General features: G+C 40.9%; 3 protein-coding genes across 3 annotated transcripts; all 3 read right to left on the bottom strand.

Moving 5' to 3' along the window:
• Nucleotides 1-10,115: 10,115 nt before the first annotated feature.
• On the bottom strand, nt 10,116-93,056 carry LOC124111912. Its single transcript, XM_048393551.1, has 3 exons — nt 92,991-93,056; nt 13,337-13,427; nt 10,116-11,900 (listed from the first exon to the last, which is right to left on the bottom strand). The coding sequence occupies exon 3, from the start codon at nt 11,877-11,879 to the stop codon at nt 10,959-10,961; it is 921 nt and encodes a 306-aa protein (XP_048249508.1). The 5' UTR covers nt 11,880-11,900; nt 13,337-13,427; nt 92,991-93,056; the 3' UTR covers nt 10,116-10,958.
• LOC124118212 lies at nt 46,145-54,029 on the bottom strand. Its single transcript, XM_048393552.1, has 2 exons — nt 53,981-54,029; nt 46,145-46,982 (listed from the first exon to the last, which is right to left on the bottom strand). Exon 2 carries the CDS (start codon nt 46,959-46,961, stop codon nt 46,218-46,220), a length of 744 nt encoding a protein of 247 aa, XP_048249509.1. The 5' UTR covers nt 46,962-46,982; nt 53,981-54,029; the 3' UTR covers nt 46,145-46,217.
• Nucleotides 62,280-74,783, bottom strand: LOC125378245. Its single transcript, XM_048393553.1, has 2 exons — nt 74,736-74,783; nt 62,280-64,905 (listed from the first exon to the last, which is right to left on the bottom strand). The coding sequence occupies exon 2, from the start codon at nt 64,881-64,883 to the stop codon at nt 64,236-64,238; it is 648 nt and encodes a 215-aa protein (XP_048249510.1). The 5' UTR covers nt 64,884-64,905; nt 74,736-74,783; the 3' UTR covers nt 62,280-64,235.
• Nucleotides 93,057-110,702: the final 17,646 nt, after the last annotated feature.

Here is a 110,702-nt window from a genome sequence, read left to right as displayed (position 1 = left end):
ATTCAACGAATCATTGCTGTTGAGAACTGTTCTCTTGCACATGTAAATGCATACATATGTTGACGCCTCAAACAGTAGTCGCTCCGAAGACGGTGCTTCTGGGTTAAAGAGGTTTCACAGAATAAAAAGACACATTTTCCATAAAATGAGGTGAAATGGGGTGTAACGTCGCGTCCAAGATTATTGCACTTATATAGCGGCGAGCATACATGTGTCGGTGCCTGCTTGTAATAGTCCGGACGATTTTATAGTGCTATCCTACTGAGAAGTCATGTTGCAGTTTATCATGAATAAACTCTGACGTGTTACTTACCTGTGTATCGGTTGGTCACAATGACTGTTGATGATAGGATATTATAATTAGCAAAATAGATGAACAACGGAGAGGATCAACACTGACGTGTTACTTACCTGTGTAGCTGTTGGTCACAATGACTGTTGATGATAGTATATCAGCAAAATGGATGAACAACGGAGAGGATCAACTCTGACGTGTTACTTACCTATGTATCGGTTGGTCACAATGACAGTTGATGATGGAATATCAACAAAATGGATGAACAACGGAGAGGATCAACTCTGACGTGTTACATACCTGTGTATCAGTTGGTCACACTGACAGTTGATGATAGGATATCAGCAAAATGGATGAACAACGGAGAGGATAAACTCTGACGTGTTACTTACCTGTGTATCAGTTGGTCACAATGACTGTTGATGATAGGATATTAGCAAAATGGATGAAAAACGTAGAGGATCAACTCTGATGTGTTACTTACCTGTGTATCGGTTGGTCACAATGACTGTTGATGATAGGATATTAGCAAAATAGATGAACGACGGAGAGGATCAACTCTGACGTGTTACTTACCTGTGTATCAGTTGGTAACAATGACTGTTGATGATAGGATATCAGCAAAATAGATGAACAACGGAGAGGATCAACTCTGACGTGTTACTTACCTGTGTATCGGTTGGTCACAATGACTGTTGATGATAGGATATTAACAAAATGGATGAACAACGGAGAGGATCAACTCTGACGTGTTACTTACCTGTGTATCGGTTGGTCACAATGACTGTTGATGATAGGATATTATAATTAGCAAAATAGATGAACAACGGAGAGGATCAACACTGACGTGTTACTTACCTGTGTAGCAGTTGGTCACAATGACTGTTGATGATAGTATATCAGCAAAATGGATGAACAACGGAGAGGATCAACTCTTACGTGTTACTTACCTATGTATCGGTTGGTCACAATGACAGTTGATGATAGAATATCAACAAAATGGATGAACAACGGAGAGGATCAACTCTGACGTGTTACATACCTGTGTATCAGTTGGTCACAATGACAGTTGATGATAGGATATCAGCAAAACGGATGAACAACGGAGAGGATCAACTCTGGCGTATTACTTACCTGTGTATCAGTTGGTCACAACGACAGCTGATGATAGGATATCAGCAAAACGGATGAACAACGGAGAGGATTAACTCTGACGTGTTACTTACCTGTGTATCGGTTGGTCACAATGACTGTTGATGATAGAATATGAGCAAAATGGTTGAACAACGTAGAGGATCAACTCTGATGTGTTACTTACCTGTGTATCGGTTGGTCACAATTACTGTTGATGATAGGATATCAGCAAAATAGATGAACAACGGAGAGGATCAACTCTGACGTGTTACTTACCTGTGTATCGGTTGGTCACAATGACCGTTGATGATAGGATATTAGCAAAATGGATGAACAACGGAGAGGATCAACTCTGACGTGTTACTTACCTGTGTATCGGTTGGTCACAATGACTGTTGATGATAGGATATTAGTAAAATGGATGAACAACGGAGAGGATCAACTCTGACGTGTTACTTACCTGTGTATCGGTTGGTAACAATGACTGTTGATGATAGAATATGAGCAAAATGGTTGAACAACGGAGAGGATCAACTCTGATGTGTTACTTACCTATGTATCGGTTGGTCACAATGACTGTTGATGATAGGATATCAGCAACATGGATGAACAACGGAGAAGATCAACTCTGACGTGTTACTTACCCGTGTATCAGTTGGTTACAATGACAGTTGATGATAGGATTAAAATATAAGAAAAAGGAGCAAAGAGACTCTCTTCATTTTCAGACTTGCAAAATATCATAGGCTTGCATGGGCTGTATTGGATATATTTTTTCAGGAGCAAACAAATACTAGCTGCAGAAAAAGAAACGCATTGACTATTCCTATATCACAACAAGGTCTATCATCTGGCTGTGTCATACCCAAAGACGTTGAAAGATGGTACTTGTTGTTACCCTGTCTGGCGCTCGGCATTAAGGGGCTAAAACAAGGACTGGTCGGCTCGGAGTCAGTATACTGTGTCTGAGTGGGGTATACATGTTAAACTGCGGCATGGTATCTCAGTGAGCTAGCACTATAAACGGCATCAATCCGGACTAGTAGATGCATGTGAGTGGAGTTGCAAAGATCGACTCAAGGAATGTGTACCGACATGCGATATGCGTTAATCAGGAGGGACGGGGATTGTTCATACATACATGTATGCTTCCTTGTAGCACACAGATCATACGGATTATACATTCGGAAAACTTGTTAAGTAGTTAATACTAAATGTAACAACAATAAGACGAACTCAATTATTTATTTATCATTTAACGATTATTGAACACGTATTGATAAACAAGCTGACGGTCGTCAATTATTTACTCTGTGTTTGAGTTAACTCGGTCCCACGTGTACTGCGTATGTGTGACGAATTTCGTATTTATGTAAATTTATGCAAGCAATGACCGATATTCCCCTTAACAATAAAATGGCAAGCTAATGTTTTGTGGGTGTCTGCCTGGGGCTATTCCTGTTTGTCACGAAAGCAACACGGTTGCCAGAGAGTTCTACACACAAATGCAGTGGAATGTTTGGATATTCATTTGAAGGTACAATGACCATTTCAGCTTTTAAGACTTTCAGAACATTCAAACCAACACACTCAGCTTTCAATTGTCAAAGCATTTTCAACGTTTTTTGACTTTGAAGCCTACCTGGATTATGTGTTAGAAGTGGTCCCCAGCAATCTATACAGGCGACCTCGGTGACATGGTTCATAACACCGAACGGCATGAAACGTTGATTATGACAAACATACTAATCATTGGATTGTCGGTTAAATAGTAAAGGTTAAGGTACGAGGATGAGATCGGATGCGTGTAGAAAGACCGCGGATGTGTTGGGTAGGACAGATAAACCTCGGGGTTCGTCTGTCGCAAAGATAATCTCAACAGCAAGATTTAAAAAAATCTAACCCATTACTAGAAATAAACTCGGCTTACAATGATGATGCGTTTAGTTACATGTCACTTTATATTTGTAATGAATTAATCTCTAAAATACCGGGGGTAGTGTTTTATCTGGCTTATTAGCCGTCTAAATGCAAGAAATAACAGAAAAATAAGAAAACATCGAGAAAAACTTATAGTGAAACAATACAGTGTGTCGCGATGAAAAGGGAATGAGATCAAAGCGCGCGAGAGAAAAAAACCAAGTGCAGCAATAACTAAGTCTCATCAAATGCCTTGGTTGCTGAGTGGGAAAACAGTGGGTTTCAAAACTTAACACTATATGTGAGGTTGCAGGTTCGATTCCATGATGAAAAGGTTTCATTTCCTATCTCCGATTTTAGAACATTGTACGTTTGAAACACGAGTCCAAATTTCATCTGTTTCCCAACTCATCAGATCTTTCTTCTTAAACGTAAAATCTTATACCCGGGCGTAAAAAAGCAAGTATGTTTGATTGGTTTAAATGCAGTTGGGATAGGTCTTTCAGTAACTCCAAATGACCTCATATGTGGTCTCTAAATTCCAGATAGACCTAATGATCTCAAACTTGATATCGCCGAGGTATTACTTACAGGTTATTGTATTGTGCTTAACAATAGGATGACGTCATTAGAGGTTTATAAGCTTGAATATTGCTGAGTACGGCGTTAAACGTACACACGTGCACATACACACACATCTTCCCGAGGCAAGGGAGTTAACTGACTATAAAAGTCCAGTTTCCATCCTTGCCGAACTAGGCTAGTATTATGGAGTTACATTTTGGCTGGACTAACGAGTCTATGCATAGTCAAATTAAAATCGCGCACCGAAATCGAAATCCGGTTTGTACACTGTCGTACAGATTTCGATTGCAGGATTTGCAAAGCATGTTCACTGCCAACTCGTTGTCAGCAGATATTTTCCAAATGTTTTCATGTTTTTAATCAAGGTGATCACGTGATTTGATGCATTTCGCGATGTCAGACCCGATTTATCAGAAAATAGATCTTGATTGTCGATCAGATCTAACTGACCGGGCGCCACCATTTTGTGTGAAGCAAACGCAAGTGATACGAGAGGTGAAATCAGATTGGTCCATAGAAGAGGCTTAGAAGGGACATGACTGGTAATAGCCACTGGTGGCGCTACGATCGAGCCCAGTAATTCCAGCCTAGTTCGGCAAGGGTGGAAACTGGACTTTTAATGTCAGTTAACTCTCTTGCCTCGGGAAGATGATACACACACTGATTGTGGGGTGGTCAAATCTTACGTGGATCCCAAGTGGCTACATACTTGAATATGTACAAACTTTGACTTACCTGTATGTAATAGCTTTTTCGGGTGTGCCTTCAGTAACCCGTTTCTACTGTAACTGCACAGTTCAGATCTATAAAATTGAATCGACTGCACACAAGCAACACGCAGCACATGGTATGACATGTATTGAATGTTGTTGTATTTGTGTTGATACTGTTTTTTTTAATCGCTCCTTTCAACAGACATTGGTGTACGTGGCAGGGTATGTTAACCTCTTTGGGCATGTGGACAAAGCGTCTGACTTCGGATCAGAAAGTCCGTGGTTCGAATCCCATCACGAGACTAGGACATTTTATGGCCGCTACATTGATTTCTTATATAAACTCAATGTGGCATTTTTCATTATAAAGATTTTCTTGATGAGAAGGCTTTGTATCTTCGCCAGAGGATGGGGTGGGGTGGGGTGGGCGGTGGGTAGTTGGATATGGGGGTTGGTTAACCTACTGATCACACCAAAGTCCCAACGGAGTCCGCGGTAACGTGGTTTCACTGTTTGGTGGGATTTGTCAATACCAGATTTAATATGCGCTATCGAATTTACCATGTTATTTTATCAAGTTATCTAATTCGGACCACTGTCTTCAGCAACCCATACTTGCCGTAAAAGGCGACTTTGCTTGTCGTCAGAGTCGACTGAAGGTATCGGGTGGTCAGGCTCGCTGACTTGGTTGATGCATGTCATCGTATCCCTATTGCGTGGATCGATGTTCATGATGGCAATCACTGGATTGTCTGGTCCAGACCTCGATTATGAACAGACCGCCGTGATATAGCTGGAATATTGCTGAGTGCGGCGTTAAACAACACACAAACAAAAAGTCTATATCGGGTAAATCCTTCGGAGCCACACAAGTCCGATTTAGACAGAGTGCACTGCGTATATATATTATTTGAACAGAATCGTATAGATCAACGTCAGGACATGAACACCTACGTGCAATCATACGCGGATCCAGAGAGGCGGTGATTGAGGATGTGCAGTGGTGTTGCTATTAACTTGTGCAGCCCTGTCTTTAAGTTTATACATGTTTGTGGGGTTTTTTTATTTTTGGAATCAAAATTTATTAGTCATGCGTTGTATTTTGTATTCATATCAATTTGTTGTACTTAAGGGACCATGGTCCAGTGCCCGTTTCTAGTCTCGATGTTGTAATGTCTGCCTTGTGTGTACCACAGACGTTCTCTCTGTGTAATTATTGTGAAAGTTCACTGCAAGACTAATATTGGTAAACATAATATAATTCGTCATAATCTAAACTTGATTTTGAGTTTAGTCAAGGCCACCGGTCCACATTCAGAAATTACCTATCTGCCCATATCACTTTTGATATCCTGTTTCAGGGTATGCACGTCGATGTTCCGTTGAGTGACAGTACATGGCATAAACCTAACTATAGTTTGCATAGTGTAGTGTCCTCATTCAGCGAGGATGTCCAAGTACGTTTGAGGCGCCGTATGTCATGTCTGCGCCTTAACGACAATCGCTGAATCCCCAAGTGACAAAGGAACAGATATTTAATATACAATTTACCTTTCTATGAGATGAGGGTAATGGTAGACGTTGAGGGTACATAGATAGCATGGTAGTGTAGTGGTTAACGCCCCGGGTCCCAGTTCCACAGAGTGAGTGAGTGAGTGAGTGAGTGAGTGAGTGAGTGAGTGGGTGAGTGAGTGAGTGAGTGAGTGAATGAGTGAGTGAGTGAGTGAGTGTGTGAGTGTTGACTTACATCACAATGAACAGTTTTGTTTTGTCACGACCTGTTCTTCCATGACAGATGTCATCAAGGTTAAGATGTCGATGAATACAACGTTCACAACAACAGGTGGTGAATAAACTATATGGGCAACTTGTCGCCTTTGGCCTTTCAAAGCGACAGGTTGATATTTTCCTTCACTTAGCAGTTGTTCACATTAAGAGTTTGCATGAAATTTTGCATGTTTTAATTTGAGGTTAACTTTCTAAAAGGAGGGAAGATCCGAAAGAGACATCACAGAGCTACCACCACAATGATAGTCACAACCACCAACAACACCAACACCAACACCAACACCATCACACAACTACCACCACAATCATAGTCGCCACCACCAACAACACCAACAATCCTCCCCATCACACCACCATCACCAACCACTCTTGGTCACCATCACCAACAACACCAACACAAACTCCATCACACAACTACCACCACAATCATAGTCACCATCACCAACAACATCAACCCCAACACCATCACTCCACTACCACTACAACCATAGTCACCACCACCAACACCGACAAAACCATCACACTACTACCACCACACTCTTGGTCACCATCACCAACAACACCAACACCAACACCAACACCAACACCATCACACCACTACCACCACAACCACAGTCACCACCAACAACACCAACACCATCACAAACAACACCAACACCATCACACCAATGTCACCACAATCATAGTCACCTTCACCAACAACACCACAACCAACAGTCAACTACCACCACAATCATAGTCATTATCACCAACAACACCAACACCAACAGTCAACTACCACCACAATCATAGTCACCATCACCAACAACACCAACACCAACAGTCAACTACCACCACAAATATAGTCACCATAACCAACAACACCAACACCAACAGTCAACTACTACTACAATCATAGTCACCATCACCAACAACACCACAACCAACAGTCAACTACCACCACAATCATAGTCTCCATCACCAACAACACCAACACCAACAGTCAACTACCACCACAATCATAGTCTCCATCACCAACAACACCACAACCAACAGTCAACTACCACCACAGTCAAAGTCACCATCACCAACAACACCAACACCATTACACAACAACCACCACAACCACCAACACCAACACCATCACTCAACTAACACCACAATCATAGTCACCATCACCAACAACACCACAACCAACAGTCAACTACCACCACAATCATAGTCACCATCACCAACAACACCAACACCATCACACAACAACCACCACAGCCACCACACCAACACCATCACGCAAGTACCACCACACTCATAGTCACCATCACCAACAACACCAACACCATCACACAACTACCACCACAATCATAGTCACCATCACCAACAACACCAACACCAACAGTCAACTACCACCACAATCATAGTCACCATCACCAACAACACCAACACCATTACACAACAACCACCACAACCACCAACACCATCACTCAACTACCACCACTCTTGGTCACCATCACCAACAACACCACAACCAACAGTCAACTACCACCACAATCATAGTCACCATCACCAACAACATCAACACCATTACACAACAACCACCACAACCACCAACACCAACACCATCACTCAACTACCACCACAATCACAGTCACCATCACCAACAACACCACAACCAACAGTCAACTACCACCACAATGATAGTCACCATCACCAACAACACCAACAGTCAACTACCACCACAATCATAGTCACCATCACCAACAACACCAACACCAACAGTCAACTACCACCACTCTTGGTCACCATCACCAACAACACCAACACCAACACCATCACTCAACTACCACCACTCTTGGTCACCATCACCAACAACACCAACACCAACAGTTTACTACCACCACAATCATAGTCACCATCACCAACAACACCAACACCATTACACAACAACCACCAACACCAACACCATCACTCAACTACCACCACTCTTGGTCACCATCACCAACAACACCACAACCAACAGTCAACTACCACCACAATCATAGTCACCATCACCAACAACACCAACACCAACAGTCAACTACCCCCACAATCATAGTCACCATCACCAACAACACCAACACCATTACACAACAACCACCACAACCACCAACACCAACACCATCACTCAACTACCACCACTCTTGGTCACCATCACCAACAACACCACAACCAACAGTCAACTACCACCACACTCATAGTCACCATCACCAACAACACCAACACCATCACACAACAACCACCACAACCACCACACCAACACCATCACGCAAGTACCACCACACTCATAATCACCATCACCAACAACACCAACACAATCACACAACTACCGCCACAACCACCAACACCAACACCAACACCATCGCACAGCTACCACCACACTCAAAGTCACCATCACCAACAACACCAACACCATCACACAACAACCACCACAACCATAGCCACAAACACCAACACCATCACACAACTACCACCACAACCACCAACACCAACACCATCACTCAACTACCACCACTCTTGGTCACCATCACCAACAACACCACAACCAACAGTCAACTACCACCACACTCATAGTCACCATCATCAACAACACCAACACCATCACACAACAACCACCACAACCACCACACCAACACCATCACGCAAGTACCACCACACTCATAATCACCATCACCAACAACACCAACACAATCACACAACTACCGCCACAACCACCAACACCAACACCATCGCACACACTCAAAGTCACCATCACCAACAACACCAACACCATCACACAACAACCACCACAACCATAGCCACAAACACCAACACCATCACACAACTACCACCACAATCATAGTCACCACCACCACCAACACAATTCTGTCCCTTCCATCACATACCTTCCACCTTAATTTTCCACCGCAACTCGTCTAAACTCTCCCATAATTTGCTGGACAGGAGACACGATTCAGTTATTAGATAAAACATTTTGTCGAACAGTGCATGCTTTATGTCATTTCCTGAGGTGATGAATTACATGGAACCAACTACTTCCCTTCCAGAAACCTTCACTTCACGATCGACATCAACATCAACACCATCACCATCACACAACTACCACCACAATCATAGTCACCATCATCATCACCATCACCAACAATACCAACACCAACACTCAACTACCACCACACTCATAGTCACCATCACCAACAACACCAACACCATCACACAACTACCATCACAACCATGGCCACCATCACCATCACCAACAATTACAACACCAACACTCAACTGCCACCACACTCATAGTCACCATCACCAACAACATTTAGAATATATTATTGTTGAAATTGTCTAGGAGATATCTCTACATGTGTATATGCAGCGAATAGGTATTATTCCGAGTTTTGTATAAACCAAAATTGAGCAATGAATCATGCAGATGGCTGTTTTGTAATACTTTCCACAGCTGAGATGACAGGTCCTGTTTGTAAAGAGCACTGAGTTGATATCCATGTACCGATAATAATCAAGTCCTTTTAATACAGCATTAACGGTACACATATGTATCTCAATAAAACTCACACATAAATATTAATATGATTATTTATTTGAAAACAACATTGACACTTTTGTGGACAGCTATTTGTATCTGATTGTGAATATGTTAACATCAGGACAACAGGCAGCAAAAACATAAATAAAGAAAATGGTTTGATTTGTGAAATAGCTTTGATGAAGACCTACTTCGTTATATAGTAACCTTCGTGTACCAATATGACATGTGGAAAAAGTAATTAACTATCCAAGTACGTGGATTTACCGATCACCTGTCTCGAGAGAATAAATGGTGAGACTCCGAGCCTTTGTTGAAGGACATACACCATTCATTCTAGAGGGACAGAAAATCCAGAAAAAGAAAGCAAACAAAAATTGGCTATTGTCTTCAATATGCGTGTAGGTGAATCTGCATGGTAATCCGGCTCTTTCGTGAAAAACGTTATAACGGGACTGTAAACAGACACTATCAGGAGAACGTCAACAAAGTATTAAGATAAAACCGGTACTTATCATGAAGTGTCTTTCTTTCTTTATCCTATGACAAGAATAACTATTTCTCGACTGTGTATAGTTACACGAACTTTCAAATAGCTAAGAATTTACAGTTACATTATCTTCATATTGGTTCCGCTTTTACCATTTCCTGTGTTCACTTTATTTTGACTCCAATTCATAATATTCCGGGTTAGAATTAGACCACATCAAACTACTGCTTGACGTAGGAGGCGAGAAATTTGCAATTGGATAGGGTCTTCAGGAAGTACTCATTATATCAACCATTCGTATGTCTGGTACACATTACATTAAGGAAATACAATATGCCGTCACAGATAAGTCGTAATTATTAAGATTTACTCTTGTATTACAGGCGTGTAGGTTCATCAGTTGCCTTTAAAGCGTAAAGTAGTTTCGTAAAGCAGTGGGGAAGCATTTAAAGCAAATACGTGTCAGGTTAGAAAGATAAATCAGTCATCTCCAGGTGCTTCTCGAGAGGATTTCTCCTTGACAAGTTCTTCTCGAATTTGTGCCACTACGGATTTCTTTTTCATATATGGCCTCAAAATGTGACCGGATTCTTCGTTGTACTTTCTGTATATGGCCTTCTCTGGTTTTGCCAGACAGCATATCTCCCTCCGTTGTCGTATACAATCCCTTGTGAATTGTTTGTACATCTCGTTGGTGACTGTGTCGTCAGCAGAGTCAAGAAACAGACGGATGTCCAGCTCTAGTTCCTGCCATCCGGCGCCTGTCTTGTTGGCGAGCTCTTGCTTCTTCTCAAACTTTTCAAGAAGAAACATGCTACCAACTTTGAAGGTGCAGGTCGCTACAGTGATTACTCCGATGATGATCTTAGATATTGCAGGGAGCAGTCCGTCTCCCACGGGGATGTACTGGGATAGATTCGCTGTAGCTACGCCCATAAGTAGGCTAGCTACAACGAGCGCCCAGAACGACAAGTTAGCGTACTTGTCTGACTGTTCGTACATCATATAAGACCCTATCATGCTGCGAATTCTTAGTTCGGATAACAAGACACCACATGCTTCAATGACCTGGCTTTTTGCTTCAGTTAGAGACTGAGGCTTGGGTTGAGGTTGGGGCTGAGGCTGAGATTTATGCTTCTCTTGACGCTGAAGTTCAGGTTGAATCTGAGGCTCGTGTTGAGGCTTGGTTTGAGAATGAAGTTGAGGTTCGTGTTGAGCCTGGGGTTGAGGCTGGGTTTCCGGTTGGGGTTGAGGCTGCGGTTGCGGTTGAGGTTCAGGTTGAAACTCGAATTGAGGCTGGGTTTGAGGCTGAGGTTGAGCCTGAGCTTGAGGCTGGGGTTCAGATTGAGGTTGAGGGTGAGTCTCATCTGCCTCTTGAGGTTGACTTCTGGTTGTTGACATTTTGTTGGTGATAGCAAGTCACTGAAAAAATGGAAGATATTAAGAATATCAAAATTACGTGTCATTCCACTACGTCGCCAAACTTTATTACTTTATACATTGGATTTATGTGTTGTATTCGTATCTTTTCCTCCACTTAAAGAGGGCCACAATTCTAGTATCGATTTTGTAATGTGTAATGGGTGCCACGTGAATACCTAAGACACCGTCTCTGTGTAATCACAGCAATAGTTAACTGCTATTTTGATATACACAATGCAATTTAAGTTCACAATAACCTAAGGGGCGGTCTGGTAGCCTAGTGGTTAAAGCGTCCGCTCGTCACGCCGAAGACCCAGGTTCGATTCCCGACATGGGTACCATGTGTGAAGCCCATTTCGGTTCTCCCCCGCCGTGGTATTGCTGGAATATTGCTAAAAGCGACGTAAAACCATTCATTCACTCACAATATTCTTAAGTGGGTTCTCAGTCGTGTCCCTTTAAGGAAGTTACCTGTCTATGAATAACACTTTTGATTTCCTGGGTATGCATTTTCAGGGTATGCATGTCAATTCGATAAGGTGAGGTGAAATGGGTTTAACGTCGCGTTCAAGGTTATCTCACTTACTAGTATATAGTGACGAGCATGCACGTGTGTGCGTGCGTGCGTGTGGCTGCTTGTACCAGTCCGGACTAATGCCGATTTTATTTAGTGCTAGACCACTGAGATACCATGTCGCTGTTTTAACATGAATACCCCGCCCAGACACGACTCCGAGCCGACAAGTCCTTGTTTTAGCCCCTTAATGCCGAGCGCCAGGCAAGGTAACAACAAGTATTATCTTTTAACGTCTTTTGGTATGACGCGTCCGGGGATTGAACCAACCACCTTCCGCTCTCCGGAAAGACGCTCTACCACTAGACCGCGTCGGCGGTCGGTATGGATGTCGATGTTTCGTTGAGTAACAGTAAACGGTATCAACCTAACGGTAGTTTACATAGTGTAGTTTCCTCATTCGGCGAGGAGGTACTTGAGGCCAAGTCGTCTGAGGTTACGTAATGTCCTGTGCAGAGTAACGTCCCTTTGGTGTGCCATTGCATCTAATTACAAATTAGCCCCGATTATGTTTCTAGGTTTGTTTGCACCATACTCGAGGCTTCACATTAGTTGTAAACGTAGACGATTTGCATCACTTCGGACTTTCCTCCCTTTGTAATTCGTCACGCCGTGATATAACTGAAATACCGTTCTTTAAACCCAACTCACTCACTCACTCACTCACTCACTCAACCTTTCAAACACTGGCTTCCCTGTCTTAGGTTTCGCTCACAACGATCTCAGACGACAGCCGTAAGTCTAATTAGAAGCATAGGATCACTAAGATCGCTTCGTTGGGGGCATACCTAGACTAGCCCATCTGCAGACAACTAGTGATATAGCATTGCCGACTGAGGAGTCCCTGCACAATGTTACTCACGTATAACTCCTGGCTGTCGGCTCCACTCCTGGGTGTCCTGTCGCGTGCATGTACTGTACAGTTCTTGTTATATCAGTCACGTGGTAGACTTCTACAAATATGAAATACAGATATGACACCAAATAAGTTTATCAGTCGTATCAACCATTGACATTTGACTAATCTGTTTGTTTTCCTTCTGTAGGGCGTGTGTGTTTCCCTGTGTTATCCATTTTCCTTATAAAGGTTTCATATTTGCTTAATGACCCATAAGTCCTTGTTTAGTCTGTCTTAAAGACCCTGATACAAATATATGAATTACAGCCCATGCAAGTCTATAATGTTTGGCAAGTCTAGATTACTGCAGTATCAGAATCTGTATCGGTATCTGAAAATGAAGACAGTCTCTGGGCTCCTTTTTATTATATATTTATTAAGATAATTGAACAACTGTTTTTTTTCTGTACGATATGTTTATTTCAGAGACTAGATGTTAGTCTAGTCCTTGTTATCAGGAGATAGTATTTTTCCTCAGTTAATTATTTTCAAATGTCTATAGCATTGCTTTCCACTCGTATATATTAATTTGTCTTGTCCTAATAACTGTGTAGAGATACTGAGGGTAGAATATGTACCCAGTTTCCTGTTGCAAGAACATAAATGGGGATGGATTAAGGCAGGGCGGGACAACTTAGGAATGGCCAGGAGTCCGAACTTGACCACACAGAAGGAAGCGAGCTACAAAAACATGTTTTATATCACTGGAAAGCTCTCGAGGAGACGAATCCAAATAATGTGTGTCCCAGTGTGTTCACGTGTTCATAAGCTCAAAAATTGGCTCAGAAAATGCATTACTGCAGAAATTTCTGGCCGAATTTTTTTTTTCTGCAGAAATTTCTGGCAGTATTTTTTTTTTCTACAGAAATTTCTGGCCGAATTTTTTTTTTTCTACAGAAATTTCTGGCCGAATTTTTTTCTGCAGTAATATTTAGCAGAATTATTTTAATTCAGGAGAAATAAGATTCAATCATTGGATAGTTTAACCTGGAGTTGCTTCAAATGACCTTCTCCTCAAAACAAACATTTTTAGTTCACATGATTATAAGCAATAAAATAAAACTAATTTCGTGAGATATTTCAAAAAATTGTTTATTCACATGCTATATTACAAGACAATTTCTTGGGAGACTTTGCACTTTCATTCTCATGAATGAGTCGTATTTTCTTGGGTGAGGTGATTTTTTCAGAGATGGGTCCTGTCACAAAAGAAAATAGATGTATAGATGAGTGGATCCATATTGTCTAATATAATGGATAATGGCAGCCTATACGCAGCTAGAGTTTAACTTTACAATAGAGCCTGCGGAATAAAATGTATTATGTAAATAGTGTGCTTTACTTACGTTTTCTTCTCAACATACTTGAAATGAATTCTTTTTTTCGTCTGGTCATTGAAAGCTATGTGCACATATTCTGAAAAGATATGAAAAAAAACATTAAAATGCTTTTCATTTCAGTAATTAACACATTCCACAAGCTTTAGGCACATGAACAAAGTAAGATAAGTGAGGTGAGTTGAAATTGGGTTGAATGTCGCGTCCAAGATAATTGCACTTATATAGCATGTGCGTGCGTGCGTGTGAGTGTGTGTGTGAGTGCGTGCTTGTACTAGTCGTCTGCATCTTCCGTTTTGTATAGGTCACTCCATCAGTTGTCAGTGACTGCATACTTGTGTAGGGGGCACTCAATGTTCACACTGTCATAAAGCTGAAATTATATAAGGATGAGTATACTGCGAAAATTAAGTTGGATTAATTCGTTAAAAGAGACTTATGTATCATGTTTGGGAGAGGCATTCAGATAAGCAAAATTTGCTTGTTTGCCAATCCCTCCACTTTATGGAAATAAATATGTTTATATCAAGAGACTTCTAAACCATAACCGAACTCAAAACTAACCCCATGTGTCGTAAATGGGTGCTCTAAAGTAAAAGGATGGTTAACACGTGTTTCATTGGCAAGGGGTACTCAACCCTTATGATCGGAAAGGGGGTCCAAGGACAAAGGAGAGACCAGACCTACTATCCAGAGGGGCCAGCCTGGTACAAGACTTAGTGTAAAGCTAGCCTAGTCTATGTCATCAGCAGCTGGTCACTGCGGCGGAATGTGGTTTTGGCGTTGCTGTTCAAGTTCGAATTTCCGATAGGCCTGTCTCCACTAAAAAAAATAGATAAATTTTCGGACAGCATAATCTGGTGTCAGATCTTAAAAAAGTTCCGAACGACTGTGAAACCATGGTAAGAAGTATTATTATTATTGAAGCAACCTTCCCAAATGTGTGTGCTGCATAAGCCGGAGTGGTTCCCCTTGAATTTCCAAAATATGAATCGACAGACGAAACGAAAATTAGTTCGCTTGACATATCCAGTTGGGGGTTATTCTTTTTTAGTTTGGTGGGAAAATGATATGAAACACTGGGGTCTGACTGACTGATATAGGAGATTTAACGTGCGCTTTCCGACTGTAGCGTATTTCGCATACGGGCCTGGCCGGACCATTTATTGTATTCCGAAAAGGGTGAAAGTGATGTGTGCAACCCAAGAGGGGGCTTTTAGGGGTTGCTTATATTGAAGTTTCTGGAATTTTTAAATTTGGAATAAATGCCGAGGTGGGTGGAGGAGGGAACTAAGGGAGCCGGGTGAGGTGGGTGTTTGTATGTTTATTGGATTTTGGATTGGTAGATTAATTAGTTTTTAGATGCGCTTAATTAGGTCTGTTTTTATTAGGAATACGCCTAGGGCCTTGAAGTTTTCTAGTTTATTTTGAGGGTTCAGTATTTCATCTAGAGTAGGAACCTTATTTAGATTGAGGGTGGTTTGTAGTGTGGTTCTGTGTGTTTGGTAGTGGGTGCAGTGGATGAGTGCGTGTTCCGTGGTTTCGGGTTGTTTGCAGTGGGGGCAGTTGCCTGTGATGTGTCTTTTAAGTTTTTTTAGGTGGTTATTTAGGTTCGTGTGTCCTGTTTCGAGTTTTGTAATAAATCTGTCAATTTTTTTAGAGAGGTGTAGGATTTCAGGTTTGGCTAGTGGTTTTCTGAGCACTTTTTTGATTTGGCTATTTGAGTTTTGATATTGATTATGCCATTTTTTGGTTATTTTTTGTTTGTTTACACTTTTAATTTCTGATTTTGAGATGGGTAGGTTTAGGCTTATTACTGGTATTTTGAGAGATAATGTAGCTGCTTTATCGGCGCTTTCGTTGCCGTAAATTCCTACGTGGGCGGGGATCCACAAGAAGGTTATTTGTTTGCCTGCTTTTTTTAGGTCGTCGGAGCTTTTAAGTATTTGGTTTATTAATTTAGGTCGTTTTTTGGTATTTTTGTTTTGGAGGGCTTTTAGTCCACTAAGAGAGTCGGTGAGAGTTAGGATTTTATTGTTGTTTTTAGATTGGGGCTGCCCAAGTACTAAATATATCATACAATTATTGAAATACCCGTATACATTGTGATTGTCGAGTGACCCTGTGAACAACCAACACCCTCCTTTTACCCCCCCCCCCCCCCCCCCCCAAGTAGCACGCTTAAGACTGTTTAATTGACAGCTGTTAATTGGTAACGGTCAAGCCTCAGTGAATTTGCATTGGGAGTGTGTGTGAGGGGGCGTCTGAAATAAAGGTGGATTCAGTCGGAATAAAGATAAGATAATGATCTCATAAATTTTATTGAAGGCTTTGAAAGTTTAGGATCGGCGAGACCGTAACACAGAGTAATTAACAAAACGATCACGTGATCGTGGCGCCGATAGACAATACCAACCGACCACGTGCGCGAGACAATGTATCACCGTATGAAGTGACAATACCCGAGGATATTTAATTGCCAAGTTGGCAGGAAGTCTGGCGGCACGGCACGTAAAAATAAGCGTCGTTTGGGTATTCTAAATTGTCTGAGCACCAGCTTTGATGGGGCAATAAGAGAAGATGATATATATGTTTATTTTAGGAAAACATTAATACAACAATTTGTTATATTAATAAACATTGGGTCTATAAAGTTATTTATATCTAAATATTTCTAACGTTATAAATAATAGAAAACTCGCATGTAAATTATCAAAATACTGCATGGATTGGTATTTTGTAATTTTCCGTGTTTTCACTTTCACTGATCACCACAGGCAAATTCATGGTAACATAGCTACACTACAAGTGTCGCCATACAGCTACAATAAGTTGCCTAATGTACATGTAGACAGTATACAAGTCGCAATAACACCATAGGGGATGGAGATATCTCCTTTTCAGATTAGATTGTTTGCGTATTTTTTTTATCAAAAGTGGTAGAAATAAATACACTAAAATTAGACTCTTACAAAACGCGTTTCGCATGGCAGCAGAGCCAAACATTCACTGTTTGGAGTACAGGTTGTTATTTGGTTGTTGTTATATGAAATAACCGTGTTACCAAAATTCCACGTTCTAGGGTCGGCGTTTCCAGAAATAAAACAATAAATATTTTGACGTTTACCTGTATCGTAACTGCAAGACGGTAACCAGACCCTGTAACTCTGCTGACTGCACGTGGTTCGGGATCTTTGCTGTGGCTGAAATAAAGAGTGCTATGTTTTACAGAAAAAGACCACGTTGCTTGTGCCATTGTGCAAAGACATTGTGCGTAGGTAAGATTCTGAATATACACGAATATATACAAGTCACGTGACAAAGAAGGTATTTACATGAAAGATATTTCAAATCTCGATGTTAGAGACCTTGAGAAATGTAGATTTAACTGAATCCAATCCGATTTAGTGTTACTATCATTCATTACAAATGGATAATACGATATTGCATTATAGAGAGGGTAATTATAGCTACCTGAAGGAGCAACCATATGTCCACTCTTTGAAGTTGCCGCCAAACCGGACGCGTTATTGTAACTTGCAAGAACACTGTGTACACAGCTTCTTTCTAAATTTGGAGAAGCGTAAGTGTGGTGAAAGAACAATATGAATGTAAGTCAGGCATGAAGTGGCACGGAGGAACCAACGTGAGACTTTATAATCACATGGTTGTTCATATATGTTGTTTAATGCGTGATAGGTATTACCGCTTAAAAGGTGGTTTTGTATTTATAATAAAAACTGATCGTTTACATTTAACATAGAATATAAAAATAGTTTTGTCTGGGTAGCAACATAACTGTTGCATAGGGTATGTTGTTTAATGATAATACTATATGAAAATTCCTCGAGCCAGCTGACTTACACTATGGATAGTGTACAAGACAACAGTTATAGAACATCACGTGATAAGGTTGATGGAAATGGCAAAATATTTATTTACAATACATGTGTTTCCAGGGGAAGAGCCTGTTACAAAGTCTGTGTCTAAAAAAAAGTAAACTCGCTCCTTGTCGGACAAAACTGAATGTAATTAAGTTAACTACCTATGTACATTATCAGTGGAGTACTTGAATTAATATCAAATTGTAACCCGAGATGCTGGTGCCACACCTTATTACGTGACCACCCAGTGAGGCGTGAACACTCAGGGGCATGATATACACCCTTGTGTTTGATTTGATATACCAATCAGCCGTGGACGCCCGACCATAAAAATGGTATATATAGATTTAACCCTAATCAGGTATCGTTAAATATCGTTAAATCGTCGAGAACGTTCTGTCAGACGATCAAACGATAACTATTCAACAAGTCGGTAAATCACATCGAAAACCCAAGTTCTGGTCGCAGTGAGAAGCTCTGGATGCCTTGAGGAGGGTTCACCAGCTCTGCTTCAACAACGTTGACATGGGTAAGGCATTTTATTCTATTTTTGTACACCAAACACTGTATATATCTTGAAGAACCTTTGCCTTCTGTTTGGATCATGGTTTCTTTATGAACATATTCACTGAACATGTTGCTACCCTATTACAGATCTTATCAACAGTCAAGGCAGACATCTTTCTTCAAGAAATCTGCCCAAAAGGAAAAACACTGAAATTGGTAAGTAATGCTTATGTGCAATGTCGTTAACTATAGTTCATTTATTGCATCGGCACTATTAGGTAGAGTTGAGCTACGAACGCGAAAATAAACTGGTACGGCGAATGTAGGGGTGAGGTACTCAATCGGCTTCGTTGCGCTGGGTTTTTTTACCACCACCGACTGTGTTGCCAATTTAAATTTCGTTTCGGAATCAAAGCACGGTGCATGGTTTTTTTTATCAAAATGTCAACATGAGCTAGGAAAGGAAGAGCGGAAGAGCCAGGGCTCTGCGAACATACGCGGATTGTGTAGCCTTTATATATATATGGCTTCGCGTGGCATTATATTGGTGTTACATACGTAGTATACCAGGTAAGTGTTGCCCTCGTTGCCCACAGGGCCATGACTTAATTAGGGTGCGAGTTGGTGGGTGGCTCGGTCTACTCGGTGGTGCTAACAGTAGGCGTAGGGCTAGGCAAGTTTACGAGACATACTCTCGCGTGGACCTAGTGATAGAACCCTTTCTTCGTTTTGAGAGGACATGTCGATATCGAATTTCGCGAATTTTCTTCTCGAATTTCTGGGCAACAATGCAGTTTACCGGGCGCAGCCCGAGGTCTACCATCCGCTCAATTACCGCGCTATAGTGCCACGCTGTCTCGTTATACCGTTACCGTGCCTCACGCTCTGGTGACTCTCGCTTCACGATCCAACACCCGTTTTCGGTCTTAGGGAAACTTACACATCTTTACGATCAAACACCCGTTCTCGGTCTTAGGGAAACTTACACATCTTTACGATCCAACACCCGTTTTTCGGTCATTAGGGTTAGCTGGCTTTGGGCAAGGGTTAGCCATAAATTCTTACATTTTCAAGCGTTAATTCAGTTAATCCTATTGGTCGGTCATGTTGACATAAACAATTGCGGGTGTGGTTTCAAGAAAAGATGAATGGGAGAGCGGGCCGTGACGTCACACGCATGCGCAATTCATTGTTTACTGAATTACACATGCATGTCAATGGTGATTCTAATGACCTGTTAAACGAGCACTGATTACATGTGATAGCGCCTGTGGTCCAGTGGTAGACGCATTAATTAGCAGAGCCGGTGAGTCGGCGAAGCGCGTTCGAGCCCCAACAGCGCTAATTGGATCTGAAAAAGTGCGCCAAATGTATGCCATGAAGACCAAAATTTATAGAATCTGTCTTATACCCACTCATAAATGCTGTTCATTTAATAACTGCTTTACTAAAACTACTTAAGTTCATTCTGGAAGATCTGGAACGATGGAATATGCCTTGTATCTTTACATGAAAAAAAGATTTCTAACCTAGAACGGGTGTTTGATCGTAAAGATGTGTAAGTTTCCCTAAGACCGAGAACGGGTGTTTGATTGTAAAGACGTGTAAGTTTCCCTAAGACCGAAAACGGGTGTTGGATCGTGAAGCGAGAGTCACCAGAGCGTGAGGCACGGTAACGGTATAACGAGACAGCGTGGCACTATAGCGCGGTAATTGAGCGGATGGTAGAGCTCGGGCTGCGCCCGGTAAACTGCATTGTTGCCTCCTTTCCAGTTTCCAGTGAATTCTATGCTTGTCTTAGGAGACTAACAGTATCGCGTGGTCAGGCTCGCTGACTTGCATTGATGCTCATGATATGAATCTCTGAAATGTCTGGTCCAGATTCGATTAATTTCAGACCGCTGTCATATAGGTGGAATATTGCTGAATGCGGCAGTAAACAACAAACCAAACCAAAACATATATTACTGTCTACATATCCTATTGGTAGGGAGTTATGTAGATTCTTATTTCGAAACCAGTGGAGCTTAGTATCCACAGTGCACATATATGGGTTACGTTATTGTAGTTTGTCCAATATTATTAGTAAAGGATGTAATGGGATTTGTTTTGTAATGGGATCGTGCCATGTATGTCAAGACATTTGTTTGTACATTATATTTGTAACACACGTTTAGAAGGATAGAAATTTATCTTTGTCTTAGCTAAATGCTTGGTACGGGCCTGTTGAATAAATTCAATGTTTGTCTGGTAGGCTTGTCTAATTTTGGAGGAATTGTGGATATTTGAGAATGGAAATTGGCAATTGTTATGTTTGTATGACTATCCAATTACATTAAAGTTGCAATTTATGCATTGTTCAAATATTTATTTGACATTTCCAGGACCAGTAAAGCTGCAAGACTTTGTCGGCCAGTCAAAAGTGGACGCTGCAATCCAAGGTATCACTTTTAGTGCTATCATGAAGATAGTTATCAATGAAATTATTGGTATATGACTCCACATACAATATCATGTATAGCATATTTATTCCTTGAGGCTATACTATACAATTCAAAGTAAATGCTGAAGTCACATGTGGTTAATATTTTTATAATTTATGTAAATTGTTTTAAACCACATTAGAATTGTTTTGAAGCAAGTATTTCATGTCCAGTTGCTCATCCTAAGTTTAAAAGAATCTGCACACAATGTTGAAACTTTTTAAATGCACAAGATTGATTTTTCTCTCAATATTCTCAATACTCAAATCAGTATTCTGTAAAAATAAACAAGTTTTGTACAATTTGATTTGTTTTCATAGTGATAATACTGATGTAAATACTATTTTCAGGTGAAACTTTCTTTCTCATGGTGGGGAACACACATGAAGATGTGGATCAACCGTTTAGTGTATTTGCAAGGGAACTTAGACAGAAGCCTGCAACAACCCGCGATGCCCTCCTTCAAGATTGGGGACATCCGGACACCCACCACCAAGCCATCAGACTTCAAGCCCTTCATGCCTGCCCCAAGGGAAGCGACAACCCTCCCAACTAAAGTTCAAGAGGCAATAGAGAAGAACAATGAAAAACTGCAAAAACAATCAAAGGTAATTTCAATAAATATTGCATTTCTTTTGAAATATGTATTGTGATGTGTAATATTAGGGTTAGTCAGCGTTACTTAGAATATGTGTAATGTGGGCAGAGAAACAACCCAACTTCATGAGGTTACTATTTTTGCTTTTATTGTATAGATGCACTGTGATTTTAATTATGTTCTCATATTCTTTACATTTTTTTTCTTTACTTTCAGATCACTCTGACAAAGCACCGAAGACAAGCGTCAGTATCAGAACAATAAAGAAGGAGCCGCAAGTTTTGCTGAAATGAACATATTTTTTGTCTAAGCTATGTGGCTGAGATATTGCCGAGGATTGCATTGCAGGAGTTTTGTACTTTGTATGTTTTTGTTTCTTAGTAAAGCTGTGTATTTAGAATTGTATATATATATACATATATAAGATGAGATGTGCACAATGAAATTTATGAAACAATATATGCAGTTATATTGTAAAATCTTGGTTGTGTTCTATTTTGTTCCATGTCTGAAGTTAACCTACTTTCAGAGTACCGTATATCACATGTAGGTTGTTTCTTTGAATTCCAACTGGGGATTATATATTTGGTTGGCCCCATGGAATAATTATGAAATTTATTTTTTGAGAATCACATTCACCTTTAATGTTGTACACTTCAAAGTCGTCAAAAGGCCATTGAAGATGGTCACTGAAATTCTCATAATAATTTAGATAATTATAGGTTAAGCTCAAGGTTCAATGATTTGAATCTGTCTAGTATACAAAGGTATGAGGCCAACATGTTGTTCCATTGTTTAATTCGAGTGACGTCAACTTTTCTTGATAAATTTGGTAAATATAATACCAAGATAAATATCTTCAATTGCTGAATTCAATTTAAACTTTCCAAAGATTGATGGTTGAAATTACTGCAGAAAAAAATTCTGCCAGAAATTTCTGTAGAAAAAAATAATTCTGCCAGAAATTTCTGTAGAAAAAAAAAATACTGCCAGAAATTTCTGAGAATCACATTCACCTTTAATGTTGTACACTTCAAAGTCGTCAAAAGGCCATTAAAGGTGGTCACTGAAATTCTCATAATAATTTAGATAATTATAGGGTAAGCTCAAGGTTCAATGATTTGCATCTGTCTAGTATACAAAGGTATGAGGCCAACATGTTGTTCCATTGTTTAATTCGAGTGACGTCAACTTTTCTTGATAAATTTGGTAAATATAATACCAAGATAGATATCTTCACTTGCTGAATTCAATTTAAACTTTCCAAAGATTGTAATCATGTGAACTAAAAATGTTTGTTTTGAGGAAAAAGGTCATTTGAAGCAACTCCAGGTTAAACTATCCAATGATTGAATCTTATTTCTCCTGAATTAAAATAATTCTGCTAAATATTACTGCAGAAAAAAATTCGGCCAGAAATTTCTGTAGAAAAAAAAAAATTCGGCCAGAAATTTCTGTAGAAAAAAAAAATACTGCCAGAAATTTCTGCAGAAAAAAAAAATTCGGCCAGAAATTTCTGCAGTAATGCATTTTCTGAGCCAATTTTTGAGCTTGTGAACATGTGAACACACTGGGACACACATTATTTGGATTCGTCTCCTCGAGAGCTTTCCAGTGATATAAAACATGTTTTTGTAGCTCGCTTCCTTCTGTGTGGTCAAGTTCGGACTCCTGGCCATTCCTAAGTTGTCCCGCCCTGCCTTGATTGGTCTCAATGGCTAGTGAGAATTACAACTGATCACCAAGAATGACCAACACAGCTTTGATCTTAAAAATGACGTGCCGTTTACCTGATACTCATTTATCCAGAGATGTGTGTATTAATGTGCTATGGGTATTCCGAAGCAGAACGAAAAGATCCCCAGCGCCCCATGCTCGTCACCTCGTAGGATTTCCGTGGCAAATGTGAACCAAGTACTGCTTGATTGTCTCTTCGAAGGGTTTCCGTGGCAAAACAGGCCACAGTACCGCATGCTTGTCTCCTCGTGGAATTCCGTGCCTAAATAGGTTCCCAGTACCGCATTCTTGTCACCTCGTGGGATTCCGTGGCAAAACAGGCCACGGTACCGCATGCTTGTCTCCTCATGGGATTCCGTGCCAAAATAGGTTCCCAGTACCGCATTCTTGTCTCCTCGTGGGATTCCGTGCCTAAATAGGTTTCCAGTACCGTTTTCTTGTCTCCTCATGGGATACCGTGCCTAAATAGGTTTTCAGTACCGCATGCTTGTCTCCTTGTGGGATTCCGTGCCTTAATAGGTTTCCAGTACCGCATGCTTGTCTCCTCATGGGATTCCGTGGCAAAACAGGCCACGGTACCGCATGCTTGTCTCCTCATGGGATTCCGTGCCTAAATAGGTTTCCAGTACCGCATGCTTGTCTCCTTGTGGGATTCCGTGCCTAAATAGGTTTCCAGTACCGCATGCTTGCATAAAGCACAACTCCTGTTGTTTCTCCCTATAAAACATTTGTAATTGGGAGTTATAATAACCAGACGTTTCCTAATATGAAGGCATATATTTTGTCATATAACTAAATTTCAATCTCAAACAAATAACTAAACCTTCATAATACCCAGGAGGTCTCAGCCTAATTGAACACTAGTAAACCTAAAAGTTTCAAGGAAAATAAAAAGACTTCTGAGGTGAGGTGGTGAGGTGAAATGGAGCTTAACGCCCCGTTCAAGATAATTGTACGTATGTGACGTGCATCCACGTGTATTTGTGACCTGGGGTAAAATAGGTCTTTAGCTACTCATGCTTGCTGTAGATATGCAACTATGCTTTTCGTACGAGGCGACTAACGTGATCTGGTAGTCAGGCTCGCTGACTTAGTTGATGTATGTCATCGTATCCCAATTGCGTGGATTGATGCTCATGATGGATTATCCGGTCCAGACTCGATTATTTTTCCGACCGCCGTCATATAGCTGGACTATTGCTGAGTGCGGCGTTAAACAACAATCAAACGAAACGTTGTTGCTGTTTTGTTTGTTGTTGTTTTGTTTTTTGTGTTTTGTGTTTTGTGTGTGTGTGTGTGCGTGCGTGCGTGCGTGCGTGCGTGCGTGCGTGCGTGCGTGCGTGCGTGCGTGCGTGCGTGTGTGTGTGTGTGTGTGTGTGTGTGTGTGTGAATTTCATAGTGGTAGCACACTGAGACGCAGTACACTCCGAGCCGTCCTGTCCTAGTTTTAACCCCTTAATGCCGAGCGCCAGGCAGGGTAACAAAAAGTACCACCTTTTGACGTCTTTTGGTATGACGAGGCCGGGGATCGAACCCCGGACCTTCCGCTCTCCGGGCATTAACTCGACAATGCTCTTACTGAAGCGAGGCACAATCTTCCCTTGGCAGCGTTTGCAACCATTATTGAGAGCATTAGTCCACTGTGCCAAATACGCGATACTGAGAGCTTTTTTGGACAATATAAAATATATTATGTGTAAAATCCATTATCTGCATCAAGTGTACTATATCTTTATTGTACCATACAATGGAAGGACGACATAAAAACAACGGAATATACCCTGGAAAATATATGTTTTGCTGTTGTCTACATAAGGTATTCGAGCATATTTGTTTTTCTGTGAAGTCGTGTCCCACGCCCGACGATGACCCCGGCTTTATTGGTGTTGACAAAGGAGAACATATCGAAATACAACTTTACACATGCTAATACCATTCAACAGATTCATAATAGCGGATATTGCGAAACTTTTTTATGTTGTGTTGTGGCAACACCAACCAATTCAAACATCGTAGTTGTATAACTCACATGATGGCATACCTTTCCGCACGTCTGTGTTTGTGCGTGCTTAGATAATGTACCTGTTTTTATGGGAGATCACAGGTCCGCACATTGTTTCCTTTAGGTGTTTGAACATGACCAGGAACATTCAATGGCTCTGGGTTCACAGTAGTGCATGCTTGTCTCTCTCTGGGAGGCCGTGGCTAAATATGTCCCCAGTACTGCATGCATGTCTCCCTGTAGAAGCAAGTGGCAAAATATGTCCCCAGTACTGCATGCTTGTCTTCAGCAACGCATGCTTGCCGTAAAAGGTGACTATGCTTGTCGTAAAAGGTGACTAACGGGATCGGGTGGTCTGGCTCGCTGACTTGGTTGATGCATGTCATTGTATCCCAATTGCGTGGATGGATGCTCATGATGTCAATCACTGGACTATCTGGCCCAGACTCGATTAGTTACAGACCGCCGTCATATAGCTGGAATATTGCTGAGTGCGGCGTTAAACAACAAACAAACAAACAAACAAACAAGCAAACCATAGAAACTCAAGTGCCATATGCATCTTTGACACAATTTTAAGATACAATACCATACAATCCCACTCCAAAATGGCGAAAAATGTCTTTCCAATTCTATGATATGAGACCGAGTTCTTTCACATAAAAGATTAGGCAACTCCCAAAACTTACACGGTGTGTATTCAACTCAGAAAAAAATGGATTATCTTTGAAATAAATGAAATAGTATCTACATTTGGGAAACAAGACGATGGAATATTGCTATTTAATTGATTTTATTTCCAAGCATATTAAATAACTACAAGTATATTATAAAGCAAATAAATACGCACAAAATATATTCAATAATGCAGGACGTTATGTAGACAAATTGCAAAACTTATGTTCGATCCATTTCCATCTTATAAATGGTTAACATTCAGAATCAGAAAGCGACAGTAAGCTATTTCAGGACGTACATCAATAATAAAACATCCACACCATGTTTGCATACTTAATGAAAATACATAATCTATATGATCTATCTAAATGATCTAAATAACATTGTTGGTGGAATCAGCGCTCACTTTAACAATAGTTCAATTATATTACATGTTTAAAAAGTAACATTAAACGTTAAAAAGCATTTGTGATCGATACAACAATGAAAATGTCAGGTTTATAATAAAAGATAACTACATACATAAAAGCGACAAAACCATTTCCATATTCATAAGAAATCTTTGCTAGTAGCATAGTCCAGTGTGTGATTCTGACTATATCACGAGTATGTTTTCACTGTTTTTACTTTTTTTATGCAAATTGTGTGAGTGGCGGATGCTACCACTACAGCAGGATATGTTAACCCTTTTGAGCGAACACTTGGTGATTGAGTGTTGTTTTATGCCACTGTTAGCAATTTTCCAGCAAAACTAAAACGGGTGACACCAGAATTGGGCTTCACACGTTGTACTTAAGTTGATAATCGAACCTTTGCTTTTAGCTTTCACCACTCGACTACTAGGCTATCAATGTGACCCCTACCATTACGTCATCCAATAGAACGGTACATTGTTTCACTTACTTGTTTAATTCAAATTCTGTGAGTGGCGGGTGATATCGGTAGAGCAGGACAAGCTTACTTTTTCGCGAACACATGGTGTCATTGATTTTCAGTGATCTATTCACATAATTTATTCGCCCCTATTTTGCCTTTTGTGCTCAAAGAAATCTGCGGATAATCGAGACTGATTATTCCCTGGCTTTGACTTTTATAGTTTATTAATCACTATGAAATAGTGCTGATACTAGGTGAACATGTTCTACCCAACCGACTGCACTCGTCACAAATACATGCAAATGCAAGTCAATTGTTTATCTGATAAACAAACAATACATGGAACAAATGGTACAAGTCACAATAGTGAATTACATCGGACATCCTTGTGGTCACTGATGCGTCAAGTTTTGAAATGTCTTCCGTCGTATGACGCTTTTTAAAGCTTCGTAGAAAGAGCATGTTCTATTGTACCTTAAAAAGGTGTGAAATGTAGACACCAAAGATTGACTGATTGAATATTGCTCGACATAAAGGGAATGTTAAATATTGGAAAGTTGAAGCTACCCACCCCCACCCCTGGCATACAATCTTGTGGAGAATGGTACTCACAGTTCTATTTTAGTTTGTTATTAGCCTTTGACTCAAATTCATAATATTCCGGGTTAGCATTAGACCACATCACACTGCTGCTTGCCGTAAGAGGCGAGAAATTTGGATAGAGTGGCTTGGTATTACCCAGCTTTAATATCTATCATTCTTATGTCTGGAACATATTACATTAAGGACACACAACATGCCGTCACAGATAATATGCGAATAAAAAAGAAACAAACAGATTGAGATTTACTCTTGTCTTACTGACGTGTTGGTACATCAGTTGCCTTCAAAGCATAAAGTAGTTTTAAAAAACAGCGGGGAAAGCATTTGCTGCAAAAATGTGGCAGGTTAAATAGATACATCAGTTATCTCCAGGTTCTTCGGAGGAGGAATCCGACTCTTCAATTTAGCTCGAATATGTGCGACGACATCTCTCTTTTTCTTATATCGCTTCACTGGGTAAACCTTCATTGAACTTTTTGTAGATGCCCCTCTCTGGTTTTGACAGACGGCATATATCTCCCCGTTGTTTTATACACTCCTTTGTGAATTGTTCGTACTTATCTCTGTTGTCTGTGTCCTCAGTCGTAGCAAGGAAGTGACGGATGTTTAACTCTAGTTCCTGCCATCCGGCGCCTGTCTTGTTGAAGAGCTCCTGCTTCTCCTTAAACTTTTTATAAAGAAACATGCTGCCAGCTTTGAAGGTGCCGCTTGTGGTAGTGATAAATCCTATGGTCATCTTAGATATCCTTCCCTTCCCTATAGGGATGTACTGAGATAAACCTCTTGCAGCCAGGCCCATTAGTACACTAGTTGCTATAAGCAACCAGAACGCCCAGTTACCGTATTTGTCTGCCCGGTCGTACATCATATAAGACCCTATCATGCTGCGTATTCTAAGCTCCGTTAACAACTCTCTATATGCTGTAATGACCGTCCTTGAACATTGAGCTTCAGCTTGAACTTCAGCTGGATTCTCAGCTTACATTTCGTTGGAGATAGGAGCTTGAGGTTGATCAGGGTCTGACTCTTGAAGCAGAGCCCGAGTCTCATCTTCCCCCCGAGCTTCACCTTCGGTTGTTGACATTTCGTTGGAGATAGGAAGTCTCTGTAAAGGATATTTAAAATATCAAATTTAATTAAAACTAACGACACCCACTTCCAACGTCAGTGAGAAAGTAAATCTTCAATTTTGCGTTCGAGTACTGTATCATGTATTTCACTCTAATTATTTCGCTGAAAATAAAACTTTTCTACACTGTCTCAAGTTGTAAGATGTACTTTGTGCCTTGTGTCTACCTCTGTAAAATGAAGGTAATAGTTAACTGCTTGATTGGTATACAGTGAAACACCGTTAATCAAGAACCCTTTTATTCGGAAACTGCGGTTTTTTGATGATTACTCCTGGGAGCGTATATCATTACTTCATACCCCAGATTTATTAACCCGGAAATGTGTAAGTCCGGACGATTTCACCGGGAAGGTAATCCTGATTAACAAGGTTTCGCTTTACATCTTAAAGTTTGATTGCGCACAAACGCTAATTGGGTTATATATGACATCACATCAATCACTGTATTGTCTGGTCCAGGTCATCGTCATTTAGATGGAATATGTGCTCCGAGCAGGGTTGAACATGTTGAACAAGAAGCAAACATTGATGTAATAAGTTAATATGCATACATTATAACATTATGGATAGTATAATCAACGCCGAATGCTTTGGGATAACAAGGGGGCACGGGTGGAAGAGTTGGTCCCTTGGGCTCGCCAGAAACCTATGATTGTGGCTTCGAATCCCGGGTCGCCCAGATTATGTTGTCAGCACCATACCAGTTCTCTTGGTTTTCACCAAAGTGGTAAACGTCTGAAGCCTGCATTCACTTCGGGCTTTCAGACATATTAATTAATTACGCCGTGTTGTAATTGGAATACTCTTCAAAGCGGCGTGTAACCCAACTCACTCAGATGTTTGTTTGTTCATAACACTAGAGGTTTCATATCACAGAAAAAAAGGGCAAACACAGATCGAAATAGCAAGAGGACAATATATTGATGTCCATGAAACATGAAGTCATCATGACAGTGTCCACACATGTCCTCTCCCAACGTCATCTCAGGGGCGGTCGGGTAGCCTAGTGGTTAAAGCGTTTGCTCGCCACGCCGAAGACCCGGGTTCGATTCCCGACATGGGTACAATGTATGAAGCCCATTTCTGGTGTCCCCCGCCCTGATATTGCTGGAATATTGCTAAAAGCGGCGTAAAACCATACTCACTCAACGTCATCTCAGACTGAAAGGGGCATGGGACAATTGTCAGTTCACAAGTCAGTATCAGGTATGACAACCATTAGCATTGACAGCGGCGGTACTATTCCTGTTTGGCACGGTTGCCGGACACAAATGCAGTGTAATGTTTGGATATTTAATCGTAGGCATTTCAGCGATCAACTTTTAAGGTCTTCCCGAGAATACAAACGACAAATACTACCAAGTCGCTCAGCTTAATCGAAGCATTTGCAACTTTTGTTGACTTCGCATCCCGGCGGTATTCTGTGTTAGAATTGGTCCCCAGTAACCTATACTTGTCAAAACAGGCGACATCGGTGACATGGTTGAAAACACAACGTGTCGTTGTACTCCGACTGCGTGAATGTTTGCTCATGATAAAAATACTAATCACTGGTTTGTCTGGTCCACACACGAGTATATTTCTCAACAGACAGCCGTTACGTAGTAAAGGTTAAGGTGAGAGAACGAGGTCTTGATGCGTGTAGAAAGACCTCGGGTGTGTTGGGTGGGACAGATACACCTCGGGTGTGTTGGTTAGGACAGAAAGACCTCGTGTGTGTTGGGTTTGGACAGATATACCTCGGGTGTGTTGGGTAGGACAGATACACCTCGGGTGTGTTGGGTAGGACAGATACACCTCGGGTGATTTGGGTAGGACAGATAGACCTCGTGTGTGTTGGGTAGGACAGATACACCTCGGGTGTGTTGGGTAGGACAGATACACCTCGGGTGTGTTGGGTAGGACAGAAAGACCTCGGGTGTGTTGGGTAGGACAGATACACCTCGGGTGTGTTGGGTAGGACAGAAAGACCTCGTATGTGTTGGGTAGGACAGATACACCTCGGGTGTGTTGGGTAGGACAGATACACCTCGTATGTGTTGGGTAGGACAGATACACCTCGGGTGCGTTGGGTAGGACAGATAGACCTCGGGTGTGTTGGGTAGGACAGATAGACCTCGGGTGTGTTGGGTAGGACAGATACACCTCGGGTGTGTTGGGTAGGACAGATACACCTCGGGTGTGTTGGGTAGGACAGATACACATCGTACGTGTTGGGTAGGACAGATACACATCGTATGTGTTGGGTAGGACAGATACACCTCGGGTGTGTTGGGTAGGACAGATACACCTCGGGTGTGTTGGGTAGGACAGATACACATCGTATGTGTTGGGTAGGACAGATACACATCGTATGTGTTGGGTAGGACAGATACACCTCGGGTGTGTTGGGTAGGACAGATACACATCGTATGTGATTGGTAGGACAGATACACCTCGGGTGTGTTGGGTGGGACAGATACACCTCGGGTGTGTTGGTTAGGACAAAAAGACCTCGTATGTGTTGGGTAGGACAGATACACCTCGTATGTGTTGGGTAGGACAGATACACCTCGTATGTGTTGGGTAGGACAGATACACCTCGGGTGTGTTTGGTAGGACAGATAGACCTCGGGTGTGTTGGGTAGGACAGAGACACCTCGGGTGTGTTGGGTAGGACAGATACACCTCGGGTGTGTTTGGTAGGACAGATAGACCTCGTGTGTGTTGGGTAGGACAGATACACCTCGGGTGTGTTGGGTAGGACAGATACACCTCGGGTGTTTTGGGTAGGACAGATACACCTCGGGTGTGTTGGGTAGGACAGAGACACCTCGGGTGTGTTGGGTAGGACAGATAGACCTCGGGTGTGTTGGGTAGGACAGATAGACCTCGGGTGTGTTGGGTAGGACAGATAGACCTCGGGTGTGTTGGGTAGGACAGAAGTCTTATCAAATTCCATGATAAGTTCTTTGACATAAAAGATTCGGCAATTGGCAAAACTTACATGATGTGTATTCAACTGAGAAAAAAGATCGATTTTGTTTGAAATAAATGAAATAGTATCTACATAAAAAATAATCCTGTCAAGGTATTCACACGAAGAATCACGTCAGACAACAGATCCCACCACCCCCGCTCTTAGTTCAATAGCTCATATTTACCAATTATAATGGACATGGTTTAATTAATGTGTAGGCTTTTCGTGATAAAATTGTATTGTGCACTTCTGTACACGTTTATTTGTCTGATGATTCTCATGTGAAGCGTGTCAAGACTCATTATGAAAACAAGGCATTCCACAGTTTTCTTAAACGAGCCAAGGATGTGGGACATAATATCAATGCCAATGTTAATTATGTTGATGTTTCTGTACTGCTGGACGGTACAGAAATGAGTGTCGACCAAGCGAAGTGCCATATCAAATCGGCCAAGACTTTTTTCAGGGACAGGCTATTTGAACGACCACTGCATCGCGTTTATGTGTTGTCTGTGGAGAAAATCAGCAACCCTGCAGAGTCCTTCGCTTGGATAAAGTCGCCTGGCCTGAAAAATGAAACAGAAGGCTTTCTGTTTGCTGCTCAAGACCCGTCACTTCACACACGAATCTTTCAATGTGGGATTTTGCATCAAAATGTAAATATGAAATGTAGATTATGTACGGTGGCCCATAAAGGACATGGAATCTGTTTTTCAATATTTTGATATTTCACTAACTTTCATCGGAACCTTTTGCAAATTAACACAATTTGTCATACAAATATGTGATAAATCATGTATAAAAACAACCGAAAACATGGAAAAAGTACTTTCAAGTAGCTATTGAATGTTGAAATGTGAAGCGAAAATGTCAAAAACTAAAATGAAAGTACAGAAAACTTTTTCCACTGCGGCATAAATATTATCACCGCGGTGTTAATAGTTTTCTGTATTTTAATTTTAGTTTTTGGCATTTTCATTTTAGTTTTTGACATTTTCGTTTTTGTTATTCACATTTTCATTTTAGTTTTCACATTTTCGCTTCACTTTTCAGCGATTCAATATCTTCATTATACATGATTTATCACATATGTGTATGACAAATCGTGTTAATTTGCAAAAGGTTATGATAAAAGTAAGTGAAATATCAAAATATTGAAAAACAGACTCCATGTCCCTTATGGGCCACCGTAGATTATGCAATGAATTTAATGAAGCTGTCCAACACATTGTCAATGGATGCTCAGCCTTAGCACAAACACAGTATCATTAACGACATGATGAAGAAGCGCGATCATTTTATTACCGTCTTCTCCATGCTTGTGTTTTTTGACACAAAGGTCCATCTGTGGTACGACCAAGAATATGTAGAGGGCGTCATGGTAAATGATAAATACAAAATTCTTTGAAATAGGCCCACATACAGCCTAAGGCGTATCCAGACTAACAAACCTGATCTTGTCCTTTTTAATAAATCAAATTAAATCATTTCTATTACTGAATTTATTGTTCCTTTTGACACTAATGTGATTGGCAAGATTCAGGAAAAACATGGCAAATATTGCAGACCTCGCTTTTGAAATGTCACGCGTTCATCCCAAGTACCAAGTTGTCCTCATTGTTCTTGGTGCCTTAAGTTTGGTACCGCTTCCTGGGAGAAGTCCTATTCGATGTCTGGGTTGCGTGTGGAAGGGGCAAGGGCCCTGAGCTGACGATGAGCCTAACCAACCTGACTGTGCCAGGATCACCCAAACCCTCTTTGCTGCCCTTTTTTAAACCGGTAAATATCAAGTAGAGATTGCTGCAGTGCATCAATTGTTCCCCGCCATATAATGTCATACGCAGAGGAAAAAGTGTGTGAGTATGGTTTTACGCCGCTTTTAGCAATATTCAAACAATATCACGGTGGAAAAAATTCAGTCCAAATGTAAAAATATGTTCACGCATTCATTAAGGGATTCCTTTTTACCCAAAAGCAAGTTAAGAACATACATGTAGGTCAAGACATCTATAGATATTAAGAATTATCTAACATATTTTAAAACAAAGCACATAGGTCACTTTTATCAACTAAAAATTGAAACTGGTGGACATAAAAAAACACCAACCCCATTGGAACAACATGTGAAACATGTGATGTCTTAGAAAATGAGCAACACTATGCACTGTCTTGTATAAAATACAACCAAGAAGAGAATCACAAATAATCCTCAATCATTATAAGGAATTTGGTACACTCTGTTAAAAAGAACCATTCTTAATATTTTTTAAAAACAGTTATCCAGAAACAATTTCCAAGATCTGTTATCATATCTATAATTATAAACAAATTCCTTGTATGTACAACATAACAATAGTGTTGTTCAATTCTCACATTGTTTCCATATCACTACAATACACTTGTTTTAAAATAAAATTGTTATAATGTACCTCCTTTGTATGTTGAATGTACCTGTATGTTTTGCACTTATTTTACATATATTTTGTAGGATGTGATAGTGGAATAGTGCCACTGTTTCTTCATGGAATGTTAAGCAATACAAATCTCATCTAAAACATTCTTTGTTGTATGATAGTTTGTTACAGTTGTGTACGGGGGCACGGTTGGCCCAATAGCCTAAGTGGCCGCAACCCGCTATGCAAAGCTGTGTTAAACCCAACTTACTCACTCACTCATTACTCTTGTGTACGGTTCCTTTTTGTTTAACTCGGTTTGTGTTTTTACTTCCGGTTTAGAATTGAAGTATGTTTAGAAGAATGTGACTACATCATGCAATCGTATTATCCTTTTGGAAAATAATTGCAAACTACAGACAAACCTATTGATTGCCTATGTATCCAAAAGCAAAGAACATGTACGAGTGTATAATCTCTGCCGGAAGTTAAGAAAAACTGTTAAAACAATAAACCATGCAGTGCCGTAAGCCGTTTGAAACGGAATGAATCATCACACATTACACACAGTGAACTACTTGAAACAATACTGTGCTCAACTATGCACAGCAAGCGCCATACATGTGATTATGAAGACAACTAATTACAGATTTCTAGTATCAAACCCGTTGTTTTACATGTGTTGTCTATTGAACAAAGTCATAATTTATAGAAACCTGGTATATAATCGTGTTGAACAATAAGTTGCAATAACAGTGTGAAGGGAGAACAACTGAGTGCGCGATACATATGCACTCACTCTCAATGATGCAGCTTGAAAAAGAAACGATGTACAACATTGCAAGGTCAGTGCGTGATAAAGCTCGATACTACGCCTATAGCTGAAAGAGGTAATCGCTCAACAACACATAGACCGGTTAACTTTAACGAAAGGCGATATATTTCCCCTAAACAATTTTAGCTCTTTTACATTACGAAACACAGAATGTGACAGGCGACTGGTTAAAACATGTCCAGATAAACTAGATCTCATTTCATTTAAAAACTTTCGTCAAAACCAAACTAACCCTTCTGATAATCATCATCATCATCATCATGCAGCAAAGGCGGGCTCCAAGTAACACTGCGCACACATGTCCATGTTCGGGCTTGCTTGTGCTAACGCTATGAAATGTAAGCACCGCTTGCGGACATCGCCGTTACGACATTTGCATGTGCCGGGGTGTCCAAGGGTGTTCTAAACCAATCTCCGACCTCGAATCCTCATGTTCGAATCATAAAAGGGTTTGCTTGTACCAACGCCGTCAAACTCCGTTTGCAGGACGTCACAGCTACGAAATTTGCTACCTTTCAATAGTTCTGTGGAGAACCTTACAAGATATGATCTTTAAAGAAAATTATCGGTGAAACAAATGATTAAAATAAAAAATCCAATAACCCAAACAGATATCCAAAATCGGCTAACAATGTTTGATGTGTTATGTATAGAGACAATTCTCAGAAAGTTTGAAAGCATTTCATGCCTGGGACTCGGAGTTGTTTGAAGACACTGTGAAAAATGTGAATCTAATATGGCTGCAAATCACGTGACCAATGACCAAAGTCAAAGAACAACACATGTCAAGCAACTCAAGCAGAAGATACATGCAAGGTTTGAGAGTAATCGAACAAGCGGTTGCGGAGCAATAGGGCGAAAGATATCCTCAAAAAGTACTTGTTTTTCCGTTATCTACCCTTGGTCATTGGGCCTACGACCTTGGGATTTTGGCGGGCACTAGTATTCATCGTCTACATACACATGCGAAATTTGAAAAAATCGAACCAGTGGTTATTTTGCTAGGTCTGGTACAAAAACTCGGCGGAATAATAGATAATACTTTATAAGGATAATAATAATAATAAATCGAAGATTACAATATGGCTATACAGCCTTTCAGCTTGGAGCTCTGATGATATATAATAATATGAAGAACATTTCCATAATAGAAGTATTAATTCAAGCACTATATAACAATAGATTGTTATAATATAAATCAACGTACCACCATAGCAATAGAATAGAGAATGAATAGAGAACCACAACATCATGTTTACATTCGAATTCCTAAATGAAATGTTGACGGTGGTAAGTATAATCAAGTCTTTTTAAGGATTGACGGTGTATTTTTTTCGGTTCATCGAGGTATGAATCGGAAAACCGATGTGCAAACTGTATGAATCCGAGACCAAGACTGACTGATCTTCAGACAACTGTGATATAGCAGTAACATTGCCGACAGAGGAGTAACAATGTTACTCACGTATAACTTCTGGATGTCAGCTCCACTCCTGGCTGTCCTGTCGTGTGTATATACTGACTACTACAAAATATTTATTACCAATATAAATTATACCAAATATGGTTATCAAACATATGATCAACCAATGACGTTTGACTTGTTTTTTCACCTTCTGTAGGACGTGTGTTTTCCGCGTATTCTGTTATCAATTTTCAACGTTATACGTTTTCCTTATTTTATATCACATTTCCCTATGTGACCTATAAATCCTTGTTATCAAGTGATATTATCTTTTCTATGCAACATTTTTACATGTTACCCGTTTATCATGTTCATTCAGAGATATTGAGGTATGTATTAATGCCCTATGAACATTCCGTGGCGGATTATGTCCCCAGCACCCGAGTTCGTCTCCTCGAAACGATTTCATGGAAAATTAGGACCTAAACTCATGCTTGTCTCCTCGTAGGGATTTCCTGACAAACTTGGTTCCCAGCACAGCATGCATGTCTGCTCGAAGAGATTCCGTGACAAAATAGATCACCAGCACTGTATGCATGTCTCCTTATAGAGTTTGAATGACGAAACAGGACCCCCACCTCAAGCTTGTCTCCGTGTACGGATTCCGTGGTAAAATAGGTTCCCAGCACAGCATGTATGTCTCCTCGAAGGGATTCCGTTACAAAATAGGACCCCACCTCATGCTTGTCTCCTCGTAGAGATTCCGTGACAAAATAGGACCCCACCTCATGCTTGTCTCCTCGTAGAGATTTCGTAGTAAAATAGGTTCCCAGCACTGCATGCATGTCTCCTCGAAGGGATTCCCTTTCAAAATAGGACCTCACATCATTCTTATATGCCCAAGGGGATTCCCTTTCAATAATAGGTCCTAGCACCGCATACTTGTCCTCTCGTAGGGATTGCGTGACAAAACAGGACCCCACCTCATGCTTGTCTCCTTGTACGGATTCCGTGGTAAAATAGGTTCCCAGCACTGCATGCATGTCTCCTCGAAGGGATTCCGTTACAAAATAGGACCCCACCTCATGCTTGTCTCCTCGTAGAGTTTCCGTGACAAAACAGGACCCCACCTCATGCATGTCTCTTCGTAGAGATTCCGTGACAAAACAGGACCCCACCTCATGCTTGTCTCCTTGTACGGATTCCGTGGTAAAATAGGTTCCCAGCACTGCATGCATGTCTCCTCGAAGGGATTCCGTTACAAAATAGGACCCCACATCATGCTTGTCTCCTCGTAGAGATTCCGTGACAAAACAGGACCCAACCTCATGCTTGTCTCCTCGTAGAGATTCCGGGACAAAACAGGACCCCACCTCATGCTTGTCTCCTTGTACGGATTCCGTGGTAAAATAGGTTCCCAGCACTGCATGCATGTCTCCTCGAAGGGATTCCGTTACAAAATAGGACCTTACATCGTGCTTGTCTCCTTTTACGGATTCCGTGGCAAAATAGGTTCCCAGCACTGCATGCATGTCTCCTCGAAGGGATTCAGTTACAAAATAGGACCCCCACCTCATGCTTGTCTCCACGTAGAGATTCCGTGACAAAACAGGACCCCACCTCATGCATGTCTCCTCGTAGAGATTCCGGGACAAAACAGGACCCCACCTCATGCTTGTCTCCTTGTACGGATTCCGTGTTAAAATAGGTTCCCAGCACTGCATGCATGTCTCCTCGAAGGGATTCCGTTACAAAATAGGACCTTACATCATGCTTGTCTCCTTGTACGGATTCCGTGTTAAAATAGGTTCCTAGCACTGCATGCATGTCTCCTCGAAGGGATTCCGTTACAAAATAGGACCCCACCTCATGCTTGTCTCCTCGTAGAGATTCCGTGACAAAACAGGACCCCACCTCATGCTTGTCTCCTCGTAGAGATTCCGTGACAAAACAGGACCCCACCTCATGCTTGTCTCCTTGTACGGATTCCGTGTTAAAATAGGTTCCCAGCACTGCATGCATGTCTCCTCGAAGGGATTCCGTTACAAAATAGTACCCCACCTCATGCTTGTCTCCTTGTACGGATTCCGTAGCAAAATAGGTCCCCAGCGCCGCATTCGTGTCTCTCGGATGGATACCGTGGCCAAATATGTCCCCAGTACCGCATTCTTGTATCCAGTGTAATTCCGTGGCAGAATGGGTCCACAGCACCACATTCTTGTCTACAGGATGGAAACCGTGGCCAAAATTGTCCTCAGCATGTTTGTATCGTGTGGGATTCCGTGGCCTCCGCCTCTGTGGTTTGGTGGATTGAGCGTCTGCGGAGAGCGCAAGGTTGGATAATTTTACCTGACGCCAAATAAACCCCACTTTACCTCACCTCACCTACTTTTTACTTGCCTAAATTGACGAGAACAAAAGACAGACGTCCAATCAAATAAATCTGTGCTTAGTTAGATATAGGAGCAGCAGTGGCGGTGACGTCACTTCCGAAACGAAATGGAACGGAGATTCCATACTCTAGACTATTGAGGATGCTGGAAATGGTATTTGTCGTTTCCATTTTGTTTCGTTCCTTCGTTATTGACTCTAATAGCTATAGTATAATATTATTGTAGACTATATCCGTGTATGTGCACATAGCTCTATATCGTTAATACTTTATCCATTAATAATGTATGGAAAACAAAGTGAGCACCGTTGACCCGGTTGTTTAAGTACATTGAAGGAATCCCGTAACTAACAGGATCTGCTACTCGCGGGTTCGAACCCCAGATTTGCCTCAGTTGCTCAGAGGAAGAGCAACAGCGGTTGTTTTGTTCGACTGCAGTATGTTGCTAAATGCCGTACGCTGAGCAACAGGTACAGTTTTTACTCGACAAAAGCTGGAGAATTTCATTTTCAGAAAATCAATTGAACATGTTCTTTCGTTAAACCAAAGGAAGACGCTTCTGCATAATATTTTCTGGAATAGATTATTGTTTGTCCCCACCTCCTTATACCAGATGGCCGGTTCTTAACTACAATCGATTGAAGCAAGTTCAACGTTGTCATCGTGAATTGATGGGGGTTATGAAAGAATACTGCATTAGTGAAACAGACATCAATATACGGAAATGGTCACAGCGATCTATAGCTTTGTCAGCATAGATATTACAGTATACAGGTGAGAGGCTTAGTGCCTGGTGGATTGTCCCGCAGCTGAGCTCCTCTAACTAGGGTGTTAGTAAAATATAAATAAAGAAATAATAGACGAATTGGTAAAAGATCAGTTTTGTTATTTATCAGATGTATATAGTCAACGAGAGACAATCTAAAATGGATGGACTCCAGTTGTCACAAGCAAAGATCACTGACGAATAAACAATGAACGATGTGCAATCGCGTTAACTATGGACGCGAAAAACAGCTATTCCATAAGATGAATGAATGAATGAAATCTATATTTCCTCCAGAATAAAAATCCGATGATTTGCAATATCTCTGAGATTCTCAGAGCCAATGAGTGAGTGAGTGAGTGAGTTGGGTTTAACGCCGCTTTTAACAGCATTCCAGTTATATCACAGCGTGTCAGCTGAATGTGGGAGGAAAGCCCAAAGTGATGCAGGTCTCAGACGTTTACCACTTCGGTAAAACCCACGAGCACAGGTATGGTGCTGACAAACCTAGAAACATAATCGGGGCGAACCGGGATTAGAACCCACAACCATAGGTTTCTGGCGTGCCCAAGGGACGCAACCCGGGACAGCAAATCGCGTCGCCTTAGACGACTTGGCCACCCGTGGCCCTATTTACATCGGCCTTGAATGAATATCTGAATAGTATTTGACCACGTATACCGCTTAGCAGCTCACAGACACAGTAGCTAGTAGAGAGAGCCAATCGGTGCCATATTGTAGCTACGGTGGCCCATAAGGGACATGGAGTCTGTTTTTCAATATTTTGATATTTCACTTACTTTTATCATAACCTTTTGCAAATTAACACGATTTGTCATACACATATGTGATAAATCATGCATAAAGAAGATATTGAATCGCTGACATTTTCATTTTACTTTTTGACCTTTTCGTTTTGGACATTTCAATTTTAGTTTTTGACATTTTCGCTTCACATTTTAGCGATTCCATAGCTACATGAAGGTATATTTTCCATGTTTTCGGTTGTTTTTATACATGATTTATCACATATTTGTATGACAAATTGTGTTAATTTGCAAAAGGTTATGATAAAAGTAAGTGAAATATCAAAATATTGAAAAGCAGAATCCATGTCCCTTATGGGGCACCGTATGTAGCACATACAACAGGGTGGAGATCACAACTATTCAATCCTAAAGAATTGAGTGTGCTTACTGTGCGTCTTGCGTTTCGGCAACATCGCACTATCATATTTGTACATGTCAGTTCAGTGTTAAAATGACACCCCCCATATGTTACTCTATCTAATGTTCCATTAGGAACACTACCAAGATGAAATGGGAAGGTATCATGTTGGGAATTCAATCTACTGAATATAACGATTTGGCTATTAGTTGCATTGTAAGTAAATCTCCAGTCATATACAAACTGTGTAACAGTGTTAAGAGCGATTTGCGGGTATTGCGTTGACTAATATAGTCTCACCAGGGAGCATAACTGAAATGTAGTCCATATACAAATATACCACAGTCCTTTCCTCTTAGTTCATAAGCCAGATCATTAATATAAACAGAAAGAGTCACGAATAAAGTATGGGTCCTTGCCTGACACCCTGCTCAACATGAAAAGTATGTGATGTTTCACCACAGTAGTTGACGTACATGTATGCACTACAACTGTTGTTGTAACTTTGATAGAGAAGAGCCGTTTCTTCCTCTGAATGCCTACGTTATACAGGTTTTTTTACAAACAGACCAGCATGGCTAATACTATCAAAGTCCTTTTCATTGTCCAGGAAGGCTGAATAGACAAACATTACGGCACCATGCTTTTTTCGAAATCCGATATGTACGTGGTATTTTAATGAAATACTTCAAATAAATGATAAATACATAGAGATTATGACAATACACACCGAACAGGAAACTGCTATCAAATGGTTCAAGGAAAGTTGTGAAAAGGTTTTTGAGGAAGTAAATACCACATCGGTGTACAGAGCTTACTAAAACTAGTTCCTGCTTGGTGAACTCATTTGCATGTTTATCGGATCGTGATACCACGAATTGGTTTATTGCCTGTATAACACTATCCATTATGTGATCGTAGTGCTTATTGATCCCTATCACGATAATAACATTGATTACACATCCCACTAATCAGAAACTTAGAATAATAAGAATAATAAGAAGAAGAACAACAACAAGAAGAAGTTTACGAATGGAGACTGGTAAACAAGCCGAACAAACCAGTTCAGTATCTTCTTCCTCCTCATAATCAAGTCTTTGTCCTATGTGCGCAATGAGTAACTGCTTTTTCCGATACTTGTTGATCGTTAGATGGCGTCGATCATGATATTTCTCATAAGTATCTCCATCTGGTTTTGACTTCGAGCATATATTGTGCCGTTCCTGTATACATTCACTTATAAACTTTCGTAAACTTTTGTTCGATGTTGTGTTGATTAAGTTTAGAAATGGTAGTGGCTGCTTCTACCAGTCCGGAGTAATGCCGATTTTATAGTGCTAGACCACTGAGATACCATGTTAACATGAATACCCCTCCCAGACACGACTCCGAGCCGAACAGTCCTTGTTTTAGCCCCTTAATGCCGAGAGTCAGGCAGGGTAACAACAAGTATTATCTTTTAACGTCTTTTGATATGACGCGGCCGGGGATTGAACCACCTACATGTTCCGCTCTCCGGGCGGACACTCTACCACTAGAATGCGGTGGCGGTCGGTATGGATGTCGATGTTTCGTTGAGTAACAGTAAACGGTATCAACCTAACGGTAGTTTACATAGTGTAGTACTGCAGGCGTGTCTCCCTGTAGAAGAAAGTGGCAAAATATGTCCCCAGTACTGCATGCTTGTATCACTGTGGGAAGCCGTGGCAAAATATGTCCCCAGTACTGCATGCTTCCCCTGTAGAAGAAAGTGGCAAAATATGTCACCAGTAGTGCATGCTTGTATCACTTTTGGAAGCCGTGGCAAAATATGTCCCGAGGACTGCAGGCGTGTCTCCCTGTAGAAATGAGTGGCAAAATATGTCCCCAGTACTGCATGCTTGTATCACTGTGGGAACCCGTGGCAAAATATGTCCCCAGTACTGCATGCTTGTCTCCCTGTAGAAGTAAATGGCAAAATATGTTACCAGTACTGTATGCTTGTCTCACTGTGGGAGGCCGTGGCAAAATGTGTCACCAGTAGTGCATGCTTGTATCACTTTTGGAAGCCGTGGCAAAATATGTCCCGAGGACTGCAGGCGTGTCTCCCTGTAGAAGTGAGTGGCAAAATATGTCCTCAGTACTGCATGCTTATCTCACTGTGGGAACCCGTGGCAAAATATGTCCCCAGTACTGCATGCTTGTCTCCCTGTAGAAGTAAGTGGCAAAATATGTTACCAGTACTGCATGCTTGTCTCACTGTGGGAGACCGTGGCAAAATATGTCACCAGTAGTGCATGCTTGTATCACTGTGGGAAGCCGTGGCAAAATATGTTACCAGTACTGCATGCTTGTATCACTGTGGGAACCCGTGGCAAAATATGTCCCCAGTAATGCAGGCGTGTCTCCCTGTAGAAGTAAGTGGCAAAATATGTCCCCAGTACTGCATGCTTGTCTCAATGTGGGAAGCCGTGGCAAAATATGTCCCCAGTACTGCATGCTTGTCTCCCTGTAGAGGAAAGTGGCAAAATATGTCACCAGTGCTGCATGCTTGTCTCCCTGTGGGAACCCGTGGCAAAATATGTCCCCAGTACTGCATGCTTGTCTCCAGGTAGAAGTAAGTGGCAAAATATGTCACCAGTACTTCATGCTTGTCTCCCTGTAGAAGAAAGTAGCAAAATATGTTACCAGTACTGCATGCTTGTCTCCCTGAAGAAGTAAGTGGCAAAATGTTTCTCAAGTAGTGCATGCTTGTCTCCCTGTAGAAGTAAGTGGCAAAATGTTTCCCAAGTAGTGCATGCTTGTCTCCCTGTCGGAGTCATTTGTGGTTATGCGGACGTCATAAAAACTCAACCTGCGAAGATCCGGGGTAGAATAAGTCTTCAGCAAACCATGCTTGCCGTAAAAGGCGACTATGCTTGTCGTAAGAGGCGACTAACGGGGTCGGGTGGTCAGGCTCGCTGACTTGGTTGATGCATGTCATTGTATCCCAATTGCGTGGATGGATGCTCATGATGTCAATCACTGGACTATCTGGTCCAGACTCGATTATTTACAGACCGCCGTCATATAGCTGGAATATTGCTGAGTGCGGCGTTAAACAACAAACAAACAAACAAGCAAGCAAACCACAGAACCTCATGTGCCATAAGCATCTTTGACATAATTTTAAGATACAATACCATACAATCTCACTCCAAAATGGCGAAAAATTTCTTTCCAATTCTATGATATGAGACCGAGTTCTTTCACATAAAAGATTAGGCAATTCCGAAAACTTACACGGTGTGTATTCAACTCAGAAAAAAAGATGGATTATCTTTGAAATAAATGAAATAGTATCTACATTTGGGAAACAAGACGATGGAATATTGCTATTTAATTGATTTTATTTCCAAGCATATTAAATAACCACAAGTATATTATAAAGCAAATAAATATTAAGATAAGCACTACGCACAAAATATATTCAATAATGCAGGACGTTGTGTAGACAAATTGCAAAACTTATGTTCGATCCATTTCCATCTTATAAATTGTTAACATTCAGAATCAGAAAGCGACAGTCAGCTTTTTCAGGACGTACATCAATAATAAATAACCCACACCATGTTTGCATACTTAATGAAAATACATAATCTATATGATCTATCTAAATGATCTAAATGACATTGTTGGTGGAATCAGCGCTCACTTTAACAATAGTTCAATTATATTACATGTTTAAAAAGTAACATTAAACGTTAAAAAGCATTTGTGATCGATACAACAATGAAAATGTCAGGTTTATAATAAAAGATAACTACATACATAAAAGCGACAAAACCATTTCCATATTCATAAGAAATCTTTGCTAGTAGCATAGTCCAGTGTGTGATTCTGACTATATCATGAGTATGTTTTCACTGTTTTTACTTTTTTTATGCAAACTGTGTGAGTGGGGGATGCTACCACTACGGCAGGATATGTTAACCCTTTTGAGCGAACACTTGGTGATTGAGTGTTGTTTTATGCCACTGTTAGCAATTTTCCAGCAAAACTAAAACGGGTGACACCAGAATTGGGCTTCACACGTTGTACTTAAGTTGATAATCCAACCTTTGCTTTTAGCTTTAACCACCCGACTACTAGGCTCTCTATGTGACCCCAACGTCATCCAATAGAACGGTAAATTGTTTCACTTACTTGTTTAATTTAAATTAGGTGAGTGTCGGGTGATATCGGTAGAGCAGGACATGCCTACTTTTTTTCGCGAACACATGGTGTCATTTATTTTCAGTGATCTATTCACATAATTTAATCGCCCCTATTATGCCTTTTGTGCTCAAAGAAATCTGCGGGTAATTGAGACTGATTATTCCCTGGCTTTGACTTTTATAGTTTATTAATCACTATCAAATAGTGCTGATACTAGGTGAACATGTTCTACCCAACCGACTGCACTCGTCACAAATACATGCAAATGCAAGTTAATTGTTTACTGATAAACAAACAATACATGGAACATATGGTACAAGTCAATATAGTGAATTGCATGGAACATCCTTGTGGTCACTGATGCGTCAAGTTTTGAAATGTCTTCCGTCGTTGAAAGCTTCGTAGAAAGAGCATGTTCTATTATACCTTAAAAAGGTGTGAAATGTAGACACCAAAGGCTGTAACTGATTGAATATTGCTCGACATAAAGGGAATGTTAAATATTGGAAAGTTGAAGCTACCCACCCCCACCCCTGGCATACAATCTTGTGGAGAATGGTACTCACAGTTCTATTTTAGTTTGTTATTAGCCTTTGACTCAAATTCATAATATTCCGGGTTAGCATTAGACCACATCACACTGCTGCTTGCCGTAAGAGGCGAAAAATTTGGATAGAGTGGCTTGGTATTACCCAGCTTTAATATCTATCATTCTTATGTCTGGAACATATTACATTAAGGACACACAACATGCCGTCACAGATAATATGCGAATAAAAAAGAAACAAAAAGATTGAGATTTACTCTTGTCTTACTGACGTGTTGGTACATCAAGTTGCCTTCAAAGCATAAAGTAGTTTTAAAAAACAGTGGGGAAAGCATTTGCTGCAAAAATGTGGCAGGTTAAATAGAGTAACATCAGTTATCTCCAGGTTCTTCGGAGGAGGAATCCGACTCTTCAAGTTCAGCTCGAATATGTGCGACGACATCTCTCTTGTTATTATATCGCTTCACTACGATACTGGGAAAACCTTCATTGAACTTTTTGTAGATGCCCCTCTCTGGTTTTGACAGACGGCATATATCTCCCCGTTGTTTTATACACTCCTTTGTGAATTGTTCGTACTTATCTCTGTTGTCTGTGTCCTCAGTAGTAGCAAGGAAGTGACGGATGTTTAACTCTAGTTCCTGCCATCCGGCGCCTGTCTTGTTGAAGAGCTCCTGCTTCTCCTCAAACTTTTTATAAAGAAACATGCTGCCAGCTTTGAAGGTGCCGCTTGTGGTAGTGATAAATCCTATGGTCATCTTAGATATAAAAGGGATCCTTCCCTTCCCTATAGGGATGTACTGGGATAAACCTCCTGCAGCCAGGCCCATTAGTACACTAGTTGCTATAAGCAACCAGAACGCCCAGTTACCGTATTTGTCTGCCTGGTCGTACATCATATAAGACCCTATCATGCTGCGAATTCTAAGCTCCGTTAACAACTCTCTATATGCTGTAATGACCGTCCCTGAACATTGAGCTTCAGCTTGAACTTCAGCTTGAGTCTCAGCTACCATTTCGTTGGAGATAGGAACTTGAGGTTGATCAGGGTCTGACTCTTGAAGCAGAGCCCGAGTCTCATCTTCCCCCTGAGCTTCACCTTCGGTTGTTGACATTTCGTTGGAGATAGGAAGTCTCTGGAAAGGATATTTAAAATATCAAATTTAATTAAAACTAACGACACCCACTTCCAACGTCAGTGAGAAAGTAAATCTTCAATTTTGCGTTCAAGTACTGTATCATGTATTTCACTCTAATTATTTCGCTGAAAATAAAACTTTTCTACACTGTCTCAAGTTGTAAGATGTACTTTGTGCCTTGTGTCTACCTCTGTAAAATGAAGGTAATAGTTAACTGCTTGATTGGTATACAGTGAAACACCGTTAATCAAGAACCCTTTTATTCGGAAACTGCGGTTTTTTTATGATTACTCCTGGGAGGGTATATCATTACTTCATACCCCAGATTTATTAACCCGGAAATGTGTAAGTCCGGACGATTTCACCGGGAAGGTAATCCTGATTAACAAGGTTTCACTTTACATCATAAAGTTTGATTGCGCACAAACGCTAATTGGGTTATATATGACATCACATCAATCACTGGATTGTCTGGTCCATACTCGGTACAGGTCGTCGTCATTTAGATGGAATATGTGCTCCGAGCAGGGTTGAACATGTTGAACAAGAAGCAAACATTGATGTAATAAGTTAATATGCATACATTATAACATTATGGATAGTATAATCAACGCCGAATGCTTTGGGATAATAAGGGGGCACGGGTGGCAGAGTTGCGTCCCTTGGGCTCGCCAGAAACCTATGATTGTGGCTTCGAATCCCGGGTCGCCCAGATTATGTTGTCAGCACCATACCATGCCAGTTCTCTTGGTTTTCACCAAAGTGGTAAACGTCTGAAGCCTGCATTCACTTCGGGCTTTCAGACATATTAATTAATTACGCCGTGTTGTAATTGGAATACTCTTCAAAGCGGCGTGTAACCCAACTCACTCAGTTTACTTGTTCATAATACTAGAGGTTTCATATCACAGAAAAAAAGGGCAAACACAGATTGAAATAGCAAGAGGACAATATATTGATGTCCATGAAACATGAAGTCATCATGACAGTGTCCACACATGTCCTCTCCCAACGTCATCTCAGGGGCGGTCGGGTAGCCTAGTGGTTAAAGCGTTTGCTCGCCACGCCGAAGACCCGGGTTCGATTCCCGACATGGGTACAATGTATGAAGCCCATTTCTGGTGTCCCCCGCCCTGATATTGCTGGGATATTGCTAAAAGCGGCGTAAAACCATACTCACTCAACGTCATCTCAGACTGAAAGGGGCATGGGGCAATTGTCAGTTCACAAGTCAGCATCAGGTATGACCACCATCAGCATTGACAGCGGCGGTACTATTCCTGTTTGGCACGGTTGCCGGACACAAATGCAGTGTAATGTTTGGATATTTAATCGTAGGCACCATGAACATTTCAGCGATCAACTTTTAAGGTCTTCCCGAGAATACAAACGACAAATCCTACCAAGACGCTCAGCTTAATCGAAGCATTTGCAACGTTTGTTGACTTCGCATCCCGGCGGTATTCTGTGTTAGAATTGGTCCCCAGTAACCTATACTTGTCAAAACAGGCGACATCGGTGACATGGTTGAAAACACAACGTGTCGTTGTACTCCGACTGCGTGAATGTTTGCTCATGATAAAAATACTAATCACTGGTTTGTCTGGTCCACACACGAGTATATTTCTCAACAGACAGCCGTTACGTAGTAAAGGTTAAGGTGAGAGAACGAGGTCTTGATGCGTGTAGAAAGACCTCGGGTGTGTTGGGTGGGACAGATACACCTCGGGTGTGTTGGTTAGGACAGAAAGACCTCGTGTGTGTTGGGTAGGACAGATACACCTCGGGTGTGTTGGGTAGGACAGATAGACCTCGTGTGTGTTGGGTAGGACAGATACACCTCGTATGTGTTGGGTAGGACAGATACACCTCGTATGTGTTGGGTAGGACAGATACACCTCGGGTGTGTTTGGGAGGACAGAGACACCTCGGGTGTGTTGGGTAGGACAGATACACCTCGGGTGTTTTGGGTAGGACAGATAGACCTCGGGTGTGTTGGGTAGGACAGAGACACCTCGGATGTGTTGGGTAGGACAGATACATCTCGGGTGTGTTGGGTAGGACAGATACACCTCGGGTGTTTTGGGTAGGACAGATACACCTCGGGTGTTTTGGGTAGGACAGATACACCTCGGGTGTGTTGGGTAGGACAGATACACCTCGGGTGTGTTTGGTAGGACAGATACACCTCGTATGTGTTGGGTAGGACAGATAGACCTCGGGTGTGTTGAGTAGGACAGATAAACCTCGGGTGTGTTGGGTAGGACAGAAGTCTTATCCAATTCCATGATATGTTCTTTGACATAAAGGATTCGGCAATTGGCAAAACTTACATGATGTGTATTCAACTGAGAAAAAAGATGGATTTTGTTTGAAATAAATGAAATAGTATCTACATAAAAAATAATCCTGTCAGGGTATTCACACGAAGAATCACGTCAGACAACAGATCCCACCACCCCCGCTCTTAGTTCAATAGCTCATATTTACCAATTATAATGGACATGGTTTAATTAATGTGTAGGCTTTTCGTGATAGAATTGTATTGTGCACTTCTGTACACGTTTATTTGTCTGATGATTCTCATGTAAAGCATGTCAAGACTCATTGTGAAAACAAGGCATTCCACAGTTTTCTTAAACGAGCCAAGGATGTGGGACATAATATCAATGCCAATGTTAATTATGTTGATGTTTCTGTACTGCTGGACAGTACAGAAATGAGTGTCAACCAAGCGAAGTGCCATATCAAATCGGCCAAGACTTTTTTCAGGGACAGGCTATTTGAACGACCACTGCATCGCGTTTATGTGTTGTCTGTTGAGAAAATCAGCAACCCTGCAGAGTCCTTCGCTTGGATAAAGTCGCCTGGCCTGAAAAATGAAACAGAAGGCTTTCTGTTTGCTGCTCAAGACCCGTCACTTCACACACGAATCTTTCAATGTGGGATTTTGCATCAAAATGTAAATATGAAATGTAGATTATGTACGGTGGCCCATAAAGGACATGGAATCTGTTTTTCAATATTTTGATATTTCACTAACACACATCGGAACCTTTTGCAAATTAACACAATTTGTCATACAAATATGTGATAGATCATGTAAAAAAACAACCGAAAACATGGAAAAAGTACTTTTAAGTAGCTATTGAATGTTGAAATGTGAAGCGAAAATGTCAAAAACTAAAATGAAAGTACAGAAAACTATTTCCACTGCGGCATAAATATTATCACCGCGGTGTTAATAGTTTTCTGTATTTTAATTTTAGTTTTTGGCATTTTCATTTTAGTTTTTGACATTTTCGTTTTTGTTATTGACATTTTCATTTTTTAGTTTTCACATTTTCGCTTCACTTTTCAGCGATTCAATATCTTCATTATACATGATTTATCACATATGTGTATGACAAATCGTGTTAATTTGCAAAAGGTTACGATAACAGTAAGTGAAATATCAAAATATTGAAAAACAGACTCCATGTCCCTTATGGGCCACCGTAGATTATGCAATGAATTTAATGAAGCTGTCCAACACATTGTCAATGGATGCTCAGCCTTAGCACAAACACAGTATCATAAACGACATGATGAAGTGGCGCGATCACTTTATTGCCGTCTTCTCCATGCTTGTGTTTTTTGACACAAAGGTCCATCTGTGGTACGACCAAGAATATGTAGAGGGCGTCATGGTAAATGATAAATACAAAATTCTTTGAAATAGGCCCACATACAGCCTAAGGCGTATCCAGACTAACAAACCTGTTCTTGTCCTTTTTAATAAATCAAATTAAATCATTTCTATTCCTGAATTTATTGTTCCTTTTGACACTAATGTGATTGGCAAGATTCAGGAAAAACATGGCAAATATTGCAGACCTCGATTTTGAAATGTCACGCGTTCATTCCAAGTACCAAGTTGTCCTCATTGTTCTTGGTGCCTTAAGTTTGGTACCGCTTTCTTGGGAGAAGTCCTATTCGATGTCTGGGCTGCGTGTGGAAGGGGCAAGGGCCCTGAGCTGACGATGAGCCTAACCAACCTGACTGTGCCAGGATCACCCAAACCCTCTTTGCTGCCCTTTTTTAAACCGGTAAATATCAAGTAGAGATTGCTGCAGTGCATCAATTGTTCCCCGCCATATAATGTCATACGCAGAGGAAAAAGTGTGTGAGTATGGTTTTACGCCGCTTTTAGCAATATTCAAACAATATCACGGTGGAAAAAATTCAGTCCAAATGTAAAAATATGTTCACGCATTCATTAAGGGATTCCTATTTACCCAAAAGCAAGTTAAGAACATACATGTAGGTCAAGACATCTATAGATATTAAGAATTATCTAACATATTTTAAAACAAAGTACATAGGTCACTTTTATCAACTAAAAATTGAAACTGGTGGACATAAAAAAACACCAACCCCATTGGAACAACATGTGAAACATGTGATGTCTTAGAAAATGAGCAACACTATGCACTGTCTTGTATAAAATATAACCAAGAAGAGAATCACAAATAATCCTCAATCATTATAAGGAATTTGGTACACTCTGTTAAAAAGAACCATTCTTAATATTTTTTAAAAACAGTTATCCAGAAACAATTTTCAAGATCTGTTATCATATCTATAATTATAAACAAATTCCTTGTATGTACAACATAACAATAGTGTTGTTCAATTCTCACATTGTTTCCATATCACTACAATACAATTGTTTTAAAATAAAATTGTTATAATGTACCTCCTTTGTATGTTGAATGTACCTGTATGTTTTGCACTTATTCTACCTATATTTTGTAGGATGTGATAGTGGAATAGTGCCACTGTTTCTTCATGGAATGTTAAGCAATACAAATCTCATCTAAAACATCTTTGTTGTATGATAGTTTGTTACAGTTTTGTACGGGAGCACGGTTGACCCAATCGCCTAAGTGGCCGCAACCCGCTATGCAAAGCTGTGTTAAACCCAACTTACTCACTCACTCATTACTCTTGTGTACGGTTCCGTTTTGTTTAACTGGGTTTGTGTTTAGATTTGAAATATGTTTAGAAGAATGTGACTACATCATGCAACCGTATTATCCTTTTGGAAAATAATTGCAAACTACAGACAAACCTATTGATTGCCTATGTGTCCAAAAACAAAGAACATATACGAGTTTATAATCTCTGCCGGAAGTTAAGAAAAACTGTTAAAACAATAATCCATGCAGTGCCGTAAGCCGATTGAACCGGAATGAATCATCACACATTACACACAGTGAACTACTTGAAACAATACTGTGCTCAACCATGCACAGCAAGCGCCATACATGTGATTATGAAGACAACTAATTACAGATTTCTAGTATCAAACACGTTGTTTTACATGTGATGTCTATTGAACAAAGTCATAAGTTATAGAAACCTGGTATATAATCGTGTTGAACAATAAGTTGCAATAACAGTGTGAAAGGAGAACGACTGAGTGCACGATACATATGCACTCACTCTCAGTGATGCAGCTTGAAAAAGAAACGATGTACAGCATTGCAAGGTCAGTGCGTGATAAAGCTCGATACTACGCCTATAGCTGAAAGAGGTAATCGCTCAACAACACATAGGCCGGTTTACTTTAACGAAAGGCGATATATTTCCCCTGAACAATTTTAACTCTTTTACATTACGAAACACAGATTGTGACAGGCGACTGGTTAAAACATGTCCAGATTAACTAGATCTCATTTCATTTAAAAACTTTCGTCAAAACCAAACTAACCCTTCTGATAATCATCATCATCATCATGCAGCAATGGCGGGCTCCAAGTAACACTGCGCACAAATGTCCATGTTCGAATCCTCATCGGGCTTGCTTGTGCTAACGCTATGAAATGTAAGCACCGTTTGCGGACATCGCCGTTACGACATTTGCATATGCCGGGGTGTCCAAGGGTGTTCTAAACCAATCCTCGACCTCGAATCCTCATGTTTGAATCATCAAAGGGTTTGCTTGTACCAACGCCGTCAAACTTCGTTTGCAGGACGTCACAGCTACGAAATTTGCTACCTTTCAATAGTTCTGTGGAGAACCTTACAAGATATGATCTTTAAAGTAAAATTCGGGTAAAAAATAAACAAAATAAAAAATCCAATAACTCAAAAAGATATCCAAAATCGGCTAACAAGGTTTGATGTGTTATGTATAGAGACAATTCTCAGAAAGTTTGAAAGCATTTCATTCCGTGGACTCGGAGTTGTTTGAAGACACTGTGAAAAATGTGAATCTAATACGGCTGCAAATCACGTGACCAATGACCAAAGTCAAAGAACAAAACATGTCAAGCAACTCAAGCAGAAGATACATGCAAGGTTTGAAAGTAATCGAACAAGCGGTTGAGGAGCAATAGGGCGAAAGATATCCTCAAAAGTACTTGTTTTTCCGTTATCTACCCTTGGTCATTGGGCCTACGACCTTGGGATTTTGGCGGGCACTAGTATTCATCGTCTACATACACATGCGAAATTTGAAAAAATCGAACCAGTGGTTATTTTTGCTAGGTCTGGTACAAAAACTCGGCGGAATAATAGATAATACTTTATAAGGATAATAATAATAATAAATCGAACGATTACAATATGGCTATACAGCCTTTCAGCTTGGAGCCCTGATGATATATAATAATATGAAGAACATTTCCATAATAGAAGTATGAATTCAAGCACTATATAACAATAGATTGTTGTAATATAAATCAACGTACCACCATAGCAATAGAATAGAGAATGAATAGAGAACCACAACATCATGTTTACATTCGAATTCCTAAATGAAATGTTGACGGTGGTAAGTATAATCAAGTCTTTTTAAGGATTGACGGTGTATTTTTTTCGGTTCATCGAGGTATGAATCGGAAAACCGATGTGCAAACTGTATTAATCCGAGACCAAGACTGACTGATCTTCAGACAACTGTGATATAGCAGTAACATTGCCGATAGAGGAGTAACAATGTTACTCACGTATAACTTCTGGATGTCAGCTCCACTCCTGGCTGTCCTGTCGTGTGTATATACTGACTACTACAACATATTTATTACCAATATAAATTATACCAAATATGGTTATCAAACATATGATCAACCAATGACGTTTGACTTGTTTTTTCACCTTCTGTAGGACGTGTGTTTTCCTCGTATTCTGTTATCAGTTTTCCACGTTATACGTTTTCCTTATTTTATATTACATTTCCCTATGTGACCTATAAATCCTTGTTATCAAGTGATATTATCTTTTCTATGCAACATTTTTACGTGTTACCCGTTTATCATGTTCATTCAGAGATATTGAGGTATTTATTAAAGCCCTATGAACATTCCGTGGCGGATTATGTCCCCAGCACCCGAGTTCGTCTCCTCGAAGCGATTTCGTGGAAAATTAGGACCCAACCTCATGCTTGTCTCCTCGTAGGGATTTCCTGACAAACTTGGTTCCCAGCACAGCATGCATGTCAGCTCGTAGAGATTCCGTGACAAAATAGATCACCAGCACTGCATGCATGTCTCCTTATAGAGTTTGAATGACGAAACAGGACCCCACCTCAAGCTTGTCTCCGTGTACGGATTCCGTGGCAAAATAGGTTCCCAGCACAGCATGCATAACTCCTCGTAGAGATTCCCGGACAAAATAGTACCCCACCTCATGCTTGTCTCCCTGTACGGATTCTGTGGCAAAATAGGTTCCCAGCACTGCATGCATGTCTCCTCGTAGAGTTTGAATGACAAAATAGGATCCCACCGCATGCTTGTCTTCTCGAAGAGATTCCCGGACAAAATAGTACCGAACCTCATGCTTGTCTCCTAGTAGAGATTCCATGACAAAACAGGACCCCACCTCATGCTTGTCTCCTTGTACGGATTCCGTTACAAAATAGGTTCCCAGCACTGCATGCATGTCTCCTCGAAGGGATTCCGTTACAAAATATGACCTCACATCATTCTTATATCCCCATGGGGATTCCCTTTCAATAATAGTTCGTAGGGATTGCGTGAGAAAATAGGACCCCACCTAATGCTCGTTTCCGCATAGGAATTCCATGGCAAAATAGGTCCCTAGCGCCGCATTCGTGTCTCTAGGATGGATACCGTGGCCAAATATGTCCCCAGTACCGCATTCTTGTATCCAGTGTGATTCCGTGGCAGAATAGGTCAACAGCACCACGTTCTTGTCTCCAGGATGGAAACCGTGGCCAAAATTGTCCTCAGCATGCTTGTATCGTGTGGGATTCCGTGACCTCCGTCTCTGAGGTTTGGTGGATTGAGTGTCTGCGGAGAGCGCAAGGTTGGATTCGATTACCTGACGCCAAATAAATCCCACTTTACCTCACGTCACCTACTATTTACTTGCCTAAATTGACGAGAACAAAAGACAGCCGTCCAATCAAATAAATCTGTGCTTAGTTAGATATAGGAGCAGTCGTGGCGGTGACGTCACTTCCGAAACGAAATGGAACTGAGATTTCATACTCTAGACTATTGAGGATGCTGGAAATGGTATTTGTCGTTTCCATTTTGTTTCGTTCCTTTGTTATTGACTCTAATAGTAAACTATTATAGTAGACTATATCCGTGTATGTGCACATAGCTCTATATCGTTAATACGTTATCCGTTAATAATGTATGAACAAAGAACAAAGTGAGCACCGTTGACCCGGTTGTTTAAGTTGTTTTACTAACAGGATCTGCTATTCGCGGGTTCGAACCCCAGATTTGCCTCAGTTGCTCAGAGGAAGAGCAACAGCGGTTGTTTTGTTCGACTGCAGTATGTTGCTAAATGCCGTACGCTGAACAACAGGTACAGTTTTTACCCTGCAAAAGCTGGAGAATTTCATTTTCAGAAAATCAGTGGAACATTTTCTTTCGTTTAACTAAAGGAAGACGCTTCTGCATAATATTTTCTGGAATAGATAATTGTTTGTCCCCACCTCCTTAAACCAGATGGCCGGTTTTTAACTACTATATAAATAAAGAAATAATAGACGACTTGGTAAAAGATCACAGTTTTATTATTTATCAGATGTATATAGTCAACGAGAGACAATCTAAAGTGGATGGACTCCAATTGTCACAAGCAAAGATCACTGACGAATGAACAATGAACGATGTGCAAGCGCGTTAACTACGGACGCGAAAACCAGCTATTCCATAAGATGAATGAATAAATGAATGAACGAACGAACGAACGAACGGACGAACGAACGAACGAACGAATGAATGAATGAATGAAATCTTTATTTCCTCCAGAATTTACATCCGAAGATTTGCAATATCTCTGATATTCTCGGAGCCAATGCATGGGGCTAGTATTTACAGAAGATATATGAATATATATTCATCAACTACCTGCACAAGCGAGAACTAGTCCGATACAGCAGATGTAAATTGGGTATAATCTAATACATTTTTCAACTTTAAGATATATTGACAGAATATTAATGATATGCTTCCCAAGTACGGTGGTTCATTATTCCACGTGGTAATTTTACAAGCCAGAGAATAGTGCGAGCACATCATTCTCTTCCAGAAGTTCAATTTAAACATAACTTTCAACATCCAGTTTGTCAAGTAGGGTGGAGAAGAATTCGTTTCGATCATTTATAAAATAGTAACAGTGTTAAAGCAGAGATCTGTCATAATCAAGGCATGTCTGCAACATTAAGAACATTCTCTTGATGTAATGGGCATAGAAGCTGTATTAAGAGAGTATTGGATGCAATACCAAAGATGAGGATAAGTTAGTGCTAGTTTCCATAACACATGTAGTTTAAGATTTGAGGGATTTGACCTGTATTGGACAAGATCCTCTCTCAATGACAGTCTGAGTTTCTTCCGATCTTCATCATATAAGGACATTGCATCACATACAATTCTTCTCCATTTTATTTTGCAAGGAAATATCAAGTACAATGTGACATTTGTAAGGTTATTTTTACAAGCTGTAAATATCGTTGTGCCACAAATGCTATTGCCAGTTTTGATATTATGAGCATCGTCTAAGGCTAAGTTTACACATGTAATATGTTTCCAAGCAGAGAAGCATGCGTTTGTACACAGTCTTCCAGGGAGAAGTAGCCTGCATTGTCTATGTATCTTGTTAGTGTCCACATTCCTAGATGAGTGAGTGGATTTAACGCCGCTTTTAACAGTAGTCCAGTTATATCACGGCGTGTCAGCTTAATGTGGGAGGAAAGCCCGATGTGATGCAGGTCTCAGACGTTTACCACTTCTGTGAAACCCACAAGCACGAGTATGGTGCTGACAAACCTAGAAACATTATCGGGGCGAACCGGGATCCGAACCCACAATGATAGGTCACTGGCGTGCCCAAGGGACGCAACTCTACACAGCGAATTGCGTCGCCTTAGACGACTGGGCCACCCGTGCCCCTTTTTACCTCGGCCTTGAATGACTCTGGCAAAGTATCGTTGAGTATTCTCTATCTGGATAGTATTTGACCACGCATACCGCTTAGCAGCTCACAGGCACAGAAGCTAGTAGAGAGAGCCACTCGGTGCCATATTGTAGCACATACAACAGGGTGGAGATCACAACTATTCAATCCTAAAGACTTGAGTGAGCTTACTGTGCGTCTTGCGTTTCGTCAACATCGCACTTTCATATTTGTACATGTACGTTTAGTGTTAAGAATGACTCCCCCATATGTTACTCTATATGATGTTCCATTAGGAACACTACCAAGATGAAATGGGAAGGTATTATGTTGGGAATTCAATCTACTGAATATAACAATTTGGCTTTTAGTGGCATTGTAAGGAAATCTCCAGTCATATGCAAACTGTGTAACAGTGTTAAGAGCGACTTGCGGGTATTGCGCTGACTAATATAGTCTCATCAGCGAGCATAACAACTGAAATTGTAGTCCATATACAAAAAAACACCACATTCCTTTCCTCTTAGTTCATAAATTAGATCATTAATATAAACAGAAAGAGCCACGAATAAAGTATGCGTCCTTGCCTGACACCCTGCTCAACAGAAAACGTATGTGATGTGTCACCACAGTAGTTGACGTATGCACTACAACTGATGCTGTAACTTTGATAGAGAAGAGCCGTATCTTCCCCTTAATGCCTACGTTATAAAGTTGTTGTTTTTAAGATAGACCAGCATGGCTAATACTATCAAAGTCCTTTTCATTGTCCAGGAAGGCTGAATAGACGGGTGATTTCCTGGATAAATAAAAATTTACACTTTCATGTAATGTAAAGACAAACATTACGGCACCATGCTTTTTTCGAAATCCGATATGTACGTGGTATTTTAATGAAATACTTCAAATAAATGATAAATACATAGAGAATATGACTCTACACACCAAACAGGAAACTTCTATCAAATGATTCAAGGAAAGTTGTGCAATAGTTTTTGGAGGAAGTAAACCCCACATCGGTGTACAGAGCTTACTAAAATTAGTTCCTGCTTAGTGAACTTATTAGCATGTTTATCGGATCGTGATACCACGAATTGGTTTATTGCCTGGACAACACTATCCATTATGTGATGATAGTGCTTATTGATCCCTATCACGATAATAACATTAATTTATTGATTACACATCCCACTAATCAGAAACTTATAATAATGATGATGATGATGATGATGATGATGATGATGATAATAATAATAATAATAATAACAACAACAACAACAAGTTTACGATGGAGACTGGTAAACAAGCCAAACAACCCAGTTACGTATCTTCTTCCTCCTCACAATCAAGTCTTTGTCCTATGTGCGCAATGAGTAACTGCTTTTTCCGATACTTGTCGATCGTTAGATAATATTTTTCATAAGTATGTCCATCTGGTTTTGACTTCGAGCATATATTGTGCCGTTCCTGTATACATTCACTTATAAACTTTCGTAAACTTTTGTTCGATGTTGTGTTGATTGAGTTTAGAAATAGACGAATGTCCAACTCAAGCTTCTGCAAACCTGCCGCTGTTTCGTTATCTAGTTTCTCTTTCTTTTCAAAGTATTCAAGAAGAAAGATTCTTCCAGTTTGAAATGTAGTTGCAGATCCAGAGACCCCTCCTATGAATATCTTAGATAATGAAACTCATGGGTTGTCAGCATCACCAACGGGGATGAACGCTAATAGAATAGGGGCAGTCGCACCTATAAGAACCCTAGTTCCCATCAGTGCCCAAAAGCGATTCTTCCGTTTTTGGCTGATTGCTCGTACATCATGAAAGAAGCAATTAAACTGCGAATTCTCAATTCTTTTAACATCTCCAAATTCGCATCTCTTTCGTTTTGAGCCATTTAGTTTCGTTTAGAAGAGGTAACTGGTCTGAAGGAGAAAATGCAGTGAATTATCATGCAATGAAACAATCCCAGCAAAGTACGGTTATAACGAACACGCTTATACCGAACTGACGGATATAACGAACTTTTTTGTGGTCCCGTCTATTTTCTGTAATATATTCAGTACATTCGCTTATAGCGAACTACGGTTACGACGAATTAAATTTAGTGGTCCCTTTGAGTTCGTTATAACCGTAGTTGTGTGGCTGCTTCTACCAGCAGTCCGGAGTAATGCCCATTTTAAAGTGCTAGACCACTGAGATACCATGTTAACATGAATATACCCCTCCCAGACACGACTCCGAGCCGAACAGTCCTTGTTTTAGCCCCTTAATGCCGAGAGCCAGGCAGGGTAACAACAAGTATTATTTTTTAACGTCTTTTGATATGATGCGGCCGGGGATTGAACCACCTACATGTACCTTCGGCTCTCCGGGCGGACGCTCTACCACTAGAATGCGGCGGCGGTCGGTATGGATGTCGATGTTTCGTTGAGTAACAGTAAACGGTATCAACCTAACGGTAGTTTACATAGTGTAGTACTGCATGCTTGTCTCCCTGTAGAAGTAAGTGGCAAAATATGTCACCAGTACTGCATGCTTTCCCTGTAGAAGAAAGTGGCAAAATATGTCACCAGTACTGCATGTTTGTATCACTGTTGGAAGCCGTGACAAAATATGTCACCAGTACTGCATGCCTGTCTCCCTGTAGAAGTAAGTGGCAAAATATGTCCCCAGTACTGCAGGCGTGTCTCCCTGTAGAAGTAAGTGGCAAAATGTGTCACCAGTACTGCAGGCGTGTCTCCCTGTAGAAGTAAGTGGAAAAATATGTCCCGAATACTGCATGCTTGTCTTCCTGTAGAAGAAAGTGGCAAAATTTGTCCCCAGTACTGCATGCTTGTCTCCCTGGAGAAGAAAGTGACAAAATATATCATCAGTACTGCATGCTTGTATCATTGTGAGAGGCCGTGGCAAAATATGTCCCCAGTACTGCATGCTTGTCTCCCTGTAGAAGAAAGTGACAAAATATGTCACCAGTACTGCATGCTTGTATCAATGTGGGATGCCGTGACAAAATATGTCCCCAGTACTGCAGGCGTGTCTCCCTGTAGAAGTAAGTGGCAAAATATGTCACCAGTACTGCATGCTTGTCTCCCTGTAGAAGTAAGTTGCAAAATATGTCACCAGTACTGCATGCTTGTATCACTGTGGGAAGCCGTGACAAAATATGTCCCCAGTACTGCATGCTTGTCTCCCTGTAGAAGTAAGTGGCAAATATGTTCCCAGTACTGCATGCTTGTATCACTGTGGGAAGCCGTGACAAAATATGTCCCCAGTACTGCAGGCGTGTCTTCCTGTAGAAGTAAGTGGCATAAGATGTCCCCAGTACTGCAGGCGTGTCTCCCTGCAGAAGAAAGTGGCAAAATTTGTCCCCAGTACTTCATGCTTGTCTCCTTGGAGAAGAAAGTGACAAAATATGTCATCAGCACTGCATGCTTGTATCATTGTGGGAAGCAGCGGCAAAATATGTCCCCAGTACTGCAGGCGTGTCTCCCTGTAGAAGTAAGTGGCAAAATATGTCACCAATACTGCATGCTTGTCTCCCTGTAGAAGAAAGTTGCAAAATTTGTCCCCAGTACTTCATGCTTGTCTCCTTGGAGAAGAAAGTGACAAAATATGTCATCAGTACTGCATGCTTGTATCATTGTGAGAGGCCGTGGCAAAATATGTCCCCAGTACTACATGCTTATCTCACTGTGGGAAGCCGCGGCAAATTATGTCCCCAGTAGTGCATGCTTGTCTCCCTGTAGAAGAAAGTAGCAAAATATGTCACCAGTACTGCATGCTTGTCTCCCTGTAGAAGTAAGTGGCAAAATATGTCACAAGTACTGCATGCTTGTCTCACTGTGGGAAGCCGTGGCAAAATATGTCACAAGTACTGCATGCTTGTATCACTGTGAGAGGCCGTGACAAAATATGTCACCAGTACTGCATGCTTGTCTCCCTGTAGAAGAAAGTGGCAAAATATGTCACAAGTACTGCATGCTTGTCTCCCTGTCAGAGTCAGGGGCAAAGTATGTCCATAGTACTGCATGCTTGTCTCACCGTTGGAGGCCGTGGCAAAATATGTCATCAGTACTTCATGCTTGTCTCCCTGTAGAAGTAAGTAGCAAAATATGTCACCAGTAGTGCATGCTTGTCTCCCTGTAGAAGAAAGTAGCAAAATATGTCACCAGTAGTGCATGCTTGTCTCCCTGTAGAAGTAAGTGGCAAAATGTTTCCCAAGTAGTGCATGCTTGTCTCCCTGTCGGAGTCATTTGTGGTTAGGCGGACGTCATAGAAACTCAACCCGCGAAGATCCGGGGTAGAATAAGTCTTCAGCAACCAATGGTTGCCGTAAAAGGCGACGATGCTTGTCGTAAGAGGCGATTAACGGGATCGGTTGGTCACGCTCGCTGGCTTGGTTGATGCATGTCATTGTATCCCAATTGCGTGGATGGATGCTCATGATGTCAATCACTGGATTGTCTGTTACAGACTCAAATAGTTACAGACCGCCGTCATATAGCTGGAATATTGCTGAGTGCGGCGTTAAACAACAAACAAACAAACAAGCAAGCAAACCACAGAAACTCAAGTGTCATAAGCATCTTTGACACAATTTTAAGATACAATACCATACAATCTCACTCTAAAATGGCGAAAAATGTTTTTCCAATTCTATGACATGAGCCCGAGTTCTTTCACACAAAAGAATAGGCAATTCCGAAAACTTACATGGTGTGTATTCAACTCAGAAAAAAGATGGATTGTCTTTGAAATAAATGAAATAGTATCTACATTTGGGAAACAAGATGATGGAATATTGCTATTTAATTGATTTTATTTCCAGGCATATTAAATAACTACAAGTTTATTATAAAGCATATAAATATTAAGATAAGCACTACGCACAAAATATATCCCATAATGCATGACATTTTGTAGACAAATTGCAAAACTTATGTTCGATCCATTTCCATCTTATAAATGGTTAACCTTCAGAATCAGAAAGCGACAGTAAGCTTTTTCAGGACGTACATCAATAATAAAAAACCCACACCATGTTTGCACACTAAATGAAAATACATAATCTATATGATCTATCTAAATGATCCAAATAACATTGTTGGTGGAATCCGCGCTCACTTTAACAATAGTTCAATTATATTACATGTTTGAAAAGTAACATTAAACGTTAAAAAGCATTTGTGATCGATACAACAATGAAAATGTCAGGTTTATAATAAAAGATAACTACATACATAAAAGCGACAAAACCATTTCCATATTCATAAGAAATGATTATCTTTGCTAGTAGCATAGTCCAGTGTGTGATTCTGACTATATCATGAATATTGTTTTTAATATTTTTACTTTTTTATGCAAATTGTGTGTGTGGCGGATTCTACCACTACAGCAGGATATGTTAACCCTTTTGAGCGAACACTGGGTGATTGAGTGTTGTTTAATGCCACCGTTAGCAATTTTCCAGCAAAACTAAAACGGGTGACACCAGATTTAGGCTTCACACGTTGTACTTAAGTTTTAACCACTCGACTAAAAGGCTATCTATGTGACCCTGGCGTCTACCATTACGTCATCCAATAGAACGGTAAATTGTTTCACTTACTTTTCTAATGCAAATTCTGTGAGTGGCGGGTGATATCGGTAGAGCAGGACATGCTTACCTTTTTCGCGAACACATGGTGTCATTGATTTTCAGTGATCTATTTACATAATTTTTCCGCCACTATTTTGCCTTTTGCCTGACGTCATCTCAGCTTGAAAGTGGCGTGGGACAATTGTCAGTTCACAAGTCAGTATCGGTGCTCAAAGGAATCTGTTCGGCGGATAATTGAGACTGATTATTCGCTGGCTTTGACTTTTATAGTTTATTAATCACTATCAAATAGTGCTGTACTAGGTGAACATATTCTGCCCCACCGATTGCACTCGTCACAAATACATGCACATGCAAGTCAATTGTTTATCGGATAAACAAAACAATACATGGAACACATGGTACAAGTCAATATAGTGAATTGCACCGGACATCCTTGTGGTCACTGATGCGTCAAGTTTTGAAATATCTTCCGTCGTATGACGCTTTTTGAAAGCTTCGTAGAAAGAGCATGTTCTATTATACCTCAAAAAGGTGTGAAATGTAGACACCAAAGGCTGTAACTGATAGAATATCGCTCGACATAAAGGGAATGTTAAATATTGGAAAGTTGAAGCCGCCCATCCCCATCCCCCGGCATACAATCTTGTGGAGATCTGTAACAACGTTTGTTTATCCCCGAGTTTTATTTATGTACATGACATGGGAAATAACTATGTTATACCAACAGGATGGTTATCCGACTTTCGAAAGAACGTTATAATGGGACTGTAAACAGACATTACGGGGAGAACGTCCACAAATATATGACAATTAAAAGTTATGCGAATTTTCAAGAAGCTAAGATTTTAGAGTTACATTATCGTCATATTTGTTCGGCTTTGACAAGTTTTTGTATTCACAGTTCTATTTTAGTTTCTTATTGGCCTTTGACTCAAATTCATAATATTCAGGGTTAGCATTAGACCACATCACACTGCTGCTTGCCGTAAGAGGCGAGAAATTTGGATAGAGTGGCTAGGTATTACCCTTAATATCTATCATTCTTATGTCTGGATTAATTACATTACATTACAAGGACACACAACATGCCGTCACAGATAATATGCGAATAAAAAAGAAACAAAAAGATTGAGATTTACTCTTGTCTTACTGACGTGCAGGTACATCAGTTGCCTTCAAAGCATAAAGTAGTAAAAAACAGCGGGGAAAGCATTTGTTGCAAAAGTCAGTCATCTCCAAGTTCTTCGGAGGAGGATTCCTCCTTTTCAAGTTCATCTCGAATACCTGCGACGACATCTCTCTTTTTCTTATATCGCTCCATTACGATACTGGGCGAACCTGCATTGAACTTTTTGTAGATGCCCCTCTCTGGTTTTGACAGACGGCATATATCTCCCCGTTGTTTTATACAGTCCTTTGTGAATTGTTCGTACTTATCTATGTTTTCTGTGTCCTCAGTAGTATCAAGGAAGTGACGGATCTTCAACTCTAGTTCCTGCCATCCGGCGCCTGTCTTGTTGAAAAGCTTCTGCTTCTCCTCAAACTTTTCATGAAGAAGCATGCTGCCAGCTTTGAAGGTGCCGCTTGAGCCAGTGATCATCCCTATGGCTATCTTAGATATCAAAGAGATCCTTCCCTTCCCTATAGGGATGTACTGGGATAAACCTCCTGCAGCCACGCCCATTATTCCACTAGCTGCTATGAGCATCCAGGACGCCAAGGTACTGTATTTGTCTGACTGGTCGTACATCATATAAGACCCTATCATGCTGCGAATTCTTAGACCCATTAACAACTCTCTATATGCTTTAATGGTCTTCTTTGAACATTGAGCTTCAGCTTGAGTCTCAGCTGCACTTTGAACTTGACCCATGGTTGTTGGAGATAGGGAGTCTCTGTAAAGGATATTTAAAATATCAAATTTAATTAAAACTAAGGACACCAAATTTCGACGTCAGTGAGAAAGTAAATCTTCAATTTTGCGTTCAAGTACTGTATTATGTATTTCACTCTAATTATTTCGCTTAAAATAAAACTTTTCTACACTGTCTCAAGTTGTAAGATGTAATTTGTGCCTTGTGTCTACCTCTGTAAAATGAAGGTAATAGTTAACTGCTTGATTGGTATACAGTGAAACCCCGTTAATCCAGAACCCGTTTATTCGGAAACTGCGGTTTTTGGATGATTTCTCCTGGGAGTGTATATCATTACTTCATACCCAAGATTTATTAACCCGGAAATGTGTTAGTCCGGACGATTTCACCGGGAAGGTTAATCCTGATTAACAAGGTTTCACTTTACATCATAAAGTTTGATTGCGCACAAACGCTAATTGGGTTATATATGACATCACATCAATCACTGTATTGTCTGGTCCATACTCGGTACAGGTCATCGTCATTTAGATGGAATATTTGCTCGGAGCAGAGTTGAACATGTTGAACAAGAAGCAAACATGGATGTAACAAGATAATATGCATACATTATAACATTATGGATAGTATAATCAACGCCGAATGCTTTGGGATAACAAGGGGGCACGGGTGGCAGAGTTGCGTCCCTTGGGCTCGCCAGAAACCTATGATTGTGGCTTCGAATCCCGGGTCGCCCAGATTATGTTGTCAGCACCATACCAGTTCTCTTGGGTTTCACCAAAGTGCTAAACGTCTGAAACCTGCATTCACTTCGGGCTTTCTGCCACATTAATTGGATACGCCGTGTTGTAATTGGAATACTCTTCAAAGCGGCGTGTAACCCAACTCACTCAGTTTACTTGTTCATAACACTAGAGGTTTCATATCACAGAAAAAAAGGGCAAACACAGATTGAAATAGCAAGAGGACAATATATTGATGTCCATGAAACATGAAGTCATCATGACAGTGTCCACACATGTCCTCTCCCAACGTCATCTCAGGGGCGGTCGGGTAGCCTAGTGGTTAAAGCGTTTGCTCGCCACGCCGAAGACCCGGGTTCGATTCCCGACATGGGTACAATGTATGAAGTCCATTTCTGGTGTCCCCCGCCCTGATATTGCTGGAATATTGCTAAAAGCGGCGTAAAACCATACTCACTCAACGTCATCTCCGACTGAAAGGGGCATGGGGCAATTGTCAGTTCACAAGTCAGTATCAGGTATGACAACCATTAGCATTGACAGCGGCGGTACTATTCCTGTTTGGCACGGTTGCCGGACACAAATGCAGTGTATTGTTTGGATATTTAATCGTAGGCACCATGAACATTTCAGCGATCAACTTTTAAGGTCTTCCCGAGAATACAAACGACAAATCCTACCAAGACGCTCAGCTTAATCGAAGCATTTGCAACTTTTGTTGACTTCGCATCCCGGCGGTATTCTGTGTTAGAATTGGTCCCAAGTAAACTATACTTGTCAAAACAGGCGACATCGGTGACATGGTTGAAAACACAACGTGTCATTGTACTCCGACTGCGTGAATGGTTGCTCATGATAAAAATACTAATCACTGGTTTGTCTGGTCAACACACGAGTATATTTCTCAACAGACAGCCGTTACGTAGTAAAGGTTAAGGTGAGAGAACGAGGTCTTGATGCGTGTAGAAAGACCTCGGGTGTGTTGGGTGGGACAGATACACCTCGGGTGTGTTGGTTAGGACAGAAAGACCTCGGGTGTGTTGGGTAGGACAGATACACCTCGGGTGTGTTGGGTAGGACAGATAGACCTCGGGTGTGTTGGGTAGGACAGATACACCTCGTATGTGTTGGGTAGGACAGATACACCTCGTATGTGTTGGGTAGGACAGATACACCTCGTATGTGTTGGGGAGGACAGAGACACCTCGGGTGTGTTGGGTAGGACAGATACACCTCGGGTGTGTTGGGTAGGACAGATACACCTCGGGTGTTTTGGGTAGGACAGATACACCTCGGGTGTGTTGGGTAGGACAGATACACCTCGGGTGTGTTGGGTAGGACAGATACACCTCGGGTGTGTTGGGTAGGACAGATACACCTCGTATGTGTTGGGTAGGACAGATAGACCTCGGGTGTGTTGGGTAGGACAGATAGACCTCGGGTGTGTTGGGTAGGACAGAAGTCTTATCAAATGGGCGATCTTTTTGTTCCAAAGGACGATAACTCTCCTTTTGAAATGATATAAGCGACGGTCCAACCTGTCGCTTCCGGTCTGGTTCCCGGATCAATGCGCGCTGCGACAACGACTGACATGTAGAGACGGAGCCAAGCTAAAGAGTTATCCTGTTGCACCTTCGTTCAAAAACGGTCGTTTACAACTGAATATTTTTAACTAGCACATATTTTGTAGTGATTATTAGTTTATATTATCAACATTTGTTGAGTCTTCAACTACAAGACGAATTGTCACTTTGGAATATAGCGGGGAAAACGTCATGAAAAATGGTATATTGTCACGGTATTTTCTACGTCAGAAAACAGCGAGGCATTCTGTCAGTCTGGGCTAACATATTGCATCGATGAAATAATGCAAACTCATTTTATTTATCAGCCTTTGTGTTATTTCCTACAACAATTCAAGCATTCAAATCTCAACAAATACTACCACGAACTTCAATTTAATAAAATTAGTGATACGCCAACATTTGCAGCACACAGACATCTTTGACAGGCCTTTACCAATGATCTATATAGTAAGTATACATCCGTGCCTTTACAAATATTTTAAGAAGAAATAACGTTCAAAATAATAAAACAACTGATTTTAAACGTTACTTTTTTTATATCAAAGTTAAAGTTGCATCTGAATATTTAAATTTATATTATTTTTGTAGAAATAGGCCTAATGAACATCTACCATGCAGCTATTAAGCACTCAGTTACTCAGTTGCAATATGCATACTAGTCATCATACTTTGAAATAAGAGATTTACCCATATTATTCTGCCCCTTACAACATGTGTCCCACCATTAAGTGCTCTGAGTCATCACAGGTGTTAATTCATTGATCCATCATTTCTTACAGAATTCTGATACTCATGCTCTTAAAATACAGAGATGTGTCCCAACAAACAACAAATCATACTGAATACCCCACAAAATGTGTATGATGCATAAATAGATCTAAATCAAAGTTTTATCTTCTTGTTTTAGTAACATTATATTTTTTTTAATGTTGACAAATTTCCCATACAAACCCACACACTATCCTGCTGTATCTAAGTATCCTGATTTTCATTCAACAGTTCTTCAAGACACCTGTATTTTAAAGTATATTTTGTAGTTATTATTATCATATAGCAAATATGAATTTTATATGAAAATATGAATATGAAAGTTTATCATCAAATCTGATAGTTAAATAAATGGAAATTGAACCCCACAGTCATTCCATGTAGATAAATGGATTTATTTATGTTATTTGTTTTTGCATATAACAGATTATACTTACATATTTTACAGTCAGTGTCTATAATCAGGCCCAATATGTATTTTGACTGAACATTTCAGTCAATATGCATATTGACTGATTCACTCAGGTAAGGTATATTTTTTCTTAAATTTTCATTCATTTATTATTGACTAAAAATAGGACCGTATTTTAGACAGACTGGCTGAAATGTATAGACTGCATAATTTAATCTTCTCAAATTAATTTGGAACTAGTTTGATCTTATCAAGATCAAAGTAACTTATGTAAGAAATTAAAAATGTTTTCACAATGAATTGATTGATTCTCCAAACCTGAAAGAATACCAGAGTCCCAATACTAGTACACATGCACAAGTGTGCCAAGATATTAAATAAAATAATAAGAGTCATTGTGCAATGCAGATATCTTTTGGTGTGAAGTGAAAAAAGAAAAACATTAATAATTTGTTTGTTGGAATTTGAAACATCAGTTTAGAACAAGGAAACATAAAAAAGCAAGGCCTAATGAAGTTAAGAATCAGCTTTATCTGTGTCACAATCATATGATTATTGTCAATGCAAACTGGATGTAGACACTGCATTGTTAATACACAAACAACATTATAGAGATTGGCAATTAGTATGAATATATTGTTTTATTTTATAAAAATTGTAGTTGGTACAAATACTCTTGAATATGTATTTTAACTAATTTATAGGGTCCCCTGTGTCTGAATTGGTTTTTTTCTGCTTTGTAAAAAAGGCCAAAATAATATATATCTTTCATTGATCATATTGAAATATAATCATGGTAGTATTTGGCAACAAACAGCTACCATTCATACACATAAAATCCTTGTATACAACATGCACCATTTAACCCTTAAATATCAAAACAGATTTCAGTGATTTCCATTTCTTTTATTTTGAAGATTGTATCATGATATCTAGTTGATGACGTAATTTTACAGTGCCTGTTACTCTTACAATTTCTTGAGAATATTTCTCATTGCTCTCAGTTATATATCTGACAAATACTTACATGTGTTGCTGTCAATATTCACAACATTGAGCCTACGGGCAACGTTGCATGAGACCTTCACATTTCGCGTAACGTATCGCCTCACAGTTTAACATAATGAAATGCATGCATATGATGTGGCCTGCTCGGCGATGCTACAACATAGATATAGGAACGTATACAAAATCTACTTAATTTTCATAATCATACATCAAGGGCAACACTTCCAGTACCGATTGCAAAACGTCAACAAAGCGACCTGGGAGGAACGATCAGCTGATTTCACCGCATCGCTTCAAACGCCTATCTAGTGGTTAACTATACAATATAATCAGTCGTGGTCATCCCTGATGTATAATTATATCAAGGAACATATATTTCCGGACATGGCAATCAATAAATAATTGTTTAGGCGAAAAGATATACTGTCCGCACACAAGTGTGACCGTTGCCGACAGAGGTGAAGGTTGTACTAGTTAACTGTCTATAGACGTCATAGTAACATGTAGTGCTCGTATTGCGCATACCACATGCGCCGTCAGTTTAAGGTTGGACCGTCCGGGTCAGCGCACCTAGCGGGTTAGTGAAGGGAAGATAAATTGAAAAAGATCGCCCATTCCATGATATGTTCTTTGACATAAAAGATTCGGCATTTGGCAAAACTTACATGATGTGTATTCAACTGAGAAAAAAAATGGATTTTGTTTGAAATAAATGAAATAGTATCTACATAAAAAATAATCCTGTCAGGGTATTCACACGAAGAATCACGTCAGACAACAGATCCCACCAACCCTGCTCTTAGTTCAATAGCTCATATTTACCAATTATAATGGACATGGTTTAATTAATGTGTAGGCTTTTCGTGATAGAATTGTATTGTGCACTTCTGTACACGTTTATTTGTCTGATGATTCTCATGTGATGCGTGTCAAGACTCATTGTGAAAACAAGGCATTCCACAGTTTTCTTAAACGAGCCAAGGATGTGGGACATAATATCAATGCCAATGTTAATTATGTTGATGTTTCTGTACTACTGGACGGTACAGAAATGAGTGTCAACCAAGCGAAGTGCCATATCAAATCGGCCAAGACTTTTTTCAGGGACAGGCTATTTGAACGACCACTGCATCGCGTTTATGTGTTGTCTGTTGAGAAAATCAGCAACCCTGCAGAGTCCTTCGCTTGGATAAAGTCGCCTGGCCTGAAAAGTGAAACAGAAGGCTTTCTGTTTGCTGCTCAAGACCCGTCACTTCACACACGAATCTTTCAATGTGGGATTTTGCATCAAAATGTAAATATGAAATGTAGATTATGTACGGTGGCCCATAAAGGACATGGAATCTGTTTTTCAATATTTTGATATTTCACTAACACACATCGGAACCTTTTGCAAATTAACACAATTTGTCATACAAATATGTGTTAAATGATGTATAAAAACAACCGAAAACAAGGAAAAAGTACTTTCAAGTAGCTATTGAATGTTGAAATGTGAAGCGAAAATGTCAAAAACTAAAATGAAAGTACAGAAAACTATTTCCACTGCGGCATAAATATTATCACCGCGGTGTAAATAGTTTTCTGTATTTTAATTTTAGTTTTTGGCATTTTCATTTTAGTTTTTGACATTTTCGTTTTTGTTATTGACATTTTCATTTTAGTTTTCACATTTTCGCTTCACTTTTCAGCGATTCAATATCTTCATTATACATGATTTATCACATATGTGTATGACAAATCGTGTTAATTTGCAAAAGGTTACGATAACAGTAAGTGAAATATCAAAATATTGAAAAACTGACTCCATGTCCCTTATGGGCCACCGTAGATTATGCAATGAATTTAATGAAGCTGTCCAACACATTGTCAATGGATGCTCAGCCTTAGCACAAACACAGTATCATAAACGACATGATGAAGTGGCGCGATCATTTTATTGCCGTCTTCTCCATGCTTGTGTTTTTTGACACAAAGGTCCATCTGTGGTACGACCAAGAATATGTAGAGGGCGTCATGGTAAATGATAAATACAAAATTCTTTGAAATAGGCCCACATACAGCCTAAGGCGTATCCAGACTAACAAACCTGTTCTTGTCCTTTTTAATAAATCAAATTAAATCATTTCTATTCCTGAATTTATTGTTCCTTTTGACACTAATGTGATTGGCAAGATTCAGGAAAATCATGGCAAATATTGCAGACCTCGCTTTTGAAATGTCACGCGTTCATCCCAAGTACCAAGTTGTCCTCATTGTTCTTGGTGCCTTAAGTTTGGTACCGCTTCCTGGGAGAAGTCCTTTTCGATGTCTGGGCTGCGTGTGGAAGGGGCAAGGGCCCTGAGCTGACGATGAGCCTAACCAACCTGACTGTGCCAGGATCACCCACACCCTCTTTGCTGCCCTTTTTTAAACCGGTAAATATCAAGTAGAGATTGCTGCAGTGCATCAATTGTTCCCCGCCATATTATGTCATACGCAGAGGAAAAAGTGTGTGAGTATGGTTTTACGCCGCTTTTAGCAATATTCAAACAATATCACGGTGGAAAAAAATCAGTCCAAATGTAAAAATATGTTCACGCATTCATTAAGGGATTCCTATTTACCCAAAAGCAAGTTAAGAACATACATGTAGGTCAAGACATCTATAGATATTAAGAATTATCTAACATATTTTAAAACAAAGCACATAGGTCACTTTTATCAACTAAAAATTGAAACTGGTGGACATACAAAAACACCAACCCCATTGGAACAACATGTGAAACATGTGATGTCTTAGAAAATGAGCAACACTATGCACTGTCTTGTATAAAATACAACCAAGAAGAGAATCACAAATAATCCTCAATCATTATAAGGAATTTGGTACACTCTGTTAAAAAGAACCATTCTTAATATTTTTTTTAAAACAGTTATCCAGAAACAATTTCCAAGATCTGTTATCATATCTATAATTATAAACAAATTCCTTGTATGTACAACATAACAGTAGTGTTGTTCAATTCTCACATTGTTTCCATATCACTACAATACACTTGTTTTAAAATAAAATTGTTATAATGTACCTCCTTTGTATGTTGAATGTACCTGTATGTTTTGCACTTATTTTACATCTATTTTGTAGGATGTGATAGTGGAATAGTGCCACTGTTTCTTCATGGAATGTTAAGCAATACAAATCTCATCTAAAACATCTTTGTGGTATGATAGTTTGTTACAGTTGTGTACGGTGGCACGGTTGGCCCAATAGCCTAAGTGGCCGCAACCCGCTATGCAAAGCTGTGTTAAACCCAACTTACTCACTCACTCATTACTCCTGTGTACGATTCCGTTTTGTTTAACTGGGTTTGTGTTTTTACTTCCGGTTTAGAATTGAAGTATGTTTAGAAGAATGTGACTACATCATGCAATCGTATTATCCTTTTGGAAAATAATTGCAAACTACAGACAAACTTATTGATTGCCTATGTATCCAAAAGCAAAGAACATGTACGAGTGTATAATCTCTGCCGGAAGTTAAGAAAAACTGTTAAAACAATAAACCATGCAGTGCCGTAAGCCGTTTGAAACGGAATGAATCATCACACATTACACACAGTGAACTACTTGAAACAATACAGTGATCAACCATGCACAGCAAGCGCCATACATGTGATTATGAAGACAACTAATTACAGATTTCTAGTATCAAACACGTTGTTTTACATGTGTTGTCTATTGAACAAAGTCATAATTTATAGAAACCTGGTATATAATCGTATTGAACAATAAGTTGCAATAACAGTGTGAAAGGAGAACGACTGAGTGCGCGCTACATATGCACTCACTCTCAATGATGCAGCTTGAAAAAGAAACGATGTACAACATTGCAAGGTAAGTGCGTGATAAAGCTCGATACTACGCCTATAGCTGAAAGAGGTAATTGCTCAACAACACATAGACCGGTTAACTTTAACGAAAGGCGATATATTTCCCCTAAACAATTTTAGCTCTTTTACATTACGAAACACAGAATGTGACAGACGACTGGTTAAAACATGTCCAGATTAACTAGATCTCATTTCATTTAAAAATTTTCGTCAAAACCAAACTAACCCTTCTGATAATCATCATCATCATCATCATCATGCAGCAATGGCGGGCTCCAAGTAACACTGCGCACAAATGTCCATGTTCGGGCTTGCTTGTGCTAACGCTATGAAATGTAAGCACCGCTTGCGGACATCGCCGTTACGACATTTGCATGTGCCGGGGTGTCCAAGGGTGTTCTAAACCAATCTCCGACCTCGAATCCTCATGTTCGAATCATAAAAGGGTTTGCTTGTACCAACGCCGTCAAACTCCGTTTGCAGGACGTCACAGCTACGAAATTTGCTACCTTTCAATAGTTCTGTGAAGAACCTTACAAGATATGATCTTTAAAGAAAAATTTCGGTGAAACAAATGATTAAAATAAAAAATCCAATAACCCAAACAGATATCCAAAATCGGCTAACAATGTTTGATGTGTTATGTATAGAGACAATTCTCAGAAAGTTTGAAAGCATTTCATGCCGTGGACTCGGAGTTGCTTGAAGACACTGTGAAAAATGTGAATCTAATATGGCTGCAAATCACGTGACCAATAACCAAAGTCAAAGAACAAAACATTTCAAGCAACTCAAGCAGAAGATACATGCAAGGTTTGAAAGTAATCGAACAAGCGGTTGGGGAGCAATAGGGCGAAAGATATCCTCAAAAAGTACTTGTTTTTCCGTTATCTACCCTTGGTCATTGGGCCTACGACCTTGGGATTTTGGCGGGCACTAGTATTCATCGTCTACATACACATGCGAAATTTGAAAAAATCGAACCAGTGGTAATTTTGCTAGGTCTGGTACAAAAACTCGGCGGAATAATAGATAATACTTTATAAGGATAATAATAATAATAAATCGAAGATTACAATATGGCTATACAGCCTTTCAGCTTGGAGCCCTGATGATATATAATAATATGAAGAACATTTCCATAACAGAACTATGAATTCAAGCACTATATAACAATAGATTGTTATAATATAAATCAACGTACCACCATAGCAATAGAATAGAGAATGAATAGAGAACCACAACATCATGTTTACATTCGAATTCCTAAATGAAATGTTGACGGTGGTAAGTATAATCAAGTCTTTACAAGGATTGACTGTGTATTTTTTTCGGTTCATCGAGGTATGAATCGGAAAACCGATGTGCAAACTGTATTAATCCGAGACCAAGACTGACTGATCTTCAGACAACTGTGATATAGCAGTAACATTGCCGATAGAGGAGTAACAATGTTACTCACGTATAACTTCTGGATGTCAGCTCCACTCCTGGCTGTCCTGTCGTGTGTATATACTGACTACTACAAAATATTTATTACCAATATAAATTATACCAAATATGGTTATCAAACATATGATCAACCAATGACATTTGACTTGTTTTTTCACCTTCTGTAGGACGTGTGTTTTCCGCGTATTCTGTTATCAATTTTCCACGTTATACGTTTTCCTTATTTTATATTACATTTCCATATGTGACCTATAAATGCTTGTTATCAAGTGATATTATCTTTTCTATGCAACATTTTTACGTGTTACCCGTTTATCATGTTCATTCAGAGATATTGAGGTATGTATTAATGCCTTATGAACATTCCGTGGCGGATTATGTCCCAAGCACCCGAGTTCGTCTCCTCGAAGCGATTTCGTGGAAAATTAGGACCTAAACTCATGCTTGTCTCCTCGTAGGGATTTCCTGACAAACTTGGTTCCCAGCACAGCATGCATGTCTGCTCGAAGAGATTCCGTGACAAAATAGATCACCAGCACTGCATGCATGTCTCCTTATAGAGTTTGAATGACGAAACAGGACCCCACCTCAAGCTTGTCTCCGTGTACGGATTCCGTGGTAAAATAGGTTCCCAGCACAGCATGCATGTCTCCTCGAAGGGATTCCGTTACAAAATAGGACCCCACCTCATGCTTGTCTCCTCGTAGAGATTCCGTGACAAAATAGGACCCCACCTCATGTTTGTCTCCTCGTAGAGATTCCGTGACAAAACAGGACCCAACCTCATGCTTGTCTCCTCGTAGAGATTCCGTGACAAAACAGGACCCCCACCTCATGCTTGTCTCCTTGTACGGATTCCGTGGTAAAATAGGTTCCCAGCACTGCATGCATGTCTCCTCGAAGGGATTCCGTTACAAAATAGGACCTCACATCATTCTTATATCCCCAAGGGGATTCCCTTTCAATAATAGGTCCTAGCACCGCATACTTGTCACCTCGTAGGGATTGCGTGACAAAACAGGACCCGTCCTCATGCTTGTCCCCTTGTACGGATTCCGTGGTAAAATAGGTTCCCAGCACTGCATGCAGGTCTCCTCGAAGGGATTCCGTGACAAAACAGCACCCCACCTCATGCTTGTCTCCTCGTAGAGATTCCGTGACAAAACAGGACCCAACCTCATGCTTGTCTCCTCGTAGAGATTCCGTGACAAAACAGGACCCCACCTCATGCTTGTCTCCTCGTAGAGATTCCGTGACAAAACAGGACTCCAGCTCATCCTTGTCTCCCTGTACGGATTCCGTGGTAAAATAGGTTCCCAGCACTGCATGCATGTCTCCTCGAAGGGATTCCGTTACAAAATAGGACTCCACCTCATGCTTGTCTCCTCGTAGAGATTCCGTGACAAAACAGGACCTCACATCATTCTTATATGCCCAAGGGGATTCCCTTTCAATAATAGGTCCTAGCACCGCATACTTGTCACCTCGCAGGGATTGCGTGACAAAACAGGACCCCACCTCATGCTTGTCTCCTCGTAGAGATTCCGGGACAAAACAGGACCCCCACCTCATGCTTGTCTCCTCGTAGAGATTCCTTGACAAAACAGGACCCACCTCATGCTTGTCTCCTTGTACGGATTCCGTGGTAAAATAGGTTCCCAGCACTGCATGCATGTCTCCTCAAAGGGATTCAGTTACAAAATAGGACCCCACCTCATGCTTGTCTCCTCGTAGAGATTCCGTGACAAAACAGGACCCCACCTCATGCTTGTCTCCTCGTAGAGATTCCGGGACAAAACAGGACCCCACCTCATGCTTGTCTCCTCGTAGAGATTCCGTGACAATACAGGACCCCACCTCATGTTTGTCTCCTTGTACGGATTCCGTGGTAAAATAGGTTCGCAGCACTGCATGCATGTCTCCTCGAAGGGATTCCGTGACAAAATAGGACCTCACATCATTCTTATATGCCCAAGGGGATTCCCTTTCAATAATAGGTCCTAGCACCGCATACTTGTCACCTCGTAGGGATTGCGTGACAAAACAGGACCCCACCTCATGCTTGTCTCCTCGTAGAGATTCCGGGACAAAACAGGACCCCACCTCATGCTTGTCTCCTCGTAGAGATTCCGGGACAAAACAGGACCCCACCTCATGCTTGTCTCCTTGTACGGATTCCGTGGTAAAATAGGTTCCCAGCACTGCATGAATGTCTCCTCGAAGGGATTCCGTTACAAAATAGGACCCAACCTCATGCTTGTCTCCTCGTAGAGATTCCTTGGTAAAATAGGTTCCCAGCACTGTATGCATTTCTCCTCGAAGGGATTCCGTTACAAAACAGGACCCCACCTCATGCTTGTCTCCTCGTAGAGGTTCCGTGACAAAACAGGACCCCACCTCATGCTTGTCTCCTCGTAGAGATTTCGTGGTAAAATAGGTTCCCAGCACTGCATGCATGTCTCCTCGAAGGGATTCCGTTTCAAAATAGGACCTCACATCATTCTTATATCCCCATGGGGATTCCCTTTCAATAATAGGTCCTAGCACCGCATACTTGTCACCTCGTAGGGATTCCTTGACAAAACAGGACCCCCACCTCATGCTTGTCTCCTTTTACGGATTCCGTGGTAAAATAGGTTCCCAGCACTGCATGCATGTCTCCTCGAAGGGATTCCGTTACAAAATAGGACCCCACCTCATGCTTGTCTCCTCGTAGAGATTCCGTGACAAAACAGGACCCAACCTCATGCTTGTCTCCTCGTAGAGATTCCGGGACAAAACAGGACCCCCACCTCATGCTTGTCTCCTTGTACGGAATCCGTGGTAAAATAGGTTCCCAGCACTGCATGCATGTCTCCTCGAAGGGATTTCGTTACAAAATAGGACCTTACATCGTGCTTGTCTCCTTGTACGGATTCCGTGGTAAAATAGGTTCCCAGCACTGCATGCATGTCTCCTCGAAGGGATTCCGTTACAAAATAGGACCCCACCTCATGCTTGTCTCCTCGTAGAGATTCCGTGACAAAACAGGACCCAACCTCATGCTTGTCTCCTCGTAGAGATTCCGTGACAAAACAGGACCCCACCTCATGCTTGTCTCCTCGTAGAGATTCCGTGACAAAACAGGACTCCAGCTCATCCTTGTCTCCCTGTACGGATTCCGTGGTAAAATAGGTTCCCAGCACTGCATGCATGTCTCCTCGAAGGGATTCCGTTACAAAATAGGACTCCACCTCATGCTTGTCTCCTCGTAGAGATTCCGTGACAAAACAGGACCTCACATCATTCTTATATGCCCAAGGGGATTCCCTTTCAATAATAGGTCCTAGCACCGCATACTTGTCACCTCGCAGGGATTGCGTGACAAAACAGGACCCCACCTCATGCTTGTCTCCTCGTAGAGATTCCGGGACAAAACAGGACCCCCACCTCATGCTTGTCTCCTCGTAGAGATTCCTTGACAAAACAGGACCCACCTCATGCTTGTCTCCTTGTACGGATTCCGTGGTAAAATAGGTTCCCAGCACTGCATGCATGTCTCCTCAAAGGGATTCCGTTACAAAATAGGACCCCAACTCATGCTTGTCTCCTCGTAGAGATTCCGTGACAAAACAGGACCCCACCTCATGCTTGTCTCCTCGTAGAGATTCCGGGACAAAACAGGACCCCACCTCATGCTTGTCTCCTCGTAGAGATTCCGTGACAATACAGGACCCCACCTCATGTTTGTCTCCTTGTACGGATTCCGTGGTAAAATAGGTTCGCAGCACTGCATGCATGTCTCCTCGAATGGATTCCGTGACAAAATAGGACCTCACATCATTCTTATATGCCCAAGGGGATTCCCTTTCAATAATAGGTCCTAGCACCGCATACTTGTCACCTCGTAGGGATTGCGTGACAAAATAGGACCCCACCTCATGCTTGTCTCCTCGTAGAGATTCCGGGACAAAACAGGACCCCACCTCATGCTTGTCTCCTCGTAGAGATTCCGGGACAAAACAGGACCCCACCTCATGCTTGTCTCCTTGTACGGATTCCGTGGTAAAATAGGTTCCCAGCACTGCATGAATGTCTCCTCGAAGGGATTCCGTTACAAAATAGGACCCAACCTCATGCTTGTCTCCTCGTAGAGATTCCTTGGTAAAATAGGTTCCCAGCACTGTATGCATGTCTCCTCGAAGGGATTCCGTTACAAAACAGGACCCCACCTCATGCTTGTCTCCTCGTAGAGGTTCCGTGACAAAACAGGACCCCACCTCATGTTTGTCTCCTCGTAGAGATTTCGTGGTAAAATAGGTTCCCAGCACTGCATGCATGTCTCCTCGAAGGGATTCCGTTTCAAAATAGGACCTCACATCATTCTTATATCCCCATGGGGATTCCCTTTCAATAATAGGTCCTAGCACCGCATACTTGTCACCTCGTAGGGATTCCTTGACAAAACAGGACCCCCACCTCATGCTTGTCTCCTTTTACGGATTCCGTGGTAAAATAGGTTCCCAGCACTGCATGCATGTCTCCTCGAAGGGATTCCGTTACAAAATAGGACCCCACCTCATGCTTGTCTCCTCGTAGAGATTCCGTGACAAAACAGGACCCAACCTCATGCTTGTCTCCTCGTAGAGATTCCGTGACAAAACAGGACCCCACCTCATGCTTGTCTCCTTGTACGGAATCCGTGGTAAAATAGGTTCCCAGCACTGCATGCATGTCTCCTCGAAGGGATTTCGTTACAAAATAGGACCTTACATCGTGCTTGCCCCCTTTACGGATTCCGTGGCAAAATAGGTTCCCAGCACAGCATGCATGTCTCCTCGTAGAGATTCCCGGACAAATTAGTACCCCACCTCATGCTTGTTTCCTTGTACGGATTCCGTGGCAAAATAGGTCCCCAGCGCCGCATTCGTGTCTCTCGGATGGATACCGTGGCCAAATATGTCCCCAGTACCGCATTCTTGTATCCAGTGTGATTCCGTGGCAGAATAGGTCCACAGCACCACATTCTTGTCTACAGGATGGAAACCGTGGCCAAAATTGTCCTCAGCATGTTTGTATCGTGTGGGATTCCGTGGCCTCCGCCTCTGTGGTTTGGTGGATTGAGCGTCTGCGGAGAGCGCAAGGTTGGATAATTTTACCTGACGCCAAATAAACCCCACTTTACCTCACCTCACCTACTTTTTACTTGCCTAAATTGACGAGAACAAAAGACAGACGTCCAATCAAATAAATATGTGCTTAGTTAGATATAGGAGCAGCAGTGGCGGTGACGTCACTTCCGAAACGAAATGGAACGGAGATTCCATACTCTAGACTATTGAGGATGCTGGAAATGGTATTTGTCGTTTCCATTTTGTTTCGTTCCTTCGTTATTGACTCTAATAGCTATAGTATAATATTATTGTAGACTATATCCGTGTATGTGCACATAGCTCTATATCGTTAATACTTTATCCATTAATAATGTATGGAAAACAAAGTGAGCACCGTTGACCCGGTTGTTTAAGTACATTGAAGGAATCCCGTAACTAACAGGATCTGCTACTCGCGGGTTCGAACCCCAGATTTGCCTCAGTTGCTCAGAGGAAGAGCAACAGCGGTTGTTTTGTTCGACTGCAGTATGTTGCTAAATGCCGTACGCTGAGCAACAGGTACAGTTTTTACTCGACAAAAGCTGGAGAATTTCATTTTCAGAAAATCAATTGAACATTTTCTTTCGTTAAACCAAAGGAAGACGCTTCTGTATAATATTTTCTGGAATAGATTATTGTTTGTCCCCACCTCCTTATACCAGATGGCCGGTTTTTAACTACAATCGATTGAAGCAAGTTCAACGTTGTCATCGTGAATTGATGGGGGTTATGAAAGAATACTGCATTAGTGAAACAGACATCAATATACGGAAATGGTCACAGCGATCTATAGCTTTGTCAGCATAGATATTACAGTATACAGGTGAGAGCCTTAGTGCCTGGTGGATTGTCCCGCAGCTGAGCTCCTCTAACTAGGGTGTTAGTAAAATATAAATAAAGAAATAATAGACGAATTGGTAAAAGATCAGTTTTGTTATTTATCAGATGTATATAGTCAACGAGAGACAATCTAAAATGGATGGACTCCAGTTGTCACAAGCAAAGATCACTGACGAATAAACAATGAACGATGTGCAATCGCGTTAACTATGGACGCGAAAAACAGCTATTCCATAAGATGAATGAATGAATGAAATCTATATTTCCTCCAGAATAAAAATCCGATGATTTGCAATATCTCTGAGATTCTCAGAGCCAATGAGTGAGTGAGTGAGTGAGTTGGGTTTAACGCCGCTTTTAACAGCATTCCAGTTATATCACAGCGTGTCAGCTGAATGTGGGAGGAAAGCCCAAAGTGATGCAGGTCTCAGACGTTTACCACTTCGGTAAAACCCACGAGCACAGGTATGGTGCTGACAAACTTAGAAACATAATCGGGGCGAACCGGGATTAGAACCCACAACCATAGGTTTCTGGCGTGCCCAAGGGACGCAACCCGGGACAGCAAATCGCGTCGCCTTAGACGACTTGGCCACCCGTGGCCCTATTTACATCGGCCTTGAATGAATATCTGAATAGTATTTGACCACGTATACCGCTTAGCAGCTCACAGACACAGTAGCTAGTAGAGAGAGCCAATCGGTGCCATATTGTAGCTACGGTGGCCCATAAGGGACATGGAGTCTGTTTTTCAATATTTTGATATTTCACTTACTTTTATCATAACCTTTTGCAAATTAACACGATTTGTCATACACATATGTGATAAATCATGCATAAAGAAGATATTGAATCGCTGACATTTTCATTTTACTTTTTGACCTTTTCGTTTTGGACATTTCAATTTTAGTTTTTGACATTTTCGCTTCACATTTTAGCGATTCCATAGCTACATGAAGGTATATTTTCCATGTTTTCGGTTGTTTTTATACATGATTTATCACATATTTGTATGACAAATTGTGTTAATTTGCAAAAGGTTATGATAAAAGTAAGTGAAATATCAAAATATTGAAAAGCAGAATCCATGTCCCTTATGGGGCACCGTATGTAGCACATACAACAGGGTGGAGATCACAACTATTCAATCCTAAAGAATTGAGTGTGCTTACTGTGCGTCTTGCGTTTCGGCAACATCGCACTATCATATTTGTACATGTCAGTTCAGTGTTAAAATGACACCCCCCATATGTTACTCTATCTAATGTTCCATTAGGAACACTACCAAGATGAAATGGGAAGGTATCATGTTGGGAATTCAATCTACTGAATATAACGATTTGGCTATTAGTTGCATTGTAAGTAAATCTCCAGTCATATACAAACTGTGTAACAGTGTTAAGAGCGATTTGCGGGTATTGCGTTGACTAATATAGTCTCACCAGGGAGCATAACTGAAATGTAGTCCATATACAAATATACCACAGTCCTTTCCTCTTAGTTCATAAGCCAGATCATTAATATAAACAGAAAGAGTCACGAATAAAGTATGGGTCCTTGCCTGACACCCTGCTCAACATGAAAAGTATGTGATGTTTCACCACAGTAGTTGACATACATGTATGCACTACAACTGTTGTTGTAACTTTGATAGAGAAGAGCCGTTTCTTCCTCTGAATGCCTACGTTATACAGGTTTTTTTACAAACAGACCAGCATGGCTAATACTATCAAAGTCCTTTTCATTGTCCAGGAAGGCTGAATAGACAAACATTACGGCACCATGCTTTTTTCGAAATCCGATATGTACGTGGTATTTTAATGAAATACTTCAAATAAATGATAAATACATAGAGATTATGACAATACACACCGAACAGGAAACTGCTATCAAATGGTTCAAGGAAAGTTGTGAAAAAGTTTTTGAGGAAGTAAATACCACATCGGTGTACAGAGCTTACTAAAACTAGTTCCTGCTTGTTGAACTCATTTGCATGTTTATCGGATCGTGATACCACGAATTGGTTTATTGCCTGTATAACACTATCCATTATGTGATCGTAGTGCTTATTGATCCCTATCACGATAATAACATTGATTACACATCCCACTAATCAGAAACTTAGAATAATAAGAATAATAATAAGAAGAAGAACAACAACAAGAAGTTTACGAATGGAGACTGGTAAACAAGCCGAACAAACCAGTTCAGTATCTTCTTCCTCCTCATAATCAAGTCTTTGTCCTATGTGGGCAATGAGTAACTGCTTTTTCCGATACTTGTTGATCGTTAGATGGCGTCGATCATGATATTTCTCATAAGTATCTCCATCTGGTTTTGACTTCGAGCATATATTGTGCCGTTCCTGTATACATTCACTTATAAACTTTCGTAAACTTTTGTTCAATGTTGTGTTGATTAAGTTTAGAAATGGTAGTGGCTGCTTCTACCAGTCCGGAGTAATGCCGATTTTATAGTGCTAGACCACTGAGATACCATGTTAACATGAATACCCCTCCCAGACACGACTCCGAGCCGAACAGTCCTTGTTTTAGCCCCTTAATGCCGAGAGTCAGGCAGGGTAACAACAAGTATTATCTTTTAACGTCTTTTGATATGACGCGGCCGGGGATTGAACCACCTACATGTACCTTCCGCTCTCCGGGCGGACTCTCTACCACTAGAATGCGGTGGCGGTCGGTATGGATGTCGATGTTTCGTTGAGTAACAGTAAACGGTATCAACCTAACGGTAGTTTACATAGTGTAGTACTGCAGGCGTGTCTCCCTGTAGAAGAAAGTGGCAAAATATGTCCCCAGTACTGCATGCTTGTATCACTGTGGGAAGCCGTGGCAAAATATGTCCCCAGTACTGCATGCTTCCCCTGTAGAAGAAAGTGGCAAAATATGTCACCAGTAGTGCATGCTTGTATCACTTTTGGAAGCCGTGGCAAAATATGTCCCGAGGACTGCAGGCGTGTCTCCCTGTAGAAATGAGTGGCAAAATATGTCCCCAGTACTGCATGCTTGTATCACTGTGGGAACCCGTGGCAAAATATGTCCCCAGTACTGCATGCTTGTCTCCCTGTAGAAGTAAATGGCAAAATATGTTACCAGTACTGTATGCTTGTCTCACTGTGGGAGGCCGTGGCAAAATGTGTCACCAGTAGTGCATGCTTGTATCACTTTTGGAAGCCGTGGCAAAATATGTCCCGAGGACTGCAGGCGTGTCTCCCTGTAGAAGTGAGTGGCAAAATATGTCCTCAGTACTGCATGCTTATCTCACTGTGGGAACCCGTGGCAAAATATGTCCCCAGTACTGCATGCTTGTCTCCCTGTAGAAGTAAGTGGCAAAATATGTTACCAGTACTGCATGCTTGTCTCACTGTGGGAGACCGTGGCAAAATATGTCACCAGTAGTGCATGCTTGTATCACTGTGGGAAGCCGTGGCAAAATATGTTACCAGTACTGCATGCTTGTATCACTGTGGGAACCCGTGGCAAAATATGTCCCCATTAATGCAGGCGTGTCTCCCTGTAGAAGTAAGTGGCAAAATATGTCCCCAGTACTGCATGCTTGTCTCAATGTGGGAAGCCGTGGCAAAATATGTCCCCAGTACTGCATGCTTGTCTCCCTGTAGAGGAAAGTGGCAAAATATGTCCCCAGTGCTGCATGCTTGTCTCCCTGTAGGAGACCGTGGCAAAATATGTCCCCAGTACTGCATGCTTGTCTCCAGGTAGAAGTAAGTGGCAAAATATGTCACCAGTACTTCATGCTTGTCTCCCTGTAGAAGAAAGTAGCAAAATATGTTACCAGTACTGCATGCTTGTCTCCCTGAAGAAGTAAGTGGCAAAATGTTTCTCAAGTAGTGCATGCTTGTCTCCCTGTAGAAGTAAGTGGCAAAATGTTTCCCAAGTAGTGCATGCTTGTCTCCCTGTCGGAGTCATTTGTGGTTATGCGGACGTCATAAAAACTCAACCTGCGAAGATCCGGGGTAGAATAAGTCTTCAGCAAACCATGCTTGCCGTAAAAGGCGACTATGCTTGTCGTAAGAGGCGACTAACGGGGTCGGGTGGTCAGGCTCGCTGACTTGGTTGATGCATGTCATTGTATCCCAATTGCGTGGATGGATGCTCATGATGTCAATCACTGGACTATCTGGTCCAGACTCGATTATTTACAGACCGCCGTCATATAGCTGGAATATTGCTGAGTGCGGCGTTAAACAACAAACAAACAAACAAGCAAGCAAACCACAGAACCTCATGTGCCATAAGCATCTTTGACATAATTTTAAGATACAATACCATACAATCTCACTCCAAAATGGCGAAAAATTTCTTTCCAATTCTATGATATGAGACCGAGTTCTTTCACATAAAAGATTAGGCAATTCCGAAAACTTACACGGTGTGTATTCAACTCAGAAAAAAAGATGGATTATCTTTGAAATAAATGAAATAGTATCTACATTTGGGAAACAAGACGATGGAATATTGCTATTTAATTGATTTTATTTCCAAGCATATTAAATAACCACAAGTATATTATAAAGCAAATAAATATTAAGATAAGCACTACGCACAAAATATATTCAATAATGCAGGACGTTGTGTAGACAAATTGCAAAACTTATGTTCGATCCATTTCCATCTTATAAATTGTTAACATTCAGAATCAGAAAGCGACAGTCAGCTTTTTCAGGACGTACATCAATAATAAATAACCCACACCATGTTTGCATACTTAATGAAAATACATAATCTATATGATCTATCTAAATGATCTAAATGACATTGTTGGTGGAATCAGCGCTCACTTTAACAATAGTTCAATTATATTACATGTTTAAAAATTAACATTAAACGTTAAAAAGCATTTGTGATCGATACAACAATGAAAATGTCAGGTTTATAATAAAAGATAACTACATACATAAAAGCGACAAAACCATTTCCATATTCATAAGAAATCTTTGCTTGTAGCATAGTCCAGTGTGTGATTCTGACTATATCATGAGTATGTTTTCACTGTTTTTACTTTTTTTATGCAAACTGTGTGAGTGGCGGATGCTACCACTACAGCAGGATATGTTAACCCTTTTGAGCGAACACTTGGTGATTGAGTGTTGTTTTATGCCACTGTTAGCAGTTTTCCAGCAAAACTAAAACGGGTGACACCAGAATTGGGCTTCACACGTTGCACTTAAGTTGATAATCCAACCTTTGCTTTTAGCTTTAACCACCCGACTACTAGGCTCTCTATGTGACCCCAACGTCATCCAATAGAACGGTAAATTGTTTCACTTACTTGTTTAATTTAAATTATGTGAGTGGCGGATGATATCGGTAGAGCAGGACAAGCTTACTTTTTCGCGAACACATGGTGTCATTGATTTTCAATGATCTATTCACATAATTTAATCGCCCCTATTTTGCCTTTTGTGCTCAAAGAAATCTGCGGATAATCGAGACTGATTATTCCCTGGCTTTGACTTTTATAGTTTATTAATCACTATCAAATAGTGCTGAGACTAGGTAAATATATTCTGCCCAAGCGGTTGCACTCGTCGCAAATTCATGGAAGTCAATTGTTCACCTGATAAAGAAAACAAAACATGGAACATATGGTACAAGTCAATATAGCGAATTACATCGGACATCATTGTGGTCATTGATGCGTCAAGTTTTGAAACGTCGTCCGTAAAAAGACGCTTTCTGAAAGCTTAGTAGAGGGAGCATGTTCTATTATGAAATAGCTGTTATAGCATCAGCATGGTTATCCGACTTTTCAAAGACCGTTATAACGGGACTGTAAACAGACATTAAAAGGAGAACGTCAACAAAGTATTTACAGGTACTTATCATAAAGTGTCTTCCAGTTTTTATCCTATGACAATTAAAAGTTAAAGAATTTTCAAAAAGCTAAAATTTTAGAGTGTTACACTATGTTCATATTTCTTCAGCTTTTGACAAGTTTTAATATTCACAGTACTATTTTATTTTCTTATTTGCTTTTGACTCCAATTCATAATATTCCGGGTAAGCATTAGATCACATCACACTGTTGCTTGCCGTAAGAGGCGAGAAATTTGGATAAAGTGGCTAGGTATTACCCTTAATATCTATCATTCTTATATCTGGAACATATTACATTAAGGACATACAACATGCCATCACAGATAATTCGTTATATCGTAAAGATTAAGATTTACTCTTGTCTTACATGCGTGTAGGTACATCAGTTGCCTTCAAAGCATAAAGTAGCGAGAAAGCATTCGTTGCAAAAAAAAGTGTCAGGTTAAATAGATAAATCACTCATCTCCGGGTTTTTCGGAGGAGGATTCTTCCTTTCAAGTTCAGCTCGAATTTCTGCGACGACCTCCCTCTTATTCTTATATCGATCCGCAGCGACACTGGGCAATTGTTCATTATACCTTTCGTAGATGCTCTTCTCTGGTCTTGCCATATAGCATATCTCACACCGTTGTTCTATACACTCCTTTGTGAATTTTTCGTACTTATCTAAGTTGTCTTGGACCTCAGTAGTATCAAGGAAGTAACGGATGTTCAACTCTAGTTTCTGCCATTTTGCACCTGTCTCGTTGAAGAGCTTCTGCTTCTCCTCAAACGTCTCATGAAGAAGCATGCTGCCAGCTTTGAAGGTGCCGCTTGAGCCAGTGATCATCCCTATGGTTATCTTAGATATCAAAGGGATCTTTTCCTTCGGTATAGGGATGGCCAGGGATAAGCCCCCTGCAGCCACGCCCATTATTCCACTAGCTGCTATGAGCATCCAGAACGCCATGTTACTGTATTTGTCTGACTGGTCATACATCATATAAGACCCTATCATGCTGCGAATTCGTAGATCCATTAACAAATCTCTACATGCTTTAATGACCTTCGTTGAACATTGAGCTTCAGCTTGAGCTTCAGCTTGAGTCTCAGCTGCCCTTTGAGCTTGACCTCTGGTGGTTGACATTTCGTTGGAGATAGGAAGTCTCTGTAAAGGAAATTTAAAATATCAAATTTTATTTATAACTCACCTCATCAAATTCCAACGTCAGTGAGAAAGTAAATCTTCAACTTTGCATTCAAATACTGTATTATGTATTTCATTCTAATTATTTCACTTAAAATAAAACTTGTCTACACTATCTAAAGTTGTAAGATTTGTGCCTTGTGTTTACCTCTGTATAATGAAGGTAATAGAACTGCTTGATTGGCGTACAGTGTAACCCCGTCAATCAGGAACCCGTTTATTCGGAAACTGCGGTTTTTGGATGATCACTGCTAGGAGCGTTTAAATATTATGAAAGGATATTACTACATACCCAAGATTCATTATTCCGGAAATGTGTAATTAGTCCGGACGAATTAACCGGGAACGTAAAATCCGGATTAACAAGGTTTCACTGTTCATCATAAATTGTGATGGATGTAACAATTTAATAGGTATACATTATAACATTATGGATAGTTTTATCAACTCTTTATGCTTCGGGATAATAAGGGGGCACGGGTGGCAGAGTTGCGTCCCTTGGGCTCGCCAGAAACCTATGATTGTTGCTTCGAATCCCGGGTCGCCCAGATTATGTTGTCAGCACCATACCAGTTCTCTTGGGTTTCACTTAAGTGGTAAACGTCTGAAGCCTGCATTCACTTCGGGCTTTCTGCCACATTAATTGGATACGCCGTGTTGTAATTGGAATACTCTTCAAAGCGGCGTGTAACACTACAGCTTTCATGTCACACAAGATAAGCGCAAACACAGATCGAATTAACAAGAGGACAATATATTGATGTCCATAAAAATCATGACAGTGTCCACACATGTCCTCTCTCAACGTCATCTCAGACTGAAAGGAGCAAGGGGCAATTGTCAGTTCACAAGTCAGTATCGGGTATGACCACCATCAGCATTGACAGCGGCGGTACTATTCCTGTTTGGCACCGTTTCCGGACACAAATGCAGTGACATTTAATCGTAGGCACAATGATAATTTCAGCGATCAATATTTAGGTCTTACTAGCACTACGGTTACCAAAGAGTTCTACATACAAGTGAGTGGGTGAGTGTGGTTTTACGCCGCTTTTAGCAATATTCCAGCAATGTCACGGCAGGGGACACCAGAAATGGGTTTCACACATTGCACCCATGTTGGGCATCGAACCCGCGTCTTCGGCGCGACAGAAATGGGCGTCACACATTGTACCGATGTTGGGAATCGAACCCGGGTCTTCGGCGTGACGAGCAAACACTTTATCCACTAGGCTAACCGACCGCCCTCTACATACAAATGCAGTTAAGTTTTGGATATCTAATCACAGGTACAATGACCATCTCATCCTTCAGCGCTCAATTCTTTCAGGATATACAAACCTATCATACTTAGACGCGGCGACTAGGTAGCTTTATCGTCGCATTTGTAACGTTTACTGGCTTCGAAAGCCGTGGGGATTCCGGGCTAGAAATGGTCCCCAGCAACCTATGCTAGTCGAAACAGGCGACATAAAAGTATGCGTGGCTAGGGCTTGGTGACTTAGGAGATAACACATCGTGTCATCGTACCCCGTGCATGGGACAACCCGTTTCAACATGCATTGAATTCTTGTATAATCCGATGTAACTTGATATAGCATTTAGTGTTAAATCGTGTGAAAATACTATTTAACTCTGTCAATGCCGAACTAAATATATGCTACTGAATAACTTCATTACTGAATAATATCATTACTACTATATATATTATTTGATTGTCAACCAATCTAAACCTGATTATTCTTTCGGGGTATATTGGTGTGGGTTGGCGATGTAGATGAGGGGACGTAAGTAAACGATTGACTCAAGGAAATGTATACCTCCATCCCCTACCAAATACCATGATCAACTGCGATATTGGGAATAAACTCGACATTCGCAAATGCATTTGTCATTTTGCAATGAAGTTGTTAGACGTCCTTAGTAAAGCCTTCAAAAGTTGTTTTTTTTATGATAGACATGTTGAGGACATTTCAAAATTTTACGTATCAGTGACAAAAATGATGTCCGATGTCTGTGGGTTTTTTTAGGTTGACTTGCCTTTGCGTGTGTTTGTGACTGGTGCCACTGATGGGGCAGGATACGCCCACCTTTTTCGCGAACACCTGGTATCATCACTATTTGATAGTGATTCATAACACATACTCATGATATAGTCAGAATCGTACAATCCATCTCTATTGAATATGGAAAAGGTTTTGTCGCCGATTATGAAGAAGTAAACAAACCTTACATGATCATGGAGACTCATTAATCCTTATTTGAGTTCACTCACTAATTATATCCACTGTGTGAGCTATTGACATTCCCCTGTGCTTAATAATAACCTTCAATACCTTGCAGTGTGGTTGCAAAGTGAGGTTACTATATATATGTAACATATTTTCATAACAAGATACGATAATACGGTCTTCATTTGGACGGTAATGTCCTTATTAACAGGGTCCTGAGATCTAGATTTTAGTTCTTATCTAATCACGTTATCATCATGATAAATCATTGACACTGTTGCCGTTTTCCTTGAGATATTTGCGAATTTCCTTTCATAAATTCAGGATTTGATTTGTAATAGTGTCTCGGATGAAATGAATTTAGGTCCTAGTTTGAGCTCCAATGCTTGTTGTTAGACTAAAAGTTGATCGGGTGGTCACAATGGCTATTCACTGGGAGAATATTAACTGAATGGACGCAGAACGTCTGACTGATTCAACTCTGACGTGTGACCAGCCTGTGGATCGGGTGGCCGTAGGTTGAAATCACAGTTTCGCCCCGATTATGTATCTAGGTTTGCCCCTACTATTAAAACGTTTTGTTCTGAAGGTTCTCCATTCAGTTAGTCTGCCATGAGCTATTCCTGTTTGTCACCAAAGCAACGACCCACGATTACCAGAAAGTTTTACATACAGTGCACGTTGCTGAATGCGGAGTTAAACAAAACACAGAAACACAGAGTCACACACACAAGGATACACACACATACCCTAACTGACAGAAATACACACAGACATACATGGACACACACCGACAGACAGACACACACACACATACCCTTCACTGACAGAAATACACACAGACATACATGGACACACACCGACAGACACACACACACACATACCCTACACTGACAGAAATACACACAGACATACATGGACACACACCGACAGACAGACAGACACACACACATACCCTACACTGACAGAAATACACACAGACACACATGGACACACACCGACAGACAGACACACACACACACATACCCTACACTGACAGAAATACACACAGACACACATGGACACACACCGACAGACAGACACACACACACACATACCCTACACTGACAGAAATACACACAGACATACATGGACACACACCGACAGACAGACACACACACACATACCCTTCACTGACAGAAATACACACAGACATACATGGACACACACCGACAGACACACACACACACATACCCTACACTGACAGAAATACACACAGACATACATGGACACACACCGACAGACAGACAGACACACACACATACCCTACACTGACAGAAATACACACAGACACACATGGACACACACCGACAGACAGACACACACACACACATACCCTACACTGACAGAAATACACACAGACACACATGGACACACACCGACAGACAGACACACACACACACATACCCTACACTGACAGAAATACACACAGACATACATGGACACACACCGACAGACACACACACACACATACCCTACACTGACAGAAATACACACAGACATACATGGACACACACCGACAGACAGACAGACACACACACATACCCTACACTGACAGAAATACACACAGACACACATGGACACACACCGACAGACAGACACACACACACACATACCCTACACTGACAGAAATACACACAGACACACATGGACACACACCGACAGACACACACATGCACACACACACACTGACAGCCACACACAAACACACTCACACACATACACACTGACAGAATCACACGGATACACACACACAAACACTGACACACAGACACACTCATACACACACACACTGACAGAGACACTCACATAAACATTGACAGACACACTCACACACATACACACCGACAGACACACACAGACACTCTGACAGACACACACAGACACTGACAGTCACACACAGATTCTCTGACAGACACACACAGACACTCTGACAGACGCACTCACACACACACACACAGACGGACACTGACAGACGCACTCACACACTGACAGACACACAGAGACACTCTGACAGACACACTCACACACTGACGGACACACACAGACACTCTGACAGACACACTCACACACTGACAGACACACACAGACACTCTGATAGACACACTCACACACTGACAGACACATAGAGACACTCTGACAGACACACTCACACACTGACAGATATACACAGACACTCTGACAGACACACTCACACACTGACAGACACACACATACACACCGACAGACACACACAGACACTCTGACAGACACACACAGACACTCTGACAGACACACTCTATCACAGAGAGACACACACAGACTCTCTGACAGACATACACATACACACCGACAGACACACACAGACACTCTGACAGACACACACAGACACTCTGACAGACACACTCCATCACAGAGACACACACACAGACTCTCTGACAGACACACTCACACACTGACAGTCACACAGACACTCTGACAGACGCACTCACACCCTTACGGACACACACAGACACTCTGACAGACACACTCACAAACTGACAGACACACAGACACTCTGACAGACACACTCACACACTGACAGACACACACAGACACTCTGACAGACACACTCACACACTGACAGTCACACACAGACTCTCTGACAGACACACACAGACACTCTGACAGACGCACTCACACACACACACACAGACGGACACTGACAGACGCACTCACACACTGACAGACACACAGAGACACTCTGACAGACACACTCATACACTGACGGACACACACAGACACTCTGACAGACACACTCACACACTGACAGACACACACAGACACTCTGACAGACACACTCACACACTGACAGACACACACAGACACTCTGACAGACACACTCACACACTGACAGACACACACAGACACTCTGACAGACACACTCAAATCGTAGTTTAGTTACCTCAAATATAGTAATATCATGTACTTTGATATATACACTTTTTGTATCTGACTTACCTACAGGTTTGGGCTACAAAGCTTCTGCTTCGGAAAATTTGTCTGGAGTGCACTGGTGTGCAGATTACATCATTATAACATGTTACGACACGACATGATCTGTTTATAATATACGTTCAGACTTGTCTTAAAGTCATCATATGTTGGGGGTTGGGGGAGTGGGGGTGCGGTGGGAACGGGGGCGGGGTTGGTGACAATGCGTTAACTGACAATTGGGACACGTTACAGCCTGCTTAGACAGGTACACACACTTCATGAGTGCGTGTTAGTTTCTGGTTCTAGGTCTGAAATGTAGGTTTGTAATCAACAGGGGTATACTACATTTTATCGTAGCTATTTACAATGCTATCATTTTACTGCACCTGGCTCTACCAGTGCAACTAAATCTACCTAACACTAACTCCCGCGACAGCCTTTTCGATTTTGTTTCAACGGTTTGACGTGTACTCATTGTATTGTAAGTTTTGACCCCGATAAAACGGATACCGGGCTATTACTGAGAAGAGTATGTACATTAGGAGTGAAGCCCTGTTATTTAAAACCAAGTGATATTCAACGAATCATTGCTGTTGAGAACAGTTCTTTTGCACATGTAAATGCACACATATGTTGACGCCTCAAACAGTAGTCGCTCCGAAGACGGTGCTTCTGGGTTAAAGAGGTTTCACAGAATAAAAAGACACATTTTCCATAAAATGAGATGAAATGGGGTTTAACGACGCGTTCAAGATTATTTCACTTATATAACGACGAGCATGCACGTGTCGGTGCCTGCTTGTAATAGTCCGGACGATTTTATAGTGCTATCCTACTGAGAAGTCATGTTGCAGTTTATCATGAATAAACTCTGACGTGTTACTTACCTGTGTATCAGTTTGTCACAATGACTGTTGATGATAGGATATCAGCAAAATGGATGACCAACGGAAAAGATCAACTCTGACGTGTTACTTACCTGTGTATCAGTTGGTCACAATGACTGTGGATGATAGGATATTAGCAAAATGGATGAACAACGGAGAGGATCAACTCTGACGTGTTACTTACCTGTGTATCAGTTGGTCACAATGACTGTTGATGATAGGATATTAGCAAAATAGATGAACAACGGAGAGGATCAACTCTGACGTGTTACTTACCTGTGTATCAGTTGGTCACAATGACAGTTGATGATAGGATATCAGCAAAATAGATGAACAACGGAGAGGATCAACCCTGACGTGTTACTTACCTGTGTATCGGTTGGTCACAATGACTGTTGATGATAGGATATTAGCAAAATGGATGAACAACGGAGAGGATCAACTCTGACGCGTGACTTACCTGGGTATCGGTTGTTCACTATGACTGTTGACTGGAGGAATATTAACTGAATGGACGAACAAGTGGAGGATCAACTCTGAAGTGTGACATATGTGTATCGGTTGGTCACAATGACAACTGATAATAGGATATCAGCAAAATGGATGAACAACGTGGATGATCACCCACGTGTAGACTTACATCTAGTCTCTGAAATGGTCATATTTTACGGATAAAACAGTTGTTAAATTATAGTAATAAAATATAAGAAAAAGGAGCCCAGAGACTCTCTTCATTTTCAGACTTGCAAAATGTCATAGGCTTGCATGGGCTGTATTGGATATATTATTTCAGGAGCAAACAAATACTAGCTGGAGAAAAGGAAACACGTTGACTATTCCTATATCATAACAAGGTCTATCCTCTGGCTGTGTCTTGTGGGCAATTACACCAACTCCCTTAAGGCTATTGCACTCACAGACCTATGATTTATGAACTCTCTAACAACGTCTATTATCTTCTATAGACAATAAAGCATGATTAGCCCTGTACTTGGTTGCCAGTGCACTTCATTCAGTGGACAACGTTCAGTTTTGTAAAGGAAATAACAGTGTTTATATAGAAATAAATTACAGTAAAGTATAGTTTGTCAAGAATAAATAAGAATTGACCATCGATGGAAGTGCGACGGTCTGTGGCGATCGGATCAGGAGATCTGGTTAGTTTCATAATTGTCAGGTTCTTGTCGAAGAGAGCGATGACTTTCTCTGTTACTTACAAGAAATGGCTTTCGTGGCACTGAAAACTAGGAATAACTATACCGTCGGGTATTTTAGCACACGTAAATACAGTGTTTGTTGATGATAAGGTCTGGTGTATAACATTATTGAAACGTCCACATTTTGAAGGCGATTTATTCCAAACGACCATAAATCGATCGTTTTGTATCGATTCTGTAGTTTCGAGCAAGGATCTGTTATAATGGTGAACGTTTGTGCTTATTATGTTGTCGTAGTTTTTTGTAAGCTGACAATTTGTTCCGTTAGCTGACGTGTGCTTTGTCAGGTGTCAGAGATTCGATCTTCGTGTATTTTGAAGTGTAGGTAGGATTTAATTACCCGCAATCAATTTAATTTAAATGAAAGAATATGTTGATATGTTTATGTCTGTCAAGTTTGTTTTTTTCTTTTGAATATGATGTAAAATGGGTATTCCTCACCTCTGTTGTAGCGCTGTTTGAAATGTGTGTGTGTGTGTGTGTGTGTGTGTGTGTGTGTGTGTGTGTGTGTGTGTGTGTGTCAAAACGATCCCACGTTACACAAATAATACTGACGGTGACCGCTGTTGCTGTTGAAGACTATTTATAATAAGCAATGACCTTAAATACTTTGTAAATCCGTCACTGGAATCCTTTGTTCGCCTGATGTCTTTTTATCTTATAACCTAATTTTTAATGCAATGAAATTGTATGAGTCCCTTTATCAGTAATTGTAATCCTGGATGGTATGTCCTATGGGCCTGTGGCCGCTAACTTGAAATGAAGGTGTTACTAAATAGTGCGGTCCTGTTGAAGTTTACACAAATGACTAAATCAAAGGTCTCCTCAAACAGCAAGGGGCTTGCGTGTGTACGTCTGTAATATGTTTTAGATAAATTGGTGAATTGGTTGAACATATAATTATATGTAATTTTATATAGTCATATAACCAAACTCCATGTATATCGAGACCGCCTACGTGGTTTAATGGTAGAGCGTCCGCCCGGAGAGCGGAAGGTCCGGGGTTCGATCCCCGGCCGCGTCATACCCAAACAAGTTAAAAGATGGTACTTGTTGTTACCCTGTCTGGCGCTCGGCATTAAGGGGCTAAAACAAGGACTGGTCGGCTCGGAGTCAGTATACTGTGTCTGAGTGGGGTATACATGTTAAACTGCGGCATGGTATCTCAGTGTCACTATAAACGGCATCAATCCGGACTAGTACATGTACAAGCAGCCACACACACACACACACATACACGTGCATACACGTCGCTATATAACTGCAATAATCTTGGACGCGACGTTAAACCCCATTTCACCTCACCTCATGTATATCGAAATTCGAAATTGTTGTTAAAGTGTTGTTTGATAAGTAAATATAACTCCATGGTTGTTTCGTGCTGTTATGGGAGTCACTATGGGAGTCACTATGGGAGTCACTATGGGAGTCACTGCAAACACGTTGGCTTTATACGTGAGTCTTGTAGCTTTTCGTCGCTTGTAGCAATGTTCCAGCAATATCATGGCGAAGGATACCAGAAATGGGTTGGCATAATATGTAAAAGTATTGTTCTTTGAATTAAACCAAAGAGCAACGTGTCGAAAGCATCTATCTCATGGTTATCTTAGACATTGTTAGCTCACCAGGTACGACAAGGGGCATCGGTGATAATTGTATTATATCAATCAAGCACCGCAACACAACTAGTTTCGTTAAAGAAAACAGAAGATTAGATTATTGTTTAACAACGACCGATATTACAGCATGTCAGATTTAAATTATCAGATATTAACTGTCAGTTTAAATAAAGAGTTGGGGCACGGGTGGCCCAGTCGTCTGAGGCGCCGCGATTCGCTGTGCAGAGTTGCGTCCCTTGGACACGCCAGAAAAAACCTATGATTGTTGGTTCGAATCCCGGTTCGCCCCGATTTTGTTTCTAGGTTTGTCAGCACCATGCCCGTACTCGTGGGTTTCACAGAAGTGGTAAACGTCTGACACCTGCATCACTTCTACACTTCTAGTGTATCCCCTAGTCTTTCCGTGTTGGCATCAGGCTGATTGTCTTTACCCGGTAGATCTTCCGCGCTTTCCTCGCTGTTGTTTAAGACTATTTTGACTAACCACTGGCTCATATCAATATGGACGAATATCTGTAAGGTCACTGAGCGAAAATTCAACGTTTTCGTCGATGGCATTTATAGGTGATGCAATAGCAAACGCTAGTCATCTACCAAACGCTACACAGAAACAGTGATCGTCTGCAAGTCGCCACTATGACGTCACGTCACGTGATGACAACGGTGCTCATTACCTCTCGGTTGTTTCCGGAATACGAGCATGTTTTAACGTTTTAACGTCTCAAATATTGGCTTTAGACATTTTCCCTTCAAGATATTTGTTCTAATATGCTTTATAAATTATTTAATCCCAAATTTAGTTTTCTCTCTATTTACTATAACTATTGCCGATCTCGGTGAGGTGAGGTGAAATGGGGTTTAGCTACTTCTTCAAGACTATTGCACTTAAACAGAGACGTACATGTTCCTTGTTTTAGCCCCTTAATGCAGAGGACCAGGCAGGGTAACAACAAGTTCCATCTTTTAACGTATCTGGTATGATGTGGTCGGGGATCGAACCCCGGACCTTCCAGCCTCCAGCCTCCAGGCGCACCACCACAAGACGACGGAGGCGGTCTCCGATCTCGGATGCCATACTGACGGCAGTAGTGAGGCCCTGAACAGGTTTCGCTTCATCCGCCGCTCGTGAAAAGATCACTTCAAACTTAACCCCTCGATAAAACAAACAGTATGTCAACCACCAATGGATTCTCTCTATATAAAGAGCAATGTTATCACGTAGTCTGACCAATTGACGTCTCCCGATACAATCCCTTATAATTCCGACTTTCATCAAAAATTGTACATCAATGGAAGTTGACGGAAGCCAACGAAATACATTCTGGTTCAAGGCCACGCATTAGACCTGTGGAACTGATATACGTGGGTGCGAACGACATTGATTAGTGCCATGTTCCACGATCACAGACACGTGATCGACTAGAATTTGCAGCTGTGTCAAACACGGGTCCAGATCAAAGACGGGCAGCGCGGTGTGGACATGATGGACTGTAATCGTGCCTTCAGGGAAGGCTGCGTTTGAGGAACTAAGCTGCTTACGAGCGTACTGACGTTTTACCGCTTATCCAATAAGCGTGAGCAGTATACGTTTTCTGGGGAGAATTGGAAATATGTCATCGAGGAAAATAACTCTCATGCTGCGTGTCTGGTTGTTTGGGTAAAGTGAAACCCCGCTAGTCTGGACACTGTTAGTCCAGAAATTTCGCCTTTAAATATATATATTATGTCGTCGCTTGAGTGTGTAAATGCATTTTGACGTCACAGTTGTTATTATGACATCATCATAAGTATGACGTCATAATATATGTCATTTTCAGTTTCACTGAAGAGCTGTCATGAGACAGCGAAAGAGGTTTGCCTGCCTGAAATATATATATATATATATATATATATATATATATATATATATATCGGTTATTCAGTTATGGCCTGATGAGACTCGTACGTGGTACGAGTTGAAAGCGCTAGCCTATTAAAATTGTGTACAATCTTACTCCACTTATTTAATTATTACTATATATATATATATATGAAAGCTTATGTCAAGATATAGCAACATCAATGAGAATTCCAGCACAGACAACAGTATTGTCATGTTGCATGCCTTCAGGCCTCTCTGCCACATTCCAACCTCTTTCAGTTATTTTCTGTCAGTTCGTTGAATCTTGTTTCCGAAATATATAATATTATATATATATTTCGGAAACAAGAGAGGCCTGAAGGCATGCAACATGACAATACTGTTGTCTGTGCTGGAATCCTCATTGATGTTGCTATATCTGGACATAAGCTTTCAGTCATTGGCTACTTATCAAGAGTCAAAAGCCATTATGCGTTTTGTGCGGATTAAAGTGTCACCGTGCAACAAGGAAATCCAAATATTGTAGAGTATTATTTATTGTATTGTATATTACTTAGTTTTAGTTAAGCTCGTTTTTTTAGCTTTATCTTGATCGTGGGGTACATTAAGTCAACCACAATTGTGTACTGTGTTTATTCTTTCAATTGTATTTAAATTTACTATTATGTTCAATACAAGAAATAAAAGTGTATATGCATTTAGAAATTTGTGTGTGTATATTAAGACATTTGTATATTTTAAAGTTTTGAAACCGATGTTCTAAGGGTTTATAACTCGGTATAGCTGCAGTGTTAATATTCAGGTACTTACCTGCGAATTATTTTTACGTTAACTCAAGATGATGTAACTACACCTGAGATGATGTAGCCGTATCTACTTCCGATGACGTTCGGCCCTTGAAGTTCCGGGGTAGAATAGGTCTTCAGCAACCCATGCTTGCCATAAAAGGCGACTATGCTTGTCGTAAGAGGCGACTAACGGGATCGGGTGGTCAGGCTTGCTTGGTTGATGCATGTCATCGTATCCCAATTGCGTGGATTGATGTTCATGTTGTTAATCACTGGATTGTCTGGTCCAGACTCGTTTATTTGCAGACCGCCGTCATATAGCTTGAATATTGCTGAATGCGGCGTTAAACAACAAACAAACAAACAAACATCAGATTACGTTCAGGTTCCAGTTTCACGAAGAGATCTAAGCTTTAAGACGATCATATCATATCATATCATATCAAATCTTCCATACATTTGTGTAATTTTGTTGCAAGATCAACCGGCAAAACAACGGGGTTGCTGGGGTCATTGAGTGTGAATAAGCTTCTCTCAATAATCTATCATCTCCTAACACAATGTCGTTGAATAATCCAAACGATGTTGAGAGCTATTATCCATGTACCATCCTGAGGATCTGGTGTTGCCATGATGATGATATGGTATCCATGTTTGTAGATGTTACCAGACGATGTTACCAGGCCCGCTCGAAATGATGTTACGGCACTGTCCGTGGTGGTGTTACGGTACTGAGTGTACGAGTCCTTATGAAAACGGTATCTACCGGTGATGGTTTTGCGGTAATGAGTGTACGAGTCCTTATGAAAACGGTATCTACCGGTGATGGTGTTGCGGTATTGAGTGTACTTATGAAAACGGTATCTCCCCGTGATGGTGTTGCGGTATTGAGTGTACGAGTCCTTATGAAAACGGTATCTTCCCGTGATGGTGTTGTGGTATTGAGTGTACTTATGAAAACGGTATCTACCCGTGATGGTGTTGTGGTATTGAGTGTGCTTATCAAAACGGTATCTACCCGTGATGGTGCTGCGGTATTGAGTGTACTTATGAAACCGGTATCTACCCGTGATGGTGTTGCGGTATTGAGTGTACTTATGAAAACGGTATCTACCCGTGATGGTGTTGCGGTATTGAGTGTACTTATCAAAACGGTATCTACCGGTGATGGTGTTGCGGTATTGAGTGTACTTATGAAAACGGTGTCTCCCCGTGATGGTGTTGCGGTATTGAGTGTACTTATGAAAACGGTATCTCCCCGTGATGGTGTTGCTGTATTGAGTGTTCTTATGAAAACGGTATCTCCCCGTGATGGTGTTGCGGTATTGAGTGTACTTATGAAAACGGTATCTACCCGTGATGGTGTTGCTGTATTGAGTGTGCTTATGAAAACGGTATCTACCCGTGATGGTGCTACAGTACTGTGTAATTTATGAAAACGGTCTCTACCCGTGATGGTGTTGCGGTATTGAGTGTGCTTATGAAAACGGTATCTACCGGTGATGGTGTTGCGGTATTGAGTGTGCTTATGAAAACGGTATCTACCCGTGAAGGTGTTGCGGTATTGAGTGTGCTTATGAAAACGGTATCTACCCGTGATGGTGCTACAGTACTGTGTAATTTATGAAAACGGTCTCTACCCGTGATGGTGTTGCGGTATTGAGTGTGCTTATGAAAACTGTATCTACCCGTGATGGTGTTGCGGTATTGAGTGTGCTTATGAAAACGGTCTCTACCCGTGATGGTGTTGCTGTATTGAGCGTACTTATTAAAACGGTATCTCCCCGTGATGGTGTTGCGGTATTGAGTGTACTTATCAAAACGGTATCTACCCGGTGATGGTGTTGCTGTATTGAGTGTACTTATGAAAACGGTATCTACCCGACGTGATGGTGTTGCGGTATTGAATGTGCTTATGAAAACGGTATCTACCCGTGATGGTGTTGCGGTATTGAATGTGCTTATGAAAACGGTATCTACCCGACGTGATGGTGTTGCGGTATTGAGTGTAGTTATGAAAACGGCATCTACCCGTGATGGTGTTGCGGTATTGAATGTGCTTATGAAAACGGTATCTACCGGTGATGGTGTTGCGGTATTGAGTGTACTTATGAAAACGGTATCTACCCGTGATGGTGTTGCTGTATTGAGTGTGCTTATGAAAACGGTATCTACCCGTGATGGTGCTGCAGTACTGTGTAATTTATGAAAACGGTCTCTACCCGTGATGGTGTTGCGGTACTGAGTGTACTTATTTAAACGGTATCTACCCGTGATGGTGTTGCGGTATTGAGTGTACTTATTGAAACGGTCTCTACCCGTGATGGTGTTGCGGTATTGAGTGTGCTTATGAAAACTGTATCTACCCGTGATGGTGTTGCTGTATTGAGTGTGCTTATGAAAACGGTATCTACCCGTGATGGTGCTACAGTACTGTGTAATTTATGAAAACGGTCTCTACCCGTGATGGTGTTGCGGTATTGAGCGTGCTTATGAAAACGGTCTCTACCCGTGATGGTGTTGCGGTACTGAGTGTACTTATTTAAACGGTATCTACCCGTGATGGTGTTGTGGTATTGAGTGTACTTATTGAAACGGTCTCTACCCGTGATGGTGTTGCGGTATTGAGTGTACTTATTGAAACGGTATCTACCCGTGATGGTGTTGCTGTATTGAGTGTACTTATTGAAACGGTATCTACCCGTGATGGTGTTGCTGTATTGAGTGTGCTTATGAAAACGGTATCTACCCGTAATGGTGTTGCGGTATTGAGTGTACTTATTGAAACGGTCTCTACCCGTGATGGTGTTGCGGTATTGAGTGTACTTATTGAAACGGTCTCTACCCGTGATGGTGTTGCGGTATTGAGTGTACTTATTGAAACAGTCTCTACCCGTGATGGTGTTACAGTACTGTGTAATTTATGAAAACGGTCTCTACCCGTGATGCTGTAAAAGTACTAAGTGTACTTATGAAAACGGTATCTATTTGTGATGATGTTGCGATACCTATGACAATACCTAACAGAGATGACGTACTTAATCCAACATAATATTAGGACCATTACCGTGATATATTTCTTCATATCATCACGCTTCCATGTATAAGAATATTGATTCACATTGCATCTGGACTGAATTTACCACAAACTTCCTTAGACGTTATAATTAACAATTACAAAAACAACCGATTTAAGGACAATGCCCTGACCGCTATTGGAACGAATATATAACTGCCACCAGGCTATACCGTGTCCCTTCTGACGACAGACGCTGGTGTTTTTATGAAATAGATCTAAAATACCTTTCTTCATAAAGCCATGCCTAAGTGCTAGCTAATCCCGAAATAAGTTTGGTAAATAGTATTCAGCTGCTTTTATCCAAACGAGATGATATTCTTGGCTGTTACTTCCAAATCTATTTCCGTCACAATCTTGGTCAATGACATGGATAGCTGAATCAATATGACAATACGCATTCAGCGACACTATTATCTGATGGTATAAAGACGTAACGTAAAGATTGATTGATGCTGATAGCTGACGTGTTTCACAGCTTCGAGCGTTTAACAACTGGACACGCGCTGTTGTTTGATGGACGCGCATAGGACACTGACACCTTGAAATTGATTCGAGATTTGTGGTGTATATTTCGTCGATAGTTGCACTATATTCAGTGAATCGATGCTCTTGCTTGTATATGGGTGCGAACGAACTATATATGATCCGAGTTGTGTTATGTTGAATAGAGTTCACATATTTGCACCGAAGCAAATCCGACATAGTAGACAACTCCGTAGGTAGTATGTCTATATCAATCAGTAGACAATCGATGCTTGCAGTAAAAGGCGACTATGCTTGTAGTTAAAGGCGATCGGGTGGTCAGGCTCGCTGACGTGGTTGTTGCATGTCATCGATCCCAATTCTGTATCAACTTCATCCTGATATTACAGATATACTCCTATTATCATTTGCAGACGATATTATTTTAATCGCAGATACTATAGGTGGACTTCAGAAGCGTATTGATGTTCTAGAAAAGTATTGTAATGATTATGATCTAGATGTGAATTTGGATAAAACCAAGGTGGTTGTTTTTAAGAAAGGTAGAGTGTTGTCAAGAAAAGAGATTTGGTACTATAAATGTCTAAAGTTGGAGAGTGTGTCTTCCTATAAATATTTGGGCGTTACTTTTACGAGAAGCCTGTCCTGGTCAAGTCATTTCTCTAATGCTGGTTTGCAGGGGGAAAAAGCAATGTTTGGAATTTTAAAGTCATTGATAAAATTACATCCTCTTCGACATGACTTATATTTTAAAACATTTGATATGAAAGTAGTCCCAATTTTGCTCTATGGTTCCGAAGTCTGTGGTCTCCACCAGAATAACGAAATAGAAACTATACATACATTGGCATGCAAGCACTTTCTAGGTGTCAAATCGTCAACACCAAACAATATGGTTGGAGGTGAATGTGGGCGGTATCCATTATATCTTTATGCATACAAAAGAGTGAGTGAATGAGTTGGGTTTAACGCCGTTTTTAACAGTACTCCAGTTATATCACGGCATGTCAGCTTAATGTGGGAGGAAAGCCCCAATTGATGCAGGTCTCAGACGTTTACCACTTCGATGAAACCCACGAGCACGGGTATGGTGCTGACAAACCTAGAAATCTAGAAACATAATCGGGGCGAACCGTGATCCACAATCATAGGTTTCTGGCGTGCCCAAGGGACGCAACTCTGCACAGCGTATCGCGGCGCCCTAGACGACTGGGCCACCCGTGCCCCCGCATACAAAAGAGGTATTGGTTATTGGATAAGGTTATTGAGTATGTCCGATTGTCGCTTCCCAAAGAAATGTTATTATATGATGCTTCAGGCAGAAAGTAATGGTAAAATTAATTGGGTCTCAAAATGAAAATCTTTAATGTTCAGTTTGGGTTTTGGCTCTGTATTGGAAAACCAGTGAATAAGTCATCCTCATTCGTTTTTGACAGAATTTATGTCGCGTCTGAAATGTAGTCATGAACAGGATTGGCATAGTCTTCTGGACAAGGATAGTAAATCTTTCTCTTATTCTCTATTCAAGGTATCGTTTGGTACAGAGTTGTATCTTAGCTGTGTGACCGTCAGTAATTGAGAGTGGCGCTAGCTCGGTTTAGATGTTTTTCGCATCAGCTGTATGTTGAAACTGGGAGATACGCTGATGTCCCACGTAACAGAGACTATGTTGTGTTTGTAATGCTGGATGTGGAGGACGAGTATCATTTTTTGTTAGTTTGTTCCGGTTATAACAAGCTACGGGGGGGATCACTTACCACAAAACTATTGTGAATATCCGACCAAACAAATATTTAATATCATTATGTCTACAACTGATTGTAAATTAATTGAACGTCTAGCCATCTATATCTATCAAGCCATGTCACTTCGTAGTACATTATTGTCGCAACAATAACAGCTGTGTACATCACGTCCATTGTAGTACAAATGTAACTATGGGCCGATGGCCAACACTTACAAAATAAACCGAATTGAAACTACTACTACTACTACTACTACTACTACTACTACTACTACTACTACTACTACCAAGGCTACTACTACTACTAATAATAATAATATAATAATAATAATGATAACAAATTTAAAGCATATCCTATTCATCTTTTTTCACATAAACATCCGGGTGGTTCCAGACGAATCCACTAGAAACTACATCATCCGTATTAACGAGTTTCATTTTTTTTCCAATTATCTGAAACCTCGTACTTGTTTCTATGTTTCCTGTAGCAAACATATTCTGTCGCAACGTAATTACCAAATTAATTCCCCATCAAAACAAATATATGGCTTGTGAACAGGGCCTTGTCGATTGCTGTGATGTAACGGTGATACTCACGTGATAATCGCTTTGACGTTGTGTTGTCGTCCGTTGGTGGAGCGTTAAGACAGTTATTGACAACACTAAACATGAAATTGACGACTACACTAACAAGCCGCGTTGTTAACAGATGTTCACGACAATGATGGCGTCAGATACAGAGCGGTGGGAGAAGGCAGGTTCTAATAGTGCTGAACCAGCTCTTTTGTATACTGTTTCAGCTTAATTGCATGGTTCCATCGTGAACGTCAAGGGAGGACATGTTAGTGCGTGTTGTTTTGCTTGGTAATAGCAGGGTACGTCTCCAGTCACAATGTAACCCCAAGGCCAATTATTCTCGACTCCCGAGCCTCGTTTATATCTCTGCTTGCAATAACAAACATAACCTGTAGTTGTTTACATGTGTGTTTGTTGTCTAACGCCGCACTCAGCAATATTCCATGTCTGTAAACAATCCCGTCTGGATAATGGATTAGACAATGGCCTCATACCTTCTCTCAGCCTCTGACAAACATCATTTCATACTTTCTCGCAGCCTGATCAACACCATTTCATACTCCCTCGCAGCCTCTGACAAACACCATTTCATACCTTCTCTCAGCCTCTGACAAACACCATTCCATACTTTCTCGCAGCCTGATAAACACCATTTAGTTCCTTCTCTCAGTCTCTGACAAACACCATTTCATACCTTCTCTCAGCCTCTGACAAACACCATTTCATACCTTCTCTAAGCCTCTGACAACACCATTTCATACCTTCTCTCAGCCTCTAACAACACCATTTCATACTTTCTCTCAGCCTCTGACAAACACCATTTCATATCCCCTCACAGCCTCTGACAAACACCATTTCATACCCCTCACAGCCTCTGACAAACACAATTTCATACCTTCTCTCAGCCTCTGACAAACACCATTTCATACCTTCTCTCAGCCTCTGACAAACACCATTTCATACTTTCTCGCAGCCTGATAAACGCCATTTAGTTCCTTCTCTCAGCCTCTGACAAACACCATTTCATACCCCCTCACAGCCTCTGACAAACACCATTTCATACTTTCTCTCAGCCTCTGACAAACACCATTTTATACCCCCTCTCGCAGCCTGATAAACACCATTTCATACCCCCTCACAGCCTCTGACAAACACCATTTCATACCCCCTCACAGCCTCTGACAAACACCATTTCATACCTTCTCGCAGCCTCTGACAAACACCATTTCATACCTTCTCTCAGCCTCTTACAAACACCATTTCATACTTTCTCGCAGCCTGATAAACACCATTTAGTTCCTTCTCTCAGCCTCTGACAAACACCATTTCATACCCCCTCTTAGCCTCTGACAAACACCTTTTCATACCCCCTCACAGACTCTGACAAACACCATTTAGTTCCTTCTCTCAGCCTCTGACAAACACCATTTCATACCCGCTCACAGCCACTGACAAACACCATTTCATACCTTCTCTCAGCCTCTGACAAACACCATTTCATACCTTCTCTCAGCCTCTGACAACACCATTTCATACCTTCTCGCAGCCTGATAAACACCATTTCATACCCCCTCACAGCCTCTGACAAACACCATTTCATACCCCCTCACAGACTCTGACAAACACCATTTAGTTCCTTCTCTCAGCCTCTGACAAACACCATTTCATACCCCCTCACAGCCTCTGACAAACATCATTTCATACCCCTCACAGCCTCTGACAAACACAATTTCATACCTTCTCTCAGCCTCTGACAAACACCATTTCATACCTTCTCTCAGCCTCTGACAAACACCATTTCATACTTTCTCGCAGCTTGATAAACATCAATTAGTTCCTTCTTCCAGCCTCTGACAAACACCATTTCATACCCCCTCACAGCCTCTGACAAACACCATTTCATACCCCCTCTCAGCCTCTGACAAACACCCTTTCATCCCTTCTCTCAGCCTCTGACAAACAGCATTTCATACCCCCTCTCAGCCTCTGACAAACACTATTTCATACTCCCTCACAGCCTCTGACAAACACCATCTCATACCCCCTGTAGCCTATGACAAACACCATTTCATACCCTCTCACAGCCTCTGACAAACACCATTTCATACCCCCTCACAGACTCTGACAAACACCATTTCATTCTTTCTCTCAGCCTCTGACAAACACTATTTCATACTTTCTCACAGCCTCTCATAAATACTATCTCATAACTTCTCGTATCCTCTGACAAACACTGTACCATGTCATCTCTTGCCTTCTGAGAAACACTATTTCCTACCTTCTCTCAGTCTTTGACAAACAATATCTGATACCTACTCGCAGACACTGGCAAACACCGTCCCACATTTTCTCTCAGCCTTTTTGAAATACTGTTCCTTACCTTCTTGCAGCATCTGAGAAAACACATGTTCATACCTTTTCGCAGCCTCTGACAAACACTATTTTATACCTTATCGAAGCCTCTGACAAACACTATTTTGTATACCTTATCGGAGCCTCAGACAAACACTATTGCATACCTTCTTGCAACCTCTGAAAAACACTGTCTCATATCTTCTCTCAGTCTCTCAGAGACACAATTTCATACCTTCTCACAGTCTCTCACAAACGCCGTCACATACATGTATCTTCTCTCCACCCCACAGTCTTTTTTGCTACTGACAAACACTATCCCAAATCTGTATCTTCCTCTGACAAACATCATGAACAACCTTCTATCAGCCTCTGCCAAACAGATCCCAAACCTTCTCTCAGTCTCTGACAAACACTTTACAAAACCTTCTTTCAGTTTCAGTCACTCCTTCGCCAACAAACATTCCTTTCTGTTCAACATCGTGTATCTATCAGCACAGGAAGGGTTCAACTAATGTAATTCAAAACCAAGACGAATTTAAATCGTAAAAGCAAAAGCAGTAATGTCATGTCAAAATAAAATACAAACTGCTTTGGGTGAGGCTACCATTCAAGGAGGCTGGTTTCCAGCATCAAAGTATATGCTCCCACTGACACATCGATCATTCTCTAACTTCCTTAATGAGGCTGCCCACAACAAGCATATCAGTTATCCCGCATCTCCATCGGGAATTCTATGAGTCCATCAAATTCCTGAATCATTCTACCTTCATAGACTTGTTGGTGTAAATTCAGTGAGGCCAAGGGATGGTATTATTTAAATATCCATAAGGTTATATGATACAGGACGAAGTTCTATTTCCGTGCTTAATAAATGCTTTATCCGTTTCTTGGCGTTTATGTGTCTCCGATAAAAAAGAAAGTCTTAAAATCAACAAGGTTGTCGGAAGGTTTGCAAGGAAGTCGGAAGGCATTAAATAGAAACCGTCTTAGAATGATTCTAGATGATTGCCGGTTAATGAGCCCGAATTGTCTTTCTTCCCAATTAATGTCACAATGATGGGATCCTTCATCAGAAGTGTACACACGGAAGTGTCTGGAAAGGCCTATAGCATTACATTTTATGCCATGACATTCACGGGCACGCAGCATCTTGGAAGCATATGTTGAGAGGATATGTTTGTTGCTTGCTCATCTCACAGTGAGGAGTGAGCGAGTGAGTGAGTAAATAAGTGGATGAGTTAGCGGTTTTCGATGGGTAGTTGGGTGAGTGAATGCGTGATCGAGTGAGTGAGTGAATAAGTGGGTGGGTGAGTGAGTGAGCGGTTTTCGATGAATAGTTGGGTGAGTGAATGCGTGATCGAGTGAGTGAGTGAATAAGTGGGTGAGTGAGTGAGCGGTTTTCGATGGATAGTTGAGTGAGAATGCGTGATCGAGTGAGTGAGCGAGCGGTTTTCGATAGGTAGTTGGGTGAATGAATGCGTTATCGAGTGAGTGAGTATGGCGGGTGATGTTTGTGAAAATGAAGAATGGTGAGTGAGTGAGGTAGATTAGAATCTCTTTAACGTTTCTCACAAAACGGTGTCATATTGCTGAGTTTTGCAATAAACAAAGATTTGACCGATATAAACCCTTTTTTCTATGATTGGTCACCAAAATTTAAACAAAAAACAGTAAAGTTTGACTTTGGAGAAACATATGGTTTTCAAGCTCCATTGTGACCCTAACGCCAGATCCTTCCGCATACGATGTACCATGACGGACGTTTTCTCTGCATACTAGAAATTAGGCATACAGCAACTTGAATAGTTATATAAGATTGGCAACCGCCTTGTGTTATGTCATGTGATTGTCATGTACACGAAGCTGGTTCCAATATGGATTCTTGTCAGTGCCGGTCGAGGTCCTATTCGAATGAGACGAGGCGAGTGTATAATGGACACTTTGTCATACGCTCACGAACACCTGGTGACATTGGTATTGCACCATGATGCATTGGTATTGTGGTTTCCTTCTGTTTTATACGGTTTAGTGGACATTATTTAAGAAGACACGAGCCTTGTACATACACAATTCATTCTATCTTTTTTTAAAGCTTCTTCACGAACGTCTCGTGTATAATTTGGAAGTTAAAGAAAAACCAATTACAAGGACAAACGTCACACAATGAACACCCGGTGCTGGCAGTATATGTAAGAACACATCGTTCTTACATGGTGTTCCGGATGTGTGGAATAATAAAAATCATGTATTTCTAATTATTAATTAAGAGGGTTTTAGCAATATTCCAGCAATATTCCGGAAATATTCCAGCAATATTCCGGCAATATTCCAACAATATTCCAGCAATATTCCAACAATATTCCAGCAATATTCCAGCAATATTCCAGCAATATTCCAGCAATATTCCAGCAATATTCCAGCAATATTCCAACAATATTCCAGCAATATTCCAGCAATATTTCAGCAATATTCCAGCAATATTCCAACAATATTCCAGCAATATTCCAGCAATATTTCAGCAATATTCCAGCAATATTCCGGCAATATACCAGCAATATTCCAGCAATATTCCAACCATATTCCAGCAATATTCCAACCATATTCCAGCAATATTCCAGCAATATTCCGACAATGTTCCAGTAATATTCCGGCAAATCGAGGTACAGAAAAAGTGCATCACATATTGTAGAGCAGAGCAAGCCTGATATAGTAACACTCAACCCATGTCATGTCTTTTCAGCTTATGCGTGTAGGATATTGAGAGCATACAATGATATTGATCTGAACTTAGCAGTGCACACCAGAAACAGATATTTCACATTTTCTGTCGATGTTCAGACATAGATTAGACGATTGTGGAAAACAATTATTTTTAGTAACATCAATGATTCAAAACGACTTGCATATTATAAGAATATTCAGTCATTGCTGACTGTTGAATATTATGTTACAAATATCAAATGGGAATTAAGAAGATATATATAAATATATATATATATATATATAGTAATAATTAAATAAGTGGAGTAAGATTGAACACAGTTTTAATAGGCTAGCGCTTTCAACTCGTACCACGTACGAGTCTCATCAGGCCATAACTGAATAACGAACATGAAGTAGTAACATA

The sequence above is a fragment of the Haliotis rufescens genome, unplaced genomic scaffold (assembly GCF_023055435.1).
Source record: "Haliotis rufescens isolate VD_foot unplaced genomic scaffold, xgHalRufe1.0.p SCAF_12, whole genome shotgun sequence".
In the NCBI taxonomy this organism is placed as follows: domain Eukaryota; kingdom Metazoa; phylum Mollusca; class Gastropoda; order Lepetellida; family Haliotidae; genus Haliotis; species Haliotis rufescens.
This window is presented reverse-complemented; position numbering and strand designations above follow the sequence as displayed.

Bases quoted from the DNA above. Each gene is read 5' to 3' on its own strand.
- LOC125378245 (XM_048393553.1), bottom strand. From the start codon at position 64,883: ATGGGTCAAGTTCAAAGTGCAGCTGAGACTCAAGCTGAAGCTCAATGT.
- LOC124118212 (XM_048393552.1), bottom strand. From the start codon at position 46,961: ATGTCAACAACCGAAGGTGAAGCTCAGGGGGAAGATGAGACTCGGGCT.
- LOC124111912 (XM_048393551.1), bottom strand. From the start codon at position 11,879: ATGTCAACAACCAGAAGTCAACCTCAAGAGGCAGATGAGACTCACCCT.